This window comes from Schistocerca piceifrons, chromosome 1 (genome assembly GCF_021461385.2).
Source record: "Schistocerca piceifrons isolate TAMUIC-IGC-003096 chromosome 1, iqSchPice1.1, whole genome shotgun sequence".
Classification (NCBI taxonomy): domain Eukaryota; kingdom Metazoa; phylum Arthropoda; class Insecta; order Orthoptera; family Acrididae; genus Schistocerca; species Schistocerca piceifrons.
In genome coordinates, this window is record NC_060138.1 from 873834363 (window position 1) to 873978541 (window position 144179).

Here is a 144179-nt window from a genome sequence, read left to right on the forward strand (position 1 = left end):
GATTAGTGCGATAAAAAATTTTCCAACTCCAAGAAACAGAAGACAACTGAAAGGCTTTATAGGCTTGGCTTCATTTTTTCGTCGATTTATTAAAACTCAAGCAATGAACTCTGAAGCACTAAACCGGCTCCTGAGGAAAGATGTACCATGGCAATGGTCTAATGATTGTGAAAAGGCTTTTTGTGAAATTAAGGATCAACTGATAAATGCTCCGTCATTATACCACCCTGATATGAATGTAGGATTCTGTTTAGCCACTGATTCATCAGATGTCGGATTAGGATCTTGTTTATTTCAAATTAGGTACATCGATGGTGTAAAAACCTTTTGTCCAATTGCATTTGTTAGCAGAGTTTTTTCCACCTGTGAAAGAGCATATACCACTACGGAATTAGAAGCTTTAGCAGTTATTTGGTCTTTGAAAAGGTTTAATTATTATGTATATGGCTCAAGGATAGCCGTTTATTGTGACCACCAATCACTAGCCTTTTACAAACTTATAAGTTGCTGCATCCTCGCTTGTCAAGGTGGACACTGGCGCTGCAAGAATATCAGTTTCAAATTATTCATGTAGCCGGAAAAGAAAATATTATAGCTGACGCGTTGTCAAGATCTCCAGAAGGAATAACACCTGAACTGGATGTAAATAATAAGGCAGAATTTCCAGTGCTTCTTCTTCAAGAAAATAATTACAAGTTATATTATATTCATTTATGTAAGACAATGGCTCAGCTTCAGAAGAAGGATCGACGATGGAATGCTATAATACAACAATTCAATCAACAAAATCCTATGGTCAATTTGGAATACTACCGGCTTGTGAATAATACTTTATTTTTTAAATCTGGGAAGGCTGAGAATCCAAAGTGGTGTGTCTGCATACCCGAAGAATATGAAGAACGATTAATTTGGTTTACACATTTGACCTGGGGTCATGTTGGTGTAGTAAAGTGTGCTAATAAGATTAGATATTATTGTTACTTCCCAAATATAAGGCGAAAAGTGCACAAAGTCATCCAGAAATGTATTCTCTGTCAAAAGGCTAAGCCGGACAACAAGGGAAATAAAATTGCGCTTCACTCAATAATACCTGAAGCACCAAGATCACTTATATCATGTGATATTTGTGGACCACTTCCTAGAGCCAGAGGTGGTGTTAAGTACATTATTGGATTCTGTGATGTGTTTACAAAATATGTTAAACTATATCCTATAAAATCAGCAACTGCAAGAGCTGCCGCAGTAAATTTTGTAAATGACTACATTCCTCAAGCAGGGATTCCAAAATCTATAATCTCCGACAATGCGAAGATATTTACTGGATATTTATGGAGAAAATTAGTATCACAACTAGGAATAAAACAGATATTTACATCTTGCTATCATCCACAAGGGAATTTAATTGAACGGGTTTTTCGAGAACTAAACAGATTCATGAGAACGTACTGTCATGATAAACAAACTACCTGGATAAACTATTTGACCGAGTTTGAGCAGATTTATAATAATTTACCTCATAGTTCTACAAACTTTACCCCGAATGAACTGATGTTCAGAGATAACGAAAGAAACTTTTGGGTAGATAACTTGCCTAAACTCGAGGACACCAAAATGTCATGGGAAGAAAAAATTCGCAATGCTCTCATTAATATTACGGAGAAAGCAAGACAGCGAAAGGAAATCCATGACAGAAACATCAAACGGATTCAGACTTTCAATATCGGACAAAAAATTCTTTTAAGAAGACACATCAAGTCATCAAGGTTGAAGAAGACCATCAGAAAATGGAATCCAATTTATACAGGTCCATATATAATAATCGATATACCGAATCCTGGTGCGTATTTATTAGCATATCCGGATTCTGGAAGAATAATAGGATTATTTCCCCATGTAGACCTAAAGAGGTACTTTTAAGAAAAGTGTTTCAAATTAAACGAAAAGTCTGTATGACGTATTTGGGTGTTAAAAATGAAGTGCGAAGGACAGTATGCCTCAGCTACTGTGATAGGTTAAGTGACAGCATGCCAAGCATCTCTGATAGTTCAATGAAAAGTAAGCGATTGCTTCTGTGATAGTATAGGAATATTTAGAAAAGTAAGTGGAACTGTAGCTATTGCTGCTGTGAAGACTTTCGGTTTATCTGTCTACACGATGATCACCAAAGAAGCTTGTGCGTGTGAAATAATATACATTCAGGGAGTGTTAATCTCCAGTGAGAATAAGTTTACTGAAACTATATGGTCGAATACGGCGCTTGCGTGTGAAGTTAGTGTTTGTAAACTGACAGTTCACTGGAGAACAAATGAACCGCGTTAGGAAATTAGAATCGATTGCTACTGTCCACAGATATAAAGACTCGCTGGTTTTTATTTTTTTTTTTTTTTTTTTTTTTTTGGCGCGAGCTAAATTCTATTCAAGAGAATTTAATTAACCAGCTTAGTGTGTGTTTATAAAATTAGAGTTAATAAGAAAGTTCTTCATTGAATTTATAATAATGTGTCATTTTCCAGTTGGATTTGTTTATTGTTATATTGCATTCATATATGTTCATGAGAAAATGCGGCATTTGGAGTATAAAAGAGAAAAATTAATTTCAGCTGGAGAGGTCATGCAGCAAGACTTAATCAAACGTTCTCTTTCAGCAAAATTTCATTTTAATCGTGTATGAGTAAGATATAATTTTTTTTTTAAATTGTCTCCAATAATAAAGTTTTTAACATTCTGACATGCTATGCACATTCGTACTTGAAACCAAATTAGGAAAGATTCAGATCTACTTCCACCTGGAAAAGCCAACGAAAAATAAATAAATAAATAATTAATTAAAACCAGGATTAGAACCTTTCGGCTTACTCAAGAAGATGGATGAAATTATCCATGTTTTCAAAATTGTTTTCCGAACTGGAGTTGTGATATTGTGCAACTACAGTATCGGTTAAGACACCTAAGTGTGGAAAGTATAAGACGAATGGATTTTCCCGTTCCTCAGATGGAAGATTGGATGGATCAGGTCCATATTTGAGTTCAAAATGAATCTGGAAAATTTCGACTAACCATTCTCTACCAGGAATCTTTAATAGTTGACCATTCCTTAGACGAATTTCGATTGTTTCATGCCACAATCCTGAGTACCTGTTCCTGAGGTTCCTTCTGGTCTCTCAAATCCGTTACGTCTCCTGTGCGGTATGCCAATGCGACGCCTGTCCTCCGTGCCGTGTCCCATGTTCCTGTTCGATCACTTTCACCGCAGTTCAGCAAGACATCGATGAAGAAAATTTTTCAGAAGATTGTAAAAAATTTGCATGTGTAAAGATTTTTTTTTTTTTGGCTATGAGGCAGATTTTATCTTTCCTATGAATTCTAGATAACTCTCAAATTTCTAAATTATTCTGTCTTTCATCTGTGATACCTAGTTGGGGTCTAAGCCTCCAGGTTTTCCGGGGTTTCCCTGTGAAGGCCAGTTCCTGAATAGGTAGACCTGATTAACAACTATAGAAGCCCATCTTCCCTGGTTGTGTACGTGGGATGCGGGTATGCCCCAGTACACGTGAAAGCAACAACTAGGTATCTAGTAACGAAGATACAAATCTCTTTCAATTCTTGTAATCAAAAAAAAATTCTTACTAACTTCTTAAAATTTATAGGAACGTATGTTCCAAAAATTCTAACGAGTTAGCTAAGCCAATAGTTAGTTAGCCAATAGTTACATATCAACTTTGCTCGCTGCGAGGGGCGATGTAATGTCTCTTGCAGCGGACTCTCCGCGATATTTTCAGAAATTTTATAAATTATGTAACTCAGTACATATCTCGAAATATCTCTTCTTATCTTACCGATTATCAATGGAAAGTAGTTTCAAGCCCAATTATTCCTTGGAGCGTCCATTTACTCCATGGAATAGCTTCTCTGCTATCTATGTTATCTCTTATGAAAAGAATAGGGGACTTCTTGCCGATTAGTCGTAAAAGAAGGATGTATATGTATGTATTGTTGAGATAGTCGCCATCTTGATGAGATTCTGTATGAGAAGGAATTTAATACATGAACTAAACTAAAGTAAGTGTGTTCGCGTATTATTTAACGGATTATTATTATTGACAGTGTCTGCTTACTGCGCCGTGTTGCACGGGATCAGTGGGGAACGTCTGATTTACACTGGACGAACCTGCCGTTTTGTATGCTCAAGATATCCAGTTACTTCAAATAAATAGGCTAACACAGTCTTACCAGCAGATCTCCGGTCTTCCCCATGTGATCACCGAAAGTTAATAATTATTACAAATGTTTCCAGGAGATCGACTGACAATTTTCGTCGCACCGAGACTTCGAAATTGCTTCACTGCCTTATGGAATTTAAGTTAAGCTCAATTTAATCAGGATAGAACAGTATTGAACGGTGTGAATGTGATAAGCCTGCTTTGTCAATGAAAATTCCCTTAATATACGCATGTTTTTACTATCCTGATCAGTGAAGCTAAATCAGGCCGGTGTGAGAGAGGTTTTTAAGTTTTAGATCCCATACAAAATATATTAAACACTATTCATGTACTCACTTAGTCACTTAAAATGTTTAAAGAGTCAATCAACTTACTTGTATTGTCCGTTTCATCAGTTAGGCGACACGTAAGATTTATCTTTTGACTCAGGTTTTATTGTTCTTTATGTAATTAATTGTTTGTCCCTACAACATACGCACACCGATATGTCATTCAAGATTAACTTCTGTTCAGTTCAGTAATCGTGACGCTGACGACAACTTTTAACTAATCGGCGTACTTGTCTTTCTTCGTGTCTTCGTTTTATTGTGTCCTATTCAAGACTACGAATTGTTTTGTGTCGTTGATCCGTTGTTCTCAAGGTTTGTAACTGTTCATCAGTACGAACACTAAGTCCGATAAACCAGTATCACTCAATTGAAGTCTAACACTCGTCTTACCATATCGTCGCGTTGAAAACGGTAAAGATTAACTTTCTTCAGTCGAATGACTGAGCAATACTTCAATCTCTATCTCACGAATTATCAAACTTCCAAATCTGAACCAATCTCATAGCGATTGCATCCGGACAACTATCGCAAAAGTACTCTAGAGCGACTCAAGAGCAACTAACTGAACATTTCCATATCCGAGTTGCATTGTAGTCGCACTGAATTTCCTTTTCGATGCGGCTATAACTCTCTTCCATGGTAAATGTTATCTTTGATTTTATTACTTTCTTGGTTTTAACCTTCGTTCATATGGTTTTGAATTTATTATATAGATGTTTGATAAAGAATCTATGATAATCCTTTCCTTTAATCTCCCCTTTTTGTATGTTATTCTCAGTATTTGAATGATATAGGTGTTAATCAAAATATTGCCAGTGTGCATTTTATCGTCAATAGTTGCCGTCACTGTCAAGATGACTCACTTTTCTACTTTTAAGTTTCCACAAAGTTTGTTAGTTGGGGTTTTCTGTCGTTGTGGCATTACAATCTGCAAATTGGTTTGCATACTACACACATGTGACACCTGGTGCTGAGCGCTACTGGAATTCTTAGTACCTTCTCATTGTACTCTTACAGGATGGGTCGAGGATCCAAGCTGTGTTAGGGTCACGCAGCACATCCTCATGGATCTTACATGGGAACTTCAGCAAGAATGGTGGAATTCTTTTCTCAAAAGATGGCTAAGTTTAGAGATCCAGTTTCAAGACAAATTGTAAACAGATATATTGTGATAATATGTGTTTCAAGTAGAATAATAAGAAGAAGAAAACGCTGTGGGCCGCATGAATTTGACGAGATGCCTCAATTTTCTTATATTTGTTGGTCACTGGATTTAATAACAGCATTTCTTCAGCCACTTGTGACATCAGTTACTCTTCAGGGATGTGTGTAGACACCTGTTCAGCTACAGGCAGTAACGTGACGTACAAAGACAGCCCACTGCAGTGCACCCACTATTTTTCCTCTTATATAAAAGTAAATTCCGTATAGGACTATTGACTGCAAAATCCCCAAGGGGTGAAACTACCTAAAACTAGAAAGTATTTCTATTTTAGCACCCACTGGACACCTTTATATTTTGAAGAGAGACTGTTGTGTCTTATCTTTTACTAATCAGTGTAGGCGACGGTTGTAATACTCCATAACAATCAGTATGCAACAGAGATAAACATTCTACAAAGTAAATGTTGAGAGAGGACAGGTTACTCCCTCACCTATTTATCATAAAGATTTTGTTACAACGTTACACAACTTGAGCGAGACTCTAGAAAGTTAACGGCCTGAGCAGGCACTGATGGAGCCTGGTAGGACGCTAAAAGCATGAATTATTTTTATGATTCTTAGTTTGTAGAAACGGCATGTTGTAAGTTGAAAGCAAGTGGCGGCGAGCCCATCCCTCAGTAAATCTTGCTGGACAGGCCCACGGCTATAGGCCATACAGGGCAGACAGAGCACCCCCTAGTCGATACAGGTCTCCAGCAGGACAATGCGAAGCTATACCTGCATCAGCCACAGCCGAAGGCTGGGCTGGGGGCGACAGACTGAAGGGACGCGTCTACACAGTGGAGTCGTAGACCGGTCATTGTGTGCTGTGCCACGCCTAATAAAAATTTGCAAGTTTTCATGTTCGCCGATACTGCAAATAGGCCTATGACCCACTTCCATCGGTCGTCTCGGTCGTAGTAGAAACTCTGGCCTCTAACAAATGTTGAAAGATAGAATCTTTATTACACCTCATAGCTAGGACTAACATGCTCCAAGACACAGGCGATTTAAAATTTGCAAGTTTTCATGTTCGCCGATACTGCAAATAGGCCTATGACCCACTTCCATCGGTCGTCTCGGTCGTAGTAGAAACTCTGGCCTCTAACAAATGTTGAAAGATAGAATCTTTATCACACCTCATAGCTAGGACTAACATGCTCCAAGACACAGGCGATTTACATAAAGATCTTTAAGATTGTATCTGTTCGCTTGTTGCAGCGGGAAGTGACGCGACTTCGGAGAAAAACATCTTCTCCCTCCGCAAAAACTTAAAAAGGCCACTAATTGCCGGTTTCTTTTTTTCCAGAGATGCAGGTTTCTTAACTCTTGCACTGGTTTGACATGAGTTTGCGCAGTCGTGTAGGAGGGGAGATTTAGCGCCTCTACAGCCCTGTGATTGGCTCAAGGCGGGGTGAAGGCGGTGTCGTTCGTGCACGTTGCGGAAAAACGGATTTTTGTTTTTATCTGGAGAGTTGCGAGACTGCCGGCCAGAGTGGCCGAGCGGTTCCAGGCGCGTCAGTCTGGAACCGTGCGACCGCTACGGTCGCAGGTTCGAATCCTGCCTCGGTCATGGATGTGTGTGATGTCCTTGGGTCAGTTAGGTTTAAGTAGTTCTAAGTTCTAGGGTACTGATGACCTCAGATGTTAAGTCCCATAGGGCTCAGAGCCAGTTTGAGCCAGGTGCAAGACTCTTGTTCTTGACTTCGGTCTGGAAGCAACTGGTCGAAGCTCTGGCATGTGTAGTTGGTACCTGGGACCCGAAGGTTTCTCTTGAGATCAAGAGGATGCTTGACGAAGACATCATTGAACCAACAAGCTCCATTTACAACAACCCACTCACAGTGTTAGAGAAGGCTGACGGGTCGATCCGTTTGGTGCTGGATTCGCGCTAAATCAACACAACATTGAACCAGAGACAGATCGTCCGGAAAAGATGGAGGAACTCCTGCAAAATTTCATGGTGTTACGATTTTTTCAACTCTTGACTTGCGGTCCAGTTTCCGGCAGATTATGCTCCACCCATATTGCAGGAAATACACAGCATTCCTTGCATTCAGGAAATGCTATCGATTTAAACGTCTACCATTCGGGCTAAACGTGTCTTCATCTTCCTTCATCAGAGGACTCGATAGAATCTTAAATGATTCCATTAAGCAAAGCATCACCACCTACGTGGACGAACTCTTGATAGCAGAACCGACGTGGAGAGGACACAGTGCGATCCTCAGAGAAATTCTACAGACCTTCAAAGAATGCGGCGTAACCGCCAACATCGGGAAGTCATGCATAGGAAACTCACGAGTAAAATTCCTCGGATATATCACTACCGCGGAAGGAATCACACCAGATCCGGACAAAATAGAGGCAATTACGATATTTGCCACGCCAACAATCAAGAAACAAGTATGTGGCTTCGCAAATTTCTATAAACGATTCGTCCATGTGAAGAAATTAGCGACTCCGCTGCTAGGCCAGCTCACAGGAAAAAATTCGCCGTTGAAACGGGACGACGTAGCGGAAGATGAATTCCAAGGCCTTTTGGTTTCGAGAAATTTCGTTTTCTCTTGTGTGGGAGAAAAGCATGAGTGTACACCGACCACAAAGCCTTGGAATTCCTTTTCACAGCGAAACTCCGAAACAAACGTCTAACGAGATGGGCACTCTTGCTCCAGGAGTATGACTTTTCGATCACATACATAACAGGGAGGTGAACATCATTGCGGATCTCTGTCACATTCACCTGTGGGGCTAGAAACAAGTGAGGCTAACCCACTGGAAGACGAACAGCTTGTTCTATATGAAGAAGGTTGGTTTTGAGAATTATGTAACCTCGAGCCTCAAGGACATCAGCTAGAAACAAGTGAGGCTAACCCACTGTAAGACGAACAGCTTGTTCTATATGAAGAAGGTTGCCTTTGAGAATTATGTAACCTCGAGTCTCAAGGACATCAGCAAGGAGCGGGACAAGGATCCAGGTCTATTTGTTCTAAAACAGAGAGTGAAAGACAAGAGGGAATCAAAACTGAGGCAGTTTTACTTAGTACGAAAAGGCATTCCGTTCTTTCGAAGTGAAGGAGAAGGAGCGCCCTGGAGCGTTTGCATTCCATATGAACAGGTAAAAAATATCATCTGGCACATGCACCTGAGCCATGAAAATTTTGGACCCAGGAAGTGCTACTTAAAATTACGCACACTGTGATATTTCAAGAATATGGACAGAAGAATCATGAGGGTTTTGGCTGAGTGCAAAGGGTGTCGGAAGTCAAAGAACGTCACTGTAAGAACGCAAGCACCTCTATACCCCATCATACCATCTAAGTTGAAGCACCTTGCAGCAACAGATTTAATGGGCCCACTCGTGCGAACAAATAGAGTTTACTGCTACATCCTAGTGGTAGTAGAGCTGACATCTAAGTATGTCACTTCAACCCCACTCAAGAAAGCAACTGCGCAACAAGTATGTCGAGCATTCTGCATGGATTTCCTCACGCAAGTCGGCCATGCCGACAGAATCATCTCCGACAATGGACCTCAGTTCCGGTCAGAGAAGTGGAAAGAGATGTTGCGGAAACACAGAATCAAACTCATCTTCGCTTCCATACGACATCCACAATCGTCGCCAGCAGAGAGAGTGATGAAAAGTCTGGGAAATCTCTGCCGCATCTACTGCGTGTAAAACTCGCCACCTGGGATATTTTCCTACGTGACTTCCAGGACGTGATGAACGAGTTGCCACACGGTGTCACAAAAATAGCACCAATAACATCCGGGCTTTCAAAAACAGAAAATGCATGAAATGAGGTGGTGTGGGTGGTCCCCAACTACGTACCCTCCGACTCAACGTTGAAGTATTAGAAGTTTTGGGTGGTTTCGTTGTCTGGGAGCTGGGATACGTAGTTGCCGCATTACAAGCCAAATACTGCTGAGTCTACAATGTAAAATATGAATACACACATGAATCGAGTGATCGAAGGTTCTTATCATTCGACAATTGCCAATTAATATAGAAATTTATAAATGAAAGATTGCAATTAAATAAAATATGCAGGTACTATTTTAACGATTTTCAATGATGAGTTCGATAGTAGAAGTACTTTTCAGAATGCGGTATATTTCTGCAAAACACTTATTGGTGTCGATGGTCCAGCAGTTAAATAAAATATAAGTTGAATAACAGGGAAATAATAGATTCCTACTGCACGTAACTGTTATGAACTACAACATAGCTCGCGAGATATTCACTTCTAAACGCTCACTTAACTATGATAAATTGTACAAAAATGATGTGCTTTTGATACGTCATCGTCGTGCAGTATCAATGAAACCCTACACTTTCGTAGCACACTAGTTATAACGAATAGAGGAAGCCTCTGACTAGTGATATGTAGCGTCCTCTCATATATTATAACAAATCGTAGCTGAAGGGTGTTCCTAACAGGACGCTCTTTCGAGAGATCCTCAATTTGATGATCCTTAGACACACCTTATATTCGGACAACGCACTCTAGAATAATAATAATAAAGAAAACCACCACATATGGAGTTTAACTCCGTACTTTATTCAGCTTCTAAGTTCTGCTTGTGGCGTAAAAACGACATCGCATCTCACCTGTCACGTTCCACACCACGCGGCAAAAATCTGACAGGCCATTTTCTTCATTCCACGCCTCGCAGTATTGTACCAGCTCTTCGTCTATACGGATTTTCACTCCCCGCGAGAGGATAGTTTTACCGTTTCCAATTTGCATTTTAGAACCATACTAATTATGTTTGTTAACGAACGTGAAGACCAAGTTAAAGAACCAAAATCCATGAAGCATGTAGGAGATTAGTTAAAAAACCAGAAAGCTTGCAAAAGACTGTAGGAAAGATATTTGATTCCAGGCATAAAATCTGGCACCAGTGTATACGATGTAAAACTATATTTTACTGCAACCAGAAACTATCAGATGTCATATAAGTTATCAGATTAACTCTGTAAGCTTGTAACGAAACTTCTTCCCGCAGTCTGCCCGTGACTTGAGCAGGAGAATATGCTGGAGCTTAGACGTGTGTTCTCCCACCGCTCACCACACAAGAATCTGCAGAGCTGACACGTGTACATCCACCGCCAGCGAACATTGATGGTTCTATCCAGAGGCTCGGCAGAAAAGCCCTTAATAACGGCGACGCGCTCGTGGAATATCGAACGCTATCACGAGACAGGACGCACGCGGAAATGAAACTTCCGAGGCTCACAAAGGACGCCTATCTTAATCATCGGTCTCAATCACTGCTGTAGTGCCATACACATTTATAACTATTGATAACACGGACGTACACGCAGCTCCCACGCGATGTAGTATCCTACAAAACCGGACGGCCAGTCCTCCACAGAGAAATGGAAACTCAGCACAAAGCGAAGAACGACGCTGATTGATTGACGATAAGCTGCAATGCAGCTCACTAACTGAGAATCAGTAAAAGCGAAACAGAACTCTTATACAATTCTCGATTGTAAAACAGTGAGAAATTATGTTTCGTTTGCCTTGCTTCTTCCCATCAAACAAGTAATGTCATACATACTGGCCTTGCTTTACAATGTTGCAGAAGAGATTTTAAAACATCTATTTATTTCTTGACACAGCACTAAAAGTAGACAAATTAGATTCATAGTCATAAAACACAATTCATTCCTAAAAAAACTTTTTGTTGTGTGCCACGATATTTATTTCATGACGTGTGACCTCATAGCAAACCGGAGCTCACAACACAAAAAAAACTTCACGCGATTTGCACAGACATCGAAAATTTCGAGTGAAAGCCATAATATGAGTACCAAAATCTTAAACATGGCTGCGAAACAGAAAAAATCAGCCAACCACTAGCAAATAAAGGTTTAGTATCCCTTCAGCATGGTTTCGATATTTGTAAAAATATCTTCTTCATAAGTAGTAGCCCTAAAATGAATACACCAGCTACAAAATTATGTTTACAAACATAATAAAATATTAATACAAAAATACTTGTGAGGTAAACGTACTCACTTATTACATCACATGATGGTACAATAGATTAGATGAAGCCGAGCGCCTCTTTTCACACACAAAATTGATAAACCAAGAATTATTGCGAGCCATGGCTTTAGATAGCGCCAGATCACATGTATTTCAGAATGAATATTCATTAGTAAATGCCCACAGGTAGAGACTCTTGTCAACATAACAATAAAACATTTTATAATTAAGTATGAAATCTCCTCTACAAGGCTATTAAAAATGTAAATTATTTACAGGCATACGTTACGTATAAAATTGTTAATACCTTTGCTGACAGAGTAATATTGTACATAAATTCAGCATGCAGGAGGTAGAGTTCTGTTTACAAAAGTTCACTGTTACAAATTCATGGGAAAATAAGTGCAAATATAAGGTAAAGCAGCCTCACTCACCTCTGCAGCCCAATATTTCCTGGTCGCTTGAGCCTGTATACTTGCAGCAGTTGGCCTCAGTTGGTTCAAATGGTTCAAATGGCTCTGAGCACTATGCGACTTAACTTCTGAGGTCATCAGTCGCCTAGAACTTAGAACTAATTAAACCTAACTAACCTAAGGACATCACACACATCCATGCCCGAGGCAGAATTCGAACCTGCGACCGTAGCGGTCACGCGGTTCCAGACTGAAGCGCCTAGAACCGCACGGGCACACCGGCCGGCTAGTTGGCCTCAGTCTCTGGCATAAGGCACATATAACTAACTCAAGTATTTTATCCTGTGACCTATGGGAATTTACTAATTAGTATTCATTCATAACTACAATATATGTAATCCGGCGCTAACTAAATGCACGGCTTGCGATAATTCTTGGTTTATCAATTTTGTTTATGACAAGAGCCGCCCGGCTTCATGTAATCTATTGTGCCATTATGTGATGTTATAAGTGAGTACGTTTATCTCACAAACATTGTTGTATTAATATTTTATTATGTTTGTAAAAATAATTTTGTAACTGGTGTATACATTTTTAGGGCTACTACTTTTGGAAAAGACATTTTTACAAATATCGAAACCACGGTCAAGGGCTAATAAACATTTATTTGCAACTGGTTGGCTGATTTTTAACCTCTTCTTAATAGGAGTATATTTACCTGGTTCGCATGTACCTCTATTTTCGCTTTTTGATTCCGCCATTATTTTTACTCTTTTTGCTTCATCAGGGGTTTATGTTCCTAGACATTAAGCACTCTTAATTTTCATGCCACGTCGCTGCAACACAAAATACGGCTTACAATGCTACGTTGAACCACTTCAGTCAGAATCGTGTTTTACCTCGATAGGAATAACTGGGAAACTGCCTTAGATGTAACGGCGCACTGCTTTCCGTAGTCATTAACGGTACCTAGTAAAGGACCCCAATGAACCATGGACCTTGCCGGTGGTGGGGAGACTTGCGTGCCTCAGCGATACAGATGGCCGTACCGTAGGTGCAACCACAACGGAGGGGTATCTGTTGAGAGCCCAGACAAACGTGTGGTTCCTGAAGAGGGGCAGTAGCCTTTTCAATAGTTGCAGGGGCAACAGTCTGGATGATTGACTGATCTGGTCTTGCAACACTAACCAAAACGGCCTTGCTGTGCTGGTACTGCGAACGGCTGAAAGCAAGGGGAAACTACAGCCGTAATTTTTCCCGAGGGCATGCAGCTTTACTGTATGGTTCAATGATGATGGCGTCCTCTTGGGTAAAATATTCCAGAGGTAAAATAGTCCCCCATTCGGATCTCCGGGCGAGGACTACTCAAGAGGACGTCGTTACCAGGAGAAAGAAAACTGGCGTTCTGCGGATCGGAGCGTGGAATGTCAGATCCCTTAATCAAGCAGGTAGGTTAGAAAATTTAAAAATGGAAATGGATAGGTTGAAGTTAGATATAGTGGGAATTAGTGAAGTTCGGTGGCAGGAGGAACAAGACTTTCGGTCAGGTGAATACAGGGCTATAAATACAAAAACAAATAGGGGTAATGCAAGAGTAGGTTTAATAATGAATTTAAAAAATAGGAGCACGGGTAAGCTACTACAAACAGCATAGTGAACGCATTATTGTGGCCAAGATAGACACGAAGCCCACGCCTACTACAGTAGTACAAGTTTATATGCCAACTAGCTCTGCAGATGATGAAGAAATTGATGAAATGTATGATGAGATAAAAGAAATTATTCAGGTAGTGAAGGGAGACGAAAGTTTAATAGTCATGGGTGACTGGAATTCGAGAGTAGGAAAAGGGGGAGAAGGAAACATAGTGGGTGAATATGGATTGGGGGAGAGAAATGAAAGAGGAAGCCGTCTGGTAGAACTTTGCACAGAGCATAACTTAATCATAGCTAACACTTGGTTCAAGAATCATAAAAGAAGGTTGTATACATAGAAGAATCCTGGAGATACTAGAAGGTATCAGATAGATTGTATAATGGTAAGACAGAGATTTAGGAACCAGGTTTTAAATTGTAAGACATTTCCAGGGGCAGATGTGGACTCTGACCAGAATCTATTGGTTATGAACTGTAGATTAAAACTGAAGAAAATGCAAAAAAGTGGGAATTTAAGGAGATGATACCTGGATACACTGACTAAACCAGAGGTTGTATAGAGTTTCAGGGAGAGCATAAGGGAACAATTGACAGGAATGGGGGAAAGAAATACAGTAGAAGAAGAATGGGTAGCTCTGAGGGATGAAGTAGTGAAGGCAGCAGAGGATCAAGTAGGTAAAAAGACGAGGGCTAGTAGAAATCCTTGGGTAACAGAAGAAATATTGAATTTATCGTTGAAAGGAGAGAATATGAAAACGCAGTAAATGAAGCAAGCAAAAAGGAATACAAACGTCTCAAAAATGAGATCGACAGGAAGTGCAAAATGCCTAAGCAGGGAAGGCCAGAGGACAAATGTAAGGATGTAGAGGCTTATCTCACTAGGGGTAAGATAGATACTGCCTACAGGAAAATTAAAGAGACCTTTGGATAAAAGAGAGCCGCTTGCATGAATATCAAGAGCTCAGATGGAAACCCGGATCTAAGCAAAGAAGGGAAAGCAGAAAGGTGGAAGGAGTATATAGAGGGTCTATATAAGGGCGATGTACTTGAGGACAATATTATGGAAATGGAAGAGGTTGTAGATGAAGATGAAATGGGAGATACGGTACTGCGTGAAGAGTTTGACAGATCACTGAAAGACCTGAGTCGAAACAAGGCCCCGGGAGTAGACAACATTCCATTGGAACTACTGACGGCCTTGGGAAAGCCAGTCCTGACAAAACTCTACCATCTGGTGAGCAAGATGTATGAGACAGGCGAAATACCCTCAGACTTCAAGAAGAATATTATAATTCCAATCCCAAAGAAAGCAGGTGTTGACAGATGTGAAAATTACCGAACTATCAGTTTAATAAGTCACAGCTGCAAAATACTAACGCGAATTCTTTACAGACGAATGGAAAAACTGGTAGAAGCCGACCTCGGCGAAGATCAGTTTGGATACCGCAGAAATGTTGGAACACGGAGGCAATACTGACCTTACGACTTATCTTAGAAAATAGATTAAGGAAAGGCAAACCTACATTTCTAGCATTTGTAGACTTAGAGACAGCTTTTGACAATGTTGACTGGAATGATCTCTTTCAAATTCTAAAGGTGGCAGGGGTAAAATACAGGGAGCGAAAGGCTATTTACAATTTGTACAGAAACCAGATGGCAGTTATAAGAGTCGAGGGGCATGAAAGGGAAGCAGCGGTTGGGAAGGGAGTGAGACAGGGTTGTAGCCTGTCCCCGATGTTATTGAATCTGTATATCGAGCAAGTAGTAAAGGAAACAAAAGAAAAATTCGGAGTAGGTATTGAAGTCCATAGAGAAGAAATAAAGACGTTGAGGTTCGCCGATGACATTGTAATTCTGTCAGAGACAGCAAAGTACTTGGAAGAGCAGTTGAACGGAATGGACGGTGTCTTGAAAGGAGGATGATGATGGTCGAAGCAGAGAGGATATAAAATGTAGACTGGCAATGGCAAGGAAAGCGTTTCTGAAGAAGAGAAATTTGTTAACATCGAGTATAGATTTAAGTGTCAGGAAGTCGTTTCTGAAAGTATTTGTATGGAGTGTAGCCCTGTATGGAAGTGAAACATGGACGATAAATAGTTTGGACAGGGGGACAATAGAGGCTTTCGAAATGTGGTGCTACAGAAGAATGCTGAAGATTAGATGGGTAGATCACATAACTAATGAGGAGGTATTGAATAGAATTTGGGGAGAAGAGGAGTTTGTGGCACAACTTGACAATAAGAAGGGACCCGTTGGTAGGACATGTTCTGAGGCATCAAGGGATCACAAATTTAGCATTGGAGGGCAGCGTGGAGGGTACAAATCGTAGAGGGAGACCAAGAGATGAATTCACTAAGCAGATTCAGAAGGATTTAGGTTGCAGTAAGTACTGGAAGATGAAGAAGCTTGCATAGGATGGAGTAGCATCGAGAGCTGCATCAAACCAGTCTCAGGACTGAAGACAACAACAACAACAACAGCAAAGGAAATTTGTTTAGTACGAAACAGTATATTTCAGTAGATAAATGAGTATCACTGTTAAGTTTTAGTCTGTGATATGGTGGTAGCCGGAGTGAGCCTACACATTTCGATTCGAAGTGGTCAAAAAACAAATTTATTACCAGAGTTCATAAAATTAAGTAGACAGGTCTAGCATCAACGTACTCTTGTCGATCTTTAGCTTGTGCTCCGATATTTCGGAATAATCATTAACCTGTCCGCCGTGCCCTGCACATTGAGGTGGTGATGGCCCTGTCTGAACCCGTCGATTCCATATTCCTATGTCATCTCTAGTGTCCTCACCAACACGAGTAGGAGCGCTGCGGAAAGATAAAGCACAGTCCGAAAAGGTTACGTTCCTACCGATGTCGAATTCCGACAAGTGATGGCAGATGTTTCTCTATCTTACACTAGTGAGAACACCATCTTTTCACAAATCGGCATTCAAGTGCGATTCCCGAACGAGAACAAGCTGCACAATTTTTCCCTGTATACAAGAAAGACAATTTTAATCTTTAATGAGGAATAACTTGGGATAGAGATGAGATACAGAAAAATGTTTCAAATTAATGTTGTAGGTGGCAAAGAGGGTCACGCATTGCAACTAATGGCCGGGACCTTCAATGTGATTTTCAAGATGAATGGAGGATAATTTTTTTTTAATGGGAACCCTACTATTTTATTAAAGGTTTAAAAAGAGCTGCACATTTTACGAATAAAATGATACATTATTCTCGGTCATGGCAAGGTGCAATGAAAGTCAAAAAAGCAAATATGTTGTTAGTTCTAGTACGGATTAAGTTAGAGTAGAGGAGGGATACAACAAAATTTAATGTTAGATACAAATTGCGAGGGGCATCCCGAGAAATGAGAGGCGAAAGAACACAGTCACTGACTTGTAAATCAATGCTATGCTTTCTATTTATTGTATGTTTGTCCCGTCTTAAAAATGTCAATATAACATTCATGCGTTATGATGAATTTATTTTTGCTAATTAACATGTTAATTAAAACTGAAATTTCAAATTTCTTTTTCGCTATTTCAAAACCCCGCGTCACAAATAGGGATTCCCATGAAACAAAACTAAATCTTAGAACGATCTTCGATGATTACTTTCACGATCATGGTTATTGGTAATGATACGTGATCTCTTACGCCTCTTCCAATTTGTATCTAACATTGCATTTTGCTGTATCTCCCTTCTATTTCGAGTTAATCGCTACTTACTTACTGCGTTGGCCTCACAAACCGCAGTCGGTCTTTGGCCTCACCAATCAACCTCCTCCAGCGTCCTCGGTCCATGTATTCTTCTTCAGACAGCCTCAGCCCTCTCTGACCTGATCAATCCATCGGAGTCGCGGTCTTCACCGCGGTCTTTTGCCTCTAGTATTTCCTCCACTGCCTGCCTGATGATCTGGCCTTCCCGACGCATTACTTGTCCATATCACTTCAGTCTTCTTTCTTTGATCACTGCCACGATGTCCATCGGCTTGTATAGCTCCTACAACTCACAGTTCTTTCTTTTCCTCCATTCATTTCCATGCTACACTCGCCCAAAAATCTGTGTGAGGATGGCATTCTGAAATGTCAGAAGTTTTATTTCCATCTTTTGGGTGATGGTCCAAGTCTCTGCTCCATATAAGACTACAGGTTGTATTATTGTCTCGTAGATCTTGGTCTTTGAGGATCTCGATAGAAGCCGGAACTTTAACAACTGTCCCAGACCAAACCTTGACCTGTTTCCTGCTTGTATTCGTGCGGTAATTTCCTGTTCTGTCTCGTTCCTTTCATTGAGTATAACCCTTTCAAAGACTTTGTCCTCCACCTTCAAGGGTCTGTCATCATTTTCTCTGCTAACTACGAGGTATTTTGTCTTATCCATACTCAACTTCAGGCCTGCTCTCATTGTCTCTTCCATTAATGTTCTTGTCATCTGAACCAGGTCTTTCTCTTTCTCTGCTATTAAGACATCATCCGCATAGGCCAGGATATTGATCCTTCTTCCCAGCTCTATTCCTGTCTCTAGGCTTGCTACCTTTCTCAGGGCTTGCTCCAGTACCAGGTTAAACAGAAGAGGGGAGAGGCAGTCTCCCTGTCGCACTCCAGTCCTCACCTTGAACTTCTTTGATATGTTTCCATTTAGTTTCACCATGAATGTTGTTTCCTGGGTGAATATCTGCGTCGCCGGCCGTCGTGACCGAGCGGTTCTAGGCGCTACAGTCTGGAGCCGCGCGACCGCTGCGGTTGCAGGTTCGAATCCAGTCTCGGGCATGGATGTGTGTGATGTTCTTAGGTTAGTTAGGTTTAAGTAGTTCTGAGTTCTAGGGGACTTATGACCTCAGATGTTGAGTCCCATAGTTTTCAGAGCCGTTTTTGAATATCTGCGTCAGTTTTATGAGTTTTCTGGGAACTTGAGCCCATTCGAGTTCTTGCCATATTGCTTGTCTGTTCACACTATCATATGCTTTTTGGAAGTCCAAAAAAGGGCAGTGAACATTTTTGCGGAATTCCCAGCTCTTTGTTAGCACTTGCCGTATTGTATGTAAATGGTCTACAGTTGACTTTCCCTTTCTGAAACCTGCTTGTTGGAATCCCAGTACTTTCTCGACGTGTGGTGTTAGTCGCTTCAGTAACAATATGCTCAAGATCTTATAAGCTATGCATAGTAGTGTGATTCCTCTATAGTTACTACATCTCACTGGGTCTCCTTTCTTTAGTATCAGACAGATGACAGACTCATTCCACTCTTCTGGCATCCTTTCCTTCTTCCAAATTAAGCAGATTAAGTGGTATAGTCTCGCTTGTAGAGTAGCTCTTCCCTCCTTCAGCATCTCTGCAGGTATGCCATCTATTCCTGGTGCCTTCCCCCTCTCCAGCGGTTTTATGGTCGCTCTTTCCTCTTCCATGCTTGATAGTTCACACTCCCTCCATAGTACGGTATCTCTGTTTTCTCTATATGATTCTTCTTCTTCATTTTCTGTTGTAGCACTCATGGTGTTTACGTCCATATTCAGGAGGTTTTCGAAGTAGTTTTTCCATTCCTCCATAGCTTTCATTTCATCTGTGATTATGGTCCTTCTTGACCTCTGATCACGTCAATCCTTGGTTTGTATCGCTTCTTGAAGAACCTGACTGTCCTGTAAAAGTCTCTCGTATTTCCAGCTGTCGGGTCTTCTTCTTCCAGTTTTATTTTGCTGTTTATGAACTTTCGCTTTTCCGCATTTCTGTTCGAAGGACTTGTGTTGCTTCTCTAGCTGCTTCCATTTATCTCAACCTTGTTCTTTCATCCTGTTCGTTTGTCAGCCATAACAGTTTCGCTGCTTTTCTCTTGGTGACTGCGTCACCACACCTATCATTAAACCATCCTCTGCTCTTCCTCTTTTCCTCCACTGATTTCAGCACCTCACTTGCAGCATCTTTTAAACCTGTCTTGACTTTCGACCAAAACTTTTCAATATCACCTTCGTCTTCTTCTTCTATGGAAGCAAACCTGTTTCCAATTTCAAGTGCATATCTTTTCCTAATGTGGTCATCTTTCGGTAGGTCTGCATTTATTTTCTGGTCTGCTTCTCTTCTCCTGCTGTTACGGCTATCTATCCTCTCCTATATGGTTGTCACCACAAGGTAACGGTCTGATCCTATTTCTGCACCTCTTTGAGATTTTACGTTCTGAGTAGCACTTCTGTGTCTGGCATCCACAAGTATGTGGCCTATTTGGGTCTGAGTCTCACTGACAGGTGACTTCCATGTTATCCTATGGATGGCTTTGCGAGGAAAGTAGGTACTCATAATTCTTTAGTTTTTCGAAGCTGCCATACTGACTAATCTCATTCCATTGTTGTTAGGGGAATCATGCGGACAGTGAAGGCCAGCGTAAGGTTTCAAAATATCTTCTCTTCCTACTTAAGCATTGGCATCACCAAGGAAAACCTTCACATCGTATGATGGTGCATATTAGTCCCTAGTAGGACTAAAACCATTTTTGCTTATTTGACCTTCAGTGAACATTCCAACGACCTTGAATAATGTAGCATTTATACGTAAAATTTGCCGCTCTTTTCAAATCTTGAATCAAATGCTAAGGTTTTCAGTTCGAAAAAAAGAAAAAATGAGGGAAAAACACTTTAACCTCCACTTCACCTAGAAAATCATGTTCCAGGTCACGACCATTAGCAGCAATGCGTGACACTGTTTACTAACTACAAGATTTATCTCTGTCCGAAAGAACAGACACCACGCGTTCATATTTTATCTAAAACATTTTGCTGTATCTTGTCTCCATCCCGAGTTATTCTCCATTATGGATTAAATGGTCGACCCTGCATGTATCTTAGGTTGTAATTATCCTACGTAATTTGTGTGGTAGCACTGAAATGCTTACCATGTGTATAGCGAAGCATTGTAAGGTAACAAACATGTGCGCAACTGCAATATTTTTCATTAAGTTGGTGGACAGTCGGTGACTGATAACGGAGAGCGCACGCCGTTCGGCACCTCGTGACGCCGAATTGACGCGGATGGAGACAATGAAACGGTTTCTAAACACCTGAGCAGCGCACACTAGGCTGTTACCGTCCCGTTGCGCGGGGCTGCGAATTTGAAATAACAGGGAACCATATGAGAACAAAACACGGCGTGAAATGGCTAATTGAATTTATATAACTAATGTGGTTGATGAGTGAGATATAAATGAAATGAACCTACCAGAATCGACCTCAGTGGAAAGCGAATCGATTATCTATTTATAGAAGGAAACATTAACGTTAACTGATTAATATGGAATGAGAAGAGGGAGCTTGTCTTATGATAGGGACTTTCGAAGCCGAGTGGTTACAGATCGGCGGACATGAGATCTTCCAAAATGCTGGGAATTTCAGTCTTCCTCTAGACGTAACTTCGGGGACGCAGGACATGTCTTGCTCACTTAGGTTATACGTTTATACAGGGAAACTGGCCACAGAAGAAAAAGAAAGCCAGCGTAAATAAATCTGATAAAGAAAGGGTAAATCATAAATATCTACTTGCAACGAGGAACTACCCGTCGGCCTAAAGCCTGTAGTACACCTCATGTCATTCCGATGCCCGTTATATACCACACTCATGATGTCACAGCTTTAATAATAAGCAGTGTACATAAGATCATCAGTAACATCGACGACGTCCATCAGACTAATTACAATCTGACAGTCATACTTCCCATGGCATAAAGCGCGTACTTGTTCAGTATTTTCTACATTAGCGAATACTACACGGAGAGAAATGGTGGTTCCGTGTTGACTGAGATGTGCCCGTTTCCCTCCGCTAATGTGGGAGACACTACGCTGTCAATGCACCTTACTTCATGGAGGATGCTAACGCTTTTTGAAAGCATTATGATTCACTGAGTTATGGCTAAAATTTCCTACTGGTATTTTATCACGTAAACATTGAACGATACACTCTCCTTTCTAATTGGAACGAGCTCAATTTACGTATAAGTTTTATGTTCACATTGCCTTGAATATAATAGCTCAAAAGTGAAAAGCACAGAAATTTAGATGTCCTACAGTACTGATTTATTTAGTTAACCGCTTTTTATATTTACAAGTACGTCATCAGACAATAACTGTATACTGTCTTCAAAGAGGATACAGTACTAATTAACTGCTTTGAAAGAGTGAGACGCAGAAACAGAGTAAATGCCTTCTTTAAAAGTAATTCAAAATATTGAAGCAAAATAGTAAATGAATATAAAGAATATATATTATAAAAACATTAGGAATAAACCTTAAAAAACCGCGCGTGTGTGTGTGTGTGTGTGTGTGTGTGTGTGTGTGTGTGTGTGTGTGAGGGAGGAAGGGAGGGAGGGAGGAAGGGAGGGAGAGCGCTGGGTAAGGAGAGGACAATATGATCAAAAAGAAAGGTTGCTTCACGTGAATCTGAATTTGTAATCTGCTGAAAGTGCTACATAAATGTCTGGAATACACACTTCAACACAAGAAAAAGACGCAACACGATGGAACTACCCGAAAGCGATGGAAATCGGTATACGTGACGTACATGTAAAGACAAAAAAATGATTACTATTTCAGAAAAAAATGGATGATTATTCAAGAGAAACGGCTGCTCAAATTGAGAAAATAACGCGGTGGTAGTACTCTAGCCGTTATGCATGCAGCTAATCGGCTTGACTTTGATCCATAAAGTTGTTGGATGTCCTCCTGAGATATATCGTGCCAAATTCTGTCCAATTGGCACGTTACAGCGACAAAATCCCGAGCTACGTGGAGGGCCCTAACCTTAGTTCTCCAAACGATCTCAACTGGGGAGAGATCTGGAGCTCGTGCTGGCCAACGTGGGGTTTGGCAAGCGTGAAGACAAGTAGTAGGAAAGCTATCTGCATGCGGGCGGGCATTATCTTGCTGCGTAAAATATCGCCGACGTACTGCTGTGCCGTAAGTGTGCTTCGGATGACAACCAAAGTTGTCCTTCTGTGCAATCAAATGTCACCCAAGACCATCACTCAAGGTTGGCGACAGTGAGGTCGGTATCCCATCGCTGTCTGGGGAGTCTCCGGACACGGTTTCGTTGGTCATCGAGACCTGGAATCTCATTTACTGGAGTAGAATTGCCTCCAGTGACGAGTTACGCTTCGAAATAAGCGCCAGTGACCAACGAAGACGTATGTGGAGACGCTCCAGACAGCGCTGGAGTACCAAACTGATTGTTACCCATCATACGGCCTGACAGCCTGCAGTGATGATCTGGGATGACATTTCATTTCATGGCTGTCATCCGCTGCACTGTTACAGCACAGCGGAATGTCGACGATATTCTGCACCCCGTTCTGTTGCCCTTCATGTGAAGCCACCCTGAGCTTAAATTCCAGCAACATAATGCCCTTCCGCACACGGCGAGAGTTTGTCTTCGTGCTTGCCAAATCTTACCTTGGCCAGCAACGTCGCCGATCTCTCCCCAATTGAGAACGTTTGGAGCGTTATGGGTTGCGTCCTCCAACCAGGTCGAAATCTTGACGACCTAACGCGACAGCTGCACAGAATTTGGCACGATACCCCTCAGGAGGACATCCAGCATCTATATAACTCCTTGCCAAGCAGTATAACTGCTTCCATAAGGTCCAGAGGTGGAGCTAGCGTTATTGACTTGCTCAATTTGTGAAGCCCTTTCTCTTCAATAAATCATCCACTTTTTCTGAAATTGTTACCATTTCTTTTTCTGTACATGTACATCACATCTACAGATTTGCGTCCCATTCGGATAACTCCTTCGTGGTGTGTCTTTATGTTTCTTATAATGTATATCTGAGTATTAAGTATTACAGTCAATAGATGAGAAGGCGTCAATATGGTGAGATAATAGAATACATAACAATTGGAATTAATGTGATAATTACACAACAAATACAAGACAAGAGTATTTGGAACATCACTTGAAACGGTATTACAGACGGAAAGCGACGCTGAAACAGAACAAAAATATCTGTTTATGCGTCATATTCCATGCCTTTTTCAAGCTGAAAACTGGTTAATTAAATAAATCAGTTCTGTAGGACACCGAAATTTTTTGTGCTGTTCGTTTATAAATATAGCTGTTCTCTCAAGCACAACGATAGAATCAAACAACGTAAATATAGTAGCTGAAGAAATAGTGACAATGTATTTCAAACAATGGCCTGTCATATGTCAAACAAAGCACATTATGTTTAGAGTTTTAAGTCAATATTTATTTTTGGGGACATATTTCCGGTGAAGATCCTTTAAACATCTTCCCTTGCGGCTCGTTGACGTTGTTTGTCACGGCACCAAAAGTGCCAGCACACACACACACACACACACACACACACACGGAGGAGCCTTTCACACAGTCTTACGGTGAAAACGTCAAGTGGGTTTGAGGTAATCCTTATTTCTTAAATCCAAGTTGACTCTGCTTTAGATTTGATCCCTTATCTAGCGTTTACTGTACTGGGAATTTATGTGACTTATCTTCCCGTTGCGCTTTTGATGCTGCGGGAATTCAATTCCCTTAATACAGATAATAAAATTTCAGTGTCGATATCGACGCACAGAGCTCTTTAGGTCCCGGAATCCTACTTTCGTTCTGCGCTACATTTGGTTTTTAACGCACAATGTATTCATTTCTCCACAGAAGCGATTTCCAAGCATAACGGAACTTCAGCACACAGAATTTAAGCTATCCACTTCAGTTCCACTCTCACATTGTCTATTCGTTTGTTTTTCTCTCGGACGAAGTTTTTGGGTCTTAAGGAAACATATCACTTCCTGGTTGTATGTTTTGACATCTATGAATATGATTTTCCGGCAGCCACAAAATTGTCGAATTTGCATTCCCAGTGCAACCTTTAACGTCGTTAGGGACTCAGCCGTTTGATCAATTAGTTCCATTCGACTGTCACTGGATATGTGATGCGAGCTCATAATCATCCTCTTCTGGTGAACGCTGGAAGTTCAGTACGTTGTTTGCGGACTTGGTGTTTTTGTGCTTAAGGTATTTTTAGTCCATTGTGCACATAATAAAATGAAGAATTACGGCCGCGGCTTTAACTCGAATGTCCACGAAAATGATAACGTATCCTTCATTATGACAAAAATGTATTTGTCTGCCCCAGATGTCACTACACATAATCGACAATTTATTTTATCACGTAAATAACTGATGGAACCAGCCACATTTTAGTTTACGTTTACGAGACTCGAGCAGTATTAAATAAAGTATCTTTATCGTTCTTTTATAGTCTTTTCAAATTCTGCAAGTAGCCTAAAACTTACTTAGCTGCCCATAATTCATGCTGCATTTCTATTCTATTTTCTCACATGACTGAACACGTGTTAAACATGCTGTTATATAGGATTGTACAAACTTGAAGCCCATGAAAGTTCTCTACTTCAATAACTTAAATTAATTTAGTCGTCTTAATCCTGTTTCTGGCAGTGTACATTGGGTTCCAGTTATAAAAAACAAATTCCACAACTACTTTTTTCTTTTTTAAGTCAGTAGTTTTTCGAGTGGTTTGTTGCTGTCTTCTATCCATTCCGATCTTGTGGTAATTCTTTCATTTCTACGTAACTGTTGCACCCCACGTCCTCTACAACTTGCATATTTTATTATTTGTCTGCTTCTACTATACAGTATTTGATATTTACTGCTCCTCACAGCACTAGGGTGACTATTGTGGATGCTACGTCAGTTATCCTATTAATCTTTTCCCTATCCTTGCAAGTGTAGTCTTAATACTTCATTTCGTGGTTTATCTGCTCACTCAATTTTTAGCATTCTTCGAGCGATACTACACAGTGTCAATAAATACACGATGACCCAGTTCGAATAGAAAGAAATTTAGTGTACAATCACAGGTGATTTTCTCAATGGTCAAGCAGAATTGTACAGATTTTCATAAACTGTAGATACATCTTGCACATAAGTCTTAGAACGTGGCTATAAAATAACAGGACAGTTGCGCTAAAACCATTTATTTCAAAAACATACATACTTAGCTATTGTCGCCTTCAATATACTCCCCTCCTCTATCCTTGCAATGCTTCATGCAAATTTTCCATTGATGGGATCGGTACTGGACGTCTGAGCTTCTTGATGACGCGTACCGCTATTTCTGTCATGGTTTCAACGGACTGCAGTCCTGTTCCTTCCAACGCTGACTCGACCCTGGGAATGGATAAAAGTCAAATGGTGCTGGGTCAGGCAAATAAGGCTGGTGGTCTAACACTGGGATGCTACACTCCGCTAGAGACCTCTTAACACACAATGCAGTATGAGCTGATGCGTTGTCTTAATGTAGAACCCATGATTTGTTCCTGCACAATTCGCGCCCTTTTTTTTCTTATTTTCTCACCGAGTTGAACAAGAACCTCAAGGTAGTGATGTTGATTTATAGCTTGACCTTCAGCAACCCAGTGAAGCTAAACAATTCCACAAATATCGCAAAAGACTAGCTTTGAATATTGACTTGCCCATTCGAGCTTTTTCGCCCCCGGTGAAGTTGTAGCTTCCAGTACATGGATCGGCACTTAGTTCCTGGATCATAACTCTGAAACCTGTGTTTGTCGCACGTTTTCTTTCTGTCCGAGAAATTGGAATTATTTTCAGTTATATTGAAAGACTCAGTACAAAACGAGAATTTTCGGCACCAGTTTTGCACACAGTTTTCTAGCGTTAAATTGATTCCGTAAAATTTTCCTTGCGCATTCTTCAATTCCTACAGTTTCGTCAGTCGATCGAACACTCAACTGACGGTCAGATCGAATCACATTACATATCTTTTTGATATTTTCATCAGTTTTTATGCTTAAGAGCGTTCAGGGCGTCAGTTACCTTCAACGTTTTCTTGGAAACGCTTGAACCACTCAGAAACTGACATGTGTGATAAATAATCTTCGCCATAACTTCTTTTAGTGAAACATAAGTTTCAGTAGCAGTTTCTCTTAGTTTCGTCTGCAAGTTCACAACAATTCGTTGTAGTATTATTACACTTTGTCATTTTTCCGCAAAGCAAAGTAACAGCTCATACACAAATGAAGGCCATGGCCATACTGATTTGTCTGCAGACGCCAGGGATGAGGCATTCGACTGAGAAGGTGCCACGCCTCACACCTATTGGTCGTTCATCTTTGGCGCATGCGTATTTACTCAGTGACAATATCGGTTCCGTTATTTTACAGCCACACCTCGAACATAACCGAACTGGTCCCCCATTCTGTCACTATTAGTTTGTTAACATCTTTGGTCTCTTGATCAGTATGATAATTTCATACATTCATTAAGTCATCATTTGGCTACTTTGCAATTATACCGCACATAGCCATAGAAATTGTGAGAAAATCGTTTATCTTCCTTATCACACACTATTTGGGTGTATGGACTAATTACTGCAGTCAAAGTCACAGTACTTTTTGTACCCTGTGTGTTGCGCTCTGAATTAGTGATTCACGGTACAGTCCTCTCCTCGTCTCACATGACTGTTGGGGCCAGCACTGGCGTCGCCTTCTGCCATGGCACAGTGTGCCTGCTACAGCAAGATAAACACGTGCAACATCACAGCGTGGCGTGGATCCACGTGCGGTCACAGCGAGGATCAGTCTGCGGTGTGGGAGTGAACTGCCAACATCAACTTGGTGGGGAGGGGGTGTGGAGGGGTGGCGTGGGCAGCAGCTGATGAGTCTCTGTGTTTGGCACTAGGCAAGCCAGCCAAGCTTCGCTTATCACGGCTTGGCTGGTTCAGAGCGTCGTCCGTGATAGCGGACCCATGTATACAGGATGGGGCGACCACCGTCATCAACAGAGGAAACAGCCAGCGTAGAGGAGTTGAAAGACAGCCACCTAGAAGGCGACACAGCTGGAGACACCCGAGGAGAGCATCAAGCCGTACGCAGCAGAGCAGGAAGTCGTGGAGCAAATAGCGAGGCAGCCCGGTGGAGTTGCAGTCGGGGTTGGTAGTGGCTTGCTGTCATCTCCGGGCGTCATTCTCGTCTGGAGCAGTGTACGACTCTTCGTTTCGTTAATCCAAGGAATTCAGGACGCCCAGGATTCTAGTGTTATTAGCTGTGAAGTGTTTAAAGCTATGACAGTTAAGGAAATTGTGCGACTTACGATCGGTCTTGTAGTGAAGACGAGTGTGTCTGTGTTGCCAAATTAAGTTGAAATATGTTCACAATTTTGTTCTACTGTAAGGCCACTATAGAGTGTAGAGCAATAAAACTGGAAATTTTTTTTATTGTTGTTGTGTTCAGTGAAATTTTAACTTCTTCTTGTTGACGGAATTCATTGTTCTCATTTATTGTGCCCAGCAGAGAGTAATTTGGGTTGGTGTATTCTCTTGCTGATTTTCGTTCTCTTGTTAATTTCTTTTTTTAGGCTGGTTTGGATGTCGACATTTTTTGGGTATCTTTTAGGTTTTCAAATTCTTCGCTAAGACTGATAATTGTATGACTTCTTGTTCTCCTTTTACTGTTGTGTCATTATTCTGGTATAACATTTTTTGCCCACTGTATTGTAAAGTTGGTGAAATTCAAAGCGATATATTATTCACTCGAGTATTCTATTGTGTTAAGTAATAAGCTTCGCATTTTGGTTAACGGAGCGCTGAATACCTCACTTGTATCATCTTGTGTATGCACTTGGACTTGTCGAAACTATTTAGTAAATATATTTAAACATTGTTAAGAATTTGCGCGTACACAACCTCTTGACACTTTTCACTAGCACGATTTCGTGCGCAACAATATTAATGTGCTGGGCCGGCTTTGTGGCCGAGCGGTTCTAGGCGCTTCAGTCTGGAACGGCGCTGCTGCTACTGTCGCATGTTCGAATCCTGCCTCGGGCATGGATGTGTGTGATGTCCTTAGGTTAGTTAGGTTTCAGTAGTTCTAACTCTACGGGACTGATGACCTCAGATGTTAAGTCCCATAGTACTTTGAGCCATTTGAACCATTTCATATGCTGGCTGTCTGTTTATTTGACACAATGAACTCGACTGTTCTGTTGTTATAGCAGTATTTAGCACCAGTCTGCCCCCCGTCGGATGTACAACCACCTTCGCATGCATCAGGCGCTGTACCTACGGACGTTGAACAGCAGCTGAGACAGCACCACTCTTCCACCGCCGACGTGACGCCGCCTTCGGACTCCATTGGTACTCCACTGGACGCACACCATCCACGCACCTTTGCGTCGTCTGACGATGTAGACGACGAAACACCCATCGTTATGACAACAGCGAATACTGTTGCTCCAACCCACGACTGCTAATGAACAAGGTTACTGGATGGGGATGTGCAGCCTGCTGGGATTACGTTTCTGTTCGCTGCTGCTCTTCGTGCCTCCATGAGCTTCCCAGTAGCTCCAATTCGGCGACAAGCTTACAGGATTGGCTCCATCAATGTCAACACCATTGGCACCCCTGTCAAACTACAATTGCTCATTGACATGTTGAGGGCATCGGACCTCGATGTTACCTTCTGCAGGAAGTTCGCCTAGCGACGTTTCCTAATATCAATGGCTATGTTTCTTACCTCAAGCTGTGTGCAGACGGTGGCAGTGGGACGGCTATTCTTTCAAAGGTAGGCATTGAGGCAGACGGCGTGATTTACCTGCCATCGGCTACCGGTCTTGCTGTGACTATCCACGGTGTCCGAATCATCAAGATCGCTCCTTTCTTTGTAGGCAGCTACGACCGTATTATTCTTCATTTGTGTGCTATCCCAGAAGGAACAACGTTCCCATTTCACCACATGCCAGAAACTCAAGCCGCTGGTGCATGAACTGAACTTCACCAATACTTGGGACCTGGATATACGTACGTCACCAGCCGTTCAGCAAGTCGTCTTGATCGTGTCTACGTTTCCCAAGGAATCGTTACTGCCACACTTGACGCTGAGTTGGGGCCTACCGCCTTTTCGACCATGTCGCCTACATTTGCACTGTTTCACTCCAGCGGCAGAAGGAGTGGCGTGGTCGAGGCCTGTGGAAGCTGAATGTCACACATCTCAAGGATCCGGAATGCAGGCAGGTTGTAGAGACGACGTGGAACAACTGTGTGAGACGCCTTCCAGCGTATCCTTCAACACTCCGGTGGTGGCTCGACTACACCAAGCCTGCCTTACGTCGTTCGACGGTGAATTATGGTCACGACAAAATGCTGTGGTAACGACATACCATGGAATACTATTTCACAATTCTCCAGGAACTCTCAAACCATGCCCCTTCTGTTCAATGACAGGTTGAAATTCAACGGATTAAGGCGTAGATAACTTCTCTTATGTGTCACCGCCTTGAAGGCACAATAGCATGCGCAAGATGTCACGATTGTGTACTAGGAGAAGCCCCGTCCATACATCATATTATCCGAGAGAAGCAGCGGTGTGCCGGCCGGTGTGGCCAAGCGGTTCCAGGCGCGTCAGTCTGGAACCGCGAGACCGCTACGGTCGCAGGTTCGAATCCTGCCTCGGCCATGGATGTGTGTTATGTCCTTAAGTTGGTCAGGTTTAAGTAGTTCTAAGCTCTAGGGGACTGATGACATCAGATGTTAAGTCCCATAGTGCTCAGAGCCATCTGAAAGCAGCGGTGTCGGTGAAAGCTGGTCAACACCCTCGACATGCCAGATGGTCGTCTATTGACGTCCCAGAATTACATAGTAAAAGCCTTTTTGGATCATTACAAACAGTTCTATGCAGCAGAGAACCAGAACATGGTGGTAACGACTGATGTCCTCCGTTCCTTGACAGGTGACCTTGACGGAGCTGCTGCAGAGATTCTCACAGCGACAACTACGGCTGATGACGTCGCTGAAGCTCTTCATAAGGGTGTGACGAACAAAGCCCCAGGTCCCGACGGGTTTCCGCTGGAGTTTTACCGCACTTTCCACGACAACATGGGCTCATGCTGGACTGCGATGTATGAGGAACTGATGACCCTGATCTTCCGCTCCCACCCTAATTCATAGAAGGCTTGCTTATCCCGGTCCCCAAGCCATCTGGAGGTCGGGGAGTTGGACATTATCGGCCGTTGACCACCTTAAATTGTGACTTCAAGATTTTTACCCGGATTCTTGCCGATCGCCTTCAGCGCGTCATCCCTCAAGTCATTTCTCTGGATCAAACGTGCTTTGGTGGTGACATTAAAAGTGAAACGGCACTCAGTGATTAACGTGACGTCATAGCCCTGGCCACGACCTGCCGCAGTCGCGGTGCCTTAGTGACAGTGGACTACGACCACGCCTTTGATAGTCATGACTTTCTAGAAAACGTACTCCGACGGATGGCCTTCCCCTCTAGGTTTGTACACATCGTTTTGCGGCTCCTCTGAGGTGCCACGTTGCGAGTGCTGGTCAGCGGCCGTGTGGCGGGCCCTATTAATGTCATGCAGGCGGTCCGTCAAGAATGGCCGCTGACGATGCTCCTTTTCGCCATCGCCCTTGAGCCACTGTTACGCGGTTTGAGGAGCCAGCTGACAGGGATAACAATGAGTGGGCATGCTTTTATCTGCCGCGCCTATGCAGATGTGTTCTTGGTTCTACAGGAGGATGAAGTGCGAGAGGCACTGGCATGAATCAACCAGTAAGGAATTGCTGCGAGCAGCCGTGTGGACTTGACGAAATCTAGTGCAATGTCCGTCGATAGAGGTCTTCCAGCAGAGAGTGTGACTCCATTGCCATTAGTGGACAAGCTTGAATGTTTGGGGATCACCTTCACGCGTGATACATAGCGCACGATCTCATTTAACTATAAACATCTGCTTCAAGCTATCCGCACGAACGTTCGTGGCAACCTCCTGAGAGCAATGGACATGTTACAACGAGTGGATTTTGTTAACACTCATCTAGTCTCGCGACTGCCCCATTTACCACAGATTTTACCGATGCCAAAGGCAATGGCACACAGACTTCAAGCGGCATTAGGCTACTTTGTAAGCGCGGATCTTATCTTCAAAGTCCGCTACGACACGCTGACACTTCCTCCTCGAGAAGGAGGCCTCGGACTTGTCAACGTCCAAGCGAAAGCAGCTGCCCTTTATGTAAGTACGATGGTTAAATCGTGGACTCGGCGCCGAACCGGATTATCGGTAAGCTTGATTGACGAACTGACCCCTCCCTCTCGAGTGGTACCCGTTGCAATAGTAGTAGCCCATATTTCTTTCTCTCACATGTCAGGGCCTTTTTCAACTAATACAGTTATGTTCATGCCGACTTGCCTAGTACCAGGAACCCTAAGGCACGTAATGTTTACCGCCTAATAATGAGAAATCCTACGATCGCATGGCCAGTGGTTTGGCGTTCTGTGCACCATATCCTCCTCGATACGAGCGCTCGTGCGACCTGGTATCTGGTCGTTAATGTAAAATACATGACACAACTTCGTCTACATGCCATAAAAATGACAGATTCGCTGCTGTGTCCTAGTTGTCACACGCTTGATACCGATGAACATCGACTGATGTATGGGTCTTCTGCAGAGGTGTGGCAGCTGCTTCAGAAGATGCTTGCCTTTCTTCTACGTACGGCTCCCCATGCTATTACACTGAAATCACTTCTATTCCCAGATGAGACATATTGCCCACATACGAAGATCAACGCTGCAATCTGAATAAAGGGCATTTCGATTTCTTATTTGTTCCATGAAGGTGATAAGTGTTCTTGATTTTGGATGTTCCTGCAAGATCGGTTTATTTTTCTCGTGCACCATCCGTGATACCGTCAGTACTATGCCAACGTTTTGATAGTGCCTTCCTCGATCCCCCCTGCATCTAAGGTGTCCCAGGTATGAGAAGGTGATTTCAGTGAGTTTATGTAATACCATCACTGGGTCCAATGTACCGGCAAAATGCAATATTCTTCGTGAAGACGTGCCTGGAACATGTCTGACTGCCTTGGGATCAGAGTGCGTCTACCCACACGTTGCCTGGGCGTTGATGCCATTTTCTTTGTTCTGCCAGGAGGACGTTTTCTTTTATTTCCTTTCTTTTTTTTGTTATAGATGGTAATTACACATCATTATTTTTCGCCTGGAGGGCGTCCTATGCGATCTCAACAAATGTAAAAAAATAAATAAATAAAAACAAATTGGTATGATACATGATCTGAAAAAAACTGATGTTGAAAAACTATACTTATCTACGTTATCAAGAAATATTTTTTATTTTATGAAGAAGACCGTCATTTATTTAAAAAAATAGCCGTGGTCAAAAAAGAAGTGGTAATCGTCGTGCATTCTGAACTTAGAGTCGAGTGTTCGCGTCCAACCGTATTTCTTTTTTTTTTTACCACATTTCGGCCCTCGTCTTAAAGCAGATAGAGCGTCTGCCATGTGAGCAAGAGATCCCGACTTCGAGTCCCGGTTGGGACACACATTTTCAACTATTGGTCTGGCTTTCATTGTAATTTCATTCGTCGAGAGCTGGAAGATCACCACTGGTATCTGTTCTTTCGGACATGTCCGAACTAACAGATACCATGTTTCCACAATGAGATTTTCACTCTGTAGTGGAGTGTGCGCTGATATGAAACTTCTTGGTAGATTAAAATTGTGTGCCGGACCGACACTCGAACTGGGGACCTTTGCAAGGCAAAGGTCCCGAGTTCGAGTCTCGGTCCGGCACACAGTTTTAATCTGCCAGGAAGTTTCAGATACCATGTTCATACATTTTGAACGAGGCTCTCGGTTTCAACATGTCTTGACGCCAATCTCATGACAATTAGAAACTAATCTCAATTTGATTTTTGTGTGTTTTTTGGCCCCATGACATTTTGCTTTTTATGTGGTTTAAGGCCTCAGGACAATTAAAACCAGGGTTTTCTCGTCCGATCTTGTACGACCTTGCCGTCGTGGACGGGCATACCTAACTAAATGATCCACAACTGTTGACTGCCAAACTTGTGCACTCATGCACATTGAACAGCATGGATGGTGTAACGTGCAACTCAAACCATAGTCGGCGTATTGCGGTTCATCGTCATTTGTGGCCGATCCGATTTACGTTAAGAAGCTCACAGTGCCATCTGTTGGTAAAATTTTCGTTAAATGTTTTTCTTGTTCCATGACGTTTCCTTCTGCGTTAATAATACACTGTTCAAATTTGACTTCATTCACAGCAGTGGTTACCTTTCTACAGATTTTTGAAACTTTAACTCTAATTATGAACATTACTCTCATCAAAAGTATCCGGATACCGCTGGGTAGTGCGGATTTGACCGCTAGGTGTCACGAGAGGTGGACCCGCCAGTGTAAAACAACATCAGTAGAGAAGCAGCAACGGCAGGATGGGTCAGTCAGGAAAGCTCAGTGACTTCCAATGTGGACTAGGCGTTAACTGTCACATGAGTAGCAAATCCATCAGGGACATTTCTATCCTTCTAAAGTTAACGAAGTCGACTACTGGTGATGTGACTTAATTGGTGACAAGGAGAAAGAAGCACAGCTAAACAAAGACCAGTCAGACCTCAATGTACTGACCGACATCAACCGTTGAAAATTACAGAGGATGAATGTAAAAAGTCGCATGAAATCAGGAATTAGGATTAGATTAGATTAGTTTTTCGTTCCATAGATCCGTGCTAAGGAGGTCCTCGTGGATGTGGAACATGTCAATTTTTTTTAAGCTGAAATAACAATACTAATAGTATGAACATTTACAATACATATTTTGTATCTATTAAAAGATTCGTCAGTAGGGTAGAAATAGTTGGCCACTAGTAACTCTTTCAGGCTCCTTTTAAACTGATCTTTATTTGTAACTAAATTTTTTATGTTTGCTGCCAATTATTGAAGATGAGTGTTCCCGAGTAGTGGACCCTTTTAGAAACTAAAGTCAGTGCTTTTAAGTCCTTGTGCAGATCACTTTTGTTCCTGGTATTGTATGTATGAACTGAGCTGTTTGTTGGAAAAAGAGATATATTATTTACGACAAATTTCATTAAGGAGTAAATATACTGAGAGGCAGTAGTTAGTATACCCAGTTCTTTGAAGAGGTTTCTACACGATGTCCGTGAATCTACTTCACAAATAATACGTATTACACGCTTTTAGACTCTGAAAACTTTTGTTTGACTTGAAGAGTTACCCCAAAATATTATACCATATGACATTATGGAATGAAAGTAGGCAAAGTATGCAAGCTTTATCATTTTTATGTCGCCTATGTCTGCTAACACTCGAACTGCAAATATAGGTTTGTTAAGGCGTTTCTGCAGTTCTGTGGTGTGCTCCTCCCAACTGAATTTATTATCAAGTTGTAATCCCAGGAATTTAAGACTTTCAAACTCTTCTATCTGCTCTTCTTCATACTTTATGCATATGCAGGGTGGAAACCTCTTACAGGTTCTCAATTGCATATAGTGAGTCTTTTCGAGGTTTAATGTAGTGAGTTGGCTTTAAACCATTTATTAATATCCATGAAAATCTCATTAGCAGATCTTTCTAGAACGACACCAGACATACTATTTATTGCAATACTTGTGTCATATGCAAACAAAACGAACCCTGCTTCTGGCAGTGTAACTGATGAGAGATCATTAATGTACACAAGAAAAAGCAATGGCCCTAAGATGGATCCTTGTGGGACACCACATGTAATTTCTTCCCATTCTGATGATGACTGATGCCTTAATTCACTAGTCCCTTGCACTGACACCCTTTGTTTCCTGTTAGCGAGTAATGACTTGAACCATTTTGCAGCACTGCCTGTGACACCATAGAATTCTAATTTATTTAAAAGGATGTTGTGGTTCACACAATCGAATGCCTTTGACAAATCACAGAACATACCTGCTGCTTGTAACTTGTTATTTAATGAATTAAGTACATTTTCACTGTAGGTGTAAATAGCCTTCTCGATATCTGAACCCTTCAGAAATCCAAACTGTGTTCTTGATAATATGTTATTTGTGGTCAGATGGTTGAGAAGCTGCCTGTACATTACTTTTTCTAAAATTTTTGAGAGTGCTGGCAAAAGTGGAAGAATTATTAGTGAGTTCCAAAGTTCTACCAGCACTGGAGCTAGCACAATGACGGTGTGTAAGGAGCTGAGAAGAATGCGCTACAGTGGTCGAGCAGCTCTTCATAAGCCATGGGATGAAGGCCTGGTGACAGTTAACTGCCGTAATGGTTTGCGCATAGCCGTACTGTTTGTTACTTTATTGAACAACCAGTTTCGGTCAGAAACAGACAGTCCTGTGTATCGTGCAAAACCACAAACATTAGCAATAGTTCGTAATTACAAAAGTGTGACTCTTCAAGTAATCCCGACGGATATGTTGTAAATAGTCTTCACTAGTTTACCGCCGGATGACCTGCAAATTCCACAATATTTTCTCGGAGCAACTGACCGCCATCTTCAGGTAGTTCAACCTTGCTGGTGGCTAAGTGAAGACAGCGCAGGCGCGGAACTCACACATGCGTAATGATTTGCATATAGATGGTGCCATACCAAAAAGCCCTCTGCCGAAAATCGCAGAGCAAGCCGCCTGCGCGTGCGCTGTACGCTATGTTTACTAACAGTGCTGCCAGACGTCGCTCGCTAAAGGACTGTACTAGAACAATGTTATGACAGGTCAGTTGCTCCGAGGAAATATTGTGGAATTTGCAGGTCATCCGGCGGTAAACTCGTGAAGACTATACACAATTACAAAAGTAATCATAATATACTAATATAATGTTGATCATAATTATTTTTTTACGAAACCCTTAGAGCGTGGGTCCAACTCGCAAGTGAACAATTTCTTTTGCTGGTGGTCCGTTGCTGACTGAGCGTTGATAACCTTGCCGTTGAGCGACCTTAAACTACAGCATATTTCTGACCGAAAAGTATTGTTTGATAAAGTGACAATACAGCTGAATGCAAACCAAGACTTTCTAAAAACTTCTAGAAGGTGCAAAACGTCGCCTTCTCAGAATAATTAATTAAATCCACTAAACATGTTTTCCATTCAAAACAACACCAGAGCTCCATAGCTCTACTGACATACATTTTTTTTGTCTGTTCTCCCTTCTGTCATTAAGATATTCTAAGTATTGTTTGATCGTATTGACACGACAAGTGTGTTCGCTTTTTGCTTTGTAAAAACTTTGACGTCATGGTTTATTCCTATACAATGTAGTGTCTCTGTTATTTAAATTCTTTGCCTCATTTGGAGGGGGACAAAACTTACTGTATATAATTGTAATTTCTGTGTGAATAATTTTTGTAGAAATACCAATATGCGTAAATGATCTATTATATTTAAAGTGACTGTTTGCTCTTATGCAATTGCTGATCCTCACTTAGGGCTTTTAGTAAATTGTAAGATGAAAAGGTGTTGTGGTTCCCGTCGGGAACGGAATCGTGCAGTGCGCGCAAAATGTGGTTGGCATGGATAGAAAGGTGGAACCGAGAGTTAGTCGGAGACGAGCTACTGAACCGCCAACAGCTCATGTAACAACAGTGGACTGTGCTGGTGCCGAGAGAGGCTTTTTGTGCCGTTTTCCAATGTGCCAAAGCCTCGGATGGATGTATTTGTAAGCTAGCTCTGTTTTGGAAATAGTATCTATCATCGTCACCAAGAAATGAGCGAGCTTTGTCATTATCAACTACTGATCCACCTGCCAGGACGTACAAGCCACCACATTACGCAATCACTAAGACGGAATCGTGGAATTGTAGATATATAAAGTGAAGGATCAGCTCATTGGATGTTTTAGTGTGCTCAAATATAAGGTAACTTATAACTGAATTTACGTACGTATCTTGATTTTTTCCTTATCACAACACCTTTCAGGATCCAAACCGTCTGAACAAATGATATTCAAAAGGAAAGACTAATACCTAATTAAATTTGTTCAAAATTGAGTGAAGTAAATTATCTAGTATTATTGTGGATTTTGGTGAAGTCGAAGGAGGAAGTAAGTGTAGCTTTTGTGAGAGCCTCTAGGTATCTGAACTTTTTCATAATTTTTGTTTTGTGTTCTACCAAAATTTATCACTTCTGGTTTAAAAAGGTAAAGAACTATGAAACAGTTTTCATAAGTTGGCATTCTTTAAATTGTTCATGAAAGTGTGTTTAGTTTGCTTTACTACAGTGGTCAAGATTAAGTCCCCCCCTCCCCCCCCCCCCCCCCCAATGAAAGTTGCCGAAATGCACAATGTTACTTGATTATAAAAAGTTCTAACTACCCTTGATATTTATGTTGAGTTGTGTGCTCATTGTGTTCTAATAAGTGAAATATCAGTTTATGAGTACCCACTTACTGTTTTATCCTCACTGAAGATAAAGTGGCTAGGAATGTCATTATCCATGAGAACAGTTACTTCTTTTCTTCAGAGAACTGTGAGAAATTGTTTTCTAGTGAACTCTTTCTTTATTGTCATGTCAGTTAGAGAAGTAATTGGTAAAATAAAGACTAAACCTATACTCAATTTATAATTTTGCAGTGAACGTTATTCACATCTCATGCCAGATAGAAAAGTGATACTAAACCTATGTCCAATTTATTATTCTAAGGTGCACTTTAATAGTAATATTATTGAAACCATTCAGTTTGAACAAGCCATGAAGGCAAAAGTGTATGTCATTATCTGTTGTACTTATGCAAATAGCTTTGTTCTTCTATAACTGTTAGCACTTTCTTTAACGTTAACATCTGCTAGTGACAGAGTTCATTGCACTCTCGTGTGATAAAGTATAGGCTGTGTATGTCCATTAAAGTTGCATATATCTTAATCTTTGAAAAGAGATGTTACACATTTCTATGCCTAATTAGGCTGGCGACCGTTTTTATTGCAGTATTTGGACAGTTTGAATGGGTAAAATATTATTTGTTACTTGCTAAACATTTCCGTAATTCTGATTTTGACGTCCGATAAGCCACCTTCTTTAGGTAGATCAGGATCAACACAACAAAATTCCTTTCAGAGGGTAACACTGCACTGTGCTTTATACCATAATTGCTTTAACAAGATAGTTTCATTATACGATCTACCTCCAACTTTAAGTTCTACATCTACATACACACTCCGCAATCCACCATATGGTACGTGGTGGAGGGTACCTCGTACCACAACTAGCATCTTTTCTCCCTGTTCCACTCCAAAACAGAACGAGGGAAGAATGACTGCCTATATGTCTCTGTACGAGCCCAAATCTCTCTTATCTTATCTTTGTGGTCCTTACGTGAAATAGAAGTTGGCGGCAGTAAAATTGTATTGCAGTCAGCCTCAAATGCTGGTTCTCTAAATTTCCTCAGTAGCGATTCACGAAAAGAACGCCTCCTTTCCTCCAGAGACTCCCACCCGAGTTCCTGAAGCATTTCCGTAATAGTCACGTGATGATCAAACCTAGCAGTAACAAATCTAGCAGCCCGCCTCTGAATTGCTTCTATGTTCTCCCTCAATCCGACCTGATAGGGATCCCAAACGCTCTAGCAGTACTCAAGAATAGGTCGTATTAGTGTTTTATAAGCGGTCTCCTTTACAGATGGACCACATCTTCCCAAAATTCTACCAATGAACCGAAGACGACTATCCACCTTCCCCACAACTGCCATTGCATGCTTGTCCCACTTCATAACGCTCTGCAATGATACGCCTAAATATTAAATCGACGTGACTGCGTCAAGCGCTACACTACCAATGGAGTATTAAAACATTACGGGATTCTTTTTCCTATTCATCTGCATTAATTTACATTTATCTATATTTAGAGTTAGCTGCGAATCTTTACACCAATCACAAATCCTGTCCAAGTCATCTTGTATCCTCCTACAGTCACTCAACGACGACACCTTCCCGTACACCACAGCATCATCAGCAAACAGCCGCACATTGCTATTCACCCTATCCAAAAGATCATTTATGTAGATAGAAAACAACAGCGGACCTACCACACTTCCCTGGGGCACTCCAGATGATACCCTCACCTCCGGTGGTATAGCAGTAAGAGTGGTAGTGTTATACGCTGTAGGAAGACATGGTTGTCAGAAATAAAAATGCACGAGAGAGGAAAGTGGGTAGGTCGGTAGGCTGAAGAGTATAGCACCAGTTACAGGGTGTCCAGAAAAGGACTCCCTGATTTCAAAATTCTATATCTCGAAAACAAAGATCGATAGAGGAATGCAGTAAACGGTATGTTTATTGTGAAAGCTGTAAGAAGTTTATAGAGCTGTTTGAAATAATAGTTACAAAAGCTGCTAATAGATGGCGCTGTACGCTGTACAGCTCATATCAGCATACATAAGTGAAATAATCGTATGAAAACAATCTTTGCAAACAATCACATCACAATGTTTTCAAAATGTTCACCATTGGCACTACAGAAGTGGCGCAAACTAATAATGAAATTCGCCATCACATTTCGTAGTGTCTCAACCGAAATTGATTGACATGCCACAGAGATCGCCGATTCAATCTCGTCTAGCGTGGCGGGATGCTTCGGGTAGACCATGTCTTTCACTGTGCCCCACAAAAAAGTCACAGGGAGTCAAATCCGGCGAATATGGAGGCCAATCCATGCCTGCACCAGTAAATTTGGGATATTCCAAAGCAATGACTCGATTCCCGAAGTATTCCTCGAGAAAGCGAAACTTTTGTTCGGTCCGATGTGGTCGGGCTCCATCTTGCATAAACAATTCAGTACCTGGTCGATCCTCTAACGCTTGCTGTGTGGCGACAAATTGTTCCAAAATTGCAACGTAACGTGCACCAGTTACCGTTTCTCGAATGAAAAAAAGGGCCAATAATGTCTCTGCTGCATATTGCAGCCCACACAGTAACTTTAGGAGAATACAGGGGTTTCGCTTCACACCAATATGGCTTTTCGGAACCCCAAAATCGCCAGTTCTGCTTATTCACGTATCCATTCAGCTGGAAGTGTGATTCATCTGTAGAGCAGATCAATCATTGTGAGCATCTGATTAGCAAAGGCAAACCTTTGTTGCACAGCTCGTACGGTTATGGCCTGGTGCGTTTGAATTTTGAATGGAAACATGTGTAGGCTCTTTCTCAGTATTTTCTGTGTGCTGGAACGCTTCAAACAAGTCTCAGATGCAATTCTACGGACGGATGACATTGGATTTCGCTGAATAATTCCAGAAACTGTGGCGATATTTTCAGGCGTAACTGCGGTTTGCTTGCGGCCAACATGCCCCACTAGATCATCAGTTACGCTGCCTGTTCGTTGAAATTTTGCGAAGAGCGTACGAATGGTTTTCGCATCGGGTCCTTTTGGAACATTAAATCGTGCTTGAAAACTTCGCCTTGTTGCCGTAGGACTCTCTTCTAACATGTGGTACTCTACCACCAGAAAAACGCGTTTTTCAATGGAGTACATGGTTTTAATCTCTTCCTTCGGTACGCTAACCTCCTTTCACGTTCCAATAGTGGAACTGATCGCTCTGGGCTTCGGATCACTATTTATACTAGGCATTACGTATGGCGATTACAGCGCCATCTGTTAGCAGCTTTTGTAACTATTATTTCAAACAGCTGTATAAACTTCTTACAGCTTTCACAATAAACATACCGTTTACTGCATTCCTCTATCGATCTTTGTTTTCGAGATATTTAATTTTGAAATCAGGGAGTCCTTTTCTGGACACCCTGTATGAAAACTGAGCTACTTCGTCAAAAATAAAGGAGACTAGCAGTTGACACACACTTTTTTTATTTTTGCTTTGGTACAGGGAGGCAGCTGAATGAGGAATAGCAGTATTGGGTGAGCCGCCAGCCGTCAGACCTTGACGACGGCCTTGCCCAGGTTGTCCCCGCGCAGCATGCCGATGAAGGCTCGCGGCAGGCTGTCGAAGCCGTGGCTGACGGTCTCGCGGCAGACGAGCCGGCCGTCCAGCACCCAGCGGCGCATGCGCTCCACCGCCTCGTCCCAGCGCGGCAGCCAGCGAGACACCAGGAAGCCCTGCAGCACCAGCTCGCGGCCCACCACTGCCGGCTGCACCGTCGTCGCCCGCACCGGTGCCTCGCTGTTGTAGGCGCAGACGGCGCCGCAGATGGGCACGCGCCCGCCGTGGCGCATGCACGGCAGCACGGCGCTGCTCAGCTCGCCGCCCACGTTGTCGAAGTACACGTCCACCCCCGCCGGCGCCACCTCCTTCAGTGCGCGGCGGGCGTCCGTCGTGCGATAGTTGAACGCCTCGTCGAACTGCAGCTCCTCCTTCAGCCAGCGCACCTTCTCGTCGCTGCCGGCGAAGCCTATAACCTGACACGTAGCAAACACAACTGAAGGCGGCGCCTTTCTGTCTCACAGGCCGTAGGCTAGATAAAATAACAGATATCTGTCCATTTACAAGGGCGTGCTGAAAAGTGATATGGCCGAATTTTTCATGTGTGTGAGGCAATGGGCGAGTTGTGGCACCCTAGCCGGCCGGTGTGGCCGTGCGGTCTAGGCGCTTCAGTCTGGAACCGCGTGACGCTCCGGTCGCAGGTTCGAATCCTGCCTCGGGCATGGATGTGTGTGATGTCCTTAGGTTAGTTAGGTTTAAGTAGTTCTAAGTTCTAGGGGACTGATGACCACAGCTGTTAAGTCCCATAGTGCTCAGAGCCATTTGAACCATTTGTGGCGCCCTGTTCGGAGTTGGGGCGACAGCGCAGGACGCTCGTCAGAGCCGCGGCTCGTTGGGCCGGTATTACACTATCAAATTTCTTTGTCAAATATCTTTGTCCAATATCTTTGTCAAAGATATTTGATGGTGTAATAGGGAACTTTGTCAAATGTCGTCCAATATTTGATCAAACCTAGGGCCTCGCTGTAGATTTGATCAAAGAAGTCGCTTGTCTTCTGTTCACTGCAATGTGACATGTTACCACATGGAGCGTTAGCCTCGCTGCACTCTATCGTCTGTAGGTAAATACAATTGGTGTGTGCCGACAACTACAAAATTAATAGAGATGTGTGAAGCTGATGAGGCGCTTTACAATGTGAGGCACTCGGAATACAAAAATAGATTACGAAGGTTGGAGACCTGACCTGACCTGACCTGACCTGACCTAACCTAACATAACCCTCTCCTGTAGCAACGAATCGGAGTGTTACAGTGAGCCTGTCTTCTGCAGATGTAGCAGTTCTTAAGTGAATATTGTGCTTTGTGATATGAGGATACACTTCATTGAGCACATACAGAAACGTATGCTCATCCATTCTTAAGTAATTGATGTACGACTTGACGTCCTCCACGTAACAAGTTTTGTTGAATGCTTTTATCGTGTCGTCGTAGAACCCACGGCTTTACCCAGGTTTGTTTCCTTTTTTTCTCCAACTTATCTTTCGCATGTGCACACAGTGCAATTGTGGTACATGCAACTGCTGCGGTTAATAACAAGTTGTTGTTGTCAGCCATCTTGAACTTTGACGAAAACTTGGATGACAGTGTAATACCCCTTCTAGCGTTACGTCAAAGATCTTTGTCGAATATATTTGACGGAATATTTGATCACATCTTTGATCAAATCATTGACAAAGAAATGTGATAGTGTAATACCGGCCTAAGTAACCGCGTGATGCCGCACATTAGCTGGACCACGTGGTGCCGAACGTTAGCCGGGGTCCAGGCGTGGCGTGGCTGGGAATTCCTTGGTGACGAGTTCGTTGCTTTGTGTCGATGAAAGAGATTTCTATGGCGTGTGAGGGTACTGGTGTGTAGTATCTGTAAGTGGTTGTTCTTTGGAGGGCGACAATGCCCAGTGGCGCAGAGAGTCGCAAGCAGTGGCAGTAGTTGAGAGGCTGTGGAAGGTGTAGGCTGCGTGAGCCAAAGCTTATATTGGTTAGTATCTCCTTGGAGATTATATTGGTTAATTAATGATTATTATGTTACATGCCTCTTGTTTTAGTTGACGGTGTATATCGAGACTTCGTTCATTGCTAAATGCAATGGTGTGGTACTAACCGATGGAGATGCATTAAGAACTGGTAAAATTTAATTCATTTCCTTTATCACACTGCACAAACATAAACACACTATTATTCAAACTGTGTGCCACTACTATTAAACATTGAGATAAATCCTTCGCTACGGAACCGCCTTTGGCTCACGCAGCCTACACCTTCCACAGCCTCTCAACAACTGCCACTGCTTGCGACTCTCTGCGCCACTGTGCATTGTCGCCCTCCAAAGAACAGCCACTTACAGATACTACACACCAGTACCCTCACAGCAGGGAGTGCCAAAGATGGCGGACTTTGTGAAACCTTAATGGCAGACATCTCACAGTTCATATAGAAATTAATGGTATCCAGATGAATCGTGATACCTCAAAAAGAAACATGCACATTACTATTATTTGCACGACGATTCTGATGGTGAAATAAAATTTTCAATATCTTTATTAGCTTACATTTTAGTATCGGACGGTAAATTATACAAGTTACACCCAGCAACGAATTTGCAAAATCTAAACGGTTCTTCAGATTTTGTCGATCAACGTGTCTTTAGAAAGCTATTAGTGTAAACCTAAATTGGTATGAATTACAGGCATGTAACATGAATAGTACAGGAGTTACTGGAGGTCGAAGTTGCCGATTACTATCGAACGCGTCAGGTCATAAGTACTCCACAGTGACACGAAAAAACGGTAGCAGCATGCTTATAAATATATTCATTCGTCTATGCCTTTGTTTATATCCGAAATACTGTTCATGAAGAAATTGGTTAAATATTTACTGTGTTATAGAAAGCACAGAGGCATTAGGCAACTGGCCTACCTTTTGTTGCTATTCCTTTGATAAATTTTTATTTAATTCGTTTATGTATTTAATAAGGTGTGTTAGCGCGTGTTTATGGTCCAGCCGTAGGAATATTTATTTAATTTCAAGTTACACTACTGGCCATCAAAATTGCTACACCACGAAGATTACGTGCTACAGACGCCAAATTTAGCCGACAGGAAGAAGATGCTGTGATATGCAAATGATTACCTTTTCAGAGCATTCACACAAGGTTGGTGCCGGTGGCGACACCTACAACGTGCTCACATGACGAAAGTTTCCAACCGATTTCTCATACATAAACAGCAGTTGACCGGCGTTGCCTGGTCAAACGTTGTTGTGATGCCTCGTGTAAGGAGGAGAAATGCGTACCATCACGTTTCCGACTTTGATAAAGGTCGGATTGTAGCCTATCGTGATTGCGGTTTATCGTATCGCGACATTGCTGCTCGTGTTGGTCGACATCCAATGACTGTAAGCAGAATATGGAATCGGTGAGTTCAGGAGGGTAATACGGAACGCCGTGCTGGATCCCAACGGCCTCGTATCACTAGCAGTCGAGATGACAGGCATCTTATCCGCATGGCTGTAACGGATCGTGCAGCCACGCCTCGATCCCTGAGTCAACAGATGGGGACGTTTGCAAAACAACAACCATCTGCACGAACAGTTCGACGACGTTTGCAGCAGCATGGAGTATCAGCTCGGAGACCATGGCTGCGGTTACCCTTGACGCTGCATCACAGACAGGAGCGCCTGCGATGGTGTACTCAACGACGAACCTGGGTGAACGAATGGCAAAACGTAGTTTTTTCGGATGAATCCAGGTTCTGTTTACAGCATCATGATGGTCGCATCCGTGTTTGGCGACATCGCGGTGAATGCACATTGGAAGCGTGTATTCGTCATTGCCATACTGGCGTATCACCCCGCGAGATGGTATGGGGTGCGACTGGTTACACGTCTCGGTCACGTCTTGTTCGCATTGAAGGCACTTTGAACTGTGGACGTTACATTTCAGATGTGTTACGACCCGTGGCCATACCCTTCATTCGATCCCTGCGAAACCCTACATTTCAGCAGGATAATGCACGACCGCATGTTGCAGGTCCTGTACGGGCCTTTCTGGATACAGAAAATGTTCGACTGCTGCCCTTGCCAGCACATTCTCCAGATCTCTCACCAATTGAAAACGTCTGGTCAACGCTGGCCGAGCAACTGGCTCTTCACAATACGCCAGTCACTACTCGTTATGAACTGTGGTATCGTGTTGAATCTGCATGGGCAGCTGTACCTGTACACGCCATCCAAGCTCTGTTTCACTCAATGCCCAGACGTATCAAGGCCGTTATTACGGCAAGAGGTGGTTGTTCTGGATACTGATTTCTCAGGATCTATGCACCCAAATTGCGTGCAAATGTAATCAGATGTCAGTTCTAGTATAATATATTTGTCCAATGAATACCCGTTTATCTTCTGCATTTCTTCTTGGTGTAGCAATTTTAATGGCCAGTAGTGTATTTAAATGTAAATCCGGTATTTCGAATGTGTTTCAATACGCTTGTGAGTATACATTTGCTTGGAGACGTGGAGGGAGAGCTCTAGCCAATCACAGCGCTCTTTAGTAAGGGAGGCGACTACCGAAGTGAATGGAGGGAGTTAGCGACAGTGCGGTGCGAGAGAGTCGCAGAGGACACGGGGAGGACGGCACAGGTCACAAGAAGTGCAGGACGCGACGGCGCGTTGTCGCGAGAGATAGAAATACTTCGGGGTGCCGACTTGTGCACTTGTTATATTTCTGTGGCTTCCACAGTGAAGACGTAGTGTGCGCTTAGAAGCGAATATCTCGCGAGCTATGTCGTCGTTCTTAACTAATTACGTGCAGTAGGAATCTATTATTTCCCTGTTATTCAGCTTATATTTTATTTAATTGTCCGACAATCGACAGCAATAAGTGTTTTGCAGAAATATACCGCATTCTCAAAAGTACTTCTACTGCCGTACTCATCATTTAAAGTCGTTAAGATACTACCTGCTGATTTTATTTAATTGTAATCTTTCATTTATAAATGTATATGTTACTTTCATAATTCGCAATTGCCGAGTGATAGAAACCTTCGACCATTCGATTCATGTGTGTATTCTTATCGTATACTGTAGACTCAGCAGTATTTGGTCTGTAATACGGCAACTACATATCTCAGCCCCTTGACAACGAAACCAGCCAAAACTTTTAATATTGCACCTCTGAATCGGTGGGTGCGTAGTTATTTGAAAGCCCGCATGTGAAAACTCTTAGAGCTTTTTAAATAAATCAAATGAAACTGTACGGTTGCAGAGACCTTTTCCAGTGTCTAACATCAATGATGTTTACACAGATCAGCCAGAACATTATGACCACCGACCTACTATCGATATAAACCCCTTCAGGTGATCGCAACGTCACCGATCGAGGAATGACCGCTAGTCAGACACACGCGTGTTGCATGTAGTGTCAGTGAGCGTGCTGTCCGTGTGTAGAATGGGGAAGGCGAGCGATCTATCCGAGTTTGACAGAGGGCAGATTGTGATGGCTCAGAGGCTCGGCACGAGCATTTCGGAATCTTCACGGCTTGTCCGGTGTTGGGGGAATGCTGGTGAGTCTCTTCAACACGTGGCGAAACCAAGGTGAAACCACATCCAGACGTCCTGCAGCTTGCCGGCCAGTCCCCGTTACTGATGTCGGACGTCGTAGGCTGAGCAGACATAAAACACGACAGGCGGCGAACTGTGGCGGAAATAACATCATACTTTAATGCTGGGCAGAGTACAAGTGCATCTGAACACAGGGTACATCTGACACACCTAAAGATGGGCGGCTGCAGCTACTGAACCATGTGTGTGCCAATGTTAACACTACGACATTGCCAACTACGACTGAAATGGCCACGTGACCATCTGCACTGGACGTTGCTGCAGTGGCAGAGCGTTGCACGGTCTGATGAATCCCGATATCGTCTTCATCATGCCTATGGAAGAACGCGAATCTGTCTTCTTCCAGAGGAACAGCTCCTTGGCACCTGTACTGCGGGATGGAGACAAGATGGCAGCGGCTCCATTATGCTCTGAGTGACATTCGCGTGGGTGTCCATGGATCCACTGGAGCTCGTGCAAGGCACCAAGATGGCCAAGAAGTATCGTACACAGGTTACAGACCACGTACACCCCTTCATGACGATCATGTTTCCCGACTGTAGTGGCATTTTTCAACGAGATAATACGCTATGTCACAAGGTCAAACGTGTGAATCGTTGGTTCGAGGCCACAGTAGCAAGTTTCAGTTGATGTGCCTCCCAACTCGCCAGACCTGAAACCGATCAAACACATCCGGGATGTGATTGAACGTGGCGGAATTTATGGGAATTAGGTGATTTGTGTCTGCAGATGTGATCCTAGCTCCATCAGCGACCTACCAAGGCCTCACTGCTTCCATACCACGACACAATGCTGCTGTTATCTGCGCCAAATCTGGGCATACCGGCTATTAGGTCGTTATAATGTTCTCTCTGCTCAGTGTATGTGTGGACTGAAACGACGAATGAAAATTTTTACCAAGGCCAGGATTCAAATTGAGGCCTCTTACTTAGTAGAAAGATGCTCTGACTGTGGCATGGTGGCCTTGCACAACTCCACGGACTATTACCCTACATGCTTCTCTCTTCAATCCAAATTCCCCTTCACACTTCAGCCCACTTGGTCATGTCCTAAATAAAACCAACGCTTTTAACATGTAAGGTGATTATAATTTCGCACCTTACAAGCACTAATCTACAAACTTTACCATGATTTACAACCGGAATTACGTATCATTTGATAGTTTGTACACCTTATATATGAATATTTAAAGAAGACTGACATTGACACGTACACCTTGTAAATAGTTGTTAACGCTTATTGCATGAAAGGTGACGGAGTGTCTTTATTATCAAAACGGCGTAATGAATGATTGCCTATACTAGTAGAGGTTGTAACGCCAGTCGAAATGAAACGGCAGGCGTAACACAAGCCGTGGGTGGAAAAGCCCGCACAGGTGTGTTGGTGCTGCTTGACACAGGAAGTATCCGAGACGGACGGTCGGGGCATCTGAGCGCTGAAGCACAGTACAGCGGCGGCCGGCCAGTTTTGTAGTGAGGCCGGAAGACCCAACCGGATAATACTTCGAAAACTCTGAAAATCTTGGACACAGCAGAGAGGAACGAGGAAGCGTTACCTCGGAAATCACGCAGGCTGGGTTATTTCCTAGGATTCTTACTCTGAGAAGCGTACCATTGTATCTATTCCTAATTAACGAGGATAGGTATTTCCTCGCAAACTTTCCGCGCTGGACGACAAAAGACTAAAATATGGTTGGTCGGCGTTCGGAAGAATCTGTAGAGAGGGAGAATATTCCGTGGTTTCGAGAATATGATACGCCTTCTGCAGTTACAAGGGAGGGGGGCCGAGCTTTGCTGGGAAGCCAGCGGTGGATGGAAAGAGGTCTTCCATTTTTGAGCGCCCATGTTTGACGGTCGGTTAGTAGCAGCTTTTGTAGGTACAGACCGACTTGTTGTCTTTGCTCTCAGTCGGTTATCTTATAATTAGACCGGTTAGACACTGTACTGTTGCGAGCCTATACGATTTTGGACTTCGCCTCCGGGTAGGGAGACGTCGTTGAATACACAGCCTTCAGTGACTGAGAGCACTTCCTCTGTCTACACTCAAGTAGAGCCGTTATCTGAATAGCGTTCTTGTGGCTGGGAGTTCGCGTTTCTTGTCTGTACAACACAGAGAGGAGAAGACAGTATTAGATCGCACTAGTCAGACGACCGCCTTCTACCGTCCTAGTTTTTGAAAGAGTTTTTATTTTGTGGCTGGAGTTCTTCCATCGTCGCAGACGTGTACGAGAGCCAGCACTCCGACGCACCGGACACAGTACATATCGTGATATAGCTAACTGCTTCTGCTTATTAGGGCTATAAAGCTAAACAGCTGTGATCACGCAAATTTTATTTCCATTGAGGTTGCGCACCACTGTAGATCATTTTTGAAAGTAGAGTCTTCTAATGCATGGTACGTAGGTGAAGTCAGTCATTTCGTGTTACTTATATAAGATCGCGTAGCCATAAAAAGGGGTAGATTTGGGCAATAGACCAATCACATTAGTTAGGAAATCCATTTGTATATCTTTATGTCCATCGGAATTGATATATAAACATTTCTAATATTTAGAGGGGTTTTAATCCACAATAAATGTATAAGCAGAAAGAGCAGTTATCATGTGTAGCTACTTGTTCCTTTAACTATACATTTATGTTTATGTTGTAATTTATATGTTAAAGAGCAAGAAGGAGGAGATAATATCACCATTAAGAGATCCTAAGATCTGCTTCAGGGGGTAGTCAAACAGAGCCAAATCTTAATTTTCGCGTTTAGTATTTTGCGTTGCGCACATTCATTTAACACCCACCTGGAGTAGCATCTTGGAAACATTCTACATCTTTATTCTTCATGTCTACATTTTTGCAGCCCTCTGCCTCCACGGAGCCCAGAACTGTAGTGTTTAACATGGTGTCGTCTAACATAACAATGTCAGTGCTTGAGAAACAGTGCTTCGAGTTTCTAACCAAAGAACAGACGAATGGAAAAACTGGTAGAAGCCGACCTCGGGGAAGATCAGTTTGGATTCCGTAGAAATATTGGAACACGTGAGGCAATACTGACCCTACGACTTATCTTAGAAGGTAGATTAAGAAAAGGCATACTACGTTTCTAGCATTTGTAGACTTAGAGAAAGCTTTTGACAATGTTGACTGGAATACTCTCTTTCAAATTCTGAAGGTGGCAGGGGTAAAATACAGGGAGAAGGCTATTTACAATTTGTACAGAAACCAGATGGCAGTTATAAGAGTCGAGGGACATGAAAGGGAAGCAATGGTTGGGGAAGGAGTGAGACACGGTTGTAGCCTATCCCCGATGTTATTCAGTCTGTATATTGAGCAAGCAGTAAAGGAAACAAAAGAAAAATTCGGAGCAGGTATTAAGATCCATGGAGAAGAAATAAAAACTTTGAGGTTCGCCGACTACATTGTAATTCTGTCAGATACAGCAAAGGGCTTGGAAGAGCAGTTGAACGGAATGGATAGTATCTGAAAGGAGGATATAAGATGAAAATCAACAAAAGCAAAACGAGGATAATGGAATTTAGTCGAGTTAAGTCGGGTGATGCTGTGGGAATTAGATTAGGGAATGAGACACTTAAAGTAGTAAAGGAGTTTTGCTATTTGGGAAGCAAAATAGCTGATGATGGTCGAAGTAGAGAGGATATAAAATGTAGACTGGCAATGACAAGGAAAGCGTTTCTGAAGAAGAGAAATTTTTTAACATCGAGTATAGATTTAAGTGTCAGGAAGTCGTTTCTGAGAGTATTTGTATGGAGTGTAGCCATGTATGGAAGTGAAACATGGACTATAAATACTTTAGACAAGAAGAGAATAGAAGCTTTCGAAATATGGTGCTACAGAAGAATGCTGAAGATTAGATGGGTAGATCATATAACTAATGAGGAGGTATTGAATACGATTGGGGAGAAGAGAATTTTGTGGCACAACTTCGCAAGAAGAAGGGACCGATTGGTAGGACATGTTCTGAGGCATCGAGGGATCACCGATTTAGTATTGGAGGGCAGCGTGGAGGGTAAAAATCGTAGAGGGAGACCAAGATATGAATACACTAAGCAGATTCAGAAGGATGTAGGTTGCAGTAGGTACTGGGAAATGAAGAAGCTTGCACAGGATAGAGTAGCATGGTGAGCTGCATCAAACCAGTCTCAGGACTGAAGACCACAACAACAACAACCAAAGAAAGCGTCTGTCCACAAATGGAGCACCCTCCCCTTCAGGATGACAACGCCAGACCACGTACGACAGCGCTGCTACATCTGCAACAATCCGACGCCTTGGGTTCACCGTCATCGATCATCCTTCATACAGTCCCGAAATTGTTCCATCTGACTTTTAAACTGTTTCCAAAACCGAAGAACACGTTTGATGACTTCACTTTGATAGCGATGAAGCTGTGCAAGCAGAGGCTGTGCCTCCTTGAACGAACTCAAACATTCTACAGCGACGGTAACAACAGATTAGTTTCGCATTGGGAGAAATGTGTTCGTCACAGGGTGACTATAATGCGAGATAAATATGTAGACATCGAAGAATAAAGATTTAGAATGTTAATAACGTTTGTTTTATTTAAAGAGCGTTGAGAGTTTTCATATAATAAAATTCGGAGGCATTAATCTTCAACACTCCCTCATATTTACAAATTTATTTCACGTGGTAGCATTAACGCCTTCACTACCATTCTTACATCTTACATGCTTAGGGAGTAGAATCGTAAAACTACTGTACGCTATTTTAGAATATCAGAAGTAAACGTAGACTACAGTAGTTTACCTAGAAGCCTTGGTCGATTAAGATCGTAACCACATTACATTAGGTGTGTTGCATACCTATCGGGCTTTACCTCATTCTGATAGTGTTCTTTGCGTATCGATATTACTAGGTTCCGCTAGAAACAGGAAGCGGTCACCTGTCTAGAAACTGAATGAGGATATATAAAGGTCCTCGAAAACGATGGAACATTTTTGTTCTACATAGCTATCCTCCCACCTGTTACTTTAAAATAAATAGAATTTATAACAAAATTGAATGTGTCAGTTTAATTCAAGTTTCATTCGAAAATGTTGATCTGTAACGTGAAACAGAGAGGTTTGAAGCAAAAACAAAAATAAAACAATACAGATTGATCATGTAGCGCTAGAAAACGTAATTTCCTCAAAAAAAGGTAAAATCAGAAAAAAACGCAAAACGAACACATATCAAACATCGCGTCAGTACTTCTTCAAGCGTATGTAAAACAAGTTTCTGTTATTCGCAAACAACAGTCGCACTTATCAATAATAACAGAAAACTCTTGGCTTTGGCCATGATGATGAACGTAACTATGTAACTACAAAATAATAAGAGTAATCATGCAGATTTTTTGTATGTTTGTGGATGTAAGCCATATCAAAAGTAATTGTTTTGAATGTATAAAAGACCAGAAGTTGCGCAATGAACTATTTTTTGTTACTTATACAATTAATGTTTTGTAAGGATATAAAATATACAATGGGCTAACAGTGTACGATGTGCGGATGTGTGGTTTTAATTGTGTGTGTGTGTAGAAAAAAACAAAAGAAAAAAAAAATAAAGATAAGTCGTCGGCTCCCAGATTCTCCCTCACACAATCATGTTCATTACTTTCCCTACCAATGCTACCGGCAATGCCAAAACTACCAAACCGTAGTTTCGGTAGAACATAACTGTAGTAGGGATTGAACATTACACTATCTACAATACAGGTTGGCGTGTAGCCGACTGATATATTTCGACCTTGAATATTACGCTAACGGGGTAGGCTATATTGAGCGCCAGAGAGTAAAAGGTAAAGGAAAGAATGTCATTTTGTATGCCACAAATTGCAATTAAGTAAAACTCTTGATTGCACGGTCCTTTATTAAATGTTAATATCGAAAAATATCGCCAGACATAAGATGTAGTTCTAGTTCTGAGTTTGACACTTGGTTTCAGTGAATTCACAACTGTGTTACCATACGCAGCATTTACGAAGTGATCATTGTATTGCTATATACAGTCAATGTGCCCAGTTTGTTGAGCCTAAAACTAGATCTGTGTCTTATGAGCGACCATGATTGTTTGAAACGCGTAACATTTAATAAAGAATGGTGCAATCAGTCTTATGCAGAATTGAAATTTATGTCAAATTTGAAGGATCGCCTACCACTACTTTGGAAGAATTCCTGTATCAAGTAATTTTATATGCCAATAGCAATGAAAAGCTCGCTCATGCAACATCGTGTTAGCTCAGTTCGTAGTTATTTCTAAACTAAGTCCGTGAAAAAGCGTAACCTTTTTTTTTAAGACAACACTCTAATGTTGGTCAACACAGTCAGGTACCTTAAATTTCTTGAATAATTTGTTCATGTTCAGCAATGCCCGTTTCCATCTTTCGCCAACAAAGAGAACTCACGATACAGGTCTCGAGTGAATCCTAAAGCGCTGCATGGAAGGTTGTTGTACTTCCCCGAAGCGACAGATAGTGTGGATTCGCTGTTTTTGGTATTGTAGGCAGATACTTTTTGAGAATGAAGATGGAGAAACAGTAACTTTTAATTTAGACTGTTATGTCACTATGTTGTTGGAAGACTTTGTTCATCCTTGTTTATGACGGCTTTGCTTAACTCGAAGGTTCTTACTTTCAGCAAGATGGTGCTGCCTGCCACACCGTGCGAAACTGCTTGGCCGTTGTTCGTGGAAGGTTTGTGATTGTTATCTCTCGGTATGGAAACATCTCATGGGCCACGCGGTTACCAGAACTTATTGTCCAAGATTTTATTCCCACAGGAATTATTGAAAAACCGGATGTTCTGGACATGCACAGTGGACATTCGAGAAGTTAAACAAGCCACTGCTGATAAGATTACGACTACTGACGAAGATCTGTAGGGTTGCCAACACCTTAAAGAGAAAATAAGGTGTCAAGAAGGCAGCCTACAAAATAAATACTTCAAATGGTGTTTTCTACAAAGAACAGTAACAATATAATTAAAACGTGAGTACATATCTTATTTTACGTTATTGCTTGTATTTATTTACAAACTTTGCTTCGCAAAGGTTCATTCGATTTTATATGTGTACAAAATTCTCTGCAATTAAAATTCAGTGTTACCTGCAGTTCTGCTTTTATAAGTTCGGTGGCACATCTGTTGCGTACCTCTGTCCACCTCTGCAGATAGAATAGAAGACTTTGAAAATATTAGCTCTCAGTGGACGAATCCAACATGAATAGTACACACACATTTTTAATTCTTTTCCTTGACAGTGATTTCACCTTATCTTCATCGTTATTCATACTAAAACAAGAAGTCGCAAACTCCGGATCAGACTAGAACAATGCTCACACACTCTAGCTTTGAATAATGTGGTCCTTCCTCCAGTTTCCGAGACGCCGGCCACCAGAGCAGGCTCGTAACGTAAGCGCTGTTGCCGGTTTACTTGTTCACCGCAACAACAGAGATTGTGGGAAAATCTATGATGTGTCAAGCAAAATAAATTATTTTAACTACCATTGCAAAAGTTGAAAAAATATGGGATAAAGTCTAAATAATACTGCATCTGACAAAAAAGTAGCCAACATACGGGATTTCCTGGGAAAAACGGTATAGTTGGCAACCCCGCTTATAGGGGAGTGTGTATGACAGCTGTGACAGCTGTGAACAGCCACTGCTTTTAGCTTCAGATGTCAATGACGCTTTTCCTTGTGGCACTCTTATTTTACTTCTGAATTTTTCTTTTCTAGGAGGCTGAGTTGATAAATCGACTTCACTTCCAACAGGAACAGCTGTTATGGGACACACTTCAGGAGCTGTGTCAGTGTTGGAATGTTTATTCATGCTTTCAACCCAAAAGCAATACATTGGTATTACTTTGACTGAACACAACAGAATGTGTTACAATTTAATTTATGCAGATGTTTTGAATTAGGCCCAGACCTATACGTTCACTCTAACAATAATGTAATGTGAACCACATTCGTTTTATAAATCATAATAAGTGTTGCAAAGAAAATTTTGTCAAGATTTGTCCTAAACATGAGATGTATTTCAGCTTTTTCATTATGTAGCTATTCGTATGAAATGTTTTCTTCTTTGTCATTTTCTACCAGCAGTGAGTACACCAACAACTAATGACCACTAAGTTGGGAAACGTGAATCTATTTGCGTGAACTGCTCACAACTAAGCTCCAGATTACTTGTACGTGGTGCTGTGAGGCACTCAAATAAGATTTTTAAACTTCTATTTTCTCCATACCGTAATGAGATGTAGCTTTACTCCCAAATTGAAAAACAATTTACATTTAGTACACAGCAACATATCACCTAAAATGAAGCAAACGTAAAGTAGCCAGCGACCACATTTTCCACTGCAAACCCATCAAATTTTACGCTGCAGAGTATCTGGAAATAAAGTATCACAGTAACTATGAGCAACACCGATAAAACAGACACTTCACCAATGATTTGAAACTATTAGATAAGAAAGAAGTCAATTTTGTGCACCAGTTAGTCTCCTCAGAATCGAATGAGAGATATTGCACATAGTAGTCAAAGAAGTGAGCTAATGCGAAACAAGTCGTTTTTAATTTTTTAAAAGAAAATGAGAAACTCTACGGAAAAACTAATTGCAGGAGTTAATGTAGCTGTTGGTACGGTCACAGTCTAGGGGACTGATGGCCTCAGATGTTAAGTGCCATAGTGCTTAGAGCTATTTGCACTATTTAATTAATGTAGTTTTGCTTCACTTACATACAGTATTTTTTGAAGTTTAGTGTTTATTGTTTACAGCAAGGAAGTTGGAAAACACACTTTTCTCATATATTAATATCAGCCACTTTGTCGAAAACCCCTTATTACTGTTCTGTTCCGTCGTTTCTCTTACTGCTGCTAATTATATATTTATAACTTTAGCAATACATCAAGCAACTGTTTACTTGTGGGAAAGCCCAGCAACTAAAATGCGCAGTTAATAAAACAAACAAAACGTATCCGTTCGCCTTTAGTTTCAGCCACAGCGGTTTACTCTTTTTCAATATGGCAGGTTCCCCACACGCACAATAAATTTTGGAGCATGGATTGCAGCCGAGTTTCCGTTTTGTATATTCTCTATTCTGCGATAATATCGTATAAGGCAGGCTCTGTCCTTGATAATGACTTCAATTAGCGCGTGAAAGATTGTCCACAAATTTCTTCCAGTGTCCCAAATCCAGTTGTAAACATGCGTTAACAATGACATGCCACTGAGTGAGGCAATTCAAAGGATGTTTATTGCTAGATTTTATCTGCTGTTCCAATAGTGCCAGACAATTTCTGTAGCATCGTGTCAGGTGCACATTAGGACACAGCCTGCGAAGGGCAGGACAGTGCCGTGCAGCGAAGGAAATACTTCACCACATAGAGTGAGCGGTATAGGGAGGCAGTTTCCATCGTTGCGCCCACCCCGCGAGAGCATTTGGTCTGTATGCCTCCCGTTCAGCGTTATGGCCCATCCGCAGTAAACTGTGTCCTGGACACCACGGCACAGGCGGAAGCAGCCACTCTGCCCTGCCCTGCGCCTCAGTTTGCGCTGTTGCATTTAACACTTGTAAGTTAACAGAAGCCTGCGCTCCGCTGCCTTGACTTCACCTGCCCTGCCCTCCGTCGGCTGCGTTCCAGTATGCGCCTGGCCTTCAGCGGGTCAATAAGGTGCAATGAAGCGCCTAAGTGTTTATCAAACTGGGGCCGTGTGCGTGCAGCCGTGTGAAAAGAGCTGTTATCATGTTGGAACGCAGCAGATGGTTCAAATGGCTCTGAGCACTATGGGACTTAACATCGGAGGTCATCAGTACCCTGGAACTTAGAACTACTTAAACCTAACTAACCTAAGGACATCACACACATCCATGCCCGAGGTAGGATTCGAACCTGCGACCGTAGCGGTCGCGCAGTTCCGGACTGAAGCGCCTAGAACCGCACGGCCACCGCTGCCGGCGAAGGCAGCAGAGTTTGCAGCATGTTCATCATGAAGATGAAGAAGGCAAGGCAACTCTTGGTCCCCGGTATGTGAAATAAATGGTGGTTCATGTTCTCAGTAACCTGAATGAGTGGGCAAGAGTCACAGCACATAAAACATCCCCAAATAACAACAGAACCACCTCCAGCGTGAACTACACCCTCCTCGCCCCCCCCCCCTCCCCATAAAAAAAAGGCTAATTGTTGAACGGCTTATTGGGTAGTCGTAGTAATCGACACCTTGCATCATCTGAAATCGCTACTCGGCTAACCACACAATACGCTGCAGTCACCTACTGTCCAGATTCGCCGCGCGGGGTAGCCGCGCGGTCTCAGGCGCCTTGCCACGGTTCGCACGGCTCTCCCCATAGGAGGTTCGGGTACTCCCTCGGGCTTGGGCGCGGATGTTGTCCTTAGCGCAAATTAGTTAGACTGAGTAGTGTGTAAGCCTAGGGACCGATGACCTCAGCAGTTTGGTGCCATAGGAAATTACCACAAACTTCCAAATTTCCAGATTCTGTGCCGTTTGGTCCATTTAAGGTACGGGAGACCGGGCGAATACAGACACTTTGCCAACCGGGGTGGCCGAGCGGTTCTAGGCGCTACAGTCTGGAACCGCGCGACCGCTACGGTCGCAGGTTCGAATCTTGCCTCGGACATGGATGTGATGATGTCCTTAAGTTAGTTAGGTTTAAGTAGTTCTAAGTTATAGGGGACTGATGACCTTAGAAGTTAAGTCCCACAGTGCTCAGAGCCATTTGAACCGTTTGAACACAGAATTTTCGTTTTGTTTTGGAATCTGTCGAACCCATGTCGCAACAAAATAATAAAATTTTGTGAAACAAAGCAAAAAAAGTATTTCGTTTAGTTAATATAATTTTATTAGCCTAGCTTTACCTTTATTATCTCGACTGTATCTATCCAGAGTCTTTACGCTGAAAACCTGTTCTACGAGTTGTGTTTTTCCAGTATTTCTGTTACGCTTCCCCGATGGTCAAACAAATCTGTGCTGCTCTTCTGCATAAAAATTCGATGTTTCTCGGCATTCCGTCCTTGTACGAGTCCCACACACTCGGACTATATGCTCGTACGGGCTGTACCGGTGTTTTACAAGCGATCTATTTCCTAGAAAAACAGCGTTGTTTCAGTCTCCTACTGATGAACCGAAGTTTTGTATTTGCAATGTCCACAACTATTAATTTTACGTCATCGTTCCACATCATGTTTGTATTCATTGTTACTCCCACGTATTTCCATGGTGTGAATGACTGGCTGTTATTCGTCACTCGTATAGTCAAAGGCTACTACACATTTCCGTCTCACGAGATATGTACTAGTATTTGTACGATTCTGATAGTTTTCAAGTAGTTCATTCACGGTAAAAAAAAAGAGAGAGAGAGAGAAAGAAAGAGAGAGAGAGAGAGAGAGAGAGAGAGAGAGAAGCTAAACCGCTCTCAGATCATCAGTAAGTGAACAACACAATTCTTAATTTTATAAGAATAGTCTCTCACACGAGATTAACGAGAAAATAAATTACTGTTAGTGGTAATCTTCATCTGACCATAAATTGTTGGTTTACAACTCCAACGTTCCCGCTCACGCTCCAAATGATTTAACTTGAATATCACTGTACTGTATGCTCAATAACGCGCGTTAATTTGTGATTCAGTCATGAATTTATCTAACAGATGTCATACAATTTTCGTTTGTATAAACATATGAAATTAAAAAAAATATTGCTCTCAAAAATGGCAGATGCAATGTTTTTTAATTCCATATTTGTACTGCAAGAGATTTGGTTTCTTTCTTGGAAAATTGGGTAACTGTTTACATTCATGAAATGAAATGCCGCATTGAGACTAAGAGTGGGACAGAGTCCAAACAAATCTGATTTACCCGTCTGCGGAGATACCATCAGCTTGTCACATCACTTCTTTTTTAGGAACTATAGTGAAGAGTGTAACTGCCCGATAACTAATCATGTAAGTGAAAGTTTTAAAAAAGTGAACAGAGTATTTTATGTAATTGTAAGTTCTTTAGTTACGCGGCAGGAACTTGAATAAATATATGGCAATTTCACTGGACAATCGCCTGTTTTGTGTCATTTGGCTAACAATACATTCGTAGTAGCAAGTTTTCAAGTCTTTTCTTCAGAAGAAGCCTTTGCTTGATTGTTTCTTATTTTGAAGCCGAAAGCTGCGAAGTATCAGGATAAACTTTATTTATCTTTTTGGCTCTAATATGACGTCTTTTCGTGTTGCAATTAAAGGATTGAAACTCATTAAAGGATTGCACATCTATGTTGAAAGAATAAGCGTGTCTTTTCACTGATTCTTCCTGAGGATTTTTTGTCAAGGTGACTTGCTCCAAAGTGATATCCTGGCATGTTTTCTACGCATCTGCAGTTGGGTTTAACAAAACACCTATTCCGGTTTCCATATTAGCTACTGTATCTTTTGAGGACATTTATGCCTGCAGCCACCGCTTAAGACCCAAAACTTAACAGCTATTCTCTTCGCCGTTGATCCACTATACTGCCCGGGTATCGTAAAGAATGATAATCAACTCTTCGCAAACGGTTTGATATATGTTTGAAATTATGGATAGGTGAACGAAGCTATGGCTTGCTGGTCCAGTATGTTAGCGGATTAAAAATACAAAAAGAATATATAAGAACTTTTTCAGTATTTTGTACGGTCTGAATCTGTACAGCAACTAACTGGGATACACCTTTTGAGAGTCACAATTCTTATAGGACTCGCTGTTTTTCCTATTTTGTCAACAATTAATCCTTTTTCCTGGACAATATTTGCATTTTGAGAAACTTAATAATCAACAGAAAAAATTTCACAGCAGATCGTATTGTTCATGTTCAGCGTAATTATAAAAATGTATTTCTCATAAAAGACTATTCGTAGACATTTGGTCTTAGTTAGTGTGATTATCACGGAGGAGATCTCATTATATATTCCTTTAATTTATTTGGAAGTAAGTGCCACAGAGACGAAACTCTATTTTCAGTGCGATGGACCAGTTCTACAGAAACAGCTTCGTGTCACTTTGAGCACTATCTAGAACGAGTATTTACGTTTACGAACACTAGCTACAAAAGAGATTTAAGCCTAGAAGCCCAAAACCTCAGTTTGGGAGTACAATTTTCCCGAATACAGTGGAAGAAGAATGGAATAAACAAATTTATTAGTCATCACGTTTTTGTAAGAATTCACTTTCTTTTTATAAAGCACGATTTAGGCAAAGAAAGAATTTCATAAAAATTTCCGTTGTCAGCAAAATTTGTTTCTGTAGAAAAGACTCGTAAGCATAGTATCTTCCTTGTTTTATTAACTGCCACTTCTTGAACTTTCACAACGTTTGAAATTCGTAGAGAAAAAGACACTAACTGGGAATAGGAGGTGCCATTAAATGCGCTTACTAAAATATCGTTAATTTTAATAGATAAACTAAAAATTAGGGCGGAATAAATTATTAGTTACTGCTTCGGCTTTTAATCAGACTAAACAACCATTTGAAAACGGGAATTTAGCAAACATGACGCACCAGCGTGCGTATCACAAATATCACACCCATGCTATTCTAACAGTCAAAACTAAAAATTAAAATAAAATAAATCGTAATCATGGAAATCGCAACGACAGCACATGAATCAGCAGTTGCGTAATCGTTTTCCGTTCGCACATTTGATTAACAGAGCACTTCCATTCGGTCATCCAGTAATGTTAATTAGCTACATGACACGTTCTCTCTGGCCTTAATGGAAACAGAAATTTGTAATCAACGTTGACGAGTGATTTAAAGATAAAAGTTTTGAATTACAGCGAAGCTGGCATGGAAATATTGAGTTACAGTAACCAAAGCAGAAATGACGCATGGTCTGAAAGTGTCACAACTATGAGACACCATTTCCGAACCTGTAAAGACGAATGTTTGGGGAATCAACTATCCTGTTCGGATTTTAATGGGGCGACTTTTGTTTTAATTTCTTTTGAACCTGCGGTGGTAACAATGGGACCTGAGCTTGGCTGTTGGCAACGCAGGACTTCGAACGCTGAGGATTATTGACGGTCGGCATCATTCTGTTGCAGGATAATGCTCGCCCACATGTTGCCACAACTGTTTCGACTGCGCTGCAAAAGCTTGGCTTGGAGGCCTTACACATCCTCCATACAGTCCCGATCTCTCTCCATGCGATTTCACATTTTTGGAGCCCCTAAGAAAGACATTCGTGGTCGGCGATTAACTTCGGACGACGAGGTACACATCTGACTACAATAACGGTTTCATAGGCAATCGCAAACATTTTTCGATGAAGGCGTTGACCATTTTGCCTCACAGTGGGATAAATGAATTAACAGTCAATGGCGATTACATTGAGGTGACAAAAGTCACGGATAACTCCTAATGTCGTGTTGGACCTCCTATTTCCTGGCGTAGAACAAAAATTCTATGTGGCATGGACTCAACAAGTAGTTGAAAGTCCCTTACAGAAATATTGAGGCTCGCTGCCTCTATAACTGTCAGCAATTCCGGAAGCGCTGCTGGTGCAGGATTTTGTGCACCAACCGACCTCTCGATTACGTCTCATAAATGTTCGATGGGATTCATACGGGGCTATCAGGTTGGACAAATCTTTCGCTCGAATTGTCCAGAATGTTCTTCACACTAATCGCGAACAGTTGCGCCCCCGTGAAATGCCTATCGTCTTCCTAAAAATTTCATCGTTGTTTGGGAACATGAAGTCCATGAGTGGCTGCAAATGATCTCCAAATAGCCGAACATAACCAGGACCCAGTCAGTCCCATGTAAACAGAGCCGTCACCGTTATGGAGCCACTACCAGCTTGCACAATGCCTTGTTGGCTAATTGGGTCCACGGCTTAGTGGGGTCTGCGCCACACTTAAACCCTACCATCAGCTCTTACCAACTGTTATCGGAACTCATCTGGCCAGGTCACGATTTTCCTGTCGCCTAGGGTCCAACCAATGTGGTCACGGGCCCAGAGGAGGTGCTGCAGGCGTCGCGCTGTTAGAAAAGGCTCTCTCGTCCGTCTTCTGCTGCCACAGCCCATTAAAGCCAAATTTCGCTGTATGTCTTAACGGGTACGTTCGTAGTACGTCCCGCTTTTATTTCTGCAGTTATTTCAAGCAGTGTTGCTTGTCTGTTAGCACTGACAACTCTAAGCAATCGCCGATGCTCTTGGTCGTTAAGTGAAGACCGTCGGCCACTGCGTTGTCCGTAGTGACGTTGTAATATACCTAATATGCAAAGACTTAATGAAAACTTCGATTCGCTGACATCGTGTAGTACAATGCCTCACTTTAAAATGATTGGTATTGTGGTGATTCGTGAATTTCATAAAAATGACACTAAATTGGAGGCTAATTTGCAGACACTATTACAAAATAAAACAAACGACGATGTATTTTAACAAACTGTGGCATTCATTGTAGTAATGGGAAAGACTTGAATTAGTGAAAGTGGTAGGAATAAAATATATGGTATTAATCACCAACTGTAATTATTCAAATAATTGGACTTTTACGAATGTAGTTTACTCATTCAAGAAGTTATTCTGTCGCTTGCAAATGAAGGCACATATTGTAAAACGTAAATTTAGGATGAAAGCTGTAAAGAACATTACGTCTTAATGACCTCATTAATTAAACTCGTATTGTTGTAACCAGATATAAGCCTAATTACAAAATTATAGGCATCTGTTACAAATTTTGTCAATCAAAACCTGTTTCGTTTTACCCTCTTAGCTTCAATTATTGTTAGGAATGTGAGTCGTTGTGTAATTAGCGTGTATTAATTAATTTTGTGAAGTTCATTATTGTACTCATATTTAGATGGAATTTTGACATTTAAAAACATTTTTACATTATAACTTTCATATAATATTCAATTCTGTAATTTTAGACGTATTATTCATGTAATCAGAACATCTTAGCTTTGGAACTTTTAATTGTAAATACGGTTAAAAATATGTTGTCATTATTAATAAAGGTCCAAGTTACCATCCATTATTTAGAATATATAAATAGGGAAGCAGCGAGGCTGCTGCGACGGGCAGTTTGAGCTGATATCTCGAAGTGTAACCTGTGTTAGTTACTTGAATATTATTTCACTAAGATTTAAAGTTGTGAAAAAGTATGTTTCTTGATTTGTGAACCAGTCAGTTGTTTTACGAAGACGTACTATACAACTCGGCCTCTTTGCAATGTGTCAATATGGATTTGATCAGCTGTTACGAACGGAAGAATAAATGTTATAAAACTGGAACCGATCACTTTCACTGTGAACCACACACTTGATGAAGATCCAGGCATCTACGAATATTTCAGTTATGTGGAGAAAAATTTCGTTTTAACCTTCTACTTATGATTCTAGATAACATCAGACGACATGCACTTTTGATAAGTCAGTTCATCTGTCTCCAAAGTTTTGAGGATTACCTTACCGACGAGTAGATAATAATTTAGTAAAAATGTTAAAACATAACGCTTGAAATTTGATATTCTCGACACACTCTTGACACTGTGGATCTCGGAATACTGAATTCCCTAACGATTTCCGAAATGGAATGTTCCATGCATCTAGCTCCAATTACCATTCTGCATTCAGAGTCTGTTAACTCCCGTCGTGAAGCCTTAATCACGCGGGAAACCTTTTCATATCATCACCCAAGTAGAAATGACAGCTCCGACAATGCTCTCCCTTTCATACCTTGTGTAAATGCGACTGTCACCATCTGTACATGTGCATATCGCTGTCCCATGACTTTTGTCACATCAGTGTATTTTGAAATAATAAACGGTTTACTGACTTTTTTGCCAACTGCTTCGTTTTTATTTGATTGCCCCTTTTATGTACATAGTGTATCACAATTAATATTGCTGGCGGTGTGAAACTAAACGATAGCAAAAGCAGAAGCATTTCGGTAAACATCGTCCGCATACAAGCCGCTTGCGGGTGTAACGGAACCTATTAAAGGCTTTACTTTACCGAAGTATGCGACACCCTCCAAATTCAACCAGTTTCACGAGTATTTATGATCATAGAAAAGTTATTGTGTATGTTAACAATGATTGCATAACAAGTATCCATAAACAGTCAACCCATTAAATTATACTGAATAACTGACCCACACAAAAGTTAATATCACTTGATCACTGATACAGCAAATTTCATCATGTAAAAACACTAAGTTCATCTTAAATAATTAATATGAAGTACGAAAAATAGTGGCCAACTTACGTATTTTGGATCTCCTTAAATAAAAATCACCCAGTGAAACCTATTTGTTCACTAAGACCGTTTTCACTCAGTATTCCGTAAACACTCCTATTTTAGACGAAAACCAATGTAATCCTTAATAATTCATGTTATTTACTTATTTATGCAAATTAGAGAAGTCAATTGACAAACTTATAAAAAATGGCCTTTTTGTAACAAAGAATTATTCTGTCAAGTCAACAAATCTGTCATTTTAATAACCTATTAAATTATGTCACTCGCTATAAATTAATAATTTTTCTGCACAAATTATGATAACAGATGTACATGTGACTTATAAACTATATCTCTTTTTAGTAGTTCTTTGACAAGGTTATAAATACAAGCAGCAAGAAGGGTCGGGAGCGGAGTCTGAATGTCACTTTGGTAAAGTGTATGTGTGTTATTGTTCGAGGTGGATAAACATTGCAAAGAACATGTAAAAGAAGTGCTACTTTGTGTTGTGTCATTGACTTTGGTGGACAGTGGAATTAAGATGGCCACCAGAGTAATAAATATTTGAAGTTTAAATATTTTTTGGTTTCGCTCATTATTTATCATCAAAAGCACATCAAAAACACGGAACCTCATCTTTTTACCCCTAGACAACCAGATTTAGCGCCAGCTTTCGCATCGAGACTCAGCAGCGATCCAGCAAGCAGCAGCGATTACCACAATGCATTTTAATGGCGCCAACCTAACATCAAGTGCTAACAAGCTCCGTAAATGGGAGTGAAATAGTGCGATTATAGCAATATCTACGATTAGGCGACCATTATACGGGGTAATTGCAAATGTATGTTTACGAACCGACACTAACTTCAGTATGAAGTATTGTCTTAGTCAGTACAAATGTTTTTGAATTGTTAACTTTTCGATGAAGTGCCTGCGCAATTGGGCTCAAATTTCACTCACGGCCTACATTACCTTGCGCAACTTGATACGCTCGATGGAACCCAGGCCTTTTCTGTTACTGATATAAGACGAAGTCTAACGTGCCATACCGTCCACGACGGGTGTGTCAAACGAAAACTGTACCTTGACCTCCAAGATCGCTTGACCTCAATCCTTTGGATTTATCCGTATGGGGTAATCTCAGAAGTGAATGGTACAGGACTGCCACTGATACGGCTGTGAAACTGGAGCAGCGAATTGTACAGTGGTGTCAAGATTTACGAGATGATCCGGACGTGCTTTAAAGATTTCGTAACCCTCCGCAGAGGCGACTGCAGTATTGCCTCCAAACGTGAGGCCTACACGTATACATATCTTTTAACAGACGGAAGTGTACATTACTTTGTATCAAGTGACGTGTTGAAGTACGACGGTTGTCAGTAAGTAAGCAGGTTGGTTTCATTCAGGATTCGAATACGTCATATTATTCTCCACTTTTTACGCTACAAAACTCTATTTTTCAACATAAACTCCGACCAATGCGATAGCCTTACGCCATCTTTCTGGGAAGGCCTTTCTGTCAGGATGGCACCACTCTACTGGTCGGCGTCGGAGCCAGAGCCTTGCTAGATCAATAACCCCCCCCCCCACCCTCCCCCCATCATTATGTACTGCTTCATTGGACCAAAGAGATGGAAGTAAGAACGTGCGAGATCCGGGCTTCAGGGTAGATGAGGAAGAGCAATAAAGTTTTGTGAGCTCCTATCGGGTGAGCAGACTTGTGAGAGGCCTTAGGTTGCCATGGAGAAGGAGAAGTTCGTTAGCAGTTTTGTGGCGACGAACACGCAGAAATCGTTTCTTCAATTTCCTGAAGGTAGCAAAGTACACTTCAGAGTTAATCGTTGCACCATGAGGGAGGAAATCAAACAGAATAATCCCTTCTTAGCCCCAGACGACCATCACCATGACTTTACGGCTGATGGTAGTGCTGTGGCGCCACTACATGGATCGCAGTTTTGTTTCCGATTCGAGGGTGATCAAGCCATATTTCATCGCCTGTCACTATGTTCTACAAAAAATTGTCATGATCAGCCTCGTATCGCGCAAGCAACTACTCACAGATGGTCCTTCGCTGTTCTTTATAGTCTTGTCTTAGGCGACGAGGAACACACCTTAGAGTACCCCAACTGATGGACGAGTGTGTCAACACTAACAACAGAGATGCCCAGTTGTGCAGCGAAGTGTTTGTGATCTGTTGATCACCTCAGATGAGGGTGTGCGCACATTCCAACACCGCAGATGACATAATTGTCTGCGACCGGCCGGAACGTGGCAGATCGGACAGGTTTGCGCGACCTTGTTGCGATGATGACAGGCGTGTCGCCCAACGAATCACAGTGCTTTTGTTCACTGCCAGGTCTCCGAAGACATTCTGCAAGCACCTGCGACTATCTGCGATGCTCTGAATTTTACGCCAAAAGAAACTCAGTGACAGTTCTCTGCTTGGAACGCACCTCCGTTACAGACGCCATTTTGAAGGCTACTTATGGCGCTGCCATCTATCAGAATTTCGTGAAACTATAGGGGCTGAGGCGGGAGTATTCCACGCTGTACGACATCAAATTCCGCATTTTTTTTTTCATCCGAAATTGGGCGAGAAAAAAATATGTTGCATTACTTGTTGAATGCCACACATAGGTGTGCAGACCTGTTTGTATTGTAGGATGGTTGAAGGCTGTCATCTCGTGAGCGTTACTGTTTTCGCTTGGTTACCTTTGTTCAGTGAGTTATTAGCAAGTAAAACTGTTCTGTGTGTGTGTGTAAGCAATGCCACGTTGTGATGATGTGGACTGTAATGCTCACAGTCGTGAAAAAAAGTGACTGAAATAACACTTCGTGCTTTGCGTCGCGATGAACGTTTGCAAAAAGATATGAGCGTCGGAATGCTGTAACAAAGAGTCTGTAAATATTTCAAACTGAAGACTTTGCTCTCGTCAATTAGAGAAAACCGATTATATTAGACAGTTGCCTCTCCTACTGCTAAATTTACAGCTGCAAATTCAAATCAGTTATCGCCTAGATCCATGTATACAACAGTTTGTCCAGGGAAGTTCCTGTCATTAAAGTTCCGTGTGCCAAACGTATCGAGTGTTTCCCTATTGTTCAACCAAAAGCAGTTAAAATTTATCCCAGAACGTTGGCTATAAACAAAAGATAAAACAATGAAAGCAGAAGCAGGTCACCATCGGAAAGAAAGGAAGAGCTGTTTATCAGTTAGCTACTTAGCTGATTCGTTTGCTTCATGTTCCATGGATCATTCAGCACAATAAATCGTAATGATGTGGAACGAGTCATTTTACATTCGCATTGCAAATTAATTTGTAAATATGGCTACATACTGAACATTTATAAGATATTTTTAAATATACAGATATGAGTTAGTAAATCCTATACAACAACTTTTACACATTACGACGATAGGAATTCTCCCATGGAATAGAAGGAGTTGCTGTCTGTCAGACATTTTATATCACTGGACACGTGATCAAAATTTTGTGTTGCACCCCTTTTTTGTGCTGAAGACAACCTTAGGTGTGGTGTAATGAAGATCGTTTTTCCTTCTGGTATTATAATTATGTGCATCACTTTTCCTTTTCAACAGTAGTGGATTATTTACAACAAACATCATGATGGAATAAATATACTGTGAGACAGTAGTCAGAATGCCCAGCATCTTAAACAGATGTCTCCAATATGATCGTAGGTCAGCACCACATACTATTCTTCAGCAAGTTTTTGAGCAACGGAAACTTTCTTTCTTAAAGATGAACGACCCCAGAACATTATTCTACATGACGCAACTAAATGAAAATACGCAACATATGTCAACTTACTGATTTGACTCTTCTCAAAAATTGCTATCATTCTAAGTGCAAATGTGGCTGAACTAAGTTATTTTAGCAGTTCCAAAATATGCAATTTTCAGCTTACATTCTCATCGATATCGACACCTAAGAATTTCAAGTTTCCACCCTATTTGTTATTTCCTCACCATGTGTTATGCTTATCATTAGTGTAGTACCCCCAGATGTGCTGAACTGAAAATGTTGCACCACTCTAAAATTGAGGGTGAGACCATTCGCAGAAAGAAATTTTTAGGGACATTGTTTTACATTTCTTCTGTTTCTGTACGTACCCTTGGACTGATTACGCTACTAGTGTCATCTGCAAAAATAACCAATTCTGCTTGTTGTATATTAGAGGGAAGATCGTTTACGTATACGAGGAACAATAGTGGATCTAAGATGAGCCTTGGGGAACCCCGTACATGACTTCTCCCCACTCAGAATTACGTCCCCTGGCTATACTGGTGTAAATACTTAGTACACCTATTGGCATTCTTTTGGTTAGATATGACGTTTTTCATTGCTTGGCTATATCATCAATCCCATAAAACTTCAATTTATCTAGGAGAATATTGCGATTCATGCTGACAAATGTCTTAGACACGTCGCAGGAAATACCAAATGGTGCTATTTTATTGTTAAGTACTGACTGTAGGAGTGAGTGAATATGCAAAAGACATTCTCAATAGAGCAACTTTCCTGAAAACTAGACTGTGATATTGTTGTTGCTAAGGCGAGACTATTATAGGATACAACACCGTCTCAAAAGTTTTGGAAAATGATGTCAACAGTGAAACAGGTCGGTGCTTACTGATCTCTCTCTAAGTACATTTCTTAAAGAGGGGTTTAATAGCTGTTAAAGTTGCACTCTACCAAAACTACCGTTTGATAGTTTTGGAACACCACATAAGTGACATATTAAGTGGTAGGATTGGTAGCATTAGTAGAAAAAGAAATATAAATAAATATGTAAGGAAAAAACTGGGATCCAACGACTTCTCTTTGCTTTTTTTGTTTGTTTTGCCCATAATTGTAACTACACATCATTCGGTGTTAGCCCACTGTGTGTTTTATTTCTGTACAAAATATAAATTGCATTTCATGAGTACAAAAAATCAGTTGATCATGTAACTTCGCGATTTTTTGTAAAGACACACACACACACACACACACACACATATATATATATATATATATATATATATATATATATATATATATATATATATATATATATAAAATCAGTTGATCATGTAACTTAGCGATTTTTTGTAAAGACACACACACACACACACACACACACATATATATATATACACTCCTGGAAATTGAAATAAGAACACCGTGAATTCATTGTCCCAGGAAGGGGAAACTTTATTGACACATTCCTGGGGTCAGATACATCACATGATCATACTGACAGAACCACAGCACATAGACACAGGCAACAGAGCATGCACAATGTCGGCACTAGTACAGTGTATATCCACCTTTCGCAGCAATGCAGGCTGCTATTCTCCCATGGAGACGATCGTAGAGATGCTGGATGTAGTCCTGTGGAACGGCTTGCCATGCCATTTCCACCTGGCGCCTCAGTTGGACCAGCGTTCGTGCTGGACGTGCAGACCGCGTGAGACGACGCTTCATCCAGTCCCAAACATGCTCAATGGGGGACAGATCCGGAGATCTTGCTGGCCAGGGTAGTTGACTTACACCTTCTAGAGCACGTTGGGTGGCACGGGATACATGCGGACGTGCATAGTCCTGTTGGAACAGCAAGTTCCCTTGCCAGTCTAGGAATGGTAGAACGATGGGTTCGATGACGGTTTGGATGTACCGTGCGCTATTCAGTGTCCCCTCGACGATCACCAGTGGTGTACGGCCAGTGTAGGAGATCGCTCCCCACACCATGATGCCGGGTGTTGGCCCTGTGTGCCTCGGTCGTATGCAGTCCTGATTGTGGCGCTCACCTGCACGGCGCCAAACACGCATACGACCATCATTGGCACCAAGGCAGAAGCGACTCTCATCGCTGAAGACGACACGTCTCCATTCGTCCCTCCATTCACGCCTGTCGCGACACCACTGGAGGCGGGCTGCACGATGTTGGGGCGTGAGCGGAAGACGGCCTAACGGTGTGCGGGACCGAAGCCCAGCTTCATGGAGACGGTTGCGAATGGTCCTCGCCGATACCCCAGGAGCAACAGTGTCCCTAATTTGCTGGGAAATGGCGGAGCGGTCCCCTACGGCACTGCGTAGGATCCTACGGTCTTGGAGTGCATCCGTGCGTCGCTGCGGTCCGGTCCCAGGTCGACGGGCACGTGCACCTTCCGCCGACCACTGGCGACAACATCGATGTACTGTGGAGACCTCACGCCCCACGTGTTGAGCAATTCGGCGGTACGTCCACCCGGCCTCCCGCATGCCCACTATACGCCCTCGCTCAAAGTCCGTCAACTGCACATACGGTTCACGTCCACGCTGTCGCGGCATGCTACCAGTGTTAAAGACTGCGATGGAGCTCCGTATGCCACGGCAAACTGGCTGACACTGACGGCGGCGGTGCACAAATGCTGCGCAGCTAGCGCCATTCGACGGCCAACACCGCGGTTCCTGGTGTGTCCGCTGTGCCGTGCGTGTGATCATTGCTTGTACAGCCCTCTCGCAGTGTCCGGAGCAAGTATGGTGGGTCTGACACACCGGTGTCAATGTGTTCTTTTTTCCATTTCCAGGAGTGTATATATATATATATATATATATATATATATATATATATATATATATATATATGCAATTTATATTTTGTACAGAAATAAAACACACAGTGGGCTAACACCGAATGTTAGAGAAGACAAGAGCTTGCTGTTTTTCCTGTCATTATTGATAAATGAGAAAGTTGTTTATGAATAACATATGCTCGACGAAGTACTGAATCGATGTTTGCTATATTTTTGCTTTTCAGTTCTTTTTATTTTAGCTTTTGGTAGGCAGGTTCGTTTCAAAGCGCTGTATGACAAATCTGTATTGTTTTCTTCATTTTCACTATCACAGCCCTCTGTTTGACATTACAAATCAACAATTTACGAATAAAATCAGAATTAAACTTTGATAATTTCAGTTTTTCTAGAAACATCATCATCTGTGTTCTGCCCAAACGCAAGTTTTCACGTGTTAACTCTCCATGCTCTCCTGTTTCTGCCATCCTCTTCAGGTCCGTGCAATTTCCACTTCCCTTTATGTCGGCTATCATCTTGTATCTCCTCCCACGAACTAGACCTTCCAGACTGTCTGTTATCAGGCACTCCCCTCGTCGCAGTGTCAATGTTTCTACTCCATGGAGTGCCACACTCCAGCCAAAAACTTGCCAAGTTTTTTCTTCAGACCTTGATCCAGTTTGTCACATAATAATCTCCTCCTTCTATTGGATGCCTCGTTCGCTTTAGCAATGCGAGTTTTCACCTCCTGATGGCATCTCAGGTCTTCAGTAATCGTACTTCCCACATATTTAAATGTTCTTACTTGGCTAATAACATCTCGTCCTGTCTTACCATGTGGCAATCTCCTTCCTTTGCCAATCACCATACTCTTTGTTTCTACTGTACTGATTCTCATCTCATATTATACACAAGCATCGTTTAGATCTTTTAGCATTTTATTTACTTTCCGGCACTAATACCGTATCATCAACAAATCGTATACATTCTATCCTTTTTCCGCCAATACGCACTATTCCTTTTCCATCTAAGCACTCCGTCGTCAGGCCACAAGTGGCTCGTCGGGACCATCCGACCGCCGTGTCATCCTCAGTTGAGGATGCGGATAGGAGGGGCCTGTGTTCAGAACACCGCTCTTCCAGTCGTTATGATGGTTTTCTTTGACCGGAGCCACTACTATACGGTCGAGTAGCTCCTCAATTGGCATCACGAGGCTGAGTGCATCCCGAAAAATGGCAGCAGCGCATGGTAGCCTGGATGGTCACCCAGCCAAGTGGCGGCCACCCCCAGCAGCGCGTAACTTCGGTGATCTCATGGGAGCCGGTGTATCCACTGCGGCAAGGCCGTTGCCCTTTTCCATCTAAGCCTTTGCTGTAAATACACTCCTGGAAATTGAAATAAGAACACCGTGAATTCATTGTCCCAGGAAGGGGAAACTTTATTGACACATTCCTGGGGTCAGATACATCACATGATCACACTGACAGAACCACAGGCACATAGACACAGGCAACAGAGCATGCACAATGTCGGCACTAGTACAGTGTATATCCACCTTTCGCAGCAATGCAGGCTGCTATTCTCCCATGGAGACGATCGTAGAGATGCTGGATGTAGTTCTGTGGAACGGCTTGCCATGCCATTTCCACCTGGCGCCTCAGTTGGACCAGCGTTCGTGCTGGACGTGCAGACCGCGTGAGACGACGCTTCATCCAGTCCCAAACATGCTCAATGGGGAACAGATCCGGAGATCTTGCTGGCCAGGGTAGTTGACTTACACCTTCTAGAGCACGTTGGGTGGCAAGGTATACATGCGGACGTGCATTGTCCTGTTGGAACAGCAAGTTCCCTTGCCGGTCTAGGAATGGTAGAACGATGGGTTCGATGACGGTTTGGATGTACCGTGCACTATTCAGTGTCCCCTCGACGATCACCAGTGGTGTACGGCCAGTGTAGGAGATCGCTCCCCACACCATGATGCCGGGTGCTGACCCTGTGTGCCTCGGTCGTATGCAGTCCTGATTGTGGCGCTCACCTGCACGGCGCCAAACACGCATACGACCATCATTGGCACCAAGGCAGAAGCGACTCTCATCGCTGAAGACGACACGTCTCCATTCGTCCCTCCATTCACGCCTGTCACGACACCACTGGAGGCGGGCTGCACGATGTTGGGGCGTGAGCGGAAGACGGCCTAACGGTGTGCGGGACCGTAGCCCAGCTTCATGGAGACGGTTGCGAATGGTCCTCGCCGATACCCCAGGAGCAACAGTGTCCCTAATTTGCTGGGAAGTGGCGGTGCGGTCCCCTACGGCACTGCGTAGGATCCTACGGTCTTGGCGTGCATCCGTGCGTCGCTGCGGTCCGGTCCCAGGTCGACGGGCACGTGCACCTTCCGCCGACCACTGGCGACAGCATCGATGTACTGTGGAGACCTCACGCCCCACGTGTTGAGCAATTCGGCGGTACGTCCACCCGGCCTCCCGCATGCCCACTATACGCCCTCGCTCAAAGTCCGTCAGCTGCACATACGGTTCACGTCCACGCTGTCGCGGCATGCTACCAGTGTTAAAGGCTGCGATGGAGCTCCGTATGCCACGGCAAACTGGCTGACACTGACGGCGGCGGTGCACAAATGCTGCGCAGCTAGCGCCATTCGACGGCCAACACCGCGGTTCCTGGTGTGTCCGCTGTGCCGTGCGTGTGATCATTGCTTGTACAGCCCTCTCGCAGTGTCCGGAGCAAGTATGGTGGGTCTGACACACCGGTGTCAATGTGTTCTTTTTTCCATTTCAGGGAGTGTACTATTTACTTTTAATTAACAGGCAGGAGTGTAACTATGTAGTATAAAAATGTCCATAGGTTACCTGACTCTTTTTATATCCTGACTCAGTTCCTAGACGGTTCACTGCTTCAGGCGAATCTCGTAAGACATTGATCGTATACGCAAAGAAAGTGATCGTTATGAGGTAACGCCTGGTAAGTATACAACACATCTAGCATACAGGTAAAGTGAGTACGACATAAACCAAACAAAGGTACTAGGAAAACTACCGTTGTTTACGCTTCCTTACGATAGTCTACGGTAGCCTACGGTAGTTTTACAACTCGAAGAACGGTATATTTCAGTGCTTTAGGACAAAAACGGACAGTATATTTTTAGGCGTGCAAGTTTATTTGGAGGCGCGGTGGTGAAGAGGTTACCTTGCAGCCGTGGATGCGAGCGATCTGTCCGACGAGCGAGCCGACGGCTCCGGCGGCGCCGCTGACGACGACGACGTCGCCGTGCTTGGGGCGACCCAGCTCGAGCAGGCCGAAGTAGGCGGAGACGCCGGGGCGGCCGAGCGCGCCCAGCGCCAGCGAGTAGGGCGCCGCCCAGTCGGCGGGCAGCAGGCGCGTGGGCGTGGCGCCGGGCCGCGCGGGCGGCCGCCGCGGGTCCAGCACGGTGGCCGAGCGCCAGCCCAGGTCGCCCACCAGGTAGCGCCCCACCGGGAACTCGGCGCACCGGCTCTGCACGATCAGCGCCACCTGCCGGCATATGTCAAAAAAAAGGCTTCAAATGGCTCTGAGCACTATGCGACTTCTGCGGTAATCAGTCGCCTAGAACTTAGAACTAATTAAACCGAACTAACCTAAGGACATGACACACATCCATGCCCGAGGCAGGATTCGAACCTGCGACCGTAGCGGTCGCTCGGCTCCAGACTGTAGCGCCTAGAACCGGGCACAAGTCACACGGCCACGTCAACACACGCAGCACTGCAGGCTACAGCATTCGAAGAAAACCCTACTTCTTCCAGAACACGGCATACAGAAAAATGTACAAACCGTAATAGACTGAGCTGACAAAAGTAATGGGATACCTCCAAATATCGTGTCGGTCCTCCTTTTGCCCGGCGTAGTGCAACAACTCGACGTGGCATGGACGCAACAAATTATTGCAAGTCCCCTGCAGAAATATTGAGCCATCCTGCCTAGCGTCTTCCGTAACTGAGAAAGTGCTGGTGCAGGATTTTCTGTTCAAACTGACTTCTCGCTTGTGTATTATACGGGACGAGGTTCTCCTCACTCGGCTTCGGATAGGCAACAGTCCTATGACGCATGGCTTCCTGCTCATGCGTGAGGACCCTCCAATGTGTGGTGCTTGTGGCGTCCAGGTCACTGTGCGCAACGTTTTGTTGGATTGCCGCGGGAAGCGGCTGACTTGCCAGCGGATCTGCCATCTCTTGTAGAAAACACTCGAGCGCATGTGGTTAAAGTTTTAAAGTTCTGTGACTTGTCAAATGTTTTTACAAAGATTGTAGGGAGAGGGTCTTAATCTGCCCACTGTGTGACACGCTCGCCCATATTTTACGTAAGAGGCCAGCCAACGACACTTTCCTTAGGCATTCTTCCTGCTACGTTTTCGTTCTCCTTACGTTTTACTTTCTTATGTAGCATTTTCCTTCTTTTCCTGCTTTCTTTGCGTGTGTGCTTCGCTTTTGCTCAGTCTGTCCACATTCGTTCCTTTTAATGTGTGTCAGGGCGGTGATGACCTCGACGTTGAGCGCTCGTAAACCCCTACACACACACTTTTGTATTATAAATGTTCAGTGGGATTCATGTCGGAAGATCTGGGAGGCCAAATGATTTGCACGATTTGTGCAGAACATTCTTCAAATCAATCACGAACAATCGTGGCTCGGTGGCATGGGCATTGTCACCCACAAAAATTTCATCGTTGTTTGGGAACGTGAAGTCCATGAATAGCTGCAAATAATCTCCAAGTAGCTGAACATCACCATTTCCAGTCAGTAATCGGTTCAATTGGACCAGAGGACCCAGCCCATTCCATGTGAACACAACCCACACCGCTATGGAGCCACTACCAGCTTGCACAGTGCCTTGTTGACAATTGGGTCCATGGCTTCGTGGATCTGCGCCACTCTCGAATCCTACCATCAGCTCCTACCAACTGAAACCGCGAATCATGCGCCCAGGTCACGGTTTCCCAATCGTCTAACGTCCAACTTGTCACTTCCAATTTGTCACGTCCAACTTGTCACGTCCAACTTGTCACGTCCAAATTGTCACGTCCAAATTGTCATGAGCTCAGAAGACGCGCTGCAAGCCTCGTGCTGTTAGCAAAGGCACTCGCTTTGGTCGTCTGCTGCCATAGCCCATTAACGCCATATTCTACGGCACTGTCTTCACAGATTTCTGAGATTATTTCAAGCAGTGTTGCTCGTCTATAAGCACCGACAACTCTACGAAAACACCGCCGTTCCCGGTCGTTAAATGAAGGCCGTCAGCCACTGCATAGAACGCAGCCGTTCCTAGTCGTTAAATGAAGGCCGTCAGCCACTGCATAGTCTGTAGTGAGAGGTAACGCCTCAATTCGGTATTCTCGGCAAATCTTGATACCGTGGATCGTGGAATATTGAATTCTATAGCGATTTCCGAAATGGCATGTCCTATGCCTCTAGTTCCAACTACCATTCCGCGTTAATTGCCGTCGTGCTGTTATAATCAGGTCGTAAATCTTTTCACGTGAATCGCCTGAGTACAGCCAGCCGCTGTGGCCCAGCGGTTCTAGGCGCTTCAGTCCGGAACCGCGCTGCTCCTACGGTCGCAGGTTCGAATTCTGCCTCGGGCATGGATGTGTGTGATGCCCTTAAGTTATTCAGGTTTAAGTAGTTCTATGTCTAGGCGATTGATGACCTCAGATGTTAAGTCCTATAGTGCTTAGAGCCATTTGAGCCTGAGTACAAATGATAGCCTCCGCCAGTGCACTACCCTTTTATACCTTGTGTACGTGATACTGCCACCATCTGCATATGTGCATTTCACTATCCCATGTCTTTTGTCATCTCAGAGTAATTTTTCCAATAGGACAACCTATCAATAATGTTACAGTCAGGCGATGGCCCCACACGAGCGGAATTCCGCGACGGGCCAAAATGGCGGGCGAGATCAGCGGATATCTTACACGGATTCGGCCCGCCGATATCAGGCCCGTAGTTTCCCACTGACGTGCAGGCCCTGCCCGTCACGGATTCACTTTCTCAGATCTTCCCAGAGGTCGGGCACCTTCCTGTGTATCACGAATCGGTGGATTTTCGTGACTTGCAAGCGAACCCAGGGCTATGATGCATGATCGACACATCAGAGGCCACGAGCGAGGGATTTCAGGAGTTCCGACTACGTTTCGCGTAAAGCACGAGGTCTTTTAGTCTGCTAAGGTCTAATCGGTAGCGAAATGGAAACCACAGAGAAAAAAAAATATTTCATTTGCAACAGTTAGCTATACTTTCCAGCTACTTCTCTACGTAGTCGCAACGCCGACTTAAGTCATTTGTTGTAGCATTGTACCAACTTCCCAATACCCTCGTCATACAAGACATGTTCAGGAAGTAAGTGTACTGTGATTTTTTCTTTTCTGAGGGTTGGCAACATTGAGTGGTAGAGGGGGGGGGGGGGGGGGGGGGCAAGGGAGAGCGATGCAGGGACATGGTTGTACGTAAACTCACGTTGTAGAGTCAAGTTGTGTGGAAGATTTCAGTAAGAAATCCCGTCTAGTGCGAGCCGTGTGTTGACGTGTTTCCTAGTCGCGAAAGTAATGATACTTACCGAATTTTTTTCGCCAACCAAAACGGTTTACGGTGAAGGTGTTATGACGAGAACGAGTCTGTGTAATTGATGTAAGGAGTTTAGTGGAGACAGAACAATTGTTCATGACGAACAGAAGAGTGGGAGATCTTCCATTTTGGCTAATGAATTGGTGTAAAGAATAGAGGAAACTGTTCGTGAAGTTGCCGATTGATTGGATGAAATTTCTGCGATGTTTCCCACAGCCCTCCAAAACTGCCTTACACAAGTAACTCACAGAAACGCTGGGATACCGGAAACTGTGCAAGATGGGTCCCAAAACTGCTGACAGCACCACAAGAAAAATCGTGTCAGTAGCTCCCGCAAGTGAATTGGAAGGAAAACATTTTTCTCAATAGCGCCCACGAGTGTCTTGAGCGACTTGATATGGAAAATCAGAATTTTCTGAACTGTACTCATTGCACGCCTTAGACAAAAGGACGGTCGTCACAGTGTCGTCACACCAATTCCCCCATCTGTCAAAAAAATCAAACCCACAATTTCGGGCAAAAAAACATGGCCTCTGTGTTTTGGGGCTGAAAAGGCACTATTTTAGACGAATTTGTAACTGGGGGGGGGGAGGAGGGGGGATCACCAACGCATAACGATATTGTGAGGACCTAAAATATCCTCAAAAGAAGCCAAAACATAAGGAGGGGAACGCTGACGAGAGGAGAGTGCTTGTTGTACGACACCGCCCATCCTCACACAGTCTGAGCCACTAAGGCGCTCTTGGACTCATTTGGTTGGAACTTTTTTAATCACACCCTGTATTCCCCTGACTTCGTACCTCCAGATTATCGTCTTTTCACCTCCCTGAAGGCACACATGAGTGGAATTAGTTTTCAAACGACGAGCAAGGGAAGGAGGAGGTTCTGAAGTGAGGGAAGGAGCTGGCGAGGGAGTTCTTCAAGAAGAGCCTAAAGAAGCTTAGTCCACGGCTGATCACATACAGCGTACGGTATCTATACTATAGTAGAGTGTGTCAGACCAGGGAACGAAGGACGGTGCCTCCAGCGTATTTAATATGTGACGGATTACATATGGAGACCTGATCCTGTCTTGTATCCAATGGTCTATACTACATGGACCTAGACGGTTATTGGTTCTTAATCTTTTAATTATGATGTGACCACACAGTTGCTCAGGTTTATTTTAGTATATATGACGAGGGAAGTCGATGCCCTAATCGTGACACCCAAGACCCACTTGCTAACACTTGGTCAGTCTGAAGATGCCTTGGTAAGGCGAAATGCGCATCATGGATAAATGAAGCAAAAATCAAATCTGCAATCAAGACTGTTGTGTCACCTCATTTTCTAAAAAAAATATAAAATTCTAAATCAATTTTTGAACATGCATTTAGGAGGCGCTATCTCTGCTTTCCGACAATTCTCTACGCTGGTGGTCTGTGACAAAATGTTGTCTTTATAGCCAGCGGTTTATGTGGGCAGAACTGAAACTGAGAGGGAACTGTATGGTGGTGAAAAAACATTTCCCACCGAAAACGCTGCAGGAGCGTCTCCATTGCCCCTGCAGAGTGCGGCCGAGAAACGTCACGAAGAAGGAAACACACGACAGTCATGTTGTGTGGACTGCATGAAATCAGGCGAAAACTCTCACCACACCCTCATACTTGGCGGGAGACATTATTTATCTCGGCATCTTTACGTGTTCACTGCGCGATCAGAACCGGAAAGAATGACATGGGTATTCGAGGACATACTAGAGACACTGCCCAACACGTATGTGCAAAGTTACACCAGTATTTTTATAGTGGTTTCCATTTCGTGACAGATCGGACCTTAATAAACGAATAGCCCTCGTACGTTGCCCAGTACGTCGTTTTCAAGACATTATTTGATTATAGTATATTTGCAGGTTTTGAAATTTGTTCACCTTGCAGAGAAGAAGTTATTATGGATGATAATAGGAAGAAAATTGTGGCAATCGATGGCGATTTGTGCGACAAGTACTAATATATATCTCGAAACAAAAATCCCAAAAAAGGGGTCAACAATTAATTGCCAAAATGAAACATTTCAAACGTATAGATCTGATACAGAATCGTGAGCGTTCGTCTGAGAATCATGACAGTTTAATATACTAGGAACAGGGTGTTCTTGATTCTTTGTGAAGTATAGTAATTCGTAATATCTATAAAATATTGGACATATGACAGTTACAGGTAATACGATACTGAACACAGTACAAGCAACTTTTTACTGTCACCTAGTTTATACAGTGCATCTCATCCATTTATGCTTCTTTCAAGAGGCATACACCTTTCTGAGCCCTTTTCTGAAATTACTGAAGGTATCTGACATTCATCTTTGCAAGTACAAGAAAATGCTTGTTTTGTCATGAAACGCGTTCTGTTTTAGTGAAATAAAATGTCACCAATGGACCGCAATTAAACATATTTACAATCTGACATGCTTTCAAGGGATAAAAAGAGTTAGTTACAGAAGTTATTGATTTTACTGGCGATATTTTATGTCCGATTCTTGCTCACGTCACGAAACGCCGTCTGCTTGCACGTTTTTCAGGTATTCCCTCGTATGGGACTGTTGTTTCTTGTACTGTAGTTCTGAAAAAAAAAATTAAATATCTTTAATTATTATGAAGCAACTACGGGTAATATGATCAAACTATTGATGATTTTTTTTCTAAAGCTTTATTTCTAATTTTGTAGCTTAGATTTTATAACACATTGATCCACAACTGGAATACCGTCTATAAATATCTCAACCGTCTCTTTGTGCGACCTGTTTCTTACATTCTTGTTCGTGTAATGTTCATGTGTCAGTTTTCACTTACAAGATATTTCACGATACAATTGTATAAGTTTCTCGATGTAGTCATTGGTCCACCCGTTCACTATACTTGCATAGAATGTGCTTTCTCCTGAAAACGACAGAAATACTCACGTGCATCCTGCACAGCGACTTTACTCACATTGTTCAGTCACAAGGTTAATTTTTTTGGCATATTGGTGTTTGTACTGATAAAACATTGTTCTTAAGTTCTCACATTTTGAGTCTGGTATCAAGATATCTTTCGCGACTGAGACCTATGTTAAGGGCTTGCCATGCTCTTACGATCTGACATTATTCATACTGTCGGATGACGTGTTAATGCAAGGACGGTTTTCAATTAGTGTAACTTTTTGACGTAAGCCAGCACTGTGGTGTACCTGACTAATTACTTTTTATTTATTCGATGTAATTTAAGTTTTAATTGCAATTTTATGCCTCCTACGTTACGGCGTTAGTGTTAATTTGTTGATTATTCACTGATTAGAGGGTTTTGAGTTTTACTGATTTAGAACTCCTTATGAATTGTGAGACTTGTAATTGGTAATTATTATTAGTATTGATTCTGAAACAGTAAGATTTTGCTTACGTTATTGTGCTGTTTTAAAACAATTATCGCCGAGTGGTTCTAGGCGCTTCAGTCTGGAACGGCGCGACCGCTACGGTCGCAGGTTCGAATCCTGCCTCGGGCATGGATGTGTGTGATGTCCTTAAGTTAGTTAGGTTTAAATGGTTCTAAGTTCTAGGGGACTGATGACCTCAGATGTTACGTCCCATAGTGCAGAGCCATTTTTAAAAGAATCATCAAAACAGAATTCGACTTCACAGTTCAGTACTTCGTCGATTAGTAGTGTTATTAATAAGTGATAGCATAGCTAAATTACCATTACCTTCACATCCCCCAGCCACTTCCACTCCACAGCCTATGTTGCTACTGATGCCAATTACTTTGTACCAAGCTGAGCGTGGCTGTACGTTGTGAAAGTATGCAGCTAATGTAGTATTCGATTTGCTTGTTTGCTGTGGCAGTATGTCTGTCAAAAATGTTCTGAAGATGGATTCGCTGTGGAAGGATGTATTCTCCTACAACAATGTCGTTCATTGACAGGCCCCTGCAACTACGGTGCCTCAGCTGACCGAAATGCTTCCTCAAACATTAGGAGAGTCAGTTCAGATTGCTTCTGATGGATAGCAGGATGAATTTCAGGCAGCACAAAAGTTCAGCTACTTTTGGAAGGGACTGAGTCCTTTATTAAATTCCTGAAAGGAAAGTTCCATCCCAGTCTCAATTTAAGAGTTTGCAAGCCAGGGTAGCACATTATGTTATTCGTTTGAATGATTCGAAAATTCTTTTTGAGGAAGGGGAGGATAGTGATGTGGTGGAGTGCCTTCAGGTAAAGGATGCGCAAGTGGTACTGACATTAACTGAGATGTCAGCGGTGTCGGTACTGAGTAATAGAGGAGTCATAAACATAGAACAGGATGTTCAACGTTGGCATTCAGCAAATATCCGTGTGTGAAAGGTAGTTTTCTGCAGCGAGTGGGTAGGGCCATAGCATCACGGGAAACCATTGATGGTTCTCACAGGCAGGTCTGCTTCCAAGTAATCCCAGGTAGGGAAATGTGGCATTTGACTGACGCGCAGGAACAAGGTGACAAGGAATCCTTTGGGGAGTATATGAACAGATTGAAAAATGCAGCGAGGGCCATGTGTCTGTCGTATACAGAGCAGGAAGTGGCAACGAACATGGTAGAGGGAACTGACCTTCGAAGAGATCGCGGATCATGTTTGCCCAACAACTCAAGAGTTCCATGGACTTGAAAACGTTAGTGCAGAAAGTTGAAGGAATTAGGCACGTTGATAATTGCCGGAGGGTCAGAAATTCCACTTAATAGCCGAAGTAATTAGTCACTTTACGGACAAAAGTTCCGATATATATCGGAAATTTTCCTTTCTATTTTTATAAAAACCCGTAACAAATGTTGTTTTATTTGAATACTATGTATAGTAAAATTTTTGTGAAACTTTACTTACAACACCAAAAATCTTAAGGCTATTATAAAATCTCTGCATAGAGCAATGGGTCACAGAAAGAAATATGGTGAGAAATATACTGCTGCATTAACTGCCTGTACAGAAATAAAAGTACTTGGAGTCTTCTAAGTTCATTGTTGCTAAGTGAACAGCCTCAGAAGAAGAAAAGAAAAGGAAAATAAGGGAAACTGATTGGTATTGTGTCATGTATCAGATCACAATAAAATAACACAGGAGAAAAAATCACAATAAAATAGTATAAGAGAAAAAGTTACCTAAGACTCTCACATTCCACAACATGTTTGTAACAGTGCTGAGGATAAAGGCTAAAGGAAATGAATTACATAATTGTAACCATTACGGGCACTTAAAAAATAAATCAATAAAATATTCTACTGTTGTGTGGTCCGTACAGTAGAAACAAGTCAAACATGGAAAACGCTGACTTCACAAATATTCTTTTCTATTACGCCATGAGATAATTGTCGATATGTGTGGCTATTAATTTAGTAAGAAAAATGTTAAATACTCTTCCTACGAAAACTGTTGTGTGGTCCATACAGTAGAAACAAGTCAAACATGGAAAACGCTGACTTCACAAATATTCTTTTCTATTACGCCATGAGATAATTGTCGATATGTGTGGCTATTAATTTAGTAAGAAAAATGTTAAATACTCTTCCTACGAAATCTCTAACCGATATTTGGACGTGCATTTATTACTGTATAAGAGAACCGGACGTTAAAGCAGACTGCTGCTTCCCATCGTCAAGAGGGCTTTCCTGGGACTTTTCCGGAGCGGCCGTGGCGTACAGGCGGAGTGAGTCCAGTGCGTGAGGGATGCGCCTGTTGCCCCACTGTTTGCCAAACACTCCAGTGCAAATGCCGAAACCTGGTTCCCTCAAGTAAAAGTTCATCGCTTCCACGGAAGGTAATGTTCGCAAAGCACAGAAAAAGCGCTTCTAAAGCAAACACTTTGGAGCAGTAAGAATACCTATCCGCGTCCAAAAGGTGAATAGCCTGTGTTTTGTGTACAGTGCAATAAATACAGTGATCATTTTGAAAACGGGACGGTTTAAAAATCAGAAAATACGATGAGAAATTACTCTCATTAGTCTCAATGGACTGCATCCTGTTCAGAAGAATTTCAAAAGGCTGTTTGGGTGGTCAGCAAAATGGAGCAGTCTTTCGTAGTTCGTGGTATGCAGAATACCATCAACTAGAATACAGACCCAGAATGTTTGTGACAAACGTCAAAATTATTTTTTCTCGATGATCTTGTAATTGGCATTGGGTCTTAAAATTCTCATACACGACCTGTGTATAATATTTCTCATGTTTTCAGCTTCTCTTTAACGTATGATATTTCCGTTTGTAATTAAATAATTAACTGTAGAGGTGTAAACTATTAATATTGCTCTTATAAATGTTCATAATCTGAACTGGAGAGAACTTTACGAATGTATAATGTCAGCAGTAGTAGTTAAGAATTGTCGTTTTTGTTCCGTAACTTGGCGGTGACACAAGCTGTGATGGGCGCATCGAACTGCTCATTGGCCTGAGGGGAGTGTTCAGCCTGATGGGTTCCCACACCGAGCGGACAGTAAACTTCTTCACTGCAGTGTTTCTGTTAATGTGCCGCCTCCGTACCTTTTTCACGACAGGGATTAGATGGGAACTGTAAACGTGGCCACTCATTTCATTAATAAAGACTAAAATAGCATGTTAAAGGCTAATTTGAAAAACTAAAATTTTCTGTAATCTTTTGGGCCCGCTGCGTTGTATATGTCTTTTAAGGACATTGTGTAATTATGATTCCAAAAATGCTTTTAACCCTTTCAGGGGAAGTGGTTCCGTTTGAAACCACCTACAATTTTCTCATTTTGTGGCAAAAGGGCAGTGACTACATTTGGGGACACCATTCAGCAGCCTAGTTGGTGCTGCCCTCTAACAGCTGTCACTGGAACCGCTTCAAAATCTGTAAATATTAGCAAGTAATGAGGCGAGTTGGATAGCCATTTTTGTACGCTGTGCGTGAACGTCTTTGTTCTCAAATCGTGACTGTATTGCTCTGTATTAGGTAACTTTTATGCATGTATTAAATGCAGAATACTGTTCTGTTTACATTAATACTATATGTACTGCAATAATAACCAAAATAATGCATTTATTTCCGTTAATGTTGTGGTGGTTCCATTTGAAACCACTGCTCCTGTAACGGCAGCATTAGTAGGTGTGACGAATTTTTTTTTTTTTTTTTTTTTGCTCAGTTTCAAGTGATGTATTCTCACAGACTAAAGGATGAGGAAATTCTGGAGTGCCTTTTCGCAGATATTCCTTCAGATCTCGACTCACAGATTGACACTAGCAGTGGCAGTGAAAGTGATGTACTAGCTGAAGACAGTGATCTGGATTTGCGAATGAAAACACCTGTTTTATCTCAAATTATTTGGGAAAGTGAGAATGACGACCATTTTGACAATGACAGTGATGATAGTTTCAGCACTAATGACGATTTGCCACTGTCTTTCATTGCGAATTTTTCATGGAGAAAGGACGTCAGTGCAACGATCTTTGCAGCCAATTTTTCAGAGGAAGCTGGTGTACGAGGAAAACTTATAAATGACAGTGAATGTATGCAACCAGTAGATTTTTTTGTGTCTGTCTTGTGACACTATGTAAGAACACATAGTTTTCCAGTCCAACCTGTACGCAACGCAGAAAGGTGGCAATTTCAGGCCTCTTTCTAAAGCAGAACTGAAAGTATTTTTGGCTATAAACATTCTAATGGGAATCAAGAAACCATGTTATTATCGTGATTGCTGGTCATCCCATAAGGAACTTCGAGATGAGTACATTTCCTCACTAATGTCGGTAAAAAGGTTCAGCTGGATTTTGACACATATTCACATCAATGACAACACTGTTATGCCTTCAAGGGAGAGCAGAAATTATGAAAAATTGTATAAAATCCGTCCACTAATCAATCAGATACTGATAAACTTCAGAGAATTCTATGCACCTACTAAGGAGCAAGCTATAGATGAATGCATGGTGAAGTTCAAAGGACGAATCTCATTCAAACAATATATGCCCCAAAAGCCAATCAAGAGGGGATACAAAATCTAGGTCAGAGCTGATAAGCTTGGATATATTTGTGGTATTCAGATATATACTGGAAAAGTTGAAGGCATAATGAAAAATCCTTAGGAGAGAGAATTGTGAGAGATATGTGTAAAGGCTTGGAAGAAAAAGGGATACCACATATACTTTCATCGGCAGTTTCCGAGTGTTTTATTCTTCCCGCATTATGGGAAAAAAATGGTTGAACATCACTACAGTCAAACATGTCCAACACCCACAATGGCTTGACGTAGTCCGAATGGGTAAATACGCTGCGAGTAATTACCAGGGATAAAGACATTGCTAATAAGCGTCGCATAAGTTGGGCTTCGACGTATTTTTGAATATTTTTGCTGTCCGTTTCTGAGTGATGGACGTTTTTGAATCATGAGACACCTGTTTCCGCCTGCATGAACAACGGTTAAACTCTGACCGGCACTTTTGCTTGACAATACTACTCGCACATCATCACTTTGCCAACATTTATTTACTGTATAATGCGTGTGAATCCATGTTTCATCTTAGTAAACTACTGGTCGCTTTGATTCTGATGAAAATCTGTGAAAGTATGTTCTTTCAGCAACAATGGCCTCTCGTCCACCCAAAACAAAACGTTAATTTTGACACCTTCTAAAACGAAAATCCATAGACAAAACATTGCTTTTAAGGGTTTCCTTGCTAGCTTTGAAGCACATTTCTTTTTGACAGAAGTTGTGCAGTTTTCACAAAGTTCGTATTTCTTTCTATTGTTCGTAATGCCATAGAAATTGCTGCCTGATAATACATTTATCCATATCATCGGTCACATACTTATTGTGAGCTTCGTGCTTCATCTTCTTGGGCGCTAGTTTAACCGTAGCCTCGCTGTACCTCGTCACGTGATCTAGTTTCTGGCACTGCCGCGTCACCACTTCGCCTTTCCAGGCAATAGGTATTGTTGCGTTCTGTACAACGAAAACTACAGAATTCGTTTCGGTAGTTGGCCGAGGGAGTCAAAATTGGTCACAAGTACTTTCATTGCGTTTCGTAAGAACAGAAGAATTGGAGCGTCCGAATTTCTTGCAACTTTGGATGTAATAGGTAGGTACTTTTCATATAACGTACAATTAGTATTGCGCATGCACGTTACTCATAAGTTAGAATTTTTCTCCTTCAAGGTTACAGAATAGTAAAATTTATTTTTCTTATGATCTGTTACTTCAAAAATCGACAAGTCTGCAAATAAGCGCGCGTCGTCCCAATAGCTAGAATTAAAATAAAGCGGAGAAAGGTGAAGTGATATGGCGATGACTAATTTGTTACCCCTTATTCTATAATCAGACACGAAAGAAGTAACACATGGAAATTACGACAGATGTCGAGTGTCAGTTCTTTGAAATGAGCAACCGCAGTGCAGTGAGTTAATATATTTCGACTAGCGTTAGTACCCATCGATGCCCGCGTGTGTATTTATTGCATTGTTATGTTACTCCATCTCCTTATTCTTCCTCTCTCCATTGTCTTCCCGCCGGCCGGAGTGGCCAAGCGGTTCTAGGCGCTACAGTCTGGAACCGCGTGACCGCTACGGTCGCAAGTTCGAATCCTGCCTCGGGCGTGGATGTGTGTGATGTCCTTAGGTTAGTTAGGTTTAAGTAGTTCTAAGTTCTAGGGGACTGATGACCACAGCAGTTAAGTCCCATAGTGCTCAGAGCCATTTGAACCACTTTGAACCATTGTCTTCCGCCCCACTCTTTGACCGTTTCACCTGCGTCTGTAGTGAAATTCGGCCTGAAATTCAATTTTACGCGGCTCAATTCTTATGACTTCATCTCCTGAACAGTGTATCCTACAGTAATATAATTTTCCGTTTAAGTGCAGTGGAATATCAGGAAACTGTCTGCGAAGTGTGTTGCAAATAAAGTTAGCACACTGACATCAACAGTTAGTTTCACGTAATTGTTCTTTACAGGCTCGATCGAAACACGTCCGACGGTAGAAAAAGACTGTCTGGCAGTGAATATAGGAAAAGACGGGCGCTGAAGGAAGATGACGATAAGAAGCAAAAGGATGCACTATAACGCTATTTCAAGCCGAAGAGAGAACGATCTAGCAGTGGCGAGGGTGGAAAAATAGATCCTGAAAGTACAGAAACTAGTGGAGCTACTGTAGCTACATTTTTATCTTCAGGACATGACCAGGAAGTTGACGAACACAGTACTGCGACCACCGCATACAGTAGCAATGCTGACGGTGAGCCATCCATAACATGTTCAACGGACCACGCCTGGACTCAAGACCTGCTTTGTAACGAAAGCTCCGAGTTTGAAACATCAGGCAGAACTGAAATCAGGCGACCCGATTCGGAAAATACCGGAGGAACATCAGCCGAGGTACTCACCACCGGAGAAGGGATGAAGGCGAGCCTAAACTGGAAGACACAACTGACTCACATCCCGGAAGATGGCCGGAAATTATTACCGACTGCATTCGAACGACTTTGGTCGTGCGAAGTCCTCCCGAGCGCATTAAGGAAGCTGAAGAATGTCCTAAAAATGCGGACAACCGGCGTTTCGGCCCTGTGCACTACAGCTATTCTTTGAATTTAGAAGAAGCGGATAGACATTGGTTATTGTAATCAAACAGCAAGGGTGCTGTGTTCGGCTTTTGTTGCAAACTTTTTTCGTCATCTACAGTAAAAATTACAAAGAACGGTATAAGCGACTGGAGGCACCTTGCTTCGTATCTCTAAAGTCACGGGAAGTCTACCGAGCATTTGAATTCACATAAAAAGTGGATCGTGTTTTCCGAGGGACTGAAAAAGTCACGAACTGTCGACGCCCATCATCAAAGGCTTCTGAATACTGAAAGCGAACATTGGAAAAATGTTCTTGAGCGCTTAATAGCAATAATTCATTTCCTGGGTCGGCAATGTCTGCCTTTGAGAGGAAGTATAGACACACTCTTTCAGCCTGACAACGGAAACTTCTTGAAACTTGTTGAATTATTCGAAAAGTTCGACACTGTGATGATGGAGCACCTGCACAGAACAAAGCAAAGCAAGGTCAGAACAAGGGTCATCATTATCTTGGAAAAGAAACACAGAATGAAATAATTCATCTTATTGGATCATCTATAACAACATTCTATTAATGATGAACTCTGCAAAGTATTACAGTATAATTCTGGGCTGCACACCAGATATTTCAAAAGTTGAGCAGATGACAGTTGTGGTACGTTTCGTCCAGGAGACAAGACTCGACGGGGTATACGATGTCCGAATTCAGGAGCATTTCTTGGGATTTCTTCCAGTGCCCGATTCTTAAAGCTCCACTTTGACGCAGGTCGTACTCAAGTTCTTGGAAGATAAAAATAAAATCCTATTGTGTAATATGAGATGGCAAGGATACGACAATGGAGCAAACATGAAAGGAAAGAAGTCTGGTCTCCAGAAAAGAATTTCAGATATGAACAAGAGAGCTTTTTATGTAACATGTAGCAGTCACTCATTGAATCTTGTTCTAAACGATGCCGCTATGTCTTATAAATATGCTGTTTCCATGTTTTCGACAATGAAAAGCTTGTATGACTTGTGCTCGCCCTCCGATCGACGTTGGGATTTCTTGAAGAAGTATCTGCCTAACCTGTCGCTGAAGCCACTGAGCGATACTAGGTGGGAAAGTCGCATCGATGCACTTGCTCCCTTACGTTTCAAATTGGAGGCGTTTATGATGCACTGGTTCAGATATCAGAAGAATTCGATGGCATGACCGCTCACGAAGTAACGTCACTTACGAATCAAATAAAAAATTACACCTTTCTCATTTCTCTGGTAATCTGGTACGCCGTTCTGCTTCGCATCAGTGTCGTCAGTAAGACCCTCCAGACCATTGAAATAAATGTTTCTGAGGCCGTGGAAATGCTTGAAAAAAAGCATATTTTGAGACCTGCAGAACAGAAGAAAAGTTTGTGTCTTTCTTGATGGATTCCAAATAACTGGCTACAGAATTAGAGCTAGAAGATCTAACGTTACCACGGAAGTAAGAAGCCAATACACTTTACCTATGAAGGAAGACAATAGATGACCCAACAAAACGTTACTATTATCTTTTAGATATAGTAACCACATCTTTGCATGAGAGATTCAGTCAACTGAAATCTCATTGTGATTTTCTCTACGACATCGGCGAGCTGAAGAATGCACCTCCTGACAGCCTGGACACAAAGTGTAGAAACCTCGCAGCGATTTTGCAAGATCATGAGTCAAGCGGCATTGATGCACTGGAGTTAGGGAGGAACTAAAAGTGCTTTCAACATTGTTGAAACCTGGAATAGGTTCTAAAGAGACTCTGAAGTTTATAGGAAGACATAATTTTTGCCCTAATGTTAACATTGCTCTGAGAATTCTCCCAACACTCCCAGTGACAGTTGCGAGTGGAGAGAGGGGTTTCTCAAAATAAAAATGATAAAGACATACCTCCGATCAACGGTGAGCCAAACTCGTTTGAATGATCTTGCAAAAATATCGACTGAGCACGAGCTTGCAGAGGACTTCCATTACACAGATCGTGTGAAAGAGTTTGCACAAGCAAAAGCCAGGAAGGTTCGATTTGTCTAGTATTTTTTTAAATTTTTGTATTATGATCAGTGTCTTGGTTATTTACTGTGTTGTTTCTTATTTTGTTCAACATTAAATAGTTACTGTAAATATTATTGTTCAAACCAAATTATCGTTAAATTGTAAATATATTTTGTTTTCCGTTGAATACATTATCTGTTCAAAACCATTAAAAATGTTTATTTACGTTAACTGTAAGTTCATGCCGCGCGGGATTAGCCGAGCGGTCTGAGGTGCTGCAGTCATGGACTGTGCGGCTGGTCCCAGCGGAGGTTCGAGTCCTCCCTTGGGCAAGCGTGTGTATGTTTGTCCTTAGGATAATTTAGGTTAAGTAGTGTGTAAGCTTAGGGACTGATGACCTTAGCAGTTAAGTCCCATAAGATTTCACATACACTTGAACACTATGTAAATTCACAAGGCTTGTTAAAATTAGCTAGATTACTTCAATCAGGTTTGACTCCATTTTTGAGCTGGTGCCCAGCGACTGTTTTGTACAAATCTGTAGAGAATGTCACCAGTCGCAATTTTTGTTTTTATTTTCCAGATCTACATAGATTTCAGGTACAGTGTGGCTATTCTCAATGCTTTTAGTTATGTTTACATCTATACCGTCATGCTGAACGTAACTGTCAACATGACGGTTTAGATATAAGCACATATTAAAAGCTTTGAGACTGGCCACTCAGTGGCCGAAACCTAGGTAGATCTGAAAAGTAAAAACAAAAATTGCGATTGATTGCTGACATTTCCTACAGATTTGCTTAAATAGAATTCCACAAACGTTTTGTAAAAAAAAAAAAAAAGTACGGAGGGGAGGGAGGGGGGGGGGGCAATTTAGCAGCTCGCACGGGGCGGCACTTGGGCTTGCGCCGGCCCTGCCGTCAACCTCAATGCATTTGGCAACACGTGTAACGACATTCCTCTCAACAACGAGTAGTTCGCCTTCCGTAATATTCGCACATGCATTGACAATGCGCTGACGCATGTTGTTAGGCGCTGTCGGTGAATCACGATAGCAAATATCCTTCAGCTTTCCCCACAGAAAGACATCCGGGGACGTCAGATCCGGTGAACGTGCGGGCCATGGTATGGTGCTTCGACGACCAACCCACCAGTCATGAAATATGCTATTCAAGAGCGCTTCAACCGCACGCAAGCTATGTGCCGGACATACATTATGTTGGAAGTACATCGCCATTCTGTCATGCAGTGAAACATCTTGTAGCAACATCGGTAGAACATTACGTAGGCAATCAGCATACATTGCACCATTTAGATTGCCATCGATAAAATGGGGGGCAATTATCCTTCCTCCCATAACGCCGCACCACACATTAACCCGCCAAGGTCGCTGACGTTCCACTTGTCGCAGCCATAGTGGATTTCCGTTGCCTAATAGTGCATATTATGCCGGTTTACGTTACCGCTGTTGGTGAATGATGTTTCGTCGCTAAATAGGACAGGTGCAAAAAACCTGTCATCATCCCGTAATTTCTCTTGTGCCCAGTGCAGAACTGTACACGACGTTCAAAGTCGTCGCCATGCAATTCCTGGTGCATAGAAATATGGTACGGGTGCGATCGATGTTGATGTAGCATCCTCAACACCGACGTTTTTGAGATTCCCGATTTTCGCGCAATTTGTCTGCTACTGATGTGCGGATTAGCTGCGACAGCAGCTAAAACACCTACTTGGGCATCACCATTTGTTGTAGGTCGTAGTTGACGTTCCACATGTGGCTGAACACTTCCTGTTTCCTTAAATAACGTAACTATCCGGCGAACGGTCCGGACACTTGGATGATGTCATCCAGGATACCGAGCAGCATATATAGCACACGCCCGTTGGGCATTTTGATCACAATAGCCATACATCAACACGATATCGACCATTTCCGCAATTGGTAAACGGTCCATTTTAACACGGGTAATGTATCACGAAGCAAATACGTCCGCACCGGCGGAATGTTACGTGATACCACGTACTTATGCGTTTGTGACTATTACAGCGCCATCTATCACAAAGCGAAAACAGTGGTCCAACTAAAACACTGATATTTCTTTACGTACTACACGAATATGTAATAAAATGGGGTTTCCTAGTTTAAAAAACCCAGTTGATAACCGTTTGACCTATGGCAGCGCCATCTAGTGGGCCAAACATAGCGCCATCTGGTTTCCCTGATCAAGCTAGACAAGTTTCGTTCTCTGTAGTTTTTTCATTTGACGCTTATTTCGTGGGATATTTTGCCGATCACGATCACTGGACCACCCTGTATGAGCAGTGTGCAAGGCTTTTCCCCCATATGGTCTATACGACAGTTTCTTGCTGTTGTCCTCGGAAAGCAGTTGTATTGCAGTCTGGTACCATCCCTTGTTTCTGGAAGTATTTTATGAAGTGTGGTGGCAATGAAGTATTGTGCCCCATTTGCTATAAAAGATTAAAAACGCTCTGTGGCACAGCAAACTTGCGACATCGCATAAGGAGAAAACATCCACCACGTTCCATGGATGAGAAGGTAAATTTGACTGATGTACCAATAATTTCATTGAGGCTCCATAAACTTGGGATAATCACTGAAGCCGGCCGCGGTGGCCGAGCAGTTCTAGGCGCTTCAGTGCGGAACAGAGCGACTGCTACGGTCGCAGGTTCGAATCCTGCCTCGGGCATGGATGTGTGTGATTTCCTTAGGTTAGTTAGGTTTAAGTAGTTGTAAGTTGTAGGGGACTGATGTCCTCAGATGTTAAGTCGCATAGTGCTCAGAGCTATTTGAAACATAATCACTGAACCCTAAATTTTGTGGCTGCTTCAGGTGAAAAACTTATACCATCCAAAAGTAATCAAGGCTGTGACGTGACGGGTGGCATCCAATAGCAGAAAAAAGGGCCGACTCCAAGATAGGGGAAGCCTCATCAGGGGTGGAGCCTGCAGCGCAACGAAATAAAACACAAAATTGATAGAATCATTTCCGATCAGCTTTTCATCTACTGTGCCCACTGAGCACAAAGAAATCAATGTGACCGCTAAAACTGGCGTCAACTGTTCTCAAGTTCGAATGAATGAGGCTCACAGTAAATTACAACAGTCCGGCAACCTTTCACACTCAGACAATAATGATTCTACGAGGCGGCGGTGGGCCGAGCGTTAAGATCAGAGCAAACACAGGAAGCTTCCTTCAATTCATTATCACGCTGGTGTACTAACTGATGCGACTAAGAAGTAGTAAGGTCACCTTCCTGCTTTAGCGACTGCATACGTGCAGAATTAACAAGCACAGCGACCAAGTTCTACGGCGATACCTTTGCACTTGCTTGAACTTCAGCATTTCAATGAGCGGAACGTTATGCAGAAAACCTATGGTGTCTCCTCTATTTTATAACATATAAAAAGTGTCAAATGCATACAAATTTATGCTGCACTAGCTTTCATATGGCGTCTTTTTTTAGGCAAAAGGCTGACAGTTTAACAGCTTCTCTGTGCAAGACTGACAGTAACGCTATCCAAGTGCCGCTCGCCGATTCCGATACACTTCGAATATGTTGTAGTCTAGGTAAAGATATGAGAAACGTATTTTTTATATGTGCCCATACGGCCGTTGAAGTGGTGAAAATCCTACCGAAGAAAACTCGGTTGTTATCATTCTGAACACATATCGTCGAAACAGTAGCAGATATAACAAAAATCTTGAAACATAATTTCCATGGTTGCTAATGTACTTTACAACTAGCCAATCACATCTTTGAACATTAGGATATACACTCCTGGAAATTGAAATAAGAACACCGTGAATTCATTGTCCCAGGAAGGGGAAACTTTATTGACACATTCCTGGGGTCAGATACATCACATGATCACACTGACAGAACCACAGGCACATAGACACAAGCAACAGAGCATGCACAATGTCGGCACTAGTACAGTGTATATCCACCTTTCGCAGCAATGCAGGCTGCTATTCTCCCATGGAGACGATCGTAGAGATGCTGGATGTAGTCCTGTGGAACGGCTTGCCATGCCATTTCCACCTGGCGCCTCAGTTGGACCAGCGTTCGTGCTGGACGTGCAGACCGCGTGAGACGACGCTTCATCCAGTCCCAAACATGCTCAATGGGGGACAGATCCGGAGATCTTGCTGGCCAGGGTAGTTGACTTACACCTTCTAGAGCACGTTGGGTGGCACGGGATACATGCGGACGTGCATTGTCCTGTTGGAACAGCAAGTTCCCTTGCCGGTCTAGGAATGGTAGAACGATGGGTTCGATGACGGTTTGGATGTACTGTGCACTATTCAGTGTCCCCTCGACGATCACCAGTGGTGTACGGCCAGTGTAGGAGATCGCTCCCCACACCATGATGCCGGGTGTTGGCCCTGTGTGCCTCGGTCGTATGCAGTCCTGATTGTGGCGCTCACCTGCACGGCGCCAAACACGCATACGACCGTCATTGGCACCAAGGCAGAAGCGACTCTCATCGCTGAAGGCGACACGTCTCCATCCGTCCCTCCATTCACGCCTGTCGCGACACCACTGGAGGCGGGCTGCACGATGTTGGGGCGTGAGCGGAAGACGGCCTAACGGTGTGCGGGACCGTAGCCCAGCTTCATGGAGACGGTTGCGAATGGTCCTCGCCGATACCCCAGGAGCAACAGTGTCCCTAATTTGCTGGGAAGTGGCGGTGCGGTCCCCCACGGCACTGCGTAGGATCCTACGGTCTTGGCGTGCATCCGTGCGTCGCTGCGGTCCGGTCCCAGGTCGACGGGCACGTGCACCTTCCGCCGACCACTGGCGACAACATCGATGTACTGTGGAGACCTCACGCCCCACGTGTTGAGCAATTCGGCGGAACGTCCACCCGGCCTCCCGCATGCCCACTATACGCCCTCGCTCAAAGTCCGTCAACTGCACATACGGTTCACGTCCACGCTGTCGCGGCATGCTACCAGTGTTAAAGACTGCGATGGAGCTCCGTATGCCACGGCAAACTGGCTGACACTGACGGCGGCGGTGCACAAATGCTGCGCAGCTAGCGCCATTCGACGGCCAACACCGCGGTTCCTGGTGTGTCCGCTGTGCCGTGCGTGTGATCATTGCTTGTACAGCCCTCTCGCAGTGTCCGGAGCAAGTATGGTGGGTCTGACACACCGGTGTCAATGTGTTCTTTTTTCCATTTCCAGGAGTGTATTTCGAAAATCTTCCCTCACGTCAAAATTTTTGAAAAATTTATGTGTAGTAAATCTAATAGTACATTTAACAGAAAATATAACCATACCTGATAAACTTATATCCCGAAGTCGCAGTAGTCAGATAAAAGTTGGGAGTACCCTTATATACCGCTATACGTGCGCTCTGTCCGCCGTATGACGCTTGTCATACATGGCGATAGGGTTGTTTGCAATTTCACGGATACCGTAAATGACGGGCTCCTGAAGGATTTAATTGAGACAATAAGGCCTCGCTCTTTGTCGAGCCAGGGAATAACCAACGTGGAGGTGGCGAGCGGACGTTGTATTATACATTGCAAAGAAGTGTTGCATACATGTACTTGTTGTGCACCACGTACATCTAATTACTGCAATATTATCGCACAATTTTCATCGTGTTTCATAATTTTTAAAGCAATAATTAACAGGAGGTTCACATTTATCAGATTTTTTCTGTGATGTATCCGCTCTACCACACATACCGATACACGTTCATAAATCAAGGGAGTGAAAACTGATTACGAATCAAAGATTGAATTTTAGGACATTATTCTTCACATGCAAATTTACATTATTTACATTGTACGTCCTTATTTCCTTATTCCATAAACTGCCGAAAGATGGCCAGATGAGAGTATTACGGGAAAGACCAATCTACGCTATAAATTATTACAAAGGCTGCTATAGCTATGAGCATGTGGGAAGCATTAATATGGACAGGAGAAACGGGAAAGAAATTTAACAATATACCGAAGGTAATCAGGACGTAAAAATTATGACGACTCCTGCTGTAACAACCAATATAACCCAGCCACTTGATGTTTACACATTCAGACCGTGGAAGAACTTTTAAAACAGTTCTCTGATGTAATCTTACAATACATCTATGATATAATTTTGCAACTGTGGAATAATATCCTACAGTACAGCTATGATGTAAATTTGAAACTGTGGAACAATAGCCTGAAAATTCAATCTTTGATTCATAATCAGGTTTCGTCTCCTCGATTTGTGAGCATGTTTAGGTACGCGTGGTTCAAGAGCGGATACATCACAGAAAATCCTGATAAATGTGAACCTCCTGTTAATTATTGCTTTAAAAATTATGATACACGCTGTAAATTATGCAATAATATTGCAGTAATCAGATGTACGTGGTGCACAACAAGTATGTGTATGCAACATTTCTTTGCAATGTATAATGCAAAATCCGCTCATTATTGCACTGACTACCAAAGATAATACAACAAAACTTAAATACCGTAAAATAACAAAATAGATGTCAAACGTAATATCCAAAACCAAAGGAACGAAACCAAATAAACAATAAACCAATAAAACGAAGACCATGAAAAGACAAAGCGGGAATAGCCACTCGCCACCTCCAGGTTGATTATTCCCGGACTAGCCAGAGAGCAAGGCTTTATTGTTTCAATTAAATCCTTCAGGAGCCCGACTTTTATAATCGCACAGCGAAATTGCAAACAAAACTATCGCCATGTATGACAATCGTCATACGGCGGACAGAGCGCCCGTGTAGCGTTATATAGGGGTACTTCCAACTTTTATCTGACTACTGAGACTTCGGGATATAACTTTATAACATATGGTTAAATTTGTTGTTAGATGTACTACTAGATTTATTACACATAAGTTTTTAACGTTTCGAAAATTCTGAGGTGAGGGGAGGTTTTCGAAATATATCATAATGTTCAAAGATGTGACTAGTCAGCTGAAAAGTATAGTAGCAACCATGGAAATTAAGTTTGAACATTTTTATTATATCTTCTACCGTTTCCACGATATGTGCTAAGAAAGATAGCAACCGCTTTTTCTTCTTTATTAAAATATCTGCGTAGCATAATTATACACAATAGCCATTCAGCCTCCATTACAAAATTTGTTTTTGGTAAAATTTTCGGTGTCGCCTGGAGAAGTGGAGCTAATGTAGGAATTACAGTGAAGTTTAAGTTCACTGGAATTTTCCCCTTCAGCCTCAACAAAATACCTTCACGCAAAATGCTCCCTTCGTCCACATTCCTAAATGATGATTCCGCCTCTGTTACCATAGAATCAGAACTAAATCCAGTCCTTGCAACGCCTTCTAATCCTCCAAGAAATTCGGTAACCCAAAACCGAGCACCGTCATCACCGTTGTCTTCTGTTTATCCCAACGAAAACCACAGGTGCGAGGAGGGATAAAAATTTGGCTTGTCATCTGACTTCACCAATTCATCTCAGTCTTACAAGACGGAAGAGAAAATTACATTTTGAAAACTCCCAAAGAAACAAGGTCAAGGGTTGCAGAAATGCGCTGATTGTTCAAAAGAAACCTTCAAGTCGAGAAAAAGATTCATCTTCGTCATCACTCGAAGGTGAAAGGAGTAAAACATACCTTGTGGTTTCTGCAACATCAAATATTACGAAAATAGATCTGTGAAAAAAAGGGGAATGGATCAGGGGCGATAAGCGCACGGTGTGGTTTCACGAAATTTGCATGGCGGCTGCTGGTCGTAATCAGTTTCGCAGTCGGAAATGCATGTAAAAACTACTGGAAGAGTTAAAATGTGTAATTTTCCGTTTTGTGCATAATTGTATGATCGTTTACAATGATTCGCGTAGTTCTATTTACGATTCAAATAGCGCCACCAATTTTTAATTTTTCCTTTGTTTCTACATTTTATCTTTTGCTATTTACAATGAAGAAGAATAGATCTTGAAGCATGTACCTTTATCATACGAAACTCATAACTATGATCTGCTCACCACTACAACTTAACAGGTGTCATAAAGTACTTAGTATCCCTTTGGGGCCCAAAAAGTGTAAGTGATTCATTTAGCTCCATCTTACCGTATGTGTTCACAACTAAACTGAAAAGCTGCGCATAATACCTCTTGCAAGTCTCAGTGCCCAGAACGGTGACTTGAACGATTGTGTGTAAATGGAGCTACGCCATCATGAATCCCATGGAAAGAACGAGTCTATGACGTAACACCGAAGCCCTCAACTTTCTGACTTGTGTAGTTCAGCAGAGTAAGTCTACCGAAGTGAATGATTTGTAGTTATAGTTGTTGTATGACTGTTTTTATATGCACCACAATATTAGTCGTGGTATTTAATATCGATAATACTTTTCTGGTCACCGAATAATTCTTTAAGACACCACAGTACTCCAAGCATGTTCATTTTCCAACTGCTCGGCCATTATATACGCCAACTTCGATATTCATTACAGATACTGTGAATTTATTCAAGTCCGGTACAGAAATGAATTACCTCGTTGTCATACGATGCGCCAAGACGGTCACACGGCTTTGAACATGACTTGAACGCAACCCGACAAAGCTGGTATTTTTCGGAACTAGAATTGCACGCCTCTTGTCTTCTGAGGACGGAGGATGGACAGAGGTCTCCCCGTGCACTCATTGTTGCGATGACGTCATTGTGGCTTAATTTTGGTTATTTTCACTTCCACAGTCTTGTAATGTGTGCCACTGATCCACAAAACTAAGTTTCTCGCGCTGCTCGCCAGTAACGCATTACGAAAATTGAGTGCCCATACTTGAGACATTAGGGTCATGGCTATCGTATACGGCAGTTTCTATTTCATGGTCACTCGCAATGCAGCCGCTGTAGCTGAAAAGGATGGCTCCTATTTCTTCTCTCGCTAATTGCCAAGTTAGGTTTGCAGTAACGTTTATGACCGCAATACCGGTCGAAAATTATCAACTCCGACTAGAGTATTGACTATACGAATTCAGCAAGTAGATGGTGAGTTGCTGGTTCAGATCATCAAACTGCCCATGGAGGACGGCTCTATGAGCATCAGCTCCGCAGCAGTGTTAATTTTGTGGAAGTGCGGCAGTGCTCACGTACAGGTCCTCACTGCCTACCGCTGCCACAGTGTAAATACGAGTGGTGGAATCTGGCACTCGACCGCAAAACCATACACGAATCAGTTCTGGCAGTTGTTCAGCTACCACAGTGACAGTATCTATCGAGGTGGCATAGTATTCGAAAGAACGTCATGTCAAAATCCCATCCGGCCAAAAAGAGTTGGGTTTACCGTGACTTCCCGAAATCGCTCAAGGTGAATGCCAGGAGGCAGGAGATGATGGGATTCCTTAAAAGAGGTGTGGCTAGTTTGCTTCTTTAATTCCTACTTGCGCTCCCTCACAAGTAACTTCGTCATCGACAAGACTTTAAACTATAATGTTCCTTTCTTTGTATGACCGTCTTTTTTAGAGATGGTTGCGGGACTAGGCTGTTCAAAATGGTTCAAATGGCTCTGAGCACTATGGGACTTAACATCTATGGTCATCAGTCCCCTAGAACTTAGAACTACTTAAACCTAACTAACCTAAGGACATCACACAACACCCAGTCATCACGAGGCAGAGAAAATCCCTGACCCCGCCGGGAATCGAACCCGGGCGTGGGAAGCGAGAACACTACCGCACGACCACGAGCTGCGGACACTAGGCTGTTCAGTAGAGGGTGTCAAATTGAATACCTTTCGGCCATCAAATTTCCAACCTTATTTCATTTGGCAACCAGTTCCACCGTTTTACTACGCCGTTTTCAGGCCCCTGACCGACGTGTAGGAAGAATCTACCTCACCTGCAGGTGATGGTTGAAGTGATCACTGTGGCAAATATCTAATAATATCAGCATTGCTGGCTGATTACAACCGTGGTAGATTCTTCCTACACGTCGGTCAGGGGCCTGAAGATGGAGCAGTAAATCGCTGAAACTGGGTGCCAATTAAAATAAAGTTGGAAATTTGATGGCCGAAAGGTGTTTAATTTGACATCCTATAATGTTCCTTTGTTTATGATGACAGTGACCAACCTATCGACGGGATGCTCAAAGGCGATGAAACGTGAGCTTCCCACTTTAACCAATAAGTCGGGCATGAGTCCATACACTGCTGTCACAGTGGCTCTCCTAGCAACAAAATGTTCCACCAGACCATATAGGTCGGCTAATCGGAGTGAACGGGTTTTTGGATCTGTGGGGCATTTTCCGATCGATTTCCTCCGCTATGGTAGAGGCAGGTTGAATACAGATCGCTGAGTGACTTCGTGAATCGCCTGTAAGGTCCATTCGGAATCAGACGCGTCAAATGTTCAGTGCAGATGCTAAGCTGGTTGTATACTCCTGCCAGGTTTCTGGTAATTTTTCTTGTGTCCTAATAACCACGCCTGGTGCCATTATTATCATAAAATATGTGTCAATTCTAATCAACATTAATTGGAGATTAAGAACCTGGATGATTATTAAAGATTGCTGCTTGAGTGGCGAACACAAATTTATCATGGCCATATCGATTACATAGACGACCAACTTCAATAAAAACATCATCTGACAAAAAAAATGGGTTCAAATGGCTCTAAGCACTATGGAACTTAACATCTGAGGTCATCAGTCCCCTAGACCTAGAACTACTTAAACCTAACTAACCTAAGGACATCACACACATCCATGCCCGAGGCACGATTCGAACCTGCGACAGTAGCAGCAGCACGGTTCCGGACTGAAGTTCCTAGAACCGCTCGGCCACAGCGGCCGGCCATCATCTGACAATAGAAGATAAAAGACAATACTGTTTGCCATACTAGGATTAATTGATACCCTACATGGACTTTAATTATGTAATTTTACATCAATATTACGATCATACACTCCAGAGCGATCCTAACTGTCTGCTAGCCAGGCACCAACCGTGGGCACAACGTCTGTCGATTACTGTCTGTCAGCATACACAATTCTGTCTTGGTTGTACGATGTCACCGTTAGTGCATGTAACCAGTGTACTTCTATAATGTAAGCAAGAGTCAGTGGAGGGTCTTTGGAGCTGCTAACATATCTAACAGTTCAGCCTGCGGTGATAAAGACGGGCTAATGTAGTTTTCAAATTGTAGAAAACCGTCTACAAAGTTAATTGCTTGACGAGCCGTTATCGTTTGTGTACAGTTTTCAAACATTTATGGAATCGCACTGCAGTGTTTCGTCAAATTTAAAGGATCCCATTCGAAACTCCATCACAATACACTAAACCTCACCACGTCTCAGTATGTGTGCTGAGTTTTACATGCTCGTTATGATTTACCGCTATATTTTCCAGTTAATAGTGTCGATGTTTAAACGTAACTTCACTTTCACGCAGCCATTTAGAACAATTTCTAAGACAAATTTCACTTTTGTATCACGCTATTCATAGAGTCAGCACTTTGCCTGATCAGGTAACCGTAAGCTTCCTCCATAAGAGTGAATTTTTTCGTTCTTTATCACTCCTATTCAGTACGTCCAGAATCACTCACAATTATATTTGTTCGGTACGATGAGGCAAAAGACTTTCGTCAAATCGATTATCGTGTTTAAATTAAATAACACAAACTGAGATTGAAATGGAGTCCAACAGAATGATGTTCAAAATTCAACCAGTTGTCAAGAACGCCTTTTACACCACAGTACTGCTCACTCACAGTGATATGCGCTGCTCTTCTCCGACCTGTGGAAGAACTACCCCAGCTGCTTTCATGGGTACCTTCAGTCTAACATGGCACAGATTGACGTTGTTCAAGGACAGAAAGAACTAATAGAAACGAAAACCACGTTAAAAGTCTGAAATAAATTCAATGAACAAAGTGAGACTGAAAATTGAATCTGTAGATTAGTAGTTAGACTCGTAACCCTGTCATCCAAAAGCGAATGAGAACATCACTGCTGATAAATTGCACTTCTGAAGGGCTGGGCGAAAGTAAGTTCTAACCCACATGAGCATCATTTTGAGTTATTGCATGTTATGTGTTGGCTAAATTCAAAGACAAGAACATAAGCGCAATAAGACAATGCGACTTATACAGTAAACAGTTCTTTTAGCATTACAAATCGAACTATATGTAACTAGCATGTGAGATATTGGAAAATACTAATATGATCAGATTACTCCTTGCGAAATTCAGGAGTTACACTTTCTTCTGCTGACCCATTCATATATTCGGCATTACAGTAAAGAGCTCCAATTCCGACTCTATATTACATTGCAATTTGCTGCGTGTTAATTATAGAAAGACAATAGCGCACATTGTTGTCTGCATGATATGCGTTACGGGTTATTTTCAGTCAGAAAAATATTACCCCAATGGTTACACTCCGAATTTTTACTTACAAAGATAATATTCGGTACACACTCAAACAGGCTCAGTTCATCGTAGTAATTTGTTTAATAAGATTGCATGGATAATATCCATGTTCAAAACCTTTATTATCTAACTGATTCAAGTCCATTCGTGGAAATTCTATCATTAGCTGCACTTCGACTCTTCATCAATCGAAATATGGAGACCTTCTCTCCTGTGGTGTGTTTAGCTTTCGTATCAAGACGCAATATGTGTGGGGAGATAGCTGATAAGCTACAGTATATGCAAGTCACGGGTCGCCTTCTCGCACTCCAGAGCTCGGTAAACAGATACCTTATCTGCATATCATTGGCTAAGTACAGTTTACGTATTACTGAAAGTGCTCGATTTCGCCCAAGAAGAGAATAACAGCCACTAAATAGTTTAAAAATAATGCAAAAATTAACGAAAGGGGAATTTATGTGACAGTTCTGTAACTCACCTCACGCCGCGGAAAGTACATGTTGTGTCACAAGAAATTTGCCATAGTGGTAACACCGGTTCCCGTCAAATCATGGAAGTTAAACGCTGTCGGGCTGGGTTAGCTCATGGATGGGTGGTCATCCGGTCTGCCGAGCGCTGTTGGCAAGCGGGGTGCACTCAGCCCTTGTGAGGCAAACTGAGGAGCTCCTTCATTTAGAAGTAGCGGCTCCGGTCTCGTAAACTGACAAACGGGTGTGAGAGCAGTGTGTTGACCACATACCCCTCCATATCCGAATCCAGTGACACATTTGAGCTGAGAATGACACGGTGGCCAATCGGTACCATTGGGCCTCCATGACCTGTTCGGGTGGAGTTTAGTTTTTTAATGGGCCACTAAATAAGATTAGATGTACAGATACGCATTGGCTCGAAAGACATCGCTCGTTACTTTTTTGTACTTATTTATTTATCTTTCTTATGCTCATCGCCGCATTCGTTACGATGCAGTTAGTTGCTAAGCACTATCTTAGTTTGAGTAAGATTAAAGCACTGAGTTAGCGGCAAAGTCCTTGAGGCAATCGTCCTGCAATTTGTTGCGGAAGCCACGAAACAGCTAATTCACAAATACAGCATCAAGATTCGTTTGCAGTTCTTTGCAACTTGTTTTAGTCAAAAATTTACATATCACACAGAAGCTGTCACGAAAAAAAAACGCTTAACAAATAATTTCTGTGATGTCCAGTGGGATGATAATGTCTCCTTGAAGTAATATTTCAGCGAAATAGATCATCATTGTCAGCTGGAAGCCTGTAAGAGATTTCAAATCGTTATAGTTACAAAATTTACTTTTTCTCTATGTCTAGACGAGTCAGCTCGGATTAGTTCAGCCCATTTTCTTTTCTCCTTATCTTTCTTATGTCAAAGAAATTACAGTGTAATACAATTGCATCGGAAAATGCCTATAACTAGCCGTAAACCGTAATGTATATTACATTTAGAGCGATCGCGACTGAATAAATTGGTTTCTAAATGGTACTGATCAGAGCTCAAATTCTCCATTACTCAATATGTCAGTGTTTACGTAAGTAAGATTAGTTGTTAATGACACAATTTATGAGACAATAAATAAACCGTGTTACCAAATTTCATCAAAAATAAAAAACCTGCTACAACATTTGTCCAGTAAAACTTTTCTAAGAGATATTACAGGGGGTGGACAATAATATGGAAACACATAAAATACGGCGTAGGAAAACCGTTGGCACTCAAAGCAGCTTACAGTCGTCACGGAACGGATAAATACAGATCCTGTATGGTTTTCAAGGGAATCTTACACCGTTCTTTCTGTAAAATATTGACAAGATCAGATAATGATGATTGAGGAGGACAGCAATCGCGCACTTTCTCTCCAAAGTAGCCCACAAAGGGCAAATAATATTGATACCTAGTGACTGTGGTGCCAAGGAAGATGCAACAATTCATCGTCGTGCTTACGAAACTTGAACTGGACGATGTGAGCTGCGTGAACAGGTACCGTCACTTTGGATCACAGCATCACCTTTGGGGAACAAACGTTGTACCATGGGATGGACCTGATCAGACAAAATTCCTTAGCAGTAATTCGACCTTGCAGAGTAACTATGGTACGACAGAGTACCATGATATAGCTACCCATATCATGACCGAACCGCGCGATGTTTCACTCTCGGGACGTAAACTCGGCCAGAAGTTAGAACCAGTGTGTAACAAGACTCATCCGACCAAATCACTTTCTTCCATTGTTCCACAGTACAGGTTTTATGGCTTCGGCGATTTCCTGTTAAGGGTATTTGCATAATGAGGTGTGGTTTTTGGAGTTCCAGCTCACCTTGCAATTCCCAGTTTATAGAGCTCCCTTCGTGTTGTTTTGGTGCTGACAGGGTTCGCGAATACGACATTCAGTTCTGCAGTGATTTTTGCAGGTGTAGTCCTCTATTTTTTTGTCACAATCATCTTCAAGGCCCATCTGTCACGATCACTACGCACACACTTTCGTCCGCACTGTGACTTGGCGGGCGATGTTTTTCCTCTTTCCCTGTATGTGGTATAAGTCTTCGAAACGGTGTCTCTTGAAACATCAAGCACTTCGACTAACTTTGTTGCGGAAGCACTCACCAATGAGCACCAATAATTTGCCCACGTTCAAATTGACTTATCTCCGACATAACCCACCTATAACTACATAAACACCGTTATGACGAAGAATGACACTTGCAAAGTGAGGATTTTGAACAGGTGCCGTTCGTCGAAAATTCAACAGCGCAAACTTCAGGCTTGGCTAGCGTATGGTTCAAATGGCTCTGAGCACTATGGGACTCAACTTCTGAGGTCATCAGTCCTCTAGAACTTAGAACTGCTTAAACCTAACTAACCTAAGGGCATCACACACATCCATGCCCGACGCAGGATTCGAACCTGCGACCGTAGCGGTCTCGCGGTTCCAGACTGTAGCGCCTAGAACCGCACGGCCACTCCGGCCGGCGGCTAGCGTATGCATTTATGTCCAGGCATGCGCCTCTCGTGGTGTTTCCATATTTTTGTCCAACCCCTGTAAGTTGCCACAAAAAAATCTCACCTTAAGGTGTCGGCGCTTGAGAAATCTAAACATGATTGTTGACTAGTCACAACAGGCAATGATGCGGACTATAGATATCACTTCAGTTTGAATACTCACCTATGTTCATACTCAGAAGATTCAACATTGTTTTATTTGATGATTTTTGTTACTGTAGAGCAAGGTACATCAGAGGTCTGTACAGCAACTAAAGCATGTCATTGTGTCGGCACTCGCCTCGGAGGTGGCAGGAACGATTCTTGACGGTGGAATGTGTTTTCACACTGAGATTTGGACGGCAAATGGAGGAGAAGTGTTGCTGCCCCATACCTGAGCACCAGGCTGTGTGAGTGCATCCTGTGACGTATTCAATACCCTAATGTAGCGCCTCACGGAATGAGACAGCTTCACGCTATTGTTTGGGATCCGTCCTTGAGATGAGAAAGTTACGTTAGGCTGTCCCAGGCGTGCCGTATATTAGCAGTCTATGGGCTAACACTAGGCACGGAAATCACTCATTGTTTCCGCCACCACCAACACAGCACCACACATTCTATTCTGTCGAGGAGTTCCTTGAAAAATTAAGCTGATTCTTATTGTATTGCTGATAGCGTTAACTTAAACTTATGGACTGACTTTTTTCAGGTTCATGAACATTTATTTTTATGTGTTGTTACTTTTATGTTGTAATTTCATGTACTGACACGTTCCATGACCTTGGAGATTTGCTCCTCAATTAGGTCCTACGGAACTTGACGGGTAAATAAAAAATAAAAATATTGCACGCATTCATCAAAGTGATCGACGCTAAGCAACTGTGTGGCAGTCTTCCTCTTTCACGCGCACGCATCAAAGTTGACTACACTGAAGAAATAAGTGTGAGACGCAACTGTCATATAACATGAAGGAAGCATGGAAATGTACGTGAAAGAAGAAAAAGCAAACTGTTCCTTACGGACGTGAGTTCATTGTGATTGCCATCACACCATATTGTTTCGGAGTAAATCAAGAAAATGATGAACAGATTCGAAAACAAACTAATGGTCCTAAAAATAACACTGTATATCACTGGCTGATAACACAATCTTTGCCTTCTTCAGTCAACCTTCTGCAAGGTTAGTTGCATTCGACAAAAACATTTTCTCTATTGAGGTCGAATTTGAGTGTGACAGTGAAGTTATTTGGATGTGTACAACAGGTCTAGGTGAAATCAAATTAACTCTTTTTACCAGTCACCCGATTCCGCTGTTACATTTTTAGACCCATTCAAGGAAAGTCAACGGGCAGTACTGTGGGATTATCCAGATCATGCAGTATTAATTGGAGGTGACTTTAACTTATCGAGTATAGACAGGAACGTCTATGAATTCGCTGCAGGTCTTACGGACATACAGTCTTATGTAGTATATCTGAACAGATGTTCCGAAAACTGTTTTGAACAACTAGTTTCACAACTCACACGCAATGGAAATATTTTAGACCTTATAGCTACATACCGGCCTGACCTTATCGACAGTGTCTGCATAGAAACAGGGATTACCGATCATGAAATCATCGTAGTGACGATGGTTATTAGAGCTAACAAATCCGCCAAGAAGACCAGGAGAGTGTTGATACCAGAATAAGCAGACAAGCTGTCGTTAACATCCCACTTAGACAATGAGTGGACATCATTTAGCTCCAGTACGACGGACGCAGATGGATTATGGACAAAATTTGAACCGATTCTAAATCGCGCTCTGGAGAAGCATGTGTCAAGTAAGTGGCTTAAGGATGGAAAGAACTCTCCGGGGTTTAATAAGGAAACTCGGAAAATGCTGAGGAGACAAGAGATTGTTGCCCTCTCGGTACGAAAAAGAGCACGCAGATGTTGTCAGACAAAAGTTAATAGCAATTCGTACGTCCATACGAAAAGTAATGCGTGAAGTATACGACAACAACTTCCATCGTCATACCTTAGCGAAGGATCTTACCGAAAACCGGAGAAAATTCTGGTCATTCGTAAAATCTCTAAGCGGGTCGAAGGCTTCCATCCAGCCACTCGTCCACCAGTATGGTGTGGCAGTAGAAGACAGTGGATACCTTTGTCTGTGACGAACACTCGCCGTCAAGGACCTCGTACTGCGTTCTGCTACTTAAAAAGTCTTGGAGTCACTCACATATCTGGGAACCTAAACCGTGTTCTCGACCTTTCGTCAAAAATCTGTAGTGGGGCATCGTGTGGGAAATCTAGGAATATGGGATCTGCTTGTCGCTCTCCATCCATGGTTTATAGGATAATATGCGAGAAAAGCGCAAGCTGAGTTTCAGACATGCGATGCTTTCTAAATCCGTCCCGATTTCTGGGCAAAAGCTTTTCTGTCTCAAGGAAATTTATAACATCCGAACTCAGAATACGTTCAAGAATTCTGCAGCAAACCAATGTTAAGGATACTGGCATGTAATTGTTTAGGTCAGTTCTTCTGCCTCTCTTATAAACGGGTCACTGGAGCTTTTTTTCCATTCGCTTGGGACTTTTCGCTGGGCAAGACATTCGCGATAAAAGCGGTCTAAGTAAGGGGTCGATGCGGCAGAGTGCTCTATGTAAAACAGAACTGTTACTTGTTTTCAACTCTTTCAGTTGCTTCTCCACACCACGGATGCCAATTTCCATGACCTCCATGCGGGAGGTCTGTACGACAGTCAAACAGTGGTATGTTTGCACGATCCTCTTGCGTGAATGATTTCTTAAACGTGAAGTTTAAAACTTCAGCTTTCCTTTTACTGCCTTCTATTGCCATACCAGACTGGTCGACGAATGACTGGATAGACGCCTTCGATCAGCTTAGTGATTTCACGAATGACCAGAATTTTCTCGGGTTTTCGGTAAGATGTAGTATGCTTCGCGCATTGCTCTTCCTATGGATACACGAATTTCTACTAACTCTTGCCTGTCAATATCTGCGCGCTCTTTATTGAACCGAGAAAGTAACAGTCTCTCTCTCTCCTCAACAATAACTTCGATGAAATATTTAGGATTAAACGTTGCAAAGTGATGTGAAATGGAATGAGCAAGGCAGGCGAATGTTCGACGTCGTTTTATTGGCAGACAGCCATAAAGGAGACGGCGTACGGAACACTAGTGCGACCCATTATTGAGTATTTTTCGAGTGTTTGCGATCTCCACTGTGCCGAATAAAAGAAAGACCCTCAAGGCAGTTGAGAGGCAGGCTACTAGATTTGTTACAGGTAGGATGGATCAGCACACAGGTATTAGCGAGAAGCTTTGTGAACTCAAATGTAAACGCCTGGAGGAAAGATGATGCTCCTCCCACAAGGTACTATTACGCAAATTTAGAGAATCGGGATTTGAGACAGACTAGAGAACCATTCTACTGCCGCGCAAGGACCACGAAGACAAGAAGCGAGAAATTAGGGTTCGTACGGAGGCTTTTAGGCAGTTCTTTTTCCCTCGCATTATCTGCGAGTGGAACAGGAGAGGAAATGACGAGTACTGGTACAAGGTAATCTCCGCTTGCACAACATGGTGGTTTGCGGAGTAATATGTAGATGTAGATGCAGATTACATTGTTTTGATTGTTTGAGCGTTTCATTCACGATGACCAAATATATTGCAGGTAGCCTTTAAACACTGCAAAATTCGGTTTTGAAATGTATTACCACGTCTGCTTTTTAGTGAAAGTGAAGTCATGGTATTTAATGGGCGTACGGACTCATGAGCCGTTTTCTGCTCATGGCGTAGTGTGTTCATTCAATTGATATTGTAAGACATTAGTGGCTCTTTTTGCGGGGAACTCTACTGCCTCGCTAAAGTGCACTTTATCTTTTGTGTTTCTGTTTCTACATTCAAATTCATAAATACAGAAATAAACTACTGAGCGTTAAAATTGAAACACTAAGGAAGGGTAGCAAATAATGACATTGTTCTTATTGTGCGTATACGTGACGTAGAAAGAAAATATTATAAAATTTTTAGGTAACGTGAGGACGTACAGGATGTGAAATTTAGTAGCCACTTCTGGCAATAGCAACGGCTCTAACCCGGCTGCGGATCGAGTCGAACTCAACTTGGATGACAAATATGACGAATTCCACGTTGCTTCAAGTCTATGCCAGAGTTAATTAATCGTAGTGGCTGGTAAGTGGTGGCGTGGCAGCCTCTCGGCCATACAGGACCAGGTGTTTTCAGTGGGTGAGAGATCTGTAAACTGTGCTGACCAGGACTAATATCAAAGCCCCTCTGTATCAAGTTAGGTCAGAACAGCAAGGGTAACATGCTTTCTTCCGTTATTTTGTTGTAAGACAGTTTTACGAAGACTTTGGAATAAGACACAGTCGTTGCCCTTAACACGTCAGAAATGTAACGGCTACTATCCAAATTACTAGCTGCGTGAATCCCAGGTGATCGTGTTGAGCACCCAGCGCCAACCCCTATCATGTGCTGGGCATATATGAAAAATGTAGACTGCCAACGTTCGTTCTCCTCGGAGACTGCATACATGAACATGCCCATTATGATGGTGTAGGTAAGAATGGGGCTCGTCTGAAAAGACAACTTGGTGCCACTCCTGTTCCCAGGGCTGTTATTGGGCGTACACTTTTGGCGCGCCTCTCTCTGCTGACTCATCAGGGCAGCCCCAACGATGGACATTGTGCTGACAGTCCATTGTGCCACAAACGTCGTCGCACTGCCGGCGTGGGTATTTGTCTTGTTTCAGACAAACCCAACACAAGGTAGGTGGCGAGGCTGTACAACACTGCACGGCCGAACGTCTACCCTCTCGGGCGCTAATAGCGTGAGGCCGTTAGAGATCCTGCATGACATAGAGTATGGCGCTCCAGAATCCATCGATTCCATATTCGCATGACAGCCATGGGATACCAATCAACGTGAGCAGCAAAATCGCAGAAAGTTAAACCTCAGTCTCGATAGTCCATAATCAACTCGCTGTTGAATTCCAACACGTGCAAGTATACGTTTGTTTGTTTGTTTTTTTTCCTTTTACTTGAAACGTAGCAGAAACAACGTTCAAATGCGATTTCTGCACGAAGAAAGGAGCTAGTAGAGAACTATGAAACAAGCAAATAATGTGATAAACATTGGTCAGAGAAGAAATGGTTTGCGGGATACGAAATGTTATGCTGAGTGAATGAACACATAACGAAACCGCCGAGGATCCAAACTGCAGATATGCATTTGAGGATAAACACATTAAACAAGTGTTGCACGAGTTCGCCGTTCATATGAAGGCAGGCTTCAGCATGCCTGCTAATCGATGCCCGAACACATTTAGAAATCTCACTTGTGTTCCGAGTGCCTTCACAACCATCCACAATGTTTTCGGTAGCTGATTCGCTATCAACAGAGCCGGAACACAGCTAAACCTTTAAAGATTCTGCACAAACAAATCTAATGGGTTCAAGTTGGAGGGAAAAAATGCAATATCTTAAGGTCTAATGTTAGTGTTGCTTGAGCCTCCCTAATCTTCGTAAGATTTTTGGTATTACATACTGGCACAATAGTTTTATTTGCACAACGTTGTCGACCGACACTGTTTGTTTAACATTGTTAACAAACCAAGCTTAAAAACTGCGAATCGTGACATTTCAAAGCGTGACATAGAATTAGAACTGCATTGTGAAACTGATTCGAGTAAAAAGGATAGAAATTTGTAAATCATAATACAATGCGTTTTACTTTTTAAAATGAAATGCGGTAAAGCAGTGCATTTCGAGACAGTTTGCACAGATCAACGGCAGCAGCGTCAGCTCTGTTCGGGGATAACTGGAGTGATAGTAAAAGACTAGACAGTTGTTACACTACTCCCCCGCTTTGTGATTATAAGAGAAAGAGCACGCTATTCACATAGCTGGTTTCAGAAGATTCACACCTAAGGATGCATTGGTCCAGAAGTTTCACTTTAATTTTATAATGGAGTATTATTTGATTATGTTTCCCAGATACCAGTTCAAAAATAGAGATTCGTAGCAACTGTTTGGCTTAAATTAGTGAAATAAATTAGTCGTTATCTTCACGTATTATATAAAATAAAGCAAAACGCTTTGAAAAATATGAGTATGCCTTCATATTGCTCAATTGGTGCTCCGCAGTTCATCAGACCTTCAACCGCCCCTGCATTTCAAGCTGACCTGTTCTCACGGCTACCAGCTAACAAACAAGTATCGCGTAAACCAAAACCTTTCAACGAAAGCATAACTACGATCTCTTTCATGAACATTAGCGTGCATTTAGCCATGTATACTCGTTTAGCAGGCAGCGCAGAAGAATACCGCCCGACGGGACTGCCTGTGGTCTTTGTTGGCGGCCGTCCCAAAAATAGCTGCTTCCCAATAGTCTTGTGCTTCCTTGTTCACCGTATATGGTCTCCCACTTCTTTGATTTACACCATCAGCGCCCAGTGGAAATTCCAGTGAAGCTTGCTTGTGGACATCATATCCGCGTTGTAAACAAGAAACAGACGAAGAAAACGTACGACCGTCAATGTTTTAATCGACTGAAACGAAAGTGTATTGTGACGAAGTAAAACATTTCATTAGTTGCATACACAGTATCAGCATTTAATAAAGTATCAGCACGCTGAAAAAGTGGGCTGGTTTCGTATTGGACATCGCTCGAATCTCATCCAGATACAGGTACTGGATTCGAGAAAGGTTTTAAGCGCAGCGCGTACCACTCTACTCTGGACTATGTCACTGTGCACGCCTGACCCACATTACATTCCTGTCGCATGCTTCCTTCTCAGCAGTGGGCAGTACACACCGGGAGCGGCTCTTAGTTAAAAGTTCTGAGGTAGAGACGTCCCACAAGATGTATATTTTTCAATAATATATTACAGAATTTAGAATTAACATAGATGTTACATGAAGTCACAAAGGAGGTATGCGAACATGTCGAAAACTACACTCATGCTCATAAATTAAGGATAACTACAGAATGTGGTGCCACACAACTTGGCACTGCACAAAACTGGCGGTAATAGCATAGGCACATAGGGAACACACACGACACAGATCTGTAAGTCCACGGTATTGGTGATAAGTTGAGAAAACCGTCCCGAAATACATGTGCTACAAAACGCCACTGTTTCCTGCGCATGTACCCGGACATGGGATATGATCACCATGCACACGTACACAGGCCGCACAACGGGTTGGCATACTCTGGATCAGGTGGTCGAGCAGCTGCTGGGGTACAGCCTCCCATTCTTGCACCAGTGCCTGTCGGAGCTCCTGAAGTGTCGTAGGGGTTTGAAGACGTGCAGCGATATGTCGACCGAGAGCATCCCAGACGTGCTCTGTGGGATTTAGGTCTAGAGAACAGGCAAGCCACTCCATTCGCCTGAAATCTTCTGTTTCAAGGTACTCCTCCACGACGGCAGTTCGGTGGGGCCGTGCGTTATCATCCATCAGGAGGAAGGTGGGACCCACTGCACCCCTGAAAAGGCGGACATACTGGTGCAAAATGACGTCCCGATCCCACCTGACCTCTTACAGTTCCTCTGCCAAAGACATGCAGAGGTGTACGTGCACCGTCCGCAGCTCGTGGTCGTGCGGTAGCGTTCTCGCTTCCCACGCCCGTGTTCCCGGGTTCGATTCCCGGCGGGGTCAGGGATTTTCTCTGCCTCGTGATGACTGAGTGTTGTGTGATGTCCTTAGGTTAGTTAGGTTTAAGTAGTTCTAAGTTCTAGGGGACTAATGACCATAGATGTTAAGTCCCATAGTGCTCAGAGCCATTTGAACCATCTTTTGTACGTGCACCAATCATAATCCCACCCCACACCATCAAACCACGACCTCCATACAGGTCCCTTTCAACGATAGCAAGCGGTTGGTATCTGATTCCTGGTTCACGCCAGATGAAAACCTGGCAGGAATCAGTGTTCAGACTATAACTGGAGTCGTCCGTGAACATAACCTGGGACCACGTACTGTGTTTTTGACACCAGGCTTTACGGGCTCTCCTGTGACCAGGGGTCAGTGGAATGCACCTTGCAGGTCTCCGGGCGAATAAACCATGTCTGTGCATGTCTGTTCCAGTGGCTGTGGTAAGGTCCCGAGCAAGGCTACCTGCAGTACTCCGTGGCCGTCTGCGGGCACTGATGGTGAGCTATCGGTCTTCTTGTGGTGTTGTACACTGTGGACGTCCCGTACTGTAGCGCCTGGACACGTTTCCTGTCTGCTGGGGTCGTTGCCATAATCTTGAGATCACACTGTGTGGCACACGGAGGGCCCGTGGTACGACCTGCTGTGTTTGACCATCCTCCAGTCGCCCTAGTATTCTACCCCTCATAACGTCATCAATATGTGTTCTTTGAGCCATTTTCAACACACCATCAGCACGTCTGAAAACGTCTGCACGCTTACTCGCTGCACTGTACTCTGACATGCACCAACACACCTCTGCGTATGTGGACTGCTGCCAGCGCCACCGTGCGACGACCGCAGGTCTGATGCACCGCATGGTCATACCCCAAGGTGATTTAGACCCCGCCACATAAATGTATGTATATATTGGCGATCTTGGCTTCTGAAGTGTTTTTCACCTACCATACATTGGAGATCGTCCCCAGACTGACCATGTCACGAATATAAAAATCACTAGAGTGTTCTGGAGTGTAGTAACATGTCAGCACCTAGCGAGAGTTCGTCAAACTATCACATGAAGTAAGGGCGCGAAACATATGCCAACGGCGTTTGCTTCGTAAAGTGCGTTAAGTAAAACAACTTCTACTGCTTCTACTTCCGGTGCTTTTAACGATTTTCGTAACGTCAGCATTAAGTAATAAAATAAAGCTATCATCAACCTGAAGTGCTTTAGTAGGCGTGGCTCTACTGGGGGTGGTATGCCTTTGCCTTCCGCCGATCTTTAAACTGTTTGCCCCAGTTATGTGTGGGCCTACAGTTTAACGTGGATTCCGAATTACGGTGCAGTTCGGCCTCTTTCACATTAAAAAGCAATCCAGACGTGAAAAATCATGCTAGGAATAACCGGGGAACGCACCACGAGCCGCGTGTGGCAGGAAGTGCGCCTCACCTGGTAGCCCATGATGGTGTCGCCGGGCTGCAGGCTGGCGGCGCGCGCCCGCTGGTAGGGGTCGACGCTGAGGTAGGCGGCCTGGCAGAGCACCTCGCCCTCACGCACAGCGGGCAGCTCCTCCTCCTCCACGCGGAAGTCGTCTTCGCGCGGCTCCCCGCGGAAGTGGCGCGCCAGCACGATCTTGCGCGCGGTCTCCATGTCGGCGCGTCTGCTCCGCGGGCCGGCTGCGCTGTTACTGACGGCTCAGCGCGCCGGCCCACCGCCGATTACGCAACCCCGCCCGGCTCAACGTTCAAGTACGTCGTGCCGCAGATAAACAACGCCTCGCTAGCCTCGGGACGACCAGTCGTCGCAGCCGATCTGCTAGTCAGCTGTGCGACCGTATGAGTTTCCTAAGACGCACAAGGACCTATTGTTAGTAACAATAGGGCACCTACGTCACAGACTGCAAATTAGGTGAACGGTCGCTGGAGGAAACAGAAAAACGGCTTGCTCGAGGATGTGTTCTAGCTCCCGTCCTGTTCAACATACACCGAAGCGCCAAAGAAACTGGTATAGGCATGAGTAATCAAATACAGAGATGTGTACCCTGGTGTAATACGGCACTGCGCTCGGCAACGCCTGTATAAGGCAGCAAGTGTCTGGGGCAGTTGTTAGATCGGTTACAGCTGCTACAGTGGCAGGTTATAAAGATTTGAGTTAGTCTGAACGTGGTATTATAGTCGGCGCACGAGCGATGGAGCACAGCATCTCCGAGGTGGCGATAAAGTGGGGATTTTCCCGTACGATCATTTCACAAGTATAGCATGAATATCAGGAATCCGATAAAACGACAAATATCCGACAGCGCTGGGGCCAGAAGAAGATTCTGCAAGAACGGGACCAACGACGACTGAAGAGAATCGTTCAACGTGAGAGAAGTGCAACCCTTCCGCAAATTGCTGCAAATTTCAGCGTTCGAACCATTCAACCAAACATCATCGATATCGTCTTTCTGAGCCGAAGGCTCACTCGTGTACCCTTGATGATGCACGACACAAAGCATTATGCCCCCCCCCCCCCCTGGGCCCGTCAACACCGACATTGGACTGTTGGTGGCTGGAAACATGTTGCCTGGTCGGTCGAGTCACGTTTCAATTTGTGGACGCGTACGGGTTTGGAAACAACATCATGAATCTATGGACCCTACATATCAGCAGGAGACTGTTCAAGCTCGCGGAGGTTCCGTAATGTCCGTGGGGCGCGTGCAGTTGGAGTGGTATGAGACCCCTGATACGGCTAGATACGAATCCGACAGGTAACACATATGTAATCATCCTGTCTGATCACCTGCTTCCATTCATGTCCATTGTGCATTCAGACGGACTTGGGCAACTCCAGCATGACAATGCGACACCCCACACGCCCAGAATTGCTACAGAGTGGCTCCAGGAACACTCTTCTGAGCTTAAACACTTCCCTGGTCACCAAAAATGAATATTATTGAGCACGTCTGGGATGCCTTGCAACGTGCTGTTCAGATGAGATCTCCAGTCCCTCGTACTCTTACAGATTTATGGACAACCCTGCAGGATTCATGGCGTCAATTCCTTCCAGTACTACTTCTGACATTAGGCGAGTCCATACCACGTCGTGTTGCGGCACTTCCGCGTGTTCGCGGGGGCCTACGCGATGTTAGGCAGGTGTACCAATTTCTTTGGCTCTTCAGTGTATATAGGAACTATCAGCCAATATCCAAAGATACGTGTTACTTTCTCTAAGCTGACGCTTTGCGTATCACAGCGCAAGGATGAATATTTCAGGAAGTAGACGTAAAGTTGGAGAATACCCTAGAAGCTATGTCAACATATTACGGTGACAACTCCCGAACGAAATCCCACTAAAACGAAAGTTTGTGCCTCTCACCTGCACTCACGCCTAGTAAATTAAAAGGTGCTCGTTAACTGGACTGGGTCTGTCTCTGAGCACACACACCTCCGACATACCTCGGAGTGACGCTTGGCAGGTCCATCACATACAAACATCTCTGTCAAGAAAATTAAAAAAATAAAATGAGGCAGCTGCATAGCTGCAAGAAACAGCAGTAAGTGGGACGCCAAATCCACTGTGCTTCGAAACCATCGCTTTAGCAAAGTGGTCCATAGGAAAAGGTAAAACGTTCTCCAAAGATTCACGCGTAAAAAAAAATGGTTCAAATGGCTCTGAGCACTATGGGACTTAACTTCTGAGGTCATCAGTCCCCTAGAACTTAGAACTAATTAAACCGAACTAACCTAAGGACATCACACACACCCATGCCCGAGGCAGGATTCGAACCTGCGACCGTAGCGGTCGCGCGGTTCCAAACTGTAGCGTCTAGAACCGCTCGGCCGCTCCGGCCGGCTACGCTTAGAGTAAGAGGACATTTTGAGGACTGAATTTCGTAACGTTGTGGCAGCCAAACGGTCTTATTACGCTCCCTTTCAGTCGTATAGTTGCAGTTTCTTCTCTCTTTGTGGTCCTTTTTGTCTTGTCTATTTTTAATTAACAAAAGGAAATAAATAAAAATTGTTGCCGGCAACGACTGGAAATGAATGTTTTGTTCTTTTTTAAGTGATTGAACTCATGCAGGACTAACTATGATTTTTTTCATTCTTTTTTGGGCAGCGTGTTGTAACGTTAAAAAAATAAAAAAAAGACCAGGGGCATGTGTGTGGAGGCGAGGGGGATGGGAAGGTATCTTGGCCAGGCCTCAGTATTCGAATCCAGCCCAAATGTCTCCATCCAACTTGAAGCTGTCTGTGTCCGTTCTTTTCTGCCGACACAAGCATTTTCTGTATGAAAAAAAGGCAATAAAATGGAAAAAAGCGGTAAAACGCGTGCTTGGAAACTCAGAAGTCGCAGGGTTCAATCCTGACATGTGAACGTAAAATTTTAGTCTGTCTTTAATCTAGCCTGATAAATAAAGTGGTATGGTGCGCGCCTAGAATCGGAGAGATCGAAAAAAAAGGTTAAGACCAGAGGCTCGCAAATTGGTGGCTTGCGTCGGATTCCCGCTAGTTCCATTTTTTATTTCTTTTTTTTGTCGCATTGTTAATGGATAAATTACAAAATCAGAATATATTTAAGCAGTTCAATTTATATATGTAAAATTAATATATTCGTTAAACAAATTTTTATAGCCAAGTTCTCGTTCAAAGCTACATACAGATAGCTCCTTCTCATTTCTCAACATGGGGAACTTCAATAACACATTCAATTTAGTGAGGAGTGTAAGTCAGCAAGCTATAGGCCACCACATTGTACATTTGTACAAGCTACCGTTGTCTAGACGTCAGCAGAGGCGGACCCGCCAGTATGAGAGGAGGCAGCACAGTGTTGTCGGTAGAGAAACAGTAGCAACACTGTGGGTCGGGCAGCACGGATCGGTGACTTCGAACGTCGACTAGTCATTGTATGTCCCTTGAGCAGCAAATGCGTCACGCACAATTCAACCCTTCTAAAGCTGCAAGAGGCGACTTTTTGTGACGTCACTGTGTAGTGGAAACGCGAAGGAACAACCACAGCCAAACCAAGAGTAGGCACATCTCATGTACTGATGGGCACAAACCGTCGAGCATTGTTGTAAAAAAAATCTGCCCAGGTGCGAGTACGACTAGCATATCGAGGATTCCGTACAAATTTAATTTAATTATGTATACAGTCAGTTCATCCATTATGTGAATCGAGGATCTCGACGATTTTTGCCTGTTATCGGCATTGGTACTGGCAAGATGTACATCCCTGGGATACCAAGACTTTCGAGAATGTTTGAAGCCTGAAAACTAATAACAAAAGATATATTTTTGTGTGATATAATTACAAATTAAAAAATTTCTGATTTTTTCTCCTTTACTTGTTCTGTGAAACCTTTCTTCTTCCCAAATTTTATGGGTCTACGTGAGTGAGTTTCCGAGATCAGAATTTGTAACATAAACGGTCGTATCTTTTGATTGCGTGGACTTCGAACCTTCACTTTTGTACATCGCCAAGGCCTTAACATGTGACATAAGTTTCAACTTGAAATGTCTGTCAGTTCCTGAGAAAAAATACAGCTTAACAGATGGACAGACAGACAGATAACAATTGACAAAATATTTTTTTCACGTGATATAATTAAAAATTAACAGTTTTAGGATTTATTCCTTTATTTGCACAGTAAAACTTTGCTTCTTGCATTCTAGATTAATGGGAGGGTTTTGATGAGTGAGTCTGTGAACATCAAAATATGTGACATAAATAGCCGTATTTTTTTTGTGCTGACGTAGAAGCTAACGTTTATTGTATCGCCAAGGTACAGTTGACCATAGTCTAGGACAACTTTCAGCTTGATATGTCTAATGGTTCCTGAGAAATAGGGTTCTCAACAGACGGACAGACAGATAGTCTGATTGGAGATGACAAGAAAAATTTTTTTTAATGTGATATAATTTAAAAAAACAATTTTCGGATTTTTTTCTGTGGTTGTAGTGTGAAACCTTGCTTCTTGGCAAATTTAATGATTCTAGGTCAACGGGAGGCAGCCTGTAGGTTTTGATGAGTGAGTCAGCAATTATCACAACATATGACATAAACGCCGTATCTTTCGACTGTAGTTACTTAGAAGCTAACGTTGACTATACCGCCAAGGTACCATAGACCTTAGTTTGTGACACCAATTACAGTTTGATACGTCTACCCAGTCCTGAGCAAAAGCCTGTTGAAAAGTCGGACAGACAGATGGATAACATGTGAAGAGCTTATTTCAATAGTGGTACAAGTCCATTTTTGTTCATTCTGAGATACAGAGTCCTAAAGTTAAATAAGCGCTGAAAAATCTGCAGTTGAGATATCAGAAATAGTCAAGTATAAATGCTTGAGTAGTATAGTCAAGTATAAATACTTGAGTATTTCTGGTATCTCAACTGCAGAGTTTTCAGCTCTTATTTAACTTTAGGACTCCGTATCTCAGAATGAACAAAAATGGACTTGTACCACTATTGAAATAAGCCCTTCATGTCATCCTGTAAAGGTTCCTTTTTTCGATTGAGGCAGAACCCTAAAGATCCCACGCAATCAGCAGAAGGAATCACTTTGACTTCAGAAGTGCAAGCAGCTGTCCAGGTAGCACAGTGTGCACAGCGAGTTAAAAACAATGGGGTACAATGTTCGAGCAGCTCCTCACAAATCACACATTTCTGTAGTCATGCTACGTGACACTTGAGGTGGTGCAAACAGCGACGCCACTGTACAGTGGAAGACAGTAAACGAGTCATTTGGAGTGGGGAATCAGTCTGTACCTTCGACCATTGATAGTATCTATGGTCGAAGGTCTGTACCCTGTGGCAATCCGATTTCCGATGGAAGAAGTTGGATTTGGCTGATGCCTGGAGAACGTTTCCCACAGCGAATTGCTAAGATGGTTGTGTTACAATATGGGGTATTTCGTGGTTATGGTGTAGTCCCCTTATTGCGTTTAAAAAAATCGTTAGATGGGTAAGAAGATGAACGCATTTTAGAACATTGTGTACTGCATAAAAAGAGGAACAATTCGGTGACGACGGTGCATGACAATGCACCCTGTCACAAAGCAACATCTGTGAGGCAGTGGTTTGCTGATAGTAAAATTCTTAAAATGGACTAGCCTGCCCAGAGTCCCGAATTGAACCCCGTAGCTCCTTTGGGATGAGTTAGAAAGTCGACTTCGCTCCAGACCCCAGGGTCCAAATCACTCGCTGGTTTCGGCTCTTGGGACTGATATTCCTCAAACATCTAGCTGAAAGTGCCCCCGCAGAGTCCATGCTGTCATCAAGCGAAGGGTGCTCACACCCCATATTAATATCCGCCAATATGTATCCAGATACTTTCGATCAGGTAATCTAATTTGCTGTCATTTTTACCTTTAACATACCATGACTGCCTCAGATTTTAATAATACTAATAACAATAACATATATTAAAATTTAAAATTATAATAATAACTTCTTTACGAGGGGCGTTTAATAAGTAATGCAACACTTTTTTTTTCTTATGAAAGTAGATTGGTTTTATTCAGCTTTCCAATACATCGTATTATTCGCCACTCCTTTGGGCACAAAACCCTGTTTTTGAACATAATCTCCGTTCAATGAAAAAATGAAATGAAGTGAGCGTATGGCATTCTTGGCCAGGAGGCCCCATCCGGGGAAATTCGGACGCCAAGTGCAAGCCATACTTCAGTCGACGCCACATTGGGCGACTTGCGTGCCGGTGGTGAGGATAACACAAAGCCCAGTCCACGAGCGGAGAAAATCTCCAACCCGGCCAGGAATCGAACCCGGGCCCACTGCATGGGAGGCGAGCATGTTATCACCTAGCTAAGTGGGCAAACATATCTGTTCACTGCAACGGTCTTATGCCATCTTACTGGTATGGCCTGTATGTCTGCACGATACTATTCTACTGGTCAACTTCGGAGCCAACACCTCAATGTATCAATAACCTCCCCATCATCCGTATACTGCTTCCTTCTTTGGGTCAAACAAATGGAAGTCGGAAGGTGTGAGATCCCGGCTGTAGGATGGGTGAGCAAGAACAGTCGGATCTTCTCTCGGGTGTGCAGACTTGTCTGTAATTTCCTGAGGGTAGCACTATAAACTTCAAAGTTGATTGCACCACGAAGGAGGACATCAAACAGAATAACCCCTCCAGAGTCCGAGAAGACTGTTGCCATGACTTTACCGGCGGAGGGCACGGATTTAATTTTTTCTTCAGAGGTGAAAGTGGTGTGCCACCACTCCATGGATCGTCATTTCTTTTCCCGTTCAAAGTGATGAACCCATGTTTCGTCGCCTGTGACGATGTTCGACAAAAAACTGTCGCTATCAGCCTCGCAACACGCAAACAGTTCCGCACATATGACCTTTCGTTGCTCTTTGTGGCCTTCTGTTAGGTGGTGGGGAACCCAGCAGGTATATTCCTTTGAGTACTCCAACTAGTGGACAAGTCTGTCAGCACTACCAACAGAGACGTCCAGTTATGCAGCGTGATGTGTGATTGTTATACGTCCATCACCTCGAAAGAGAGTGTCCTCACGTCCCAACACTGCAGGCGTCACAGCTGTGTGCAGCAGGCTGGCATGTAGGAGGTTTACACAACCTTGTATCGATGATGACAGATGCCTCGTCCAACGACTCACCGTGCTTTTTTTCACTTCGGATTTCCGTAGACATTCCTCAAGCACCTATGAATATCTCCAATACTCTGGTTTTCCGCCAAAAGAAACTCTCTGCTTGGAACACACCTCTATTACAGACCCCATTCTGAAGCCTACGTATAGTGCTGCCACCAGTCGGAACGGTATGGAACTATAGAGGCTGAAGCGAGAATATTCCACGATGTCCCACAACAAAATTCCTCATTTTTTCAACCGAAGACAGTCGAGAAAAACGTTTGTTTCACTACGTGTTTAACACCCCTCGTATATGACAGATTAGCACGTCGCTTTAGTGTAACTTTAGTAAGTAACATCATAATATACACAACATCAAACCGGAATTTGCATTAGCCATCATCATCATTTTAATTTACGGTCATGTAAGCGCGTAAATAGGGGTACGCTCCAATTCAGTCTTTTCGCTTCTCTTCAGGAAACGCAGTCTGTGCTATTTCTTAAGGCAGTGTCTTTTCCTTCCTGCCTTGATTTGCTTCGCTTCCTGTAATGTTTCTGTTCTAAGCATGGACTCACAAACCGTGTCGGATTTTTTATACAACAAGTGTGGTCAGACAATGAGTGGGCCCCTTTTACTGACCAGAGTGTTCTCCCCATGCGGTCAGACTTCAAGCGCATCCGTATCGCCAGGCCCTCACGCAAGTAACTAAAATTACCCATGTTAAACAAACACTGCCTGACAAAAAATGTAAAGCACACACAAGGGGGGATTAGGGGGGGGGGGGGAGGAAACGAAATGAAACTTCATCGGTTGAAAGGATGTGTGACGTTATTCCCGTGATTACAAAGTCGAATCAGATTCACAAATAGCTTGAAATATGAGCTCACTTATCAGTATGACGTTGCACCCCTCTGTGATCTGGATTCATGAAGCGGGTGTCATGAAGTCTTTGTGTTCTATCCTGAGACAAGCTTACCTATAACTGCTGTAACTGATCTTTGACATCCTGGATACTGCAGCAGAGAAAGAGTTGACGACCGAGCTCGTCCCACCATTTTTCTGTTGGAGACGGATCTAGAGATCTTCCTGGTCGCTGGAGCACCTCAACATCACACAGACAGATCATAGACACACGTGCCATGCGTGAATGAGCATTGACTCATTGAAAACTGGCACAACAATGTCGCATAAGAGGTAACACACGAGAAGTCAGCATGTACATGATGTACCATATTCATAGTTCCCCCAATTACTACCAGTCGTGATCTGAAGTCAGGCCCGATGGCTCCCCACACCATGACGCCAGGAGTTACACCATTGTGCCACTCCAAAATATAGGAATAATGGGACCTCTCCTCAGATCGTCACCATACACGCCGACAATGGTCGTTCAGGATAGTGCAGAACTGTGATTCATTGACAATGTGACGTCATTCATCAGCAGTACATGCTTCTCAATCACAACACCATCCCAAACGGAGCCACTTGTCTTGTTATGTTCACATCGGCCTACACATGGGACAGCAATTCCACACTCTGGCTGCTGCTAGTTTCGAACCAATGGTGCAGGACGACACTATGTAGCAGGAAGACAGTTACTTGTTCTTGTGTGAGAAGCACCGTTGTGAAGGGGTTACGATATGCTTGGTGTGTAATACAGTGATACTCGATTTTGGTGGTCAGACGTTGCCGACCTGAACCGTAATGACATGTTTGCCTGCCTCCCCCCTCCCCCCCCAACATTGGATCACTGTCACATCCAAATGTCCCACGATTCAACCAGCTGACCAAAAGGTGGCACACAATGAGGCCCCTTTCAAACTCTGTCAGATGCTGATAACGCTGTCCCACATGAGCACGTGGCATCTCCATGTACTTCACAGTGATCACTTGAAGTCTGACGCTGTTGATGCTCCTTATATACCTTACTAGGCCTGGATCAGCACTAAACACGAACAAAGCCAATGATTTCTGGTGGCCCTTCAACCCATGACAGAGAATTGCAACTAAAATCATTTTGTGTACAAAGTTACATTGATATCTGTCAATGTATTTTGGGCGCTTCATTTTTTTTCAGGCAATGTAGTTTGTAATTTTCTAAAATCTTTGCCATTTTTAGACGGTTTTCGTGCTATTTTTTTCCAAAAATTTAGTTGATAAACTTGGAAATTGATAATGTAAAAATTGGAAATTGATAATGTAAAAATATACATGCTTTCAGTAATATGTTTCTTTGTGGGGAGGGGGGGGAGGGGGGAGGATGTTATGACCCCTCCCCTTCCCCCTTGGATGGGATTAAGGGAAGTGCAAACACTACGTCACAACTCTGCTCACTTTGTATAATGGCGCAGTCAATCACAGCTGCAGCAAAAGGATATTTCACTCAGTATAAATGTATCCTCCCTCTTTACGAGAGTCCTACTCAACGAGTCCTTGGAAATAATCACAGAAGAGTTTGATGATTCTTTCACTGAACTCTCTGGGCACGTCCTCATGTCACCTTACTTTCTGGCTGCAGAAAATGGCTATGGATAGTCTGTTGTCACCTGTACAATGACCAGCATGCTAAAACCTTTCAAGTTCAAGACAACATATTTCTATTGAAACGTGGATGACATGTTAGTGGTGTGGGCACAAGAAACCAAAAAACTAGAAGAGTTGCTGGAACATTTGAACTCTATTCATCCCCATACAATATTCACAATGTAATCTGGTAAAGAGGGTCACTCACCTTTCCTCAAAGAATGGACCTGTGCCGAGGTCAGAGCATATACAGGCAACCTGCATACATTGATGTTCTATACATATTATAAAGTCCCTCATCGCGTTTCTCTGTCTGTAGGTGAAGGAACTACTGCCGGGATTTTGATATGGTTTTACTTGTACATAGACTGATTCACAAGGAATGTTTCTGTATATAATTTACTACCGCTACGATAGACAAGTTGTCCGGCTGTAGATACTTAGGGCTAACCGTGAGAAGTCGTGGCAGATCACTAGTCTATATATATATATGTATATGAGGGGTGCAATATTTCCATGATCTGTTTCCTAGACATTAGAAGATCAGAGCTTAAATTTCATTTATGTCATGTACACCCATGAGTTAACTGCAGTAATGCCTTCATGTTTAGATTCACATTCGTTATGTGTTGTTCATTGAGGGCAAGCTTATGGGTGTTTTCTATTCAGGTACAAAGTTCATTGAGTTTTATATCAGTGTACGAATTTAGTTAGCTAAGTGATTAGACACATTTCTGTGTGTTCCCCTGCACTGTGGTTGAAGATTATGATCATTTCTTATTATTTTAGGACAGATATAAGTTGTTTCATTTTATAACAGATCAGGAATTGTAACAAACATTAATCATCATATTTGTAGTGAATGGGTATGTAATGGTTAAACAACTGGAATGGGTCTTCTAATCCGCATAAATCAGAGGATAAAGGTAAGAGTCTAGAGTTGTCATTTTTGCTAATGGAAATTGTTATTGATTAACCATAGATACTATAAAGTCTAATCTCTTCCTCAGATTCATGCAAAGCGCTATTCGAATCTAGTGAGCTTACCATTAGGCTAGTTAGTATTGCCATTATGCCATACCTTTAACATAGACCAACGGTGAGTGGATAACATTGGTTAAGTTAGAACGGTTGTATATTATGATTCTTGCAGCAGAAACCCATTATTAACATTCCCAGAAATAACATGAGATCCAGATTAGTGCAGACGTTCTTTGCACAACAGTTTTTAGAATGGATAGGGACTGCAACTGCTGTGTTAGGATTCAGGCTGAGTTGGCATCCCTTCGCTCCCAGCTTCAGGCAGTGTTGGCTTCGGTCACACAGCTTGAGGCTGTTGCCAATGGGCATCACTGTGGGGGTCCGGATGGGGGTTTGTCGGGGACGGACAGCTCGTCCCACGCATCCCCCGATCGGACTACGACTGTGGTTGCCCAGGATACTGCCCGCATTGAGGCTGATCTCTCACCTGTGGTAGAGTGGGAGGTCGTCTCAAGGTGTGGCAGGGGGCGAAAGACATTCCGGAGGGCTGAACGGAAGGCCTCACCAGTTTGTCTGATGAACCGGTTTCAGGCTCTGTCTCAGGCTGATACTGATCTTCGGCCTGACGTGGCTGCTTGTCCTGTTCCAGAGGTTGCCCCTCAGTCTGCAAGATCCGGGCGGTCACGGAGGGTGGGCTTACTGGTAGTTGGGAGCTCCAACGTCAGGCGCGCAATGGAGCCCCTTAGGGATATGGCAGCAAGAGATGGGAAGAAAACCAATGTGCACTCCGTGTGCATACCGGGGGGAGTCATTCCAGATGTGGAAAGCGTCTTTCCGGATGCCATGAAAGGTACAGGGTGCACCCATCTGCAGGTGGTCGCTCATGTCGGCATGTGTGTCGCTATGGATCGGAGGAAATCCTCTCTGGCTTCCGGCGGCTATCTGATTTGGTGAAGACTGCCAGTCTCGCTAGCGGGATGAAAGCAGAGCTCACCATCTGCAACATTGTCGACAGGACTGACTGCGGACCTTTGGTACAGAGCAGAGTGGAGGGTCTGAATCAGAGGCTGAGACGGTTCTGCGACCGTGTGGGCTGCAGATTCCTCGACTTGCGCCATAGGGTGGTGGGGTTTCGGGTTCCGCTGGATAGGTCAGGAGTCCACTACACGCAACAAGCGGCTACACGGGTAGCAGGGGTTGTGTGGCGTGGGCTGGGCGGTTTTTTAGGTTACATGGCCTTGGGCAAGTACAGAAAGGGCAACAGCCTCAACGGGTGCGGGGCAAAGTCAGGACATGCGGGGACCAAGCAGCAATCGGTATTGTAATTGTAAACTGTCGAATCTGCGTTGGTAAAGTACCGGAACTTCAAGCGCTGATAGAAAGCACCGAAGCTGAAATCGTTATAGGTACAGAAAGCTGGCTGAAGCCAGAGATAAATTCTGCCGAAATTTTTACAAAGGTACAGACGGTGTTTAGAAAGGATAGACTGCATGCAACCGGTGCTGGAGTGTTCGTCGCTGTTAGTAGTAGTTTATCCTGTAGTGAAGTAGAAGTGGATAGTTCCTGTGAATTATTATGGGTGGAGGCTACACTCAACAACCGAGCTAGGTTAATAATTGGGTCCTTTTACCGACCTCCCGACTCAGCAGCATTAGTGGCAGAACAACTGAGAGAAAATTTGGAATACATTTCACATAAATTTTCTCAGCATGTTATAGTCTTAGGTGGAGATTTCAATTTACCAGATATATACTGGGACACTCAGATGTTTAGGACGGGTGGTAGGGACAGAGCATCGAGTGACATTATACTGAGTGCACTATCCGAAAATTACCTCGAGCAATTAAACAGAGAACCGACTCGTGGAGATAACATCTTGGACCTACTGATAACAAACAGACCCGAACTTTTCGACTCTGTATGTGCAGAACAGGGAATCAGTGATCATAAGGCCGTTACAGCATCCCTGGATATGGAAGTTAATAGGGATATAAAAAAAGGGAGGAAGGTTTATCTGTTTAGCAAGTGTAATAGAAGGCAGATTTCAGACTACCTAACAGATCAAAACGAAAATTTCTGTTCCGACACTGAGAATGTTGAGTGTTTATGGAAAAAGTTCAAGGCAATCGTAAAATGCGTTTTAGACAGGTACGTGCCGAGTAAAACTGTGAGGGACGGGAAAAACCCACAGTGGTACAACAACAAAGTTAGGAAACTACTGCGAAAGCAAAGAGAGCTTCACTCCAAGTTTAAACGCAGCCAAAACCTCTCAGACAAACAGAAGCTAAACTATGTCAAAGTTAGCGTAAGGAGGGCTATGCGTGAAGCGTTCAGTGAATTCGAAAGTAAAATTCTATGTACCGACTTGACAGAAAATCCTAGGAAGTTCTGGTCTTACGTTAAATCAGTAAGTGGCTCGAAACAGCATATCCAGATACTCTGTGATGATGATGACATTGAAACAGAGGATGACACGCGTAAAGCTGAAATACTAAACACCTTTTTCGAAAGCTGTTTCACAGAGGAAGACCGCACTGCAGTTCCTTCTCTAAATCCTCGCACAAACGAAAAAATGGCTGACATCGAAATAAGTGTCCAAGGAATAGAAAAGCAACTGGAATCACTCAACAGAGGAAAGTCCACTGGGCCTGACGGGATACCAATTCGATTCTACACAGAGTACGCGAAAGAACTTGCCCCCCTTCCAACAGCCGTGTACCGCAAGTCTCTAGAGGAACGGAGGGTTCCAAATGATTGGAAAAGAGCACAGGTAGTCCCAATCTTCAAGAAGGGTCGTCGAGCAGATGCGCAAAACTATAGACCTATATCTCTGACGTCGATCTGCTGTAGGATTTTAGAACATGTTTTTTGCTCGAGTATCATGTCGTTTTTGGAAACCCAGAATCTACTCTGTAGGAATCAACATGGATTCCGGAAACAGCGATCGTGTGAGACCCAACTCGCTTTATTTGTTCATGAGACCCAGAAAATATTAGATACAGGCTCCAAGGTAGATGCTATTTTTCTTGACTTCCGGAAGGCGTTCGATACAGTTCCGCACTGTCGCCTGATAAACAAAGTAAGAGCCTACGGAATATCAGACCACCTGTGTGGCTGGATTGAAGAGTTTTTAGCAAACAGAACACAGCATGTTGTTATCAATGGAGAGACGTCTACAGACGTTAAAGTAACCTCTGGCGTGCAACAGGGTAGTGTTATGGGACCATTGCTTTTCACAATATATATAAATGACCTAGTAGTGTCGGAAGTTCCATGCGGCTTTTCGCGGATGATGCTGTAGTATACAGAGAAGTTGCAGCATTAGAAAATTGTAGCGAAATGCAGGAAGATCTGCAGCGGATAGGCACTTGGTGCAGGGAGTGGCAACTGACCCTTAACATAGACAAATGTAATGTATTGCGAATACATAGAAAGAAGGATCATTTATTGTATGATTATATGATAGCGGAACAAACACTGGTAGCAGTTACTTCTGTAAAATATCTGGGAGTGTGCGTACGGAACTATTTGAAGTGGAATGATCATATAAAATTAATTGTTGGTAAGGCGGGTACCAGGTTGAGATTCATTGGGAGAGTCCTTAGAAAATGTAGTCCATCAACAAAGGAGGTGGCTTACAAAACACTCGTTCGACCTGTACTTGAGTATTGCTCATCAGTGTGGGATCCGTACCAGGTCGGGTTGACGGAGGAGATAGAGAAGATCCAAAGAAGAGCGGCGCGTTTCGTCACAGGGTTATTTGATAAGCGTGATAGCGTTACGGAGATGTTTAGCAAACTAAAGTGGCAGACTCTGCAAGAGCGGTGTAGCTTGCTGTCCAGGTTTCGAGAGGGTGCGTTTCTGGATGGGGTATCGAATATATTGCTTCCCCCTACTTATACCTCCCAAGGAGATCACGAATGTAAAATTAGAGAGATTAGAGCGCGCACGGAGGCTTTCAGACAGTTGTTCTTCCTGCGAACCATATGCGACTGGAACAGGAAAGGGAGGTAATGACAGTGGCACGTAAAGTGCCCTCCGCCACACACAGTTGGGTGGTTTGCGGAAATGTAGATGTAGATGTAGATGCAGTGAAATAAGTGTAACTTAGAAGTATATATCTGTGCTGTAGTGAAGCAGCTTAAAACACTTAATAAAGGCGATGCTTCCAATCCAAATTGTATACCAACCAGGTTCCTTTCAAAGTATGCTGATACAATAGCTCCATACTTAGAAATCACATACAACCATAGAAAGATCCATACCAAGACTCTGGGAAGTTGCACGAGTCAAACAATTCCCAAGAATTAGGATTTGCAGCATGATTTTGGAACATATACTGTGCTCAAACATTATGAATCACCTCAAAGAAGTTGATTTTTTAATAAGTAGCCAACACAGATTCAGAAAATACCATTCTTGTGGAACACAATTTGCTCTTTATTCTCATGAAGTAATAGGACTATCAACAGGGAACGTCACAATGATTCCACATTTTTGGATTTCCAGAAGGCTTTTGACACCATTCCTCATAAGCTATTTCTAGTTAAATTATGTGCCTATGGAGTATCATCTCAGCTGTGTGACTGCATAAGGAATTTCCTGTCAGAAAGGTCATAGCTCTTAATAATTGCCAGGAAGCCATCTAGTAAAATAGAAGTAATATCTGGTGTACCCCAAGGAAGTGTTATAGCCCTTCTGTTGTTCCTGAACTACATAAACGATTTTGGGGACAATCTGATCAGGCTTCTTAGGCTGCAGATGATACTGTCACTCTCATTTACCATCATGCAATGACAGCAGATGATCAAAACGAATTGCAAAATGATTTAGACAAGGTACTAGTACCTGTACGGCACAAAAAGTGGCAACTGCCTCTAAATCATGAAAAGTGTGAAGTCATCCACATGATCACTAAAAATAAACAGCTAAAGTTCAGTTACAGTATAAATCACACCAATCTAAAAGTTGTAAACTCAACTGAATACTTAGGGATTGCAGTTATGAATAATTTAAATTGGAGCGATCAAGTAGACAATGTTGTGGGGAAACCCAAAGAAAGACTGTGATTTAGTGGCAGAATGCGTGAAAATCCAACAGGTTTACTAAAGAGACTGCTTACACTACACTTGTCCAATGTCTTCTGGAGCATTGTTGTGTGGTGTGGGATCCACATATGACAGGATTGATGGAGGACATCGCAAAAGTTCAATGAAGGGCAGCTCATTTCGTATTACTGCAAAATAGGGGAGAGAGTGCCATGGACACGACACACGAAATGGGGTGGCAGTCATTAAAACAAAACCTTTTCATGGAATTTCAACCATCAACTTTCTCCACAGAGTGTGAAAATATTCTGTTTATGCTCACCTACATAGGGATAAATGATCATCATAATAAAACAAGAGAAATCAGAGATTGCAAGGAAAGATTTAAATGTTTGTTTTTCCCGTGCACTATTTCAGTGTGGAATGGTAGAGAAGTAGCTTAAAAGTGGTTTGATAAACCCTCTGCCAGGCGCTTAATTGTGCAGTGCAGTATAATCAAAGTAGATAAAGATTTATATGGAGATGTAGATGTAGAAGACGAGAGAAGTGAATAAAATACATTAAGCAAACAAGTAAACAATGCTGTACAACTTTTTTTTTTCTTTAAGGCCATTGAAAAGATGTCTGCTTAATGGCAGAATTTTAGATGGCATAAACAACTGAATACTCTATTCAAGAGTCACAAGAAGAAGAGGTATACTTGGAAAAGACCTGGAAAGACAGAAAGATTCCAGATGGATTACATTGTGGTCAAGCCGTACGGTGTGGCCGTGCAGTTCTAGGCGCTTCAGTCTGGAACCGCGTGACCGCTACGGTCGCAGGTTCGAATCCTGCCTCAGGCATGGATGTGTGTGATGTCCTTAGGTTAGTTAGGTTTAAGTAGTTCTAACTTCTAGGGGACTGATGACCTCAGATGTTAAGTCCCATAGTGCTCAGAGCCATTTTATGGAAGAAAGTGGGATACTGAAATACTGGTCAATGATGAGACACATTTGATGTTCACTAAGGATGTAGACACTGCCATAAGGAGTATCACAGTAGGCAGTTAAGTTGAGTAGAAGTAGGCATCTCTAAAAAGGGCAATCACAGACATTGGACAGTCAGATATAGGTACGAGGGAGGAAAATGCAAAGAAAACTTGGGTAACAAAAGAAATAGTTCAACTGGTCAATGAAAGGAGAAAGTACAAAATCATTCAGGGAAAGACAGGAATACAGGAATATAAATCACCTAGGAATGAAACAAATAGGAAGTACAGGGCAGCCAAGATGAAATGGCTGCATGAAAAATGTTAAGAAATTGAAAAAGAAATGCTCATCACAGGGACTGCCTTATCATGTGTAAAAGTCAAAACAACCATTGATGAAATTAAAACAAGGATGGTGACATTAAGAGTGTAATGGGAATCCACTGTTAAATGCAGAAGAAAGAGCAGATAGGTGGAAAGAGCAGGTATATTGAAGGCCTCTATGAGGGAGAGGAGTTTGATGATAATGTGACAGAAGAAGAAACTGGAATCGATAAGCAAGACATACAGGACTCAGTATCAGAGTCAGAATTTTAAAAAGCTCTGGGAGACTTGAGATCAAATAAAGCAGGAGGGATAAGTAAAACCTCACTGGAACTTTTAAAATCATTGGGGGAAATGACAACCAAATGCCTATTCAGGTTTGTGTGTGAAACTTTTGAGACTGACAGGTACCACCATATTTTTGGAAAAATAGCATCCACAAAAAAGAAAGATCAGATAGGTGCAAAAGCTAACACACCGTCAGCTTACCACCTCATTCATCCAAGCTGCTGACAAGAGTAATATGCAGAAGGATGGGAAAGAAAACTAAGGATCTGATAGATGATGATTAGTTTTGATTTAGGCAATGTATAGGTACCAGAGAGATAGTTCTGACTTTGCACTGGTTGAAGAAGAATCAAGATATGCTCTTAGGGTATGTCAATCTACAAAAAGCAGTCAACAAGGTGAAGTGGTCCTAGAAGTTAAAAAGTCTGAGAAAATCAGGAGTAAACTACAGGGAAAGGTGAGTGATATATAGTATGTACAAGAAACAAGAGGGGATGATAAGATTGGAAGACCAAGAATGAAGAGCTTGAATTACAAGTGGTGTAAGACAGGGATACGGTCTTTCACCCCTACTATTCAATCTCTACATCAAAGAAGCAAAGAGGGAATTAAATGAATATTTCAAGGTGACAGTATATCAGTGACAAGATTCACTGGTAACATTACTATCCTCAGTAAAAAAAAGAAGGGGGCTAGCACAGGCAAAAAGGGCATTCCTGGCCATGAGAAGTTGACTAGTGTCAAACACAGGTCTTAATTTGAGGAAGTAGATTCTGAGAATGTATGTTTGGAGAACAGCATTGTATGGTAGTTCAAACAGTAAGGAAAGACAGATATTGAAATAAAACCAGCAAATAACTAAGGACATAGGCTGCAACTGCTAGTCTGAAATGAATTCAGTTTTATTCATGCAGAATGAGAACATACAACTGAGCAGGATGATATATGAAGGAGAAAATTTAATGACATGTACAAAAGAAAGAAAATTCAGTGAAGTAACACATAAATAGTTAGGAGCAACATCAGGGGGCCACAAAGCAACAAAAGCAAAGTGATTAAAAACAGTAAGATAACTACAATATCTCACCTGGAACATGCATACAGAAAGAATAAATAAACTTTGCAATAGTACATATATTAATATATGAACATAGTTCCAGAATTGTGGAAATTTGTTGATTGTTTTACTCAATCTGATGCCCAAATTCCATGAAACTGAGGACACAAATTCTGGAAAGTTTATTTACATTCCACACAACAAAGGGTAAACAGAGAAAATGAACACTTCATCCAGGTTTACACTCCATGCAACTAAATATTGGGCTGAAATAACATACTAATATGCCAAGAAATTATAAGCACTGCCGAATAAATATTATTTGGCACTGCAAATTGGTTATTGATTTGACATATGGCTTTGACTTAAACTTGAGGAACATAAAGAAATCGTACCTATCTGTGACTCAGCATCTCTGCTATATGTTTAGTTGCAACATTCCTTCTCACTGTGTTGAAGTTCTTCTATATTTGTTCCACACAAGAAAAGGAAACATTCAGTCCAGTTATCCTCTACTGTCACACTTCCAACAATAAACATAGGTGTGGTACAGAGTCAAATGCTTCCTGGAAGTCAAATTTGGTTTCATATGATTGATGTTTTGGTAATCCATTCTGTTTGGCACTGGGGAGATTATTCTGTTCAAGATTCCTCATTATGTTTGATTTCAGAATATATTCTAAGATTCTACAACAAGTGGACGTCAAGGATGTTATCGACAGTAGTTTTGCGGATCACTTTTGGTACCCATCTTGTAGACAGGTGTGACCTGTGATTTCTTCCAACTACTGTGCATAATTTTTGGTTCAGCAGATCCTTGCTATATTGTGGTTAAAAGAGGAGCTATCTCAGTCACAAATTCAGTCAGTATAAAATTTGGTTAGTGTTCCATTGAACCCTGAAGCTTTGTTCCATTTTAGTTTTTTCTTAACATCACTGATCATAATATGTACTTCACTCATCTTTTCAGTGATACAAGAACTAAATTGGAGGAACAGTCCTGGATTTTCCCTTATAAAAGAAAAAGGAATATGGAGTTCAACATTTCTGCTTTTGCTTTGTTACTCTCAATTTCTGTACTTGAGTCATCCAGGAGGAACTGGAGCCAATAACAGTCTAAAGTCTGTATACTAACTTTAGTGCCACTAACAGACTTTACTCATGACCAGAATTTCTTTGAATTTAGCAAGAGATCTTTCGATAATATTCTGCTATTGTAATCCTTGAAGACTTCATCCATTATCCTCTTGATAATCAAATACACATCATTCAGCATCTCTGTAGCTATAGCCCTATGTTTTATTTACATGTGTTATAGATTACTCTCTATCTCTGCAGAAGTTTCTTCATAGAAGATGTCAAATTAAACACCTAGTTTCCAAACTTATTTTATTTGGCTACCAGTTATCATGATTTACTGTGCCATCTTCCAGCTCATGACTAACGTGTGGGAAGATTCCACCTCTTTCTTTATAGTGACCATGGAGGGTCCCTCCCATTGTAAACTGTTCTACTAGGTACATATCTATCCAGTCCATGGTTAACTATTCTTCCAAAATTGAACCACAGTTCTTCTACATATTCTGTCCAGAGCTCTTCCTTTAGGTATGACAGTACTGCCTCTTTATCTTGCTGAACAAAGAAATAGTTCTCCTTGTTTCAGTTGCCCTTTATTATTTGGTAAGCTTTGTTGCTATAATTGACATGTAGACACTTGATACTAGTTTTGACACTGGAAACCTCACAGACCACAAGTCTGTTTATTGCTGTTCTTGATATTGAGTCTTTCCCAAACAATCTCAAATGTATCTTCAATTTCTGTCTTGGTTAATTTGTCCCTTGCTATTGTGGCAAATACATAATTTCCATCAACTAAACTTCCAATCCAGTTTAAATAATAATTAAATATAATAAAATAAATCTGGCTACTATCAGTTGTGAGTCGTAATCAGTTCTCTGTGACTAGCATTATGTAAGCTCCATTCCTTTTTAGGAGTAAACCACTCTCGGGCACATTGTTGAAAACTCTATAGCACATGGTCTTCAGGTTTCTAGTAGTCTTGTCTTTGAGGATGGGGAATGTGGGGGTCACTTTTCTTTGGATATTGTACTCTTACTTCGTGGTCTCCCACAGTTATTACTGTGTGGCGACGTCATTTCTCCACTGCGCCAAAAACAGCGGGTGAAAGCTGCACCTGATAAATATTTATCTTTGCCGTAGTCGGCTTGGTTACGAGTTGTTTATTCTTGTTAGTTTTTTATCTGTACTTGGAAAATAAAATGTTTTCTCATCTCATGAAAAAGCTGTTACTTCATAAAATATAAAGGCTCCCATAGTGGTGACCCCGAAAAATCGTAGCAGAAGCATAAAGAAAATATATATACCGACGAGAATAATGAATTCAGAGACAAAAGCATGGGGCAGTGGAATCAAGATTGAAGACTACAGTCTGTTCGACCAAGGATCGCGGTCCACGCCCTTTGATTCGCCACAAAACGGAACGACAGATGTTAACGCAAAAGATGGGAGTACCTACGCGCGACACGGAAATGTTAAGCATTCCGCGTTCTGGCCGACGCGCCCCCAGCTTTGGTTTACGCAGGCTGAATGCATATTTCGGCAGCGTGGGGTGTCTAACAACATTGACAAATTTAATATAGTGGTTTCACATCTAAATTTAGAAGTGATAGAGCAAGTAGAAGAAACCTTGCCGCAACAAAATTACTTTGTGCTAAAGGATGCTCTCATACAGCATTATACGTTGTCACCAGATTTGCGACTACAAAAAATTTTCGCATACGAAGATTTGGGCGACAAGACTCCGTCACAAGTACTCAAAGCCTTACGTACATTAGCCGGCCCGGAACTCCTACCTGAAGAGTCTTTACGTCTAATATGGCTTCGTAAACTTCCTGCCAACATCCGTGCCGTCATTGCAGCAGAAACAGACTTACCATTGCAAGTCTTAGCGAAAAAGGCAGACACCATCGCAAACACCTTAACCGAAGTTTCTGCATGTTCCGAATTCAACTACAGCCAGGATAGAGGCCCAGGAACTTGTAGTGTGATGGAATCTGACGTCAGTGAGCCAGGAACATGCAATAATACTTCCCAACAGCAGTGCTCATCGACCGAACCCACCATACAGCAACTGGCAGCACAAGTGGCAAAACTCAACGTGCAAGTAACTTCACACCACCAGCAGCTACGAAGTCGCAGTTGGAAAAGACGAAGAAATGCTATCCAACAGGATTTGACAGGTCAATGGTGCTGGTACCACAGACGCTTCGGTAACACTGCCCGTCAGCGTATTCAACCCTGCAGCTACCCAAACTTAAAAGGCGGGCGTTAACGGGCGCTAACGTTCGTCAACAACAACATAGGCGCCCGAGTCATAGCGTGATTCAAAGAGGTGAAAACGCCACGGTATCTGCAGTCAACCAATCACACCGATTGTTCGTGTTGGACCTCTCTTCAGGTGAGAAGTTTCTGATTGACACAGGTTCAGAAGTCAATGTTTATCCAAGAAGGAGAGGTGATATACTCACGACAACAACGCAACATGTGCTGACTGCGGCAAACAATTCCAGAATATCTACCTATGGTGAGAAACAGTTGGTATTACATCTGAATTCCAACTTCCATCCAAAATGGACTTTTGTGGTTGCTGATGTGCCGAGTCCTATAATTGGAGGTGACTTTTTACGGAACTACCGACTTATGCCCGACCTGGTTAACTGTCGTTTGGTGACAGTTCCTACAGAAGGGATATTGCCTACTGCGTCTTCCGCGTCGGTTGAAGTGCAGTGCGATGTGCCCGTGTCTTTCCGCACGAAGATTTCCGGCTCCTCTACCGCGTCATCCGCGTCGGGATATTGTGATACGAGTTCATACCCGCAACTAAGCGGGGCGCACACGTCTGCGTCATGCAAGAAGACACCCGACAGTCGTAACGATTCGTACACTGCAGGCAATATCAGAGCACTGTCGGAGGAATCACTTTTTCGTAAACTGCTTCAAGACTTTCCAGCACTTACCGAACCCGTCAACGCAAACAGGAAGTGCAGACACAATACTCAACACCACATCAGCACGACACAAGGTCAACCCGTTGCCTTCCGCCCGCGGCGTCTGCCTCCAGAGAAGCTGCTCGCGGTGCGAGCTGAGTTCGACAGACTTCTAAAAACAGGTATTGTAAGTAGGTCTGATAGTTCATGGGCATCTCCAATTCACATGGTCCGTAAAAAAGACAATTCATGGAGAGTATGTGGAGACTACAGGGCGCTCAATGCCCGCACAATTCCCGACCGCTACCCAGTACCCAATGTGACTGATTTTAACAGTACGATTAGCAATGCCAAAATATTTAGTGTGATTGATTGCGCCAAAGCATTTTCCCAGATTCCCATGGCTCCATCTGACATTAAAAAAACAGCAGTTATCACACCATTCGGTTTGTTTGAGTACAATTTTATGCCATTTGGCCTCAGAAACGCTGCCCAAACATGGCAAAGATTCATGCATGAGGTGCTTCGAGAATTACCATTCGTATTTTGTTATATGGACGACATTTTAGTATTCTGTGGTTCTGTATATCAGCATGTCGAACATCTGCGGCAGCTTTTCCGCCGTCTGACAGAGTATGGCATAATTATTAACGAAACAAAGTGCACGTTTGGAAAACGCGAAGTTAAGTTCCTGGGATATTTGGTTTCAGCAGCAGGCCTGTCACCTTTGCCTGAGCGGGTTGAAGCAGTACAACAGATGCCCCTTCCCACAACTTACAAAGGACTTCGCAAATTTTTAGGCATGCTCAACTATCACAGACGTCACTTACTTAAATTAGCTGCCGCCCAAGAGCCACTCACAACGTTACTTGCAGGTAAAAATACAACACGAAATCGTAAAATTCCATGGAGTCCAGATGCTGAAGCAGCTTTCCATGACTTAAAGAAATGTCTTTCTCGGGCAACACTGCTGGGACATCCAAGATTGAGCGCTCCTTTAGCGCTCATGGTTGATGCAAGCCAAACAGCAGTGGGTGCAGCGCTACAGCAAGAAGTTGATGGCAGATGGCAGCCGCTCGCATTTTTCTCTAAAAACCTGACTCGACAGCAGCAAAAATGGAGTGCTATTGACCGTGAGTTGCTTGCTGTTTACTTAGCCATAAAGCATTTTCGCACGTCTGTCGAAGGAAGGCACTTTGCAATTTTTACCGATCACAAGCCGTTAGTAGCTAATATTTCAACGAGACACAGAGCTCAATTCACCACGTCAGTGCAGGCAAGTCGAGTACATTGCACAGTTCACAACTGACGTGCGTCACATTTCAGGAAAAGACAACCTGGTCGCAGATTGCCTGTCTAGGAATTGCGCCAGTTTAAATTCAATTCGTTGGACCGAGTTAGCGTCTAAACAACGAGAAGATCCTTTCTTGCGCCGTCTAATAGAGGAACAGAGAACTGCGCTGCAGTTCAGACGTGTGTCTGTCCCAAATGTTCCAGACGGAATTTGGTGTGATGTAGCAAAAGGAAAGGAGTGACCTTACATACCAGAACAATATCGTCGCGAGATTTATAGTGCACTACATAACCTTTCACATCCAGGAGTACGAGCAACAGCCAAGTTAGTCTCCTCCAAAGTAGTGTGGCCTGGAATACAAAAAGATTGTCGTGCATGGGCGCGTGCATGCCTAACATGCCAGCGTAATAAAATCAGCAGACATGTCTTTGCACCTATTGCTGACTTCCCGACGCCATCTGCAAGATTTTCACATATACAGGGTGTTTCAAAAATGACCGGTATATTTGAAACGGCAATAAAAACTAAACGAGCAGCGATAGAAATACACCGTTTGTTGCAATATGCTTGGGACAACAGTACATTTTCAGGCGGACAAACTTTAGAAATTACAGTAGTTACAATTTTTAACAACAGATGGCGCTGCAAGTGATGTGAAAGATATAGAAGACAACGCAGTCTGTGGGTGCGCCATTCTGTACGTCGTCTTTCTGCTGTAAGCGTGTGCTGTTCACAACGTGCAAGTGTGCTGTAGACAACATGGTTTATTCCTTAGAACAGAGGATTTTTCTGGTGTTGGAATTCCACCGCCTAGAACACAGTGTTGTTGCAACAAGACGAAGTTTTCAACGGAGGTTTAATGTAACCAAAGGACCGAAAAGCGATACAATAAAGGATCTGTTTGAAAAATTTCAACGGACTGGGAACGTGACGGATGAACGTGCTGGAAAGGTAGGGCGACCGCGTACGGCAACCACAGAGGGCAACGCGCAGCTAGTGCAGCAGGTGATCCAACAGCGGCCTCGGGTTTCCGTTCGCCGTGTTGCAGCTGCGTCCAAATGACGCCAACGTCCACGTATCGTCTCATGCACCAGAGTTTACACCTCTATCCATACAAAATTCAAACGCGGCAACCCCTCAGCGCCGCTACCATTGCTGCACGAGAGACATTCGCTAACGATATAGTCCACAGGATTGATGACGGCGATATGCATGTGGGCAGCATTTGGTTCACTGATGAAGATTATTTTTACCTGGACGGCTTCATCAATAAACAGAACTGGGGCATATGGGGAACCGAAAAGCCCCATGTTGCAGTCCCATCGTCCCTGCATCCTCAAAAAGTACTGGTCTGGGCCGCCATTTCTTCCAAAGGAATCATTGGCCCATTTTTCAGATCCGAAACGATTACTGCATCACGCTATCTGGACATTCTTCGTGAATTTGTGGCGGTACAAACTGCCTTAGACGACACTGCGAACACCTCGTGGTTTATGCGAGATGGTGCCCGGCCACATCGCACGGCCGTCGTCTTTAATTTCCTGAATAAATATTTCGATGATCGTGTGATTGCTTTGGGCTATCCGAAACATACAGGAGGCGGCGTGGATTAGCCTCCCTATTCGCCAGACATGAACCCCTGTGACTTCTTTCTGTGGGGACACTTGAAAGACCAGGTGTACCGCCAGAATCCAGAAACAATTGAACAGCTGAAGCAGTACATCTCATCTGCATGTGAAGCCATTCCGCCAGACACGTTGTCAAAGGTTTCGGGTAATTTCATTCAGAGACTACGCCATATTATTGCTACGCATGGTGGATATGTGGAAAATATCGTACTATAGTGTTTCCCAGACCGCAGCGCCAGCTGTTGTTGAAAATTGTAACTACTGTAATTTCGAAAGTTTGTCTGCCTGAAAATGTACTGTTGTCCCAAGCATATTGCAACAAACGGTGTATTTCTATCGCTGCTCGTTTAGTTTTTACTGTCGTTTCAGATATACCGGTCATTTTTGAAACACCCTGTACATGTGGACATTGTGGGCCCGCTGTCATACTCTTCAGAACAACGCTATTTGCTCACAATCATTGATCGTTTTACCAGGTGGCCAGAAGTAGTTGTAATACAAGACATTTCTGCCGAGTCGGTTGCAAAAGCACTGTTGCATTCATGGTTCTCCAGGTTTGGCGTTCCGCAAAACATAACAACAGATCGCAGAAGGCAGTTTGAAAGCCAACTTTTCAATGAACTTTTACCACTGTGCGGGTGCAACCACCTACGCACCACAAGCTATCATCCATCTAGTAATGGAATGGTGGAACGACTACACCGCACGCTTAAAGCTGCATTAATGTGTAGTTCCACTTCATGGCCTGAAGCACTGCCGCTGGTCCTACTCGGATTGAGAACGGCCGTGAAGGAGGACTTACAATGCTCTTCCGCAGAATTGGTTTATGGCGAGCAATTGAGGGTTCCTGGAGAATTTATCGTTCCAGCATCTACACAGCCGTTCGCCCCTGAGCTATACACGCAATTCGCGAGACAACTCAGCGTTAGAATGAGAAACATCAAACCCACTAACCCTGGCAGACATGGAGACCGGAGAGTGTTTGTACATAAAGACCTGCAAGCAATGTCCCACGTGTGGCTTAGGGATGATACAGTGCGCCCGCCGCTTGTTTCGCCTTACTCTGGACCATACAGGGTAATCACAAGAGGAAGCCACAGCTTCAAAATCGATAAGGATGGTAAAGAAGAGACAGTCTCAATTGAGCGGCTTAAACCTGCTTACACCGAAGAGGGTACACTCCTTCCCCGGTCTGCAAAATCACCCTCAAACGTGGAGGCCAAAGAAACAGCAGATAGTCTCGCCGAGCCCTCGGTTTCAGAAGAGGACAACGAGGCAGCAAGTGTAGAACAGGAGCAGGCATTGCCTGCACCATATATTTTCACGAGAGCTGGTAGAAAAATCAAGTGCAAGTTTCCCCACATACCTGGTGCACCCGGTTTCAAAAGGAGGGGGGCTGATGTGGCGACGTCATTTATCCACTGCGCCAAAAACAGCGGGTGAAAGCTGCAGCTGATAGATATTTATCTGTGCCGTAGTCGGCTTGGTTACGAGTTATTTATTCTTGTTAGTTTTTGATCTGTGCTTGGAAAATAATATGTTTTCTCATCTCATGAAAAAGCTGTTACTTCATAAAATATAAAGGCTCCCATAACTGTTTGGACTGAACAAAGAGTCACATAATGAAAAAAAACCTTGTGTGCTCCTCACACACAATCAGCTACCTGGGTAGCAGTCTCTGATGTGTAGTGTAGACATGATCTATTCATCACAGTCGAATGAGAAATGTTAAAATGCCAGCACATTAACATTTACTGAAAAGAAAGGCTTACATTTTTTCATTCAATGTTGTCTTGAAGAATAATATTCTGAGGGATAGTCATAAATTTGATAAACAGCTTACAACAAAAAACAAAAAAACATAGTCACATGCCAATGTAATTCCTTTACATACCATCAGTTCATTTGCTGTTTTCTGTGACAAACAGAATGTCCACCACAGTGCATAATGCTATTCATGATTAGAGTTGTTACCAGGTTGGTAGGTTATGTAAGGGGCATGAATAGCGTTTTATGTTGAGCAATCACTGTGAAGGACACAGAAATGCCATGAACAGATGTGTGACAGCGTAATCACCACCTGACAGATTTCGAAAGAGCCCTCATCATGGATCTTCATTTGGCGAGCTTTTTAGATTATGAAGTGTTCAGATTTGTGAGGCATTTGGGTGTACAGTGGCCAAAGTTGGATGGCCAGTGTTCGACTACATGGGAATTTGAGAGCAGGTGCACTCATCATTAAGGTTCTGGATGATCTGACCAGAAGGGAAGAGTGCCGTATTGTGTACCAAGAACACCAAACCCCTACACATCTATGCTTGTCATCTGAGAACAAGTAATGGACTCCCTGCAATGTTCTGTGACATCCTGCACCAATGGTCAAAGACTGGTAGCGACCAAACTAGGAAATTATTGTACCATTTCCTCTGAGACAGAAAAAGTAGCTATGTTTTGGAGTGGTGCCATGACCAAGAAGCATGGACTGCTCATGAATGGCATTGCACAGTATTCAGTGATGAATCATGGTTCCGCATACTTTGAATGACCATTTTTGGCAAGAATGGTGGTGATCTGAAATGAGGTCTCATTCTTTCAAAGTTTTGGAGGGACACAGCAGTTACACTTCTTGCACCATGATGGAAGATGCCATCTTGTATGACCTCAGGCTACAACTGGTAGTGATTGAGGAAAGTTGATGGCACAATGACACATCATGGACATCCTATGCCCTCATGTGTTACTTCTCTGAAATAGCATTGGTGCGCCACTTTTCACTAGGACAATGATTTCCTACACATAGCACGTGTCTCTATGAACAGTCTGCATGATTTTGAAGTACTCTCATGGTCAACAAGACACCCAAGACTTTCCTTGATAGGACATTTGTGGGTCCAGATTGGCTTGCCTCAAGAGAGGATACAATGCATTTATAATACTGTTCCCAAACGAATCAGTCCATGCATCCAAGGCAGAGAGGATTCAGCATTATACTAGTAAGTGGGCTCATACTGCCAAGTTCTTTATGTATTTGACTCATATTTGCAATCACAAAAATAGCATAAAATACTCTTGCCAACCACTAAATTTCACTTTGTTTCTTCCTCCCCTTTTGAGTGCTTTCCCTATTTTGTCAGGCTGTATATACAGAGCAGAGAGAGAGAGAGAGAAAGAGAGAGAGAGAGATAGGGAGAGAGGTGGTTAAGTGGCAGCTTTCCTTCTAATATACTCTGTATGTTTAGCTGTCATAAGCACAAATGGTATTAATATATTCTTAATACAATGTGCAAATTAAGTTACTTGTCTTTTGTTAATGTACATCTCAACTCATTACAAATCTCTGAGGTTCTGCTTCTTGATAGGATCCATAGAACACAATGAATGATATTTTATTACAGAAGAATTCATTGTGAATGACACAAAGTAAATGTGCCACCTATTATGTTAACATACTAGAGCTATGGTTTTCTGCATATGTAACTTGTAATCTTCCTCCCAGACTAGCTATACGTTTCGTCACTTATGCAAAAGGTATTAAACAAAGCACTGGACATAAAACATTGTAAGTGCATTTTTTTTGTGTGACCAAAACTGATATTCCACTACATGCTTATAACTCGGAAGAAATAATCCCCTGGGCTTCATTTGAACAGTCTTCGGAAAAGGTTCCTAGCACAAAAACTAATTGAAAGAAGCACAGGCAACAGTTTTACTACAAATTCAACAGTAATGACAAAATTTGTTTCATCGCCAACCACACAAAAGAAAAATAGTAATTTTTTTCCACAGCAACACATTCCAGTAATAGTCAACACTCAAATAAGATCATTTTTAGGCTAAAGAACGGAAGAGAGCACAGTGTAAATGTTGTTCCTTTTGATAATTTAACTTGTGTGAAAACTAACATTAAGGAACCAGTTAAAAAAACAATTGATAAGCTATATTGTTTAAAAATATTTCATCAGAATATAAGAAGTCTTTTGAATAAAAAAGAAGAGTTGCTGCTTTCACTGCAAGAAACAGCGGACACAGATTGAATTATTCCTGATGTGCTCTGCTTAACTGAACATCACTTGGAAGCCACAGAAATAAATCAGCTACATTTAAATAGTTATAAAATTGGTTCTTCCTACTGTTGGAGCAATTTAAGACAAGGTGGAGTGGCAATTTACACACACAATACTATTAGGTCACAAGTTATAGATGTATCTAAATACTGTACTGAACAGCACTTTGAATGTTG

General features: G+C 42.8%; 1 protein-coding gene across 1 annotated transcript; it reads right to left on the reverse strand.

The window, feature by feature from the left end:
• Positions 1-41459: 41459 nt before the first annotated feature.
• LOC124802108 (prostaglandin reductase 1-like) lies at positions 41460-114897 on the reverse strand. Its single transcript, XM_047263123.1, has 3 exons — positions 114671-114897; positions 74224-74547; positions 41460-42025 (listed from the first exon to the last, which is right to left on the reverse strand). The coding sequence occupies exons 1-3, from the start codon at positions 114869-114871 to the stop codon at positions 41543-41545; spliced, it is 1008 nt and encodes a 335-aa protein (XP_047119079.1). The 5' UTR covers positions 114872-114897; the 3' UTR covers positions 41460-41542.
• Positions 114898-144179: the final 29282 nt, after the last annotated feature.

Bases quoted from the DNA above. Each gene is read 5' to 3' on its own strand.
- LOC124802108 (XM_047263123.1), bottom strand. From the start codon at position 114,871: ATGGAGACCGCGCGCAAGATCGTGCTGGCGCGCCACTTCCGCGGGGAG. The intron at 74,548-114,670 runs GTGAGGCGCACT...ATATGCCGGCAG, and splicing joins ACACCATCATGGGCTACCAG to GTGGCGCTGATCGTGCAGAG. The intron at 42,026-74,223 runs GTAACCTCTTCA...GCTACGTGTCAG, and splicing joins CTCGCATCCACGGCTGCAAG to GTTATAGGCTTCGCCGGCAG.